The following is a 121,896-nucleotide window of genomic DNA, read 5'->3' on the forward strand; positions in this document are numbered from 1 at the left end:
TCTGTGAGAGACGGAATTCTTACTGGTTGGTAGGTGATCAAATACTTATGTAATGCTATAAAATGCCAATTAATTATTAAAAAAAAAATCATACAATGTGATTTTCTGGATTTTTGTTGTATGTTCCGTTTCTCATCGTTGAAGTGTACCTATGATAAAAAGGACATACTTCTACATGCTTTGTAAGTAGGAAAACCTGCAAAATCGGCTGTGTATCAAATACTCGTTCTCCCCACTGTAGGCATACAGAGGCCCATTATCAGCAACCATCGGTCCTATGTTCCAGTGGCACATTGTGTTTGCTAATCCAAGTTTATCATTTCAAAGGCTAAATTATCATTAGAAATCGCTTTTGCAAATATATTAGCCCGGCTGAAAACTGTTGTGCTGATTAAAGACGCAATAAAACGTGCCTTTTTTAGACAAGTTTACTATCTTCATCATCAGTGTTTGTGGGTTCCATTACAGGCTCAAAATGTCCAGAAACAAATAACTTTCTTCTGAAACTCATCAGTCTATTCTTGTTCTGAGAAATTAAGAATAGTCCATGTGAAAAATAGTCAAGAAACTGAAGATCTTGTACAACAATGTGTTCTACTCCCTTCACAGAACAGATTCATACTAACCAGAATAGAAAGAGATGGGAGAGGCCCTGTTGCAGAACTGAGTAAGAGGGCAAATACATTTTGTGTGTTGTTACAAGAGTGTGTTGTTTGAGAAACAGATGCCTCACAGGTCCTCAACTGGCAGCTTCATTAAATGGTACCCACAAAACACCAGTCTCAACATCAACAGTGAAGAGGCGACTCCGGGATGCTGGCGTTCTAGGGATAGTTTTTCCTTCGTCCAGTGCCTTTTTCCCATCTTAATCTTTACTATTTATTGGCCAGTCTGAGATATGGCTTTTTCTCAGTGCTACTCTGCCTAGAAGGCCAGCAATTACATTTTGTGGCAAAATTACATTTATACTTATTTCAACTGCATAAATGGTTTTAAAGTTTACTTGTTTTGTGTGATTTGTCAAATTGGGTTACCTTTCTCAATTAATGTGGTTGGAATTTAGCTCAACTCTCTATTTGTCTAAATATATAAATAACAAAACACAACTTTACTGTAACTCTAATTCTAATGTGTAAAGTAATTTATTTTCGGCTAAAGAACATCCAAATCACTCCAAACTCTTTCAACAGCGCTTCATCAAACAGCAGGTCAATAACCCCAAACATACTGCCATAGCAACTAAGGAATCTTTCAAAGCAAAAAGACCACAGAGCAAACAACAACTAAAGAGGACTGCAGTATAGGCTTGGATTAGTGTCAACAGAGAAGATTACCATTATCAGGGGCTAGAGTGGAGGTCACTGGATAGCAGATTTCAGGCAATTATTACATGCAAAGATCTGCCACCAAAAAATAATTATAGGCCTAACTCCCTAAAATGAACGTTATAGGAATCTGTCCAAATGCTTTTGGTGCCTTAAGACAGGGACATGTCTTATATATAATTTTAAAAATGCTTTACTGTCCCAATAATTATGAAAGGCGGCTCTGTATGTTCCTTTCTTCTCTCCTGTAGGGGGTCTTTAGCTCTCGACCTCTGTGGTAAGAGATCAGCCAGTCTCATTAGTCACTGGTGCAGACCCTTCATGGCCTGCTGGCCTGCATGGCTGTTGCAGACCTTCAGGTAGGCTAGAGGACTCAGGGTGAGTCCCAAATAGCTCCCTATTATTTATGTAGTGAACTATTCACCATGCCCAACTAAATTAGTGCGCTATATAGATAATATGATTGAGACAAATTGGGACAAAGCCTCAGTCTGGGGTTTATTTATAGATCTAATGTCACCCCGCGCAGGGCAACCAGCAGATCATTTACATCCAATACAGTAAGTGCTACGGTAAGGAACGAACATTACAACTGCATTTGGCAGTTGGCCCAGCTTTTTCTCATTTCTGGCCCTTTGATACAGGCAACATGAACATACATCCTCTTAGGCTCTGAAACGTCGGTACAATTGGTTTGTATTAGTAAATCTCCTTTCTCATCAGTTTGCCTGACCATGAGTGCTGACTGTTACTGGATCTCCTTCATGGTGTTAATGAGTCTGTGTGTGAGCCAAGGAAAACACTTACTTGCTTTTTCTCTTGCCCCTATAACAGCAAGTATTTCTCTGCTAGTGTTCTATCTTTTAGTGTCAGAATGTTTCACGTACGTTTTGCGAAACACCCACTTTGATGATATAATTGCGGTGTCAAACATTTAATAGTTAAAGCACTGTGTTCTGGTTTTTGATAGCCAAAACACTGAATGGTCAAAGTGCATAAAGTCACACTGTACACTGATAAGTGGGGCTATCAAGGCCCTGTTGAGAAAGTCGTAGAGGGGGAGAAGAAGAAGAGAGGAGGTGGAGGGAGGGGAAATAAACCAACAGGATCACTTCTCTTATCAAGTCTATAGTTTCATGCTGCCCTCTGCTGTTCATTGTGACCACATGTTGTCCTCTCAACTAGGGGCATGTTCATGAGTATGGCCATACAGAACAACACATCAAAACAGGGTACTAAATAATTGCAATACCAAAACACTGCAGTATTTTTTGCAATGACTGTAACCATATTTTCACAGTTGACTGTTACTTTTTTGGTATGTTAGTGGATTTGTCTCCCATCAGTGATGACACACCATAGCCATGAAAAATAATACCCTGTCTTCTGGATAAACAATTTCCCCTGAACACGGAAGGCCTTAGTCAGGGTGGGCTACACAATGTGTGAAAAGAAACATATATGTCCATCTATTCCAGTCTACCAAAGGCAACCCATAACTCCCTACATTGTACTGCCATGAAGTATGGGGACTACGGATTGGGCTTGTATAAATGTTCTTACCCTCAGGTAATGGGAACGCCATGATGGGAATCGTTTTCAAAATAGTTTAACAGCCTATTTTTTGGCCAATGTCATTTGGTACATGTTAGGTTTAATTAGAGAGAATGCACCCTGCTGTGTGAGACTCAAATCTTCTGACATTCACAATGTTAAAATGTATCAGTTACTATTGGGAGTGAAAATAAACATAGCATAAAACATTCTTTCATTTACTAGTTTTATCCCCTTTTACACAGTGCAAACTCATCTGGGAGCCCAAGAGAGTCAACCACTAGAGAGCACAATAACACAATGTTTTGAAACTTTCACACTGAGGCATAACATCAAAACAAGAAGTTACATAAACTTACACTTCCTTTCTAAACATTTAAATAAATATATAATAAACAAGTGGCAAAGTAGATTTCAGGTAAGCAGAAGTATTACTATAAACAACCATAACAACAAAAGTGCAGATAGACAATAAAGAAACAAAATAAATGTGAAGACAGAGAGGATACGATTGCTTTTAAAATAATTTACATATTTTGAGCTTTGATACAGGACACTTTGCATACCGAGGCCTCAAGAAGATCGCATTCCCTGCCCTCTCTCCAGATCTCATCAGCTTTGTAATGTCAAGTCACACAAACAAAGAGATAAAGCCCACACAGAAGTCCCATCTCTGTCAACACACGGTAGAGTAGACAACCAGCCTCACACACAACCTTGTTGGCTGACTGCCAATGTTGCTGATACTGTTGCTGTCATGGCAACTACCCTGGCTGCCTTCTTTGCTTCTGAGATTACTCTTTGGCTCTGGGAAACAGGGCTATAATAAACAGCATATAGATGGCTCCTTTAGATTGATTGTGGAGGCCAACTGTAAGCAACCTATTTTGCCTGACCAGCAAGTGAGGAAGACAAGAACGCCCATCTATTTCAAACAACTGTACTGTACATGCAGTATACAACTGGTCTGTTTATGTCTGAGTAGTAATGACGAAGAATAAAACCTTTTGTGAAGACAAAAATACATTTCTCTTTCAGAATAAGACATCATCTTTGCTGTCCATTTCAGTAGAATGTAAACATTCAATATAAAATGGAAAAATGTAATACCAAACTTAGTCACAGTTTTGATTTCTGTTATATGTTAAAACTATTATATTTGCCTGTCTTGATTATGTAGTCTATCTTTATCATGAAATTAATTGGAAAACGTAGATCAAGAGAAGATTACACGTTGGAAACCTTTTGGATCATTCACTCAGCTAGCAGTAATAAAAGTGACATGCCTGTCTCTTGCCCCTGTAGAGATTGGAGTGACATGGACTGATTGGTGAATATTCTAGTGTATGTACTCCTATATAGAGGCTGGACGTAACATTTCGAAGTGCAAACAGGTAGGGACATTCGACTTCAAAAAATATTTTTCTCATCAATAGATAACAACAAAGATTAGGTGGCCTTATGAACGAGTTTGCCCATCAAACTATTAAGTCTGTTTGCCAGAGTCTTTGCTAATATCTTTCATCTTTTGTGTTGAGAACAGAAATGTACTTTGTAAGACCCAATGACTTCCGGATTGTTCCCCTTTTTACAAATAACTGTAATATCCACATCATCCAAGGTAGATGTTGCCTCTTTGTTGTTAGTGTGTGAACATGTAATAATAATCCGTTTTTATTGTTAAATAGGTTGGGAGCCATGCTTCTGGAATTTTTGTATGCATAGAAAAAGTGTGATGTATCTAACAATCCTACAAGCATCATACATCATATATACTGGTAGAAGATGACCATTGATGAAGACAGGTGCTTAAGATGTTGTGCAGCACCTGGGATATTTGCATTTAGAAACGTCCCTAATTATGTTGAAATAATCATTCTATAATCTGTGGGGAGTGTAAAAATATAAACGGCACTACAAAGAGTGGACAATTATGACAATTCAAGTTTCCTTAGCATTGACAAATACACCAGTCAACAATAACCAATAATCAACAGCCCCCTAGGTATAAATGTCACACAAATAAATGCCCATTTGACTCCAAGCTATTGTGTGTTTATTTATGTAAATTGTATGAAAGTGTTTCTTTTACAGATTATTTCACAGCTGGTTCGTTTGGTCCTCAGGACCCAAAGGGATTGGGAAGCATTGCACTAGAATGTCTTTGTTTGTATTTCTAGGTTTAAGCCATTCTGTTTTGCAAAAATGTTCCATCTATCTCTAAAAAACTCACTCTCTGCAAAGTGTATCTGTAAATCTTAATGCAATGCAGCATCAGGCATCTCCTTTTGGATTTTAATTGTATTAGTGGTTTTGAAATAATTTAAAAAGTGACTGTACTCTGGATGGATTACTATCATTACAAACACACAAAAGTGGCCAAATAACAATATATAATGTATGCTATTTCCTGTGTTAAATAACAGTTTGACATGTCAATTGAGAAACTATCCAGATGACAATGATCATCAACTGTAGTCATTTTTGATTTTCTAAGCAATGTTTTTGCAACATTTGACAGCAGTATACTCACATGTTCTATTTATTAAAACAGTTGACCATGAAAATTACGTAGATAGATAAGGAACTAAAACCCTGTTTCCAAAAGTTCCAAACGTTGGGATGCTGTGTAAAATGTAAAGAAAACAGAATGCAATGATGTGCCAAAAATTTTAATTTTAATCCTTATGTTCCCCACTCGACCTTCCTTCTCAACTTTTTTGGAAAGGAAATAAAAAGGTGCGGTGGTCTCTTAATTTTTTCCGGAGCTGTATATGCTTACTTTGAACTGTTTCAAAAATGCTGAGACAGAGGCAACAAAAGACTGAAGAAAAAAAAGCTGATGGAATATCTCACCACTAATTACGTTAATTGGTGTTAAAAATCAGCCGTTTCGTATAGTGGTTGAAATAATAATTGCATACCCGGTTGTCAAGGGAGAGAGTAATTCAATTATTTATTGCAGCATTAGATAGTCTTGTTCATGAGGTTACGAACCTGGTCTTCCTTACACAACCTCAATCTCATCTCACTCAATCTCTTCTCACTGTACTGTTGGTTACAAGCTGATATACACATTGAAGGGTGTGTTTACCTAGCAAAGATCAGGTTTCCAAGACAGTAACCCCCATGCCAAATGGTCAATGGAAACATTCCTGGGGTTATCAGAGCGCAACCTACAGAGAGAATCTAAACAGAGAGGTTTCTGTTCTCATTATCTAGACACATTCACTTCCAGTGAAACATACATTCATATTGTAATTATTAATGCTCAGATTGGCAACAGGTCAAGTAACATGATTGGGTTTAAAAAGAACATCCTAGAGAGGATGACTCTTTCAGAAGTAAAGGTGTGGAGGGGTTCACCACTCTGTGAAACACTGTGTGGGCAATTAGTGTAACAATTTGAGAATCACATATCTCAATGTAAAATTGCAAAGAGTATGGGGATCTCATCATCCATGGTACATAATATCAATAAAGAATCAGAGAATCTGGAGAAATCGCTGTACTCTAGGGACGAGGCCAAAAATCAATGTTGGATGGCTGTGATCTTTGGGGCCTCAGGCGGCACTGTATTACAAACAGACACGATTCTGTAGTGGAAATCACTGCATGGGCCCACAGTATGTCGCTGCATTCACAAATGCACGTTAAAACTCTACCATGCAAAGAAGAAACCATATATAAACAAGATCCAGAAACACTGCTTCCGAGCTCCTTAATGTCCCAGAACATGTTTTTCTTCTGAAAAGTAGTGATGTGTCAAAAGCCCCCGTTCCTGGATTCTATCACATTTAATATGGACTGAGGCGAAGTGGAAAACTTGATCTGGCTAATCAACATTTTAAATCATTTGGGGAATCATGGACGTAGTGTCATCTGGGCTAAAGAGGAGAGGGACTACCGGGCTTGTTATCAGCACACAGTTCAAAATCCAGCATCCATGATAATATGGGGGTGCATTAGTGCACATAGCATGGGTGACATATGTGTGAAGGCACCATTTATGCTGAACAATATATACAGATTTTGGAGCAACATATGCTGCTATACAGACAATATCTTTTAAGGGAAGGTCTTGCTAATTTCAGCAAGACAATGCCAAACCACATTCTGCACATATTACAACAACATGGCCCCATGTCACTCATAGAAAACAATTTAGCGCATTATGAAACAAAACATACAACAATGTAGACCCTGAACTGTTGAGCAGCTGAAATCCTATATCAAGCAAGAATGGGAATACATTTCACTTTCAAAACTACAGGAGCTGGTCTCTTCAGTTCCCAAACACAAATTCCCCAAAAACCAAAGTATTGTTAAAAGAAGAGGTGATGCAACACAGTGGTAAACATGCCCCTGTCCCAAATTTGGAAATGGGTTGCTGGCATCAAATTCAAAATAGGCCTGTTTTATTCCAAAAACAATAAGATCTTTCAATTTAAACATTTTGATATGTTGTCTTTGTACTATTGTCAATGAAATATAGGGATTAAATTATTCGCACACCATTGCATTCTGTTTTTATTAGCATTTTTCACAGCAGCCCAACATTTATGGAGAACAGGGTTAGCAAACTAGACCTGCTGCCCAAAGCAAAAGTGAACTAATATCATAATAGCTTATTAGCAGTGCAAACAGCCAAATTACAGTCACTAGGATCTGTGAAGAATCAGGTGAAAAGTGGTCTGACCACATCTCAGCATATTATTTTGTGGGCTTGGAGCTTTCACTTCTGCTTTGCCCAATTTCACTGAGGCAATTTGGTGTGGTTCCGCACCTGCCTATGCCTCTGAGCTTGATGGTTTCCATGATAGCTGTTGTACCTCTCAGGCTGATATGGATTTGCCCTTTACAACCTGGATAAATTACAACCGACTCAACACATCCTTTTATTAAACGTGTGCTCCAGGTTTCCCCTTCTTGCCTGAGGACGCTAACTCAATGGTGAGATCCCCAGCTAGTACTGTAGGGTGTTCTCATTGGCAGAATCATATCACACAACGGGATTACAATAGAAGCACCCCTATGGGGTTGTTTACACTGTGTGAGCCTGAAGGGGGATATGGTTAGTTCTGCAAAGCACAATGCACTTTCAGTTTCTAGAGCTGTTGGCATTCTTCTTGATTCCCCCTCTCAGTTGGAAATTGCAGAAAAAATGTAAAAAAATATAGCAACATCTCATATACTCACTTTTTCAAAGGTTATCTCTGTGGACTTTACATATCAGATAAGATTCAATGCGTAGAAATATAGTTATTAGAACAAACAATTCAATATAGACCCATGTTCTATTAATTGTATTTATATGCATACTATTTCATTGGCAACATCCATGTACAGTACTTAACTTTCAATAAATGGCCCTGGTTTGGACATCTGACGCTCTGCATCTCCTGACCACTGGATGGCACTGTTCAGTGGTATGAACTCACTGTTGGTGATAGATTCTCCGTTGCATTTGAGTTCCTGGAGTTGCAGTTCATTCCACTTGTTCAGAAAAGAAAAAAGAAAACTGTTCGATTGAGTCATGGATACGACAGTCAAGGACAGGGAGACCTGGCATTGAGTTAAGGGGTTCTTAAGACTTGAACAATAAATGAAAAACATCTACAGGAAGTCAACTGTAGCTCAAAATGAAACAAGTAGGGGCAAAGACAGTGTTAGAGAGGTTATGTCTACTTTACAAATATTGCCCTACTATTTGTGTTGTGTTTGTCTGTTCTTGTAAAAAGTTAGTTGTGAAAAACCATGCATGCTTGTAATTTGCACACAGTGTAGTTTCATATTAGTGCCTCAATTTCAATAATTTGTACTAGCTATCACGGGGGGGGGGGGCAGATATTGTTAGGGTTGTTTTTATCTGATGAAGTAAGCATTAGCATCTGTAAAGTTAATAGACAGGTCATGCTGAGGTCATTTCAGGCTCCTTTACCAATCCCTGTCTAATGGATGAGGTTGCTCAGATCCTCAGGGAAGATCTCAGTTAGTCCTTACTTCCTTTCTCCTCTCTTCTCACACCCCTCTTAGCTTTTCCTCCAATTTGTTTACAGAAAGAGATGATGACGGAGGACTAAAGGAGGAAGCAATTAAGAATCTCCCTCAGTCAGATTACACCTCAACAGTAGTCATCTCTGTCTGGTGACATACAGTATAATGGCTCGTTATGAACTGATCTTCTATTTTTAAAGGCAGTGAAAATCGGAGAGCTATGTTTTTTTTATCCTTAAAATTGGCTGACTGTTAAAAAGAAGGAAAAGCAGGACCCGAAATATGAGCGATTGAAAAATGCATGAGTGCCAGTCAATTATTAACTCTGTACTAGAACACACAGGTCTGCTGTGGTTGAGGTTTTCAGATACTGAGGCACTGGTGGCTGTAAAGGATGTTAGTTGAACTTCACAGATGGTCAAGGTGAGAACAGATTAGCCTGAGAGTCGCTGGATTTAAAATAATGAAATAAACCCATTACCTCCAACATCTAAAACAACACATGGGTCCCACAGACATTAATATTTCACCTGATAACCCATTTATGCCAGGATCACAGACTTACATTACAGCTTAAAAACTAAGACTTTCTGTCTATCCTCTCACACAACTATCTGTTAAAAGTCAACTTTGTACAAAAAAGCAAGGGCTTTAAACTGTATAACTGACATGACAATAATCAAAATGACGAACACACTTTCCAATCTCCCTCTTCACTCTTTTAATGACACTCACTTATCGATGTCATTAAAAAAACACCCAAAGGCACACCCTATTTCTGTTCAACAATTGAAAAAGACCAGTTTCGTGCCTGAGGTCAACTTTTCCTGAGAAAACTGGTATGTTCCATAAACTTTCAAATTAAACTCAGATAATGCACTTTACATTTTAGCACTTCAACAGATGCTTTTATCCAATGGAAGTTACAGGAGCAATTAAGGTTCGGTGCCAGGCTCAGTGAGCAATAACAGTTCAAACCAGCAGACATCCAGTCACTGGCCCAATGCTTTAACCCAGTGGCTACTAGATTGAGATGACCTATTTCAGGGCTACTTTTTGAGATGACTGGGGGTACCCAGGAGAGGTTTGAGAACCAGTGCCTAACCATAAGCTATCTGCCGCCCCCTACATTGAATTATTCATCAGGTTTATGGTTTTCTTTCATGAATAAGTTATGAATGAAAATCATGTCTAAAATGACATTTACCTAATAATAGATTTCAGTATAAATCAGTTGTAATTTTCTTTATGCTCATTCACAATTCTTTCCCGGTACATCCTGTTGTTATTTGTGATGGCATGTTAGTGCTCACTTTGGTCTGTCCCTTGCATTAATTAGTGGCATTTTCATACCAGGTGAATGGTTTGGTACTTCTTCAAATACTTTTCAACTGCTATTCTTTTCTGCTTCATGTAAGTTATGGCCAATTAAAGTACAATTCAAATTGTTTGAATTACATTCTGAAATTCCCATTCGATGCCAACCACGGTATACATGCCAGTGCACCTTAATCTTCCTAATTGGTATCTTTAAAGAGTTTTGACAAGAGTTTCTTAATGGTTGAACTTAACTATTACTTTCACAGTTAATATGGTAACAAGTTAAATATGTACATTACTAGATAGTTTCTCAGAAATGATTACATGATTTTTACACAATCTACAATTGCAAATAACGGAGATCTAAAATGTCCAGTTGTATTGAAACCAACATTCCCCTTCTGGAGTAATGGCATTAGTAAGTTTCACTTTAGGTTGAATGCTGTAAAAAAATACATTTTTATATTAGAAAAAAATTAATAAATATAGATGGTGCAAGGATTACCTAAACCAGAGCTGCTTAATCCTGTTCCTGGAGAGCTGTAGGTTTTCTTCAACCATAAATTTGAGCACCTGATTCTAACAATGAGTTGGATGAAAAGCTAAGGCAGGTTGTTATAGTCACAACTGGGTTTGGAGGGAAAACCTACCGGAGGGTAGATCTACAGGACCAGGTCTGAGCTGCCCTAACCTAAACCATTCAGTGTTTGTTTTCTCAACAGAACAGGGAATGAAAATGAATGAACTGTGTAGAATCTTTGCAACCAAGAAATACCTTAGGGATTTTCCTTGCCCCAAAAAAAATTAGTGAAAATGTTATTATATTACAATGCAAAAACTGCATATGCCCCCTTTAAAACTGGACTATTATAGATTAAAATAATGTTACCCCCAATTTCTGCACTCCTCATTATAACTGGGGCCTCCATAACAACCTATAACAAACTTCAAAACTATTTTTGGCTCTGTGTTCCAGTGCTTGGGATTTGAAACCATACAATAACTATTGGGTGCAGACTGTCAAATTTTGGTCCATATCGGAGGAACCATTTTGGTGTGTCTTTGTAAGGGGGGTAAATGTATTTGGACAGATGCATGCAGAATGTGTCTGAAGACTGCAACACATAGACATCACCAGACGCTGGGTGTCTTCTATGTTGATGATCTGGAAAGCTGTATGCAGCCTGCTTGTCACTCTGGTAAATGTTAATCTTTGTCTCATCTGTCCACTATCTGTCCACAATACTCAAGGTTCTTTTAGTACATTTTCAGGCAGTTGTGTTTTTGAAGCTAGATAGTGTTTTGGCACCTTGCAGTCCAGCCTCTCTGTGTCTTCTAGTAGTGGTTGACACATCCATGCCTTTCTGCTGGAGACATTTAGATTTGTCAGTTCAATAGCTTTGTTTTAATGCATTATGTTAGTATTATTTATTAATCCACTGTAGAAGTCTTTCCGTAGTCTACCAGGTTGTTTTCCATTGCGGTGCCTACCAGTTCTGTTTATCTTCTTCTTAATGTACCAACCCATTGATTTTAGCAAGACTACTGTTTTCTCTATGTCTCTGATTGATGTGTTCTGACTGACTCTTTATTGGGCCTCAGTCAGACACCAGCAATAGACTCCAAATGCCAACGAAAAAACCTAGAAGATGGGACATTGACAGCTCTCTTGTGCATGCACTAATGCTGCAAACAACACATATACCAAATAACAAACAACTGTTAAGCCCACTGTCTTAACACTTTTGGGATAGTGCACTCAAATTAACAAAGTTAATTCTTAAAGATAAAATTCTATGTTTTTCAAATTTCTCAAAAGAAGTGATCAATTAGTGATGGTTATATTGTATTAGGATCAACTGAAACACATCCATAGCAATATTAAAATGCTGTATTAAGTTTGCTGAAGGCTACATTTTTGGAGGAGGGATGTTTCTCTAAACATTGGGCAATAGGCCAGTTTCTCTCTCCATTCAGAGGCAGGGTGTCTACCTAGTGTCCCATCCATCTCTGCAGACTGCAACTGGAAAACACTCCCTAGTGTACCCAGCCAGTCTGCACAGCCCTGTTATACTGCAAAATATGTTTTACCTTTTAATTGGGATTGTAATTATTTTATTTAATATTTTGATGTAATGTGTTTATATTGAGGTAGGTTATGTAGACTATTGCTACCTACAGTAGCAAGGTAAAGGTAGCTATTATTTTCCAGTTTTGTTATGAGACCCCATTTTAAAATCAGGTGACTCCACTTCTGGTTGTGTACACTAGTTTTGGAAACAATCTTTTCACATTTTTATACCATTATATTAAACAGCATTATATAAGACTTGTTACGTTTATAAACAGTTTTGATCAATTTCTTTCCAAGGTACTTATTATTTCTACAGTACTTGTTATCCAGCATATTATCCAGAGTGACTTAGAATAGTGAGTGGATACACTGTCCTTCGTTTTACTATCTCTAAAAACCAGTGTGCTATATTTAGTGCTTTTGTCACACTTTGCATATTTTACCATCAAGTTCAAATTTTCAGCTCAGCAAAGCACCACTAATAAATAGCCTAGATAAAATATATAGCGTGTTTTTTTGTAGTCGGTATAGCCTAACGATATTATGAAATGATTAAATTTGTTCCCTATTGGGATCAAAATTGATCCCTGTGTTGTTTCACTGCTCTTGTGGTTAAGTGAAGCCATATGGCAATCATGACAGGGGCGGGGCGGGGCGCACTATGTGTTCACAGGTGCTGGCGGGTAGGTGGCCGGTTGCAACCGTTCACTTCGAGGAGTAGGAAGGGAGGCTGTCAAATCTGGAGAGCGAAAACCCGAGGCAGTGTGTGACAGGATGGTACAGTAAAGTCATTCCAAGGGAAATAATGCATCGAATTCTCGATGTTTTTTTGGAGTACATATATGACAGTGTACAGTGAAAATGCTCCGGCACCATGCCGGACCTGCATGGTGTTTTCTATTGATAGTGTTATCTATTGTTTGCGCGCCGGACCGGAAGACTGAAATAATTAGTGAACAATCACTGTTCCTTTTTCCACACTGACGGCGTTGTGCTTCCCGCGTTCACTTTGAAGAGAAGCGAAGGATAGGCTAGGCCACGAAACAGCAGACGAACTTCCCAAAGACATTATACGTCTAACCCCGCTGTTGTTAAGTTTGCTGCAGGTCTCGTGGCTCGCGCCGTGCACGTGCGGTTGATGTTGGGCGATGAAGATATCTGGGAGAGTTCGAGCGCTCCTATCATTGTTATGGATTTTTCAAGGTAGGTCCGAACTTTTGGGGATTATGAAAACAAGTTTGACATATTTTTCAGTAAGTAAATAATTGTAGCCTACTTCAAGCTTTGAGCAACAGTTACTGACACATTGTGGTAGAAGTTATTTTTCACATTTAGTCAGACATGGGAATATGAAATACGGGTTGGAATTGAAATATGGCTTGGAAATGGAAGGCTGTAGCCCATGCCACTGCAAGCTGTCTTTTAAATTAGCTGTCCAGGCTATTGCATACCTGGATCACGAGAATACCTGTAGCTGTAGCTTCATAGCACTATTAGGAAAAAGCATACATTTAAAGGCGCTATACAACCAACATTATTCGATTTTGATAGCGCAAAGAAATTAAAATGAGTGACCCACTTGCCCCCCCCCCCTCAAACATTTGCTTTGCCTATAGTGTCACAAGTAGTTGTGTTGAAGTTTAGTTCTGTGAAGTGAGATGGTCTCCTGAGATTTAACCCCTGAAATTCATCCATAGTTATACAGAATAATAAGATACTGTATGTTTATATACTGCATGTTTTATGAGGGCTTTTATAAAATAAAATATTTAATTGGCTACTGGCAGCATACACCCAAAACAGGAAAATGTATTTACAAACAATATAATACAAATGTTTAGTCTCAGTTTGAACACTTCTGTTGCAGGAGTACATTTTTCCTGAGGCCGTGTTTGATTAATTAGAAATAAAGAGGTTGTAATGAATAATGTACACTGGTTCCCTTAGGGTTTTTATGTCAATGGTGGCAGAATAGTCATGGGCTGAAGGGCATGCTATAGTTGGTGTGTCCAGTGTCCCAAACCTAGTTTCCTGCAATTCTACCCATTTTGTCATGGCTTAAGCTGTGTTGTTATCCTACTATATTTGAGTGCCAATATATCTATTATATACGCAGGATTTAGGTGTAGCATACAGCTGCATTTTGGAGATTGGCTGTGTTAATTTATTGGGAAATTAAAAGAAGTCTACCCCAGCTGAAGACAATAGTATGTATAAAAAGATTTGGAGGATACAAACACTGTAAATCCAGAACGCATCTATCCATTGTCATTCTCCTTGGACAGCAAGATTATGGGTGAGAAATACTAACATTATATATACTCTTCCCTACTAAACTTTTTCCTCAATAAAATATTTACAACAATTTACAAATTAACAGCACTAAGCTGCTCATTTAAGAGTCCCATTAAGAAAGAATGCTCTAATCACACCAACATTAGATATTTCCTAAGTAACTGCTTAAAACTAATTCAGAAACAGCTTTCCAGAAGCTAGATAACCTATTCCATTGAACTACGGTTAAGTACACAAATACGTTTTTCCCTGTGAGTGCTGAAATCTACAAAAAAACTAAGTTATTAGAGCCTAATGGATGTAATTTAAATGGTTTTTTAAATTGCTTGTTTAGTTTCAATTCATCACTGTGAGATGGTTCTAGATGAGTGTGGTCCTAACTTATTCTGATGGGTTTGCCTTAGATAAAAGAAAAGTACTTGTGGAAATCTTCACATTTTAAAATATTATCACATTAAATCTCTATGAAATCACCCTGTAGCCTTGTACTATGGCATTTAGATTTTCTGACCACTGCCTGACCCATGTGGGACAGAAGATGTGCAGAATCACAGGCATAAAGAAAGGGGTTGTTGGAACAGTCTCCTTTCACATTATTGTGCAATAGGAAGAGGGGCCCCAAAGGAAAAGGTCATTTGTCTATGGTCTGTGAGCTCACTTGGCGACTGAGTTGTTAAAACACTGCACCAGTTGTAGGCAGTAGTAAGAGTGTTTTTTTTTTTTGTGTATTCTAATATCATAATTTAAGAAAAGACTGCTTTTTAATGTGCCTAGTAAAAATCTAAAATTGAATGCATTTCTGTTGAAATGTCAACTCATATTTTTGTCATAGAAACGGTTGCATTAATTTGTGCCCACTCTGGTCTGGGAATCTGTGCTCTTTCAAAAACAGCTCATAACTGCAGTATAAGTAGGCTACCCTAGACTACACAGTTATAATCGTGGATGCTATTTTAATTTGTCAAATGACTGTAACCCATTAATCATCATGTTACCAGAAAAATACTATATAATTATTGGAAATTAGCATCTAGCTAATCCACATGCATTTTCACCATTTTGTTAAGTGACAATGATAATAACTTATTTGACCTGTTTTTCCTCCAGGTTTACTTGTGTTAATTAATTCCCCTCCAGTATAATTCATATTATACTTGTCCCATTTTTCTAACTCTGTTTTTGAATTATTGCATACATTGACTATCTACAACCTGAATTCAGACTGAAGAACAGACTGTAGCAGCAAATGTATTAATCTGATGAGATTATCTTTGCCATATTGTTTTCTTAAGATGTATGAAACTGTGATATGTACAGTACCATTCAAAGGTTTGGACCAAAGGTTTGAACCATGGTTTCAAGTGAATGGGTGTGTTTTTACCAAAGTTTTTACTGGTACTGTACTGTATTTGTATGGCTGCATTTCAAATATCATACATTTCAATGTCACAGTAGTAGAATCTGCAGTAGTTGGACATTTATTTTCTGTTTGGCACTTTATTGTTCATTGAATGTATGTAAATCAAAAAATTCATTTGAATTTGCTGCAGTGCACAAATTGACAGCCATTTACAAATTAAAGTATAATTTAACGATTTTCATTCTATTGGTAATGATGGCTTTGATTCAGGTAAGATATTTTGTGTTTGAGAAACCCCATAATATATATGTTTTTGACTATAAAAAGGAACACTGTGAGATGAGCATTGTGGTCGCTAAGCTGCCAAGCCGACGCTGTGGAAGTCAAAGGAAGTTGTAATCCGCTGATTTGCCCTGGCGTTTTAACAAGGCAAGGACAAGGTACAGATTCACAGGTCAGCCAGGGTGGTTGGTCTTGGCGGCGGTCTTCACTGATGAGATTAAATCGTAAGAGATGACGATTTACTGGCTGAGGGACTGGCTTCATGTTGGACTGGGATTAAAATAGTAAACATGGAGTTGGAGTGTGTTCATCATGACACGCTCTGGCCATTTAGCCTAGAGTGAACCCTGTGTTTTAGAATAGGAACCACCATGAACTCATCACCTCCCTGCGTTATTTTACTTTCATCTGTCCTACTTACCTAAAATGTTAGGGGATTGACAAGTACCTTTGACACCTCTAATTAGAGAGGATTGATTACCAATGCTGTTTGACAGGACACCTGGATAGAATTTGGTGTTTGAACAATTAGGATAGGAGTAAACAAGGTTGGACAACTAAACCATAGGAATAGGTGTTATTAACATCTAGTTATAACATATAAGACATTAAAAGCAGGACCTAAAAGCCAGATCCTGGGACACCAAGTGATTGCAATTGAAGGGTTTACTTCCAGAAAGCTATATATCCATTTTCTGAAATGTTAGATAATTTAGACAGTAAAGAAATTAATAATAGTAATCTTGTGAAAGAAACATACATTTCTTATCTTGATGTGCTACAGGCAAATGCAAGGTGCTTATTATATTCTTGACAAAAATGCAAGGTCCATATTATATTGAGATATATATATTTTTTTAGATAGATAAATAAATGATAGATAGATAAATAGTGCTCATAGGTTTTACATAGTTGTGTGTAAGAAATAACTACATTTACACTGGCTTTCAAAAGTATTCCCTGTCTTGGATTTTACATGTATTGTTGTGTTACAGAATGAAATCAAAATGGATTTATATAGGAGTTTTTTTCTTCTGGTCAACACAAAAATATCCATTAAGTCATAGTAAAAAATTATATTTACAGATTTGTATTCATAAAGACATGTAAAGATGTAAAAGTCATTGGTCACTTTATATGTTAAACTTGTTTGATAACCCAAATAGTCATTGTGGATCATGTGGCTGCAACTCAGTATAGAAAGTATGGAGACATAGCAAAAAGGTTCAGTATTTGTTTTACCAAACATTAGAATGGGGAAAATGTGTGATTTAAGATTTAACTTTGATTGTTGGTGCCAGGCGTGGTGGATCCAGCTTCTGAGAAACATCTTACTTCCTGGGATTTTTACACTGTACAATCAATAGTGTTACAGAGAATGTTGTGATAAACAAAACATCCAGTGATCTACAGTTCTGTGGGCAACAACACCTTTTAATGAGCTGGATCAGAGATGCAGAAGGGACTCTCTGAACGCACAATCATCAAACCTTGAAGCGAATGAGCTACAGCAGTAGAACACCATGCCTTGTTCCACTCCTGTCAGCTTAGAATAGGAATACAAAAATACAGTGGGAACATGATCACCAAAACTGGACGATTGAAGATTAGTCTAGATTATTGCTATGTCATGAAGATGGTATGATCAGAATTTGTCATAAACCGCATGAATCCGTGAATCCATCATTCCTTGTGTCTATGGTTGAGGCTGATGGTGTGGGGAATGTTTTCTTGAAACATTTTCGAAAACTTAGTAGCAACTGATGGTAATTTCAATGCCACAGTGTACTGAAGCATTGTAGCTGACCATGTGCATACCTTTATGACCACAGTCTGTTTTCAAATGGATACTTACAACAGGAAAATGTGCCATGCCACAAAGCCAGTATGCTCTCATGCAGGTTCCATGAACATGACAGTGACTCCAGTTTACTCAAATCCAGTGGAACATGTTGTGTACTGTATGAGGTGAAATAGGATATCAAATCAGCATGGACCAAAATCATAAAGGAATTCACAATGTTCTAGACGCAAAAGGAGACATAGAGTTACTTCTGCTGCAGAGGATATTTTCAATATCGTTACTTGCCTCAGAAATTGGCAATTAACTGAATCTCAGATTACAGCTCAAATAAATGCATCACACTGTTCAAGTAACTGATACATTTAAACATCAGCTGTTCAGAGGAGACTGTGAATCAGGCCTTTATGGTTGAATTGCTACAAAGAAACCACTACTGTAGGACACAAATAATAAGAGACTTGTTTGGACCAAGAAACAAGAGAAATGGACATTAGAGCAGTGGAAATCGGTCCTTTGATCTGAGGGGTTTTGGAGTCCAAATTTGATATTTTTGGTTCCAATCGTGTGTTTGTGAAACGTAGAGTTGGTGAAAGGAAGATCTCTGCACTGTTTGTGTCTGTGAATGGCTGTAGTGTTGGTCTCAATTCGTACATGATTTCCATTTCCTATGTTGTAGCGTTAATGAGAATCACAACCAAATCACAGCTGTATTATTTGCCATATGATAAAAATAGAGCATCAAATCAAAACGCAAATGTTTGCTTTCTGCCTGTTTTCATCACAGTTGTTGCAAAGTCATTCAAATCATATCTATTTGGATGAAGGAATTACTTAATTTATTTTTTATTGTGTTGCTTCTGTTACCCACAAGAGTGTCTCCTTTAGATATATTTGTACGATTTGAAGCAGTAGGCATTGATGAAATCTATTAAGTGCTTTGTCAGGGTGTGCTCTGTATTACACGCTGAGTGACATGTTGCTGATGCCATGTCACTCTGTGGAAGAAGAGTGGAAAAATGAGCCTGGGGGACGTATTTAATTGAGGAAGCATCGTTTGTCAACACACGGACAGGGTCAACAACGTGGAAATGCCATACGGATTTCAACCTGGCCAATTATTCCTGATGGAAGAGATATGATAATTACATTACTATATGAATGTTTTGATAAGCGTTGAGGCATCAGACTGCACAAAATACATTCTTTATTCTTATACCACAGTATTGTTGAAAACTTGTTGCTGATTGGGTAGAATGTGTAGAGTTGTGTCTTTTACTTTGGTTGATCTCACTGGTGCCCAATCCAATGGAGCTGCATGAGATCGATGAGGTAATTCAACCATTTTCTATTAATAACCCCCGAAACCTGGAATGTGCTGGTCAATTGCTCCAACCCTGGTCTCGCAATGACGCAGCTAACTGCAAGGGGCCTAGAGACCTTTTCAGTGTGTGGTTGTAGATTCCCTTTTCTTCAGTGTGCACCATCAAGAGACTTGTTTGTTTTGCTGAGTTTCTCAAGTGCACATGTGATTGCAACGTATGCAAAATAAATAAGCCCTGGATTGATGCAAATCATCCTGATATAATTATTCCAAGTAGGAATAGGCTACTTTATTATTTGAGAAGATTTTGTGAAAATGGTTGTCATTAGAGTACCAACTACCCAGGGCTAGAACAATGTGCACACATCGACAGGGGCAGATCTGTTTTGCCTACTCAGAAAGAAAAATACAGTCCATGTCACAGATTTTTATACAACCCTACAATTGTCCTATGAAATTTATTAACAAGAACATTTATTGTATTGTAACAGTGGAAGCAGATGGAACGGATGGAGCAGTAGCAGTCAGCTCCTCTCTCAGCATCAATCATTAGCAGGGCAAATGTCCAACTGGCTGGAGCAATTATATATGCCCCCTACAATGCAGACCTACAAGTCAATATTTCACCTCATTAACTCATACTGCTGAAACTGAATGGGTAAATGTGTTACACTTGTAACACTGGGTTGTATGCATTTTTAAATAATCATGCTATTGCCTTGTACTCTGTTCGTTTTCTTTTTATATTGTTTAAAATATGTAGGATTTTGACTGTACGGGTAGCATAAATGCAAGAATAAATGACCAGACATCTGTAATTCATGTTTCAAGTAGGGATGCACGAGTAATCAGCAAGCAATCGGTAACGGACGATTATAGGCAAAACATTTAATAATCGGTATAATAATCGCAATTACTTGCGACCCATTGTGGTGTCTGAAAGGCCAACGTATCTCCAGTCACGTGTCAATGACAGGTATAGTGCCAGGCTGCTTTGTTGTATATAAGGTGGGAGCTTTCACACTTATTCAATGAAAAATAACTAATTCAAACACTTCAAACTCGATACAACATCTAAAAGCAAGACACAAAGAAGCGTGCCGAGTTTCTACAAACGATAGTTGCAGCTAAGACCGCTGCGAGCTCCCACAAACCGGACTGTAGACAAATTATTTAAAAATGCTAGAATAGAAAAATTAGACAGGACAGTGCAAAAGCTAAAGGTATCACAGAGAAAGTAATGGAATTCATTGTCTTAGATGACCAGCCTTTCTCAGTTGTGGAGGACGTTGGTTTTCGAATCCTTATGGAACAAATTGAACCGCTCTACACACTGCCTGATATAGGCGTTATTTTTCCGATGTGTGTTTACCAAAAATGTACAATGTTTTAGCTACGCACATAGAAACGCTTCTGGCCGCGCGCAAAATAGCTATAAGCTTTACAGTGGACATTTGAAGCTCCGATTTATGTGTGCTCAGTCTCTCCGAACAGTGGATATTGTGTTGGCACGGAGTCACGGTTCGGTATGTACCTCAGATTTTAAGTCACGGTTCGGTACAGTGGAAAAAGACATGCAAAAGATAACTTTTTTAAAATGTATTCTGAAGTTATAAACTTGTAAACAGTGGCTAATTAGCCACAATTCCCTGAACAAATTAAGGAAGGCACATACAGTTTTGGCTTGTTGTTTGCGTTTGCCATATTTATTTACGAGGCTGCATCACATATGCTAGTGTACTTCAGTTGCTAATTACACATAAAAGTAACGTGCATGGTTAAAACTGGAATATATTCATTCAGATCACAACGCGATCCTAAATATATCGGCCGTATAGACGGGTTTCCCGTTGCATACCTTTCAATTCTAAAAAAAATCATTAGAGGGATGATTCTACAGTGTCTTTTAAAGTCTCTTGAGTATACAATACAATACCCTTTTTCATGCTGTCAATCTGCTGATTTGTCTGTCTACATTTGGGTACAAATTGGTTAAAATGGCAGTGTTTGTACGTCAACTTCTGAGATGATAAATTTCAACAGATACTTCCTGGGTTAAAGACAATGTATTGTTTAATGTGTATTGGAGTGGAATGAGTGACGTAGGAAGTCCTTCCAAGTCCATTAACAGTATCAGAAGGAAGATAAATCTCAGGAGAGAGAGGGCAGGGTAGAGAAGGACAGGGTAGAGAAGGACAGGGTAAGGAAAGACAGGGTAAGGAAAGACAGGGTAGAGAAGGACAGGGTAGAGAAGGACAGGGTAGAGAAGGACAGGGTAGAGAAGGACAGGGTAGAGAAGGACAGGGTAAGGAAGGACAGGGTAGAGAAGGACAGGGTAAGGAAGGACAGGGTTAGGAAGGACAGGGTTAGGAAGGACAGGGTTAGGTAGGACAGGGTTAGGAAGGACAGGGTAGAGAAGGACAGGGTTAGGAAGGACAGGGTAGAGAAGGACAGGGTTAGGAAGGACAGGGTAGAGAAGGACAGGGTTAGGAAGGACAGGGTAGAGAAGAAAGGTATGGACAGGGGAGGGAAGGCGGTGAAGGATGCGGGAGGAAAGGCAGGGAAGAATGGTGAGCAGGGAAGGATAGGTTCAGGAAGTCAGGGAAAAGCATTGGAAGAAACCAGGGAAGGATGGGGTTGAAGGCAGGTGAAGGGAGGGAAATGTAGGGTCCGGTTGGCAAGGAAATTAGAAAACAGACCTTTGAGGCCCCATCACTATCCTCGTTCTTCAACATTTCTCGATTGAGGCTTTCTTTAGCATTAACAGTTAGAGATAATTTAAATAACATTTAGGCAAGTGTTTTATGGGAATGTAGTTTGTTTCAACTTAATTTAACTTTTCATACAATGCAAATCAGTTGGAGTCCAGGAGTAAACAGCGTATTTAAATGTTGGATGTGCTGGACATTTGATGGTAGTGTAGCAATTTTTTGTTCCCCAGCTTTGTCCAGTTCTTAAATTACAGGTCTTGGTGAAAGTTATTTGTCACTTACTCTCTGGCGTGGGCGAGGGTCGTGATGTCAGCCAGGTGCATCCTAGAAAAATAGCACACACTAATGAGGTAGAATCACCTTTAAATGAGGCTTTTCGCTCCAAAGGACAGTGTGTGGGCTTCAGACATTGAAAACCGAGTATACTGAAGAAGACAAACCAACACATTTTAATGAATCATTCCCGTCTGTCTGACCTACCACACATCCACATGCCACAGATCACTACAAAACCACATTGATTTGAAATTTTAAATGGTGCATTTGTTTTTGCAATTCACTATATTAATGTTGCGCTAGGGTGGGAGGTTGTGTTGGTCTAGTCTTAGCTTGTATTTGTCATTTAGATGATGCAAAATGGTTGTTTTCTTCTCTCTTACAAACAGAAACTGCCCTTTGTTAAAATTGAAACCTCTATAAAGGTGTCTTTCAATGACATTTTAAAATGGCATTGATTTCCAAGGCATGGTTCAAAGGCATGAAAGGCATTGGTCTGTAAAATCTGCCTTTATTCTGCTTTGGTGAGCATTTAGTAGAAGGGTTATCTGGGACAGGTTTTATAGTGAGAGGGTGGAAGATTAATTGGAATATTTCTGGGGGGTGTAATAGCAAAGTGTGTTAGGACTGTGTTGGAGAACTGATGTTAGTGATTGGTTGTTTCTGTTATAGTGGATGATTGGTTTGCTGAGGAAAATGAAGAGGTTTGTCAGTGGAAATAGGCAGAAAATAGCAATGCTGGATTGATGGAGGGAGATGAGAGCTTAGTATTTGTGAGGAGTGAGAGAGGCATTTGTTTTCCTATGCTGCCTGGGGGCCTTGGGCCAGGTGGAAAGAGTAGATTGGGTGGTGTGTGACCTGGTCTTAGAAGGTGCTGTCCTGGTTTCGGCCTTTGAGGCCTGGATTTGTGAGGCTTAGGATTGTGTTAAAGGGGTTCCTGGGGGCAGTCTGAGAGCCTAGTGCAGGGGGTTGATACGCACAATGTCTGGCCGTTGTCTGACAAAGATTAATGCCAGCTAAATATGTTGAGAAAGACAGAGCGGGAAAGAACAAGTGAGAGAGCCAAAGAGAGTTAGATGGCTTTTGATATTCATTGTACATAGCAATTGCCAAATGTATGTTATGTCATGTTTCTATTATGTTAACAATCTTTTAATTAATGTTCTCTGGACTTCAAGTTGATAGATGACTAAGGGAGTTTGGCATGACTTCCCCTTGTAAGAAAAGTAATGGATTACTGCTTAATGAGAGGACCTTGGAAAAAAAAAAAATCTGTTAGAATTGGTTCGTACAGATTCATATGGTTGAAAATAATTGTGACACTATTTATTAATTACAAATGTTTTTTTTCTTTGAACACATTTATCTCAATTAAAAGATGACATTTATTTCATATTGAGTGTAAGATCATGCTGATTCAAAGCCTTTTTGCTATTCTTTAAGGGGCCAATTATTCTGGAGGCCGGTTTATATGCTGGTATTGTCAAGGCTCCCTCCGAAGCTGCCTTCTCCCCTTGTTCAGGCAGGCTTCGACGTTCGTTGTCACAGGCCTTCTAGCCACCAGCGTTCCCCTTTTCATCATTTCATTAGTTTTGTCTTGTTTTCACATACCCCTCATCAGTCTTAGTATATATACTCCATGTGCTCCCCCATGTCTTTGTGTGTTATTGTTCCATGTGGAGGTTTCGCTAGCTCATGTACGAGCATTATTATATTCCATCTCTAAAATATTTACCTGTGTGTTTTAGTTTTTCACTAGTACACTTATAAGTCGGACTGTATTGGTTTACGCGTTGCTGCATACTGCTGTATTAGCCGAATAAACCATTTTCTTTGATTCACGTCATCGTGCGCCTGGTTCCGTTCTAATCAGCTGCTACAGGTATACATACAATTACAGTCATTGTACTGCTTCAACTGTTTTTTTTTTTTTTGATTTGTTAAATTAGTTTGCCTTTATCAATAAATGTAATTGGTGTTTAGCGCAAATATTCATATGTCCAGATATGTGAAAAGGGAAACTTTCCAGGGTGTGTACTTACTTGACTGCATGTACATGAGATTTTTGAGTTTTGATGAATTGGTGCCAATGACAAAAAACTTTTTTCTTTTATTTGTTGTTGTTCAGTTCTGTGTGTCGATAATGGCAACAAAAATTTTTTTTGATCATTTATAAACGAATTCTTTAACAACAAAATGCGGAAAAGTGAAGCGGTCAGAAAACATTCAGAAGGCATATTATAAATACTCTGTGTGTATATACAGTTGTGCTCAGAAGTTTGCATACCCTTGGAGAATTTGTTGTATATGTATTATTTGTAAAGAAAAGTGTGAGCAGACAAAACACGTCTTTTATTTCTTATGGGATTCATTCAACTGTAGTTCATAACAGAATGGCACAATCATACATCAAAACATGGCAACAAATAATTTTTTTTACTGACCCTTGTTCAAAAGTCTGCATACCCTTAGTTCTTAATACTGTGTATTGCCCCCTTTAGCATTAATGACAGTGTGCAGTCTTTTGTAATAGTTTTCAATGAGGCCCCAAATTCTTGCAGGTGGTATAGCTGCCCATTTGTCTTCCCAAAATGCCTCCAGATCATGCAGAGTCTTTGGTCATCTTGCATGAACTGCATGTTTGAAATCTTCCCATAGTGGCTCGATGATATTACGGTCTGGCGACTGTGATGGTCACTCCAGAACCTTCAACTTTTTCTGCTGTAACCACTGGAGGGTCAACTTGGCCTTGTGCTTAGCGTAACTTTCATGCTGGAATGTCTAAGAGTGTCCCATGCGCAGCTTTCGTGCAGAAGAATGCAAATTGTCTGCCAGTATTTTCTGATAACATGCTGCATTCGTCCTGCCATACATTTTCACAAGATTCCCTGTGCATTTAAAGCTCAACCACAAAACATCAGTGAGCCACCACCATGTTTCACAGTGAGGATGGTATTCTGTTCACTATAGGCCTTTCTGACCCCTCTCCAAACATAGCGCTTATGGTTGTGACCATAAAGCTCTATTTTGGTCTCTTCACTCCAAATTACAATGTGCCAGAAGCTGTGAGGCGTGTCAAGCTGTTGTCGGGTATAATGTAAATCGTCGTATTGTGCTCCTTGAAACAACCACACCATCTGTATTTCTCCTGATGTTACCTGTGGGTTTTTCATTGTATCCCGAACAATTCTTATGTCAGTTTTGGATGAAATCTTTCTTGGTCTACCTGACCTTGGCTTGGTATCAAGAGATCCCTGAAATGTTCCACTTGTTAATAAGTGATTGAACATTACTGACTGGCATTTGCAAGGCTTTGGATATGTTTTCATATCCTATTCCATCTTCATAAAGTTCCATCACCTCGTTACGCAGGTCTTTCAACAGTTCTAACAAGCTCATTGACTGACTGTTTATACCCAGACACTAATTGCAATTTTTAAAAAGTCACAGGTGTGGGCAATTTACCTTTAATTGCCATTTTCACCTGTGTGTGTGTGTGTGTGTGTGTGTCTGTAACAAGGCAAAACATTCAAGGGTATGTAAACTTTTGATTTACACAGGGTAATTTGGGTGATTTCAGATGTGTTACATTCCCTCATTATGGTCACTGGAAGTTCAACATGGCACCTCATGGCAAAGAACTCTCTGAGGATTTGAAAAAAATAATTTTTGCTCTACATAAAGATGGCATAGGCTATAAGAAGATTGCCAAGACATTGAAACTGAGCTGCAAGACCATACAGCGGTTTAACAGGTCAGGTTCCACTCAGAACAGGACTCGCCATGGTCGACCATGTAGGGATATTTTCATAAAATGTGGTTATTTCACATTAACCTGGTGAAGAGTAGACAGAACGTCTTATGTGATTACTTGTATATTAATTGAGTGTTAATTGATAAAACATTTTATTTTCCCAAACAGTCCAATTGTTAAGAAAGAGTGATGAACTGTACTCTTTCTCTGGCTCAACTACGGTTCCCATGGTCAGTGCAATGAGTGGTTGTTGTTATCTCATATTGAGGACAGGAGGACCTGTAGCTTGTCCTTGACTCTCTTGGCAAAATCTTGGGAGAATGAGAGAAATCACGTCACCATCACGCCACCAACAGTGGTTTGGGGGGCGGATCCCAGAGGGTTGGTGGAGGATTGGAGAAGGATCCATCCAGAAATTAGCATAATGGGAGGAGCTAATATCATTGTATAACCATACTGTATAAAAGTGTGTTTCCGAAGTTTGGCAGTCGGTTGTTCTGCAGACCAACATGGGTTGGTTGCTCTGCAGATCAGCATGGCTTTATTACCTTAATAAAGTCTACAATTGAATTCACAAACTCCTGAGTTGTTTGAAAATGTTGGTGGGAAAAAGGGCAACAATTATCCACAACAACCAAAGAGGTTGAGTGCACATGCTCAGCCTCATATCCAGAGGTTGTCTTTGGGAAATAAACATATGAGTACTGCCAGCATTGCTGCAGATGTTGAAGGGATGGGGGGTCAGCCTGTCAGTGCTTAGACCATATGCCGCACACTGCATCAAATTGGTCTGCATGGCTGTCATACCAGAAGGAAGCCTCTTCTAAAGATGATGCACAAGAAAGCCCGCAAACAGTTTGCTGAATACAAGCAGATTAAGGACATGGATTACTGGAACCATGTCCTGTGTTCTGATGAGACCAAGATAAACTTATTTGGTTCAGATGGTGTCAAGCATGTGTGTCTTACCAACAGTCAAGCATGGTCATGGTCTGGGGCTGAATGAGTGATGGCGGCACTTTGGAGCTACAGATCTTTGAGGGAATCATGAATGCCAACATGTACTGTGACATACTGAAGCAGAGCATGATCCCCTCCCTTTGAAGTCGTCTTCCACTCCTCCATGACAACATCACAGAGCCTGGGCCACAGGGCAGTATTCCAACATGATTACGACCCCAGACACACCTCCAAGACGACCACTGCCTTGCTAAAGAAGCTGAGGGTAAAGGTGATGGACTGGCCAAGCATGTCTCCAGACCTAAACCCCATTGAGCATCTGTGGAGCATCCTCAAATGGAAGGTGGAGGAGCACAAGGTCTCTAACATCCACCAGCTCCGTGATGTCGTCATGGAGGAGTGGAAGAGGATTCCAGTGGCAACATGTGAAGCTCTGGTGAACTCCATGCCCAAGAGGGTTAAGGTGGTGCTGGAAAATAATGGTGGCCACACAAAATATTGACACTTTGGGCCCAATTTGGACATTTTCATTTAGGAGTGTACTCTCTTTTGTTGCCAGCGGTTTAGACATTAATGGCTGTGTGTTGTGTTATTTTGAGGGGACAGCAAATTTACACTGTTATACAAGCTGTACACTCACTGCTTTACATTGTAGCAAAGTGTCATTTCTTCAGTGTTAATCAAATATTTACAAAAATGTGAGGGGTGTACTCACTTCTGTGAGATACTGTACATATATATAAAATACACAGTATAGGCATAAGCGTCATAAGCAGTTGCTTAGGGCCCCCAGCCGCTAGGGGGCCTCTGACTGGTAGGGAGCTATCGACTGATATGGGAGAGGGGGCCCCAAATCAAATTTAGCTTAAGGCCCCCAAATATTTTTCTGATTTGAACTTTGAAAACCATCAATAGTCAGTTCTCAGCCTGGCTGTGTGCTTTTTGGATGACTGTACATACACTTGCATTTTCTTTTTTTCAACAGTGAACTGGTAAAAAATGTTGGTGCTTGACTTGTGCCAGGGCTGATAGGAGCACTTCACAGATGCTTTTTTGTGTCTATATACGATTAATGTAGTGAATTTGTTTATTCAGCAGTTGTCTGTGAATCCTGCCTAGAAAAACGTTACTACACATCCGATAATACACAGGATGCACTATTTCAAGTTGTCGGAAATTGGTAATATCTCTTCTTGAGTTCACATATTCCCCAAAATACCCAGCGAGCAAAAAGGCCAGTGGTGCCTCCCCTCTGAATCTCTCCAACTGTTTCCAAGACGATGTGTTCGTGAAGCCTGCGTTTTCTGTGCCAGTATGCAAGTGTGTTGTTGCTTGAGGAGAAAGAGAGTGAGACATGATGTCAGCATCATGTAGAGCCCTAACCTATAAAAGAATGACAGTTCACAGACTAACTAGATGGCCAATTCTAACACCTATTTTGTATCATGGTAAGAATATCATTATTAACTTTTTTTGCTTGCCTAAGCTAAGCATTATTGTTGCATTTCCATCAAAAACTCTTGTAATAGTAATATTAACAAACACCTTCCATCCTGTGTTTATATTACAGATCTCCCCAATTAATGTTTGTAGTCACCTTCGCCTGTTATTCTAGTAGCCTACCTTATGCATTTGGTGTCCCAGTAATTTATTTTATTAGTCATTCAGTGAAGACAAGTATTTGGTTATGATGTTTCATCTATCAAAGGTGGATAAACATTCATCAAGAGCGCTACTGTTTGCAGGCCCACGAGCTGAGCCCCATTCTTAACACATTGTAGCCTAAACATCAGTAACATGACCTTGAAAAACTGAAATACCTGCACCCACAGCCATTCTTTAGATATAGGGACTGATATTTGTTTTATACAGTCCCCTAACATAGTTATTCTACTTGGTGCCTTGATCATGAATCCAGTGGTAGGATATTGAAAAACGTGAATAAATGTGTTCAGAGACCAGCAACCTTCTATTTTGATTCACATGGGCTACAAATAGACATGCTAGTTATTGCGGTAATTAGAGGGTAATAATGTAATGGCTGTGACACCCTAGTCCAAGACCTGGAAAAAGTCCTGCAAGTCAAGCATTTGTAATTTTACAATAAAACAATGGGCCGGTTTCACAGACACAGATTAAGCCTTGTCAAGGACTAAAACAACCAACTCAATGGAGTTTTCTATTGAACTTGATTGTTAAGTCTTAAACTAGGCTTAATCCATGTCTGCGAAACCGTCTTAAAGCTATTTGAATACCCAATTTTAAGATGGTTGTTATGGCTAAGAGGCATGGTAGATTGTATTACTGCTATAGACATGCAAAACAATCATATTGGCTAAATGGACTACTTTATGAAGCTGGTTGAGAGAATGCAAAGACTGTGCAAAGCTGTTATCAAGGCCAAGGGTGGCTACTTTGAAAAAAAACACAATATGAAATGTATCTATATGTGTTATTTCATGGTTTTGATGCCTTCACTATTATTCCATAATGTGGAAAATAGCAAAACTAGAGATATTCTTAAATGAGTATGTGTCCCAACGTTTGACGGTTACAGTATATATATTTAGCGTTTTCCATTTTCTCTTTCATTCCCAAGGTTGCCTGATTGTCTCTCTAAATTGGTTTAGTCTAAGTAATTCACACAGGGCTACTTCTCAGAAACCTACTTCCAGGAGATAAGCCCATTAACCATGGCATTTTCAGAGGGCTTGCTCAGGCTCCCATCCCTTGGTTTGGTGGACGGTACCGCAGGTTCCTAATACATGAAAACATTTTGGAAATGCAGAGACATTTTACCTCCAGTCTAGGTGTTTGGACAATTTTTCTTTTCTGTTTTCTGAAAGGAGGACTTCACTATGGTTGAATTCACATTTTTATTTTGTTAATCACAAGGAATTAGATAAGTGGCCTCATTCTGAACTAACCCCAAATAATTAATTGTTTGAAAGAAGATTGTGGCCAGAAACACACTTTAGCGGATATCCCTAATATATGCAGCCATGTGCAAGGCTAAATTAGGTCTGGACCAATAGGAGATAAATTATTTGTTACCATAGCCCCAGACAGTACTGGCAAGATTTCTCTAAAATTTTAACAGCAATGGAGTTTAAAAATAATGCTGAAAGTTGTCCCTATTTCTGTCTTTCTGCAAACTTTCCATCAAAAACTATTTGATAGGTCATATTGTAATTTAAATGGTTATGTTCTAATTTCACACCTGGGCAACCTATCTAGAACAGGAAATCTTTTAGTGAGTGCTATTTCATACCTTCCAAATCCGAGGCAACCTGCAACCCTAGATAACTATTTCCTTCCCTTTCTGCATTTTACTGGATGTATTCTGGTGAGTGCCAATGAGATCAATGATAAATCACATATAAATAAGCTAATGTGTGGAGCGTTTATGAAGAAGACAGGCTTTTTTTCTTAGTTAGCAGTTCAAAAGGTACAATATTAATTTAGTACAGTTTTGATTTGGCATTCAAATTTGTAAAAATGTTAAAACAATATTCTCCTGTAGACTATTGTTTATGGCTGCATTGCTAACAAAAGTGTTTTAAATTATTAAAAGTATGAAATCTTGCCTCCATTTGGAGAGTGGAGGCAAGTGCTACATTAACTGAGTTACTGGAATCTTTGGTCATCATGGAAATGAGAAGTAGCTTTGGAGGCTGGAAAATGACTCTAGTTGTTGGGAGACGTGAAGAAATACTTTTCCGTTAAATTCTCAGAACGTATTAGCCAGCTATTTTCTTTAAAGTGCGTTAAGGCAGTGACACAGACTTGTTTAAATATGTTATAGCACAAGGTACACACTGTTGTATGTGTGTTCGTCCGTATAAAGAAACGGTCATTGGGCTATATGGTACCACAGCATTTCGATAGAATTGAGATCTGGGGTTTGACTCAGCCCCATTGCATAACTCCCCGTTATTTCTTTTTGAGCCATTCTATTATACATACAGCTGCAATCATTGTCCGGTTGCAAGATCCATGTTCGGTTCAGCTTTATATTTTTTACAGATGGCCTTACATTCTCCTCAATAATTGTCTGGTACAATATGTTTTGCTGACTCGGAAGCAGCAAAGCAGCCCCAAACCATAATGCCACCACCTACATGCTTCATTGTTGGTATTGCAGAGGCTTCTTCCTTCCTGATCTCCTATGTGGGCCAGGTTTGTGTAGTCTCTTTCTGACGGTTGACTTTGATTTTGGCAGGAGACTTTTAGATCCCTTGATGTTACTCTGCGGTTCTTTGAGATCATCTTTCTGTCAGCTCTTGGCCTGAATTTGGGACGACCCGTCATATGTAGATTGCCAGTGGTCCGAAATGAGATACTTCGAATTGCTTTGAAATAGCATTGTAAACCCTCCCAAACACTTAGGGATTAAAAATATTTCTTCTGAAGGGTTACCACACACCCTATATGGTTAAAACCAAACCAGACCAAGTTTCACATGTTGTATAGGTTTCAAATGTAGAAGGTTGAACAGTCCCAAGTTATTCTAATGCCATCCTTCAAGCAGTTAACAGCCAAATAAAACCCAACATTTGCACTACCCTTACAAAAAGACCTACAAGGATCAGAGTACTTCATAAAGCTAGTTGAGAGAATGCAAATAGTGTGCAAAGCTGACATCAAGGCAAAGGGTGGCTATTAAGAATCTACATTATGAATGTGTTTGGATCTGTTTAACGCTTTTTTGGTTAATACATGATTCCATATGTGTTATTTTATAGTTTTGATGTCTTCACTATAATTCTACAAGGTGGAAAATATTAAAGATGAAATAATGTCCTTGAGTGAGTATGTGTGTACAAACTTTTGGCTGGTACTGTATGTATGTGCTTCCTTTTCTTAATGGCCTCTTGTTCTATTCACTGTTTTATAGTCTCAGTCTAAACTGGGTAGGAAAGGAGAGATGAGATTGGCAGAGTTCACAGGATATTAAAATGTTTTTGTGTTTCCACCATGTTGGCCATGGTTGATCTGTACCTATCAAAATCACAGGCAGACCTTCTGACCTAACCTGTGTTTCAACTAATCAGTAGCAAGCACCTCCTTTCCTGCTTGGCTGTACCATCTGTACCCCAGGCTTACTTGACTCTCTGCCAATTTTTTAGATGTACAGTAACATAAATGCTAGCAATGAAAATCTTTGGTACTGGCACAGTAGCTGACATTACCGCTTTGTATATTGCAATGTGACTGATGGAAAAAGTTAACATTCCTTGTCTCACCCTTCGCTCGGTGTTGTCTGGTGGGTTTTCGTGCATATTTTTAAAACCTTTTCAAAACTTGTGCCTATTTGAAATTGTCTGTGAGTAAATCAGTAACAAATACAAACACAGCAAATGTGTTCGTTGGAATTTAGTGTCATTCATGTGCACCATATTACATGATTATAATGAGTACACAAATTGTTATGGTCTTGCAGGAATTACCAGATCTTTCAGGAATATTGTAATCCTTCAGGTTTCTATCACGCAAGATTCCTGCATGAACCATCACGGTCAGAATATGATTTGACTTATTCTGCCTGAATTTCTAAATCCAATATGTTCAGTCCTGCAGGATTTCTGCACAAATCAGAAACCTGCACAATTCATTCACAATGGATACAATTCCTGCAGGATTTCTGTAAGACTTTTTGTCAGGGGAATGGCTTCAGCAAAAAGCACAAGAAGTGCCACAGTCTGCTGTAATCTGGTGGAACACAATATGCCTCCCTATTGAAGGGGTTTGAGCCTCTCTCTGCATAGCCTCTCTTTTCTACTGTACTGACAATAAAATTGAGAAAATACTTAATAATTGTCAAAATTGTCAAAAAACATCACCATTATAAGTGTTGTCAGAGATCCAATATATTTAACTTGTTCTTTTCAATATTGTGTTGTATCTTTAAATTATAAAAATAAACTTTCTAAGAGCATTTGCAATTTCTCTTCACAAACCCTGGCTTTCTACAAGGATTTAATGATAAGTAGCTTAGCAACCCCGTGACAAAGCATGACAACCTTAATGTAGTTGGTTGACTGTCTGCTGGGTGGGAGTGTTTTATGTTTCTCCATGCATTGACCAAGAAGTTTAAAAAAAATATTCTGCCTTGGGTAAATCTGTTTGTAGTGCATCAACACTGTATATGGGTTGGGATGATTAGTTATTTTGCTAACTAACATGTCTAAAGCCAAATGATTACATTGCCCACAAATTGTTTGCGTTTGGGGACGTGCATCCCACTTCCAAACTCAATTTGAAAAACTGATTGTATTGACTTTAATGCATTTGGATATACAGCAAAGGTACCATGCCCATATGTTTTTTAAATCAGGGCTGCTTTCTCAAAAGGAAACCATTTACAGGATGGCAAGAATTAAGTTACATAAACATTGATAATAGCTTTACAAAGGCATCAAACCCTCCTCCAGAACCCAGCCAGGTCCCGGTGCCAAAATGTTTGGAATCAAAGTGCAGCACAGTGGCCAGATTAACACGTGTTCTCTGTACAGTATGAAATCAGTCTGTCCCCAGCTCCCTGTCTCTTTCTTAAAGCCAGCTTGGACTGATAATAAGATTAGAGTTTGGAGAGACAGCTTAGCGACCTGGACTAAGATACATAAGCCATACCTCATCTCCATGAGGGTCACAGGATTGGGTAGATGACTGGGAATGGGTTGTCTGGGGAATATGGTGCTTACATTGACTGGGTTACGCCAAACTCAGTCTTCTTCACAAACATGCCTGGCACCTTTCTCAACTGTTCACACACATGAAGAAACATGTTATGCATTTCATTCATGCCTGACACATACTTGACCAGGACCTATCCCGATCAGTCTTAATTATCTCACTCACTCTCTCACACACCCACGCACAGTGAACTTTCCCCTCCTCCATTACAAAAGGATCTCCATTCAAACTAAGCAATGCCCTTTGAACTGTGAGAGAATTAAAGACTTATCCCCAGTAACGCCAACTGTCACAGAGTTTCTGTCATCATACAGACTGTTGGTAATAGGATGTTAATAAATTCAATCAACAAGCTTTATTGAGACAGAGTAAATTAGTTATTTACCAGTATCTCTGGTTCAGTTTCATTTCAGTGGCAAGGGAATAGCATTTTGACTGGCTGGTGTATATTTTTACACACAGAAAGCCCTTTCTCTACAGAAATATACTGTAGGCTGTAGTGAAATGCAGGCAAACTGTAGCTTTTGTGTTTATGTATCTTGTAGAGTGAACGATACCAGTGAAATTTCTTAAGGAAAAACAGTTTGCAGCTGTTTCAAAATCAGTAATAACAATGTGCCACATATTTCCATGTGATGTAAAGCAGGAACAAAGATACTGGTACATTCAGTTGAATGTTAAAGGAAAATCTTAACTTCAAGTGTCATGCTAAACATCCTAAGAAAAACACATTAATGTGGGGTCCTGGCTGTTCAGAGACAACCCCAATCCCTTAGAAAACTGGAGCTCTTCCATGTCACACCACACACCAACTTACCACAGATCTTCACAAATGTCTAGACCAGGGCCTAATATTAACCAAGCCTTCTGCAAAATACTGGTAGATAATGCTGGGTAGAATGATTATTTCCCTAACGCTGGTCACACTGGACTCTTAAGGAAATACTCTCAATTATGAGTAAATGCAGAAATGTTTATTATAAGGCATGAGAAGGTGTTGTGTATGGTCAATATACTGCCAAGAGCTTTTCCTAGCCATGACACTTTGCAGAGGCAATATATCACAAACCCCAGAGATACCTCATTGCTTATTACCTGGATATCACTGCATTTACAACAGTAAACAGATGTGTGATGTCATACGTATGGAATATGTTCTTCAGGTACTGTGGCTTTTCGCCAAACAGGATTTGAACCGTCCAGTTTTTAGTCCTTTTTAGATGCTCTGCAGGATCATTTTATCTGAAATTAAATTAATTGAATCTTATGTTTGTTGGCTATTTAATGTTTTTTATTCACATGCTCAGTGATTTTTCAGTGCTAGCAAAGTCATCAGATTACACATTGCAGGTTAGTGAATGGTGTAGGGAAGAGATTCTTCTACAGATGGGTGTCAAGGTTGAGGGAGGCAGGACATGAAGCGAGGGTATCATCCTTTTAATGGTATTCTTCTCAAAACAAAACAGAAAACAACAAAAGGAACGGCACAACCGAAAACTGAGGCAAACAGCACAAACAATGAACCACAAACTAAGGCAAAACAAGAGCAACCTAAATCCCCGGTCAGTCAGAGACAATGTGCAGCTGCCTCTGATTGGAGAGAACAGAAAACAGAAGCACAGAGATGCCTAGAGGCATCCCCACGGTCAGGCTTTGGCTGTGGCCCCTGGGCACATAGAGATGCCTAGAGGAACCCCAGCCAGGACCTGACGCTAAGCTCCATCATAATGGTAAGTTCCTTTGCTTGAAAGTGAGGTTTTGGTTAAAGACCATTACTTCTTACTTGAAATTCTTTAGTAGGATGCTTTGCACTTAAGTCAGGAAATATTGAAAATTAAATATTGAAAAGAGCAGTGGGAAGGATTGGAACCCATGCTGCTGCAGTTCATGAGGCAGTTAGACAGCTGGATCATCCTAGGCTGCTAGAAATACATTTCTAATTTGAAACATTACACACATCCTCATTTGTTATTTTTGGTTTATAGTGGATATTTTGGCTAGGAAATATCTGAGAGCGTGGTAGATTTAATCTCGTCTTGCTATAGCCTGAACCCCTTCCTTGGCATAACAATTATCTTGGTTATTTATTTTTGTCTATGCAATCAGGTTATTGTAAGGTTTTTATTTTTCATTTTTCCCCCTCAAAGATTTCCGTTTGTTTTTCAATTGAATTGTTCACATTATGAGTCACATTGGAAGTGGAAAAAGTTGTGACATGATTTATCTTTGTCTCATTCTTTTAAATCACAAAAACCAGGCATTTTAACAGGGGTGTGTAGACTTTTATATCCACTGTACAGTATGAATGTACTGTATATGGTAATTAAGAGCTTCTCAGGATGCATGTGAATACTAACATTATTTTATGTTTCTTTGGTGCAGTTTGTGCTGACAGAACTATGATTTATCTCACTTGCATGTTGATCGATTAAAGCACTGTTAGATGTGGCACTTTTTTCACCCTTCTATTTATGTAGTTCAAAGATTTGCATGTTGTCCTACCTACCCCTAGGCGCTGCTGCTATTTGCAGCAATTTGGAGTGAAAGAGACAAAGAGAACACATTCAAATTCAGACATTTCTGTCAGCACGAGATGCAAACAAGACAAGATTACATTTGTAAAATACAATGTATTGCACACATTAGAAAAATAAAAGGAAAATCCACATAGAATCTACAACATTCACATTGGACCACCAGAACAGATTGTGTTCCTTGGCACTGATTTTACAAGTCCACCCAAAGCCCCTCTATTTTCTAAGGATAAATAGCAAGGAAGTGGTAAAATGTATTTAAAAAAACTGCCTGATGTACTATGGAATGTCGAATTTTATGCACTGTCTGAAATGTAACTGAACTGAGTTGTGCCCAAAACACAACTTCATGCTGGAAAACAATGAACTAGTCATGATTCTTCAAGTCTCATGTTCAGCAGGGTGCTTATTGTTCTGAAAGACGTGCTTTAAACTATTCTTAAAGTGTGTTTTAAACAATTGACATTATTAACTGCTAGGTATACATATGACTACTAGGTCTAGTTATGGCTTGAACCGTTAGACTGTGATTTTCGTTTGCTTGACTGATGCATGTAATCAATTGTTGACAGTTTCAGTTTGATTTGGCTACTCGCTGTTAGACAGTAATCAGAATGTTAATGAGAGATACTCTTATGTACATTTCTTAATGCAAATATTTGTAATCTGTATATTTTAGTATTTAGCACATTTAAGATGATTATAATAGGATTGAAAAGGATGGAAAGGAATACATCTATTCCTAGCTTACAGGAAACGTGCCTTAACAATGAACCTTGAGACTGCCCTAAAGGTTGGTTACAAATAACTTAACAATGAACCTTGAGACTGCCCTAAAGGTTGGTTACAAATAACTTAACAATAAACCTTGAGACTGCCCTAAAGGTTGGTTATAAATAACTTAACAATGAACCTTGAGACTGCCCTAAAGGTTGGTTATAAATAACTTAACAACGAACCTTGAGACTGCCCTAAAGGTTGGTTATAAATAACTTAACAATGAACCTTGAGACTGCCCTAAAGGTTGGTTACAAATAACTGATCGTGCACTTATAATAATTGTTATTGTAATGGTAAGGGTAAGCACAGTACACTGTGAGAAAATTTAAATAATGTTTTTTTTTCTCCGAACAAAAAATAAATACAAATGAATACTTTTTTACCCATATTCTGGATAGAAAATAGTCAAAGCTGGAAATAATTAAACAAACCTTTGTAGAATCTGCTTTCATGCACAAAAACACTAAAGGCACTTTAATAGGCTCTGTGCACAAGCGTATGGACGAACTTCCGCTTTAGCCAGATGTCGGCATATCATTTTCCGGTTTACTTAAGGCAATCACCCGCGTCGCCCAAAGTTTCAGTTTTTAGTCTCCAAGACCTGCCTAAAATAAGCATTAGTGATATCCATCGAATTGTTGATGCCTGGTCCCCTGCTCCAACAAGCAAGCGGAACAAGGGATTCAATCTCTACGTATCGAGTTATCTGCACAACTACGAGGGTAAGTAGTTTACTGTGGTGTGCCGGCCGGCTATCGGCTAAGCTAGTTAGCGATGTGTTCCTTTTTAGTGTAGTATTAGGCAGGACAAAAGAACGCATAAAAATTCACCCTAGCCTCAAAAACGGCAAAAGAACGCTGGCTGAGCTGGAACGCTATTGCGTCCCCATAGCAAGTGAATTGAAACGAACCTTCGTTCAGCCTCTTCTAACCTGAATGAAGCTTAAAATTCCATAGCCTCAAAAAAGCACCAAAACAGGTCTCTTTTATTTTACTACTGTAACCTCATTTCACAATGAAAAATAACAACTGGCATAGGAAGTAAACATCTGGTCCTATATGGTATTAATTGCGCTTAAACCTGCGTTACGTGGAAGTATATACTTTTTCTGACTTTTTCTAGACTAGCGTTTGAAGTCATTGAATGGCGCAAGCCATATTTTATTAAAAAGAGGACATTCACCTGATTAAAATGATGCCCCACTTGTACCTTGAAACTTCAATGAGTCACGTACATTATATTTCATTTTTTTCCGTACAACAGCATCACTCATCTTGTTGTGAGTTTAGGTGTTTACTAATGCGGATGAGTATTAGTAAGTAAACCGGAAACTGCAATACAGACTTCTAGACAAAAGCGGAAGTTCCTCACTACGCTGGTGCACAGAGTCTATTGTCAAATCAAATAATCCTCCATCATTTTTTGGAATAGCTACATAAGTCCTACAACTCCATATTAAAATAGAATAGGATCTAAACAAATGTAATCTTAAAACATTCTGGTTTTTCAATCTCTCCAAAAAATTTTTTGTGATTAATGGTGTCAAAGGCAGCACTGAGGTAAAGAATAAATAGGACAGAACCTTGGTCTGATGGCATTAAAAGGTAATTTACCACCTTCACGAGTGCAGTCTCAGTGCTATGATAGGATCTGAAACGGGACTGGAGCATTTTGTAAATATCTAACCTATTTACCTCCTTGATTTCACTCTGATAATGTTCTTTCATGGTTTGTGCCCATGAACTTGTTACAAAATACTGTTACTAGCATATACCTTTAAATAGTTTGCAATTTAGAATATCAAATGTGGGATCAGTACCATTTACATTATGCAGATGTTTAACAGCACACGCCACTAGGCAGGCAACATACAGTCCGTTACAGTTTGTTAAAACCCATATGCCCTGAAATGAATGCACTGTACCTCATTCATGTTTGCTACAATCAAATATCACCTAACAGCAGAAGATGGAAATGCATATCCCCAAGAACTGAAACGGATTGATATTATATGGTTGCTAGGCAGAATTATGCTACATGGATGTTTCACTGGTAATACTTCAAGAACTATCATTCTTATGGTGATTGAGTGCAGTAATATTTTTGCCTTTCATAACATTACATTATGCCAAAATATGAGGTTATTCTATACATATGCAGAATACTGTGATCACATTGTGCTCCTTCAGACATTGAATCAGCATCAATGTAAGTGTATTAATCCTGACAGTGAAGTGTCTGCTAGTTCTCTGCTAGTAGGCCTTAGCACAGACTGCGTCATAAACAGTTGTGCAAAACGGCAGCAGCAGTAGATGCCGGGCTCAGTTGGGGCCACGGCAGTCAGTTTTTCCAATGTTCCACCTGGCTGCTTTTATCCTTTTACACCTACCTTTCACCCCTGAAATGAAAAGAACATCCATTTCAAAGGTTCTTCCTGAGACAGAACGTTGTCTGGTCAGCAGGGGAGAAGATGAACCAAATGAGGCCTGCCGATATACAAACTGTATGGAGTGGACTTTTGGAACTTTTATTTTGAGAATGCCAAGAAAGATAAAAAATAAGTTTGCCATCTGCAGATTTAAATCCAATTGAACGTGACTTTCATTTGCCAAAGATAAAACTCAAGGCAAAGAGACTTCCAAACAAACAACTGATGATGGCTGTAGTACCCCTGGAAAAGGATGCCGAGTTACCTACAGTCAGGGGAAATCCATTCCATCTGATTACCCTTACAACTCTATTCCCCCTTTACAAACTGTCAATTGAAGATACACTGGTTGGGTCAATGGGAAGCAGTAGTTGTTATATGCAAAGTATATTTGATCAAATACTAAATATAAGTTCCGTTGGATATTAAGGTGTTCTAAAATACCTCAGGTGCTTTAAAATAGGGTATAAATAAAACATTTTAATTGTACTGTTAATGTTGAATCAAATATATACACAAACCCCCTCAAATATAAGCTGTGAATCAACATTCACCAGCCACTTTATTAGATACACCTATCTAGTATTAAGTACGTTCACCTTTTGCCTCGATTTGTTAAAACATGTATAAATACATTTACAATATATGCTTTGTACATAAACTACCGTTCAATAGTTTGGGGTCACTTAGAAATGTCCTTGTTTTCCATGAAAACATATGTCACCATTATGGGGCAGGACAGAGGGCGCAGAGCGGTGAAAGGTAAACATTCCTTTTTTGGGCAACTTCAAACAATTAAAGACAAGAGGTACAACCGAGAACCAAGCACAAACAAACATTGATCCACCCAGGGTGGAGAAATACCTTAACTTAAATAGGATTTCCCCAATTAGAGGCAACGCAGTCCAGCTGTCTCTAATTGGGGATAACCAAAACCGTAGGGCAGAGATGCCTAGAGGCACCTCTGCTGTCAGTCCCTGACTATCATCCCCAGGCTTGCTATCAGATAACAATTATGGGAGGCTTTGAAAATACTCTTTGCCATAGACTGGCTCTAACCAGAATAGAAAGAGATGATTATCACCCCAAGTTGTGCACAGGGGTCTCCCCCTCCTCTTTCTATTCTGGTTAGAGCCAGTTTACTCTGTTCTGTGAAGGGTGTAGTACACAGAGATCATTAGTTTATTTGCAATTTCCCACATGGAATATCCTTCATTTCATGGGACAATAATAGACTGGCAAGTTTCAGAAGAAAGTTTTTTGTTTCAGGACATTTTGAGCCTATAATTAAACCCAAAATTGCTGATGCTCCAGATTCTCAATAAGTTTAAAGGACAGTTGTATTGCTTCTTTAATCAGCACAACAGTTTTTAGCTGTGCTAACATAATTGCAAAAGGGTCTTCTAATGATTACATATTGTTTGTTTCATAATGCGCCAAATATTTTCAGTGGGTGACAGGTCTGGACTGCAGGCAGGAGAGTTTAGCACCTGGACTCTTACTACGGAGCCATGCTGTTGTAATATGTGCAGAATGTGGTTTAGCATTGTGTTGCTGAAATTAGCAAGGCCTTCCCTGATAAAGACCTGGATAACACCATCACGGATGCTAGCTTTTGAACTGTGTGCTGATAACAAGCAGGATGGTCCCTCTCTTCTTTAGTTTGGAGGATGCGGCATCCATGATTCCTAAAAATAATTAAAATGTTTGCTTTGTCAGACCACAGGACAGTTCTCTACTTCGCCTCAGTCCATCTTAAATGAGCTTGGGCCCAGAAAAGGTGGCAGCATTTCTGAGTATTTGTTTGCATACTGTATGGTTTGTTCTTTGCATGGTGGAGTTTTGACTTGCATTTGTGGATGCAACAACGTACTGTGTTCATAGACAATGGTTTTCGGGAAGCGTTCCTGAGCCCATGCAGTGATTTCCACTATAGAATCGTGTCTGTTTTTAATGCTGTGCTGACTGAGGGCCCAAATATCATAGCCATCCAATATTGGTTTCTGGCCTTGGGACTTGTGTACAGAGATTTCTCCTGATTCTCTAAATCCTTTAAAGATATTATGTTCTGCAAATTAGGAGATTCCCAAACTCTTTGCAATTTTACATTATTCTTTAATTGTTGATCTATTTGCCTGCACAGTCTTTCACAGAGTGGTGAACCCCTCCCTATCTTTACTTCTGAAAGACTCATCCTTTCTGGGATGCTCTTTTTATACCCAATCATTTTACTGACCTGTTTCCAGTTTAGTTGTGAGATATTCCACCATTTCTTTTTTTAGCATTACACAAATGTTCTAGTCTTTTGTTGCCCCTGTCCCAGCTTTTTTGATACATTTTGCTGGCATCAAATTCAATGTAGGCATATGCTTTTCAAGAAACAATAACATTTCTCAGTTTCAACATTTGATTTGTCGTCTTTGTACTATTTTCTATTTAATATAGGGTTTAAATTATTTGCACATCATTGCATTCTGTTTTATTTACATTTTACACAGTGTCACAACTTTTTTGGGCATAGGGTTGTACATTGTTTATATGGTGAGTTGTCCTTTCCTCTTTCAGTCATATGCATTTGGCAAGGTAGTCATTGAAAATAAGAATTAGTTCTCAACTGGTCAAATTCATGGTTAAATGACAGTGAAATAAATAAAGATCAGACATACAAAGACTAAGCTGCATATCAAATACCCCAGTTTCACTCACCTTATATCCTCCATAGTTCTGAGATCACACCAGATTGACTGTCTCATTCGTGCCATTGATGTCGCTCCCCATCTTCTTTTGCGCAAACTTCACAGTACTCACTAAAGTTGACCTGTAAACAATTAATTAGAAAACCGGCTTTGGAAACAGACATTTTCTGAAATGTGTCTAGGCCATTAATAGGGATATGCTTCTATTTGACAATAGACATTTAATTGAAGTTCTATGGTATATATAATCCTTGGCTTCTACAGGATATTATTAATTTTTAATGAACTAATTTCCTGTGGACTTGTGACATCATGGAGTCATGACATGACTTTAGCTGCAGGAATCGTATTTTTGTCAAATTGATTCTCTTCTGAATCCTGATTGTTACTTGTGTCTACATGACCAATAGTTGACCCTGGCATTAACAGTATTACCTGTATAAGCCTACTGTATTTGTGCAATTTAAAAATATGAATACTCAGTCTAGAATATCCAACAAAATACATAATACACAACATGTCAAGTTCCAGGAATATCAGTGTGGATCCTTCTAGAGAATGATCATGAAGATATATTCTTTGGCCAGGGCAGACTCACATTGTTTATTTAAGGAGACTGTGTTGTCTGTGGCCTAGCAGGGATTATGATGAACATGACAAAATGCACAGTATCTACAATGTTGTTTATTTGGGAAGGACCTAAGATTATTTAAAAACAAATATGAATGTTGTGGAATCAGTGTATATGTGGAACTGAGGACAACATTCCTTAGTTTAGATTTGTTGTCCACTCCCACTCTACACATAGACTCATATATCCGGAGAAAGCCATACATCTGTGGAGATTGCCTTGAGATGCCTTGTTGCCTTTTGTTTCTGCTCATAACTACTGACCTTCTTCACTCCTGAAGGTGGATTTCCTGGCCCACCCTGCCTAAACAATGGAGAGGAACCTGCCACATACCATCCCAATGGAAGAGGTTGTTTACTTGCAAGCTGTAAAGACAGCATGATGTCTGCCTCCCCATCAGTTTGCTAGCTCCTTCAAAGGCAGCATCCATTTCATCTTCAAAATCAGTGTAATATTGTGACATGCATGCAGTTATCTTGTGTTGTCTATGCTTCAAAGGCGTTTGAGTATTGCATGATGTGTATGGGGAGATTACAATGGCCCTGTAATTCTTTTCAGATAGGAGCTCAGCAAAAATCTAAAATCAGAGCACACAGCTTCTTAATTACAGGTCTGCATTAAGCTGTGCCATGCTCCACAGGGCTCCAAGGGGCAGTTGGCTGAGACAGACTCCCCCAGCCAGGCCTGACTGTCACTAGTCTGCCTGTCATCACCCCGGCCTTCTCACAGGGAAAGACATGACATATTCTGGAGATAAAAGGGCCATCCTGCGCCCTGCCATTCCCTCTCTCTACACTAATGGCTTATAAATATCTCCTTCAAAGCCCTAGATCATGGGCTGGTGGGCCTCCTGCTGCTTTGGTGGTGTAATAGTACAGTCTACATAGCCTTTCTTTCATGCACTGACACCATTCCTGCCAAAGAGAAGCAGAACCAGGACAGTGGGGGCTGTTAAATGATGGACAGCTGGCCTGATGGAGCCACTGACACCCGCCCGAGTTTGAAATGAAAGAAGATGGAGAAGCAACTCTCCATGACCCTTCCACACACATCAGATCAGACTAGTAGTGTTGACTTGCACCCTGTGGTGTTAAACAGGTTTTTGTTTTTGCTTACACACATTAATTGCCTCACACACACAGCATATTCACTTAGCAAATTATTGATCTATCTCAGCCATACCATGACGTTGTTACACTAATTTACATTAAAATGGCACAGCGCTGGTGAGGAATCGACATTGATCAAAGCTTTAGCATCCATTATTTTACAGATCTGCTGTCAGTGTGTGCTGCTCTTTCTTGTACGTTTGTCACAGCTGGGAGAATGGGATTGTGTTCCGTGTTAGATGTGATGCTTCAAAGGCTATATGATAGACAATTCAGTGCTACACACATAGAGACGCAGGCAGCAATCCGTTTTTCAGCATACATGGAAACAAGGCTACACAGCGGAGGCACTAAGCAAACGGGGGCAGGGTTGTGCCAAGGTTATTGTTGGACAGCCTCAGTTCCAGAGTGGAACAGACAAATTATCCTTCAAAAGGCACCACAGTAAAAGACCATCAGTCATTACTGATCCCTGTCTTCAGCTTACAGGATTTCTATTTATGTGAATGATGAAAGAATAATCAATGTATTAATTGAAGCCCTATCCACTATCTACTATGTTCTACTACTGTAATCAGTTTAACTAGGTCATGGCTAGTGCTGTATCACTGTGATTAATGGAGATATGAATATTAAACTGTTGTCGTAGTCATGATCTAGTCGTTAGCACAGATGTAATGACAATGAGTTTTTGGTCATTATGGTGCGGTATATAGCAGAAAGGAGAGATCAAGTGGAACTTCCTTTCCTTCAAGTTTATTGGGCGTAACACTCTCTTATTGGGATTAGCCACAATGCATTATTCAAGTCCAATCCATCTGCCTTTGTCTCTGTGTGTGGGGAAATCGTGAGGCTGGCACAGGGACTGTGTTCAAATGCCACAGGGATTGAGGAGATTTGGAAAACTTTCTGCCCTGTTTAGTGATCTAAAGCACTGTTTTGATTGACAATTCATTAAATAGCACAGCATGGTTTCAGAGAATCTTGGATTAATGTTCAAATATTATTCTGCCTTCTGAGACTGTCGTTAAACCACAATCACTACATCAAGATGTTTTGGTTTAGTTTCATTTTGAGATTTCCTGATGTACATTTATAGATGTTTAGTTTGTTGATAGGATGATTATCTGTTTATAAACAACTGCTTTCAACCTGATAGATTTTAGACTGAAGTAAAGAATCTTGCCATCTGCTTTGCTCTGGATAATATTTTCTCCCTGAAGAACTCTTCCATTCCCTTAGATAAATAAATATTATTTTCTGTTATTTAAGAGAGAGAATGTGAGAGAAAGTGAGAGAGAGATAACACTACAGTACTGTATTTGGATGAGAGAAATACATGCAGTGTGTGAGTTTGAGCCCATGCATGCTGAATCAATTTAAACACAATCAAAACTTAAGAGGGATTAAAGCCCTTGTGATGAGATAGCATACTCAAAATGGCTTAAAATAGCTGCGGAGATTATGCTAATGCAATCTAATTTAAAGGTGCCTCCAATAGTATTTATTAATGAAACGCCATCTGTTTAATGCCCTGTGGTCAGCAAAATAAAGTATGCTGCCAGTCTTCCACAAAGAGGGCAATCTTATTGTCCTACATCCCTAACTGCCTCTACACCATGAAAAACTCAAGTAACCTCCCAATGTGCCTAACTAGGCTTTTCCCATCATTCAATGCCACTCAATCTGACATGTCACATTGGTCACAACCTGTAAAATGCCATTCATGCTGCTCTGAGTTAATCCTCAGAGACTGTTCAGGTCAATTTCCTAGAGTGTTTATGGACCTGTCAGTCTTTCCCTTCCCAGTTGTTTGTCCCCATCGGTTTGAAGATGTCCACCATAGTTACGGAACCCAAACATGCCAAGGTGACTAAGCTGAATGATACATTCTATCATCATAATGTGCTTTGAGAGACTGCTCAAGGATCACATCACTTCCATCATGCCTGCCACCCTAGACCCAGTGCAGTTACTGCATACTGCCCCAACAGTGCCATGGACACTGCCATCGTCGCCTTACTGCACACCCCCCTAACCCACCTGTACAAGATAAGAGAATGCTGTTTATTGACTGCTGCTCTGCTTTTAACATAGTGAGAATGCTATTTATCAACTAGAGCTCTGCTTTCAACACCGTAGTGTCTTCTGAGCTGTTCAGAATGCTGGGAGACCTGGATCTCGACCCGGCCCTGCACAACTGGATCTGAGACTTCTGATATACTTATGCCGGGGGGTAAGGGTAGACCGCATCAGGGTTGCTCTTTCAAAATCTAGGTTTTTGTGGGCAATTACCGTAGTGGATTTTGATAACTGCTTGGTGTTATTGTCTTGCTGAAAGGTCCAGTTGTGAGCAAGTCACCCTCCTGTTAGAGGCAACCAGGTTTTTGGCAATTTCAATAATGGCAAAAATCCCCACCACATCAAGGAGACACCATCATATTTTACAGTAGTTATGAGGTTATTTTCTGCTAATGCATTTTCATTTTGACACACCACAGGTGCTCGCCGAGTGTGAGGCGTACTCTTTGACAGAGAGTGCAACAATAATTCACTTAGGTTTAGGCACATAGAGACATTTCAAGAATTTTTCCTTAAAGCCCATTTTAACACATTGGTTAAGATATAATTGTCTGTCATTGTTTATGGAACATCTGCTGACAGCTGAACTAGAAATTGTCCAGTGTTACCTAATTCGTTCATTACACATCCATGTGAAGATAATTTGTAGGTTAGTCTGTGATTCCCATTAAGATTTGCTGCCCCCTCCTAGCTGCTTATGGTAACTGCCTTATATGCTCAGTTGTTTCTTTGGGCAACTACGGGGCCAACAAAACTGACAAGTTTGTTTTCTGTCTGTGATTTCCAATGCTTTTTAATGCATGTTGTTCATAGGAGGATATGGCCTGGCGCCATAAAGAACATCCAATCAGCCTAGTGCCCATAACATTTATCAGTTACAGTAACAAGCAGTGGGTTAGGGAGAGTCACAGACTGGGATGTGTGTCCTCTGGTGGACAACTCACAAGGCCTAATGCTTTCGGACTGCTTTCTCAACCAGAAAGTCAGACGGTCGGTTAAAGCACCAATTTTAGTTAGAGGGCTTAACTGGAAGATAACATACTTGATGTCAACATAATTGAAATCATCACACAGTTTAATGTAGTCAACTGGTTGGTATTTCCAATTTCATTGGCTGATCCCTTGTAATGACCCAGTCGGTCTTTGGCTTATTCCTGTGATCATGTGATCCTGATTCCAACCGGATCATCAGGATGGATCAGCCAAACATTAATACTGATATTCACTACTTCATCATTAAGATGGCCTTAATGGCTTTGCCCCACTTGGAGCTTAAAGTCGCTCAACCGACCATAGACTCACTAGAGCAACCTGGGCAACACTGTCTGGCATCACTGTTTTACCCATGCTTGAGGGTGCTGACGCATTTTACAGCAATCTTACAGGACCTCTAGGCACTGGTTAGTGTGCCTGGGCACCTGGTTGCAATGATGCAGCTACACTGTGAGGCACTGCTGAGCCATTCAGGAGGCCCCCGGATTAGTTTAACTTTGACAGGCGGATAGAAATGCCAATTCTAAGAAGACACATGGACCATGGACCACATATAAAATTGCACCTGTATTTTTCTGGAACAGGTGAGTGTAGAATGTATGTCATAGGCAGGACATATCTTACTTTATCAAAATAGACACCTACATTGTCTGGGTAAAAACATGTTGGTTATTAAAAAAACACAGATGGCGATGACGCCCTGCCTACATTGTGTTCTGCAGTGGCAGCTTTTCATGGGTTTATCTGTTGATGGATTTAGATTAATGATGATACCCATATCCACACCTTATAATGTGTCTCATCTCTCAGCAGCAACACAACCCAGATGGAGAGTGGAGGGAGAGCTGGGGATTAGGGAAGATTTTCCTTCATTTAATAAATATTTGAATGACACAGTTCAGAGGATAAACCTAGTTCAAGAAGAAGCATAAGAAGAGTCACAGGAATATAGAGCATCTGGCATTAAGGTTGGGTTGTATCATTTAAAATAATCATTCCTATTTACCATCGTTCCAATCTACGACACAGTCCAATAAACACACCTTCACATTAGGACACTAGCTATAAATCTGGAGGGCTTAGCCTTAATTTCCCATAGCATTGTTCCCATTAGTCCACTTAAAAGGTCCAGGTTAAAAAGATATTACTTTAATCAAGTGTTCAAACTAAAATAATTATTTCATTGTACCTTTCCTAATAGAAAATAAAGTTTAGAACTGTTTCAAAGGTTCAATGGTTAGGGTTCAATAGTTAATCTACAGTGGAGACAGAAATTGAACTTTAATTACAATACAGGCACTGAATTACAAAATGATACACTTGACATTCAGGATATTGGTTGAACTAAAAATGATGGTCATAACCACTCCTCAAGATGATCAAGTAATCGTTATTTTCTGGAACAATATAGATCACTTTCGCTTCCCCTTTTGTCTCTTCTGCTATGAAATTCTATTTTTCTCTCTTTCTGCTTTATTCTCTAAACCTTTGCCATCCAAATTACTTTTTCCATAGTGACCCAATCCATCATAATCCAATCCTATTCTACACCCATTTTCACTTAGAGGGAACAAGGAAGACCATTCATAATATATTATATTCTTCATATTCCAATAGAACTGCTCTTTTGGAACACAGCTCACTCTTTCTTAGTAAAGATGATGCCCCCATTGACTTCCCAACAATGAATCAGCCCCCCCCTAAATCCACCAACTCAAGGAGAAAAATGAGGTTTTATCTTTAACAGGATTAGAAAGACAAAAGTACAAACCAAATCAGAAAACACAATCTACAATCTATTATGTTGCAGAATCAAACAAATGCTGATACAATGATGAAGCAATTCATTATGTGTGGGTAATCCATTTACTTCAGTCAGTATCAGCTGTTTTAGCATGTTTGACTAGAATAATGTGTGTAAACGTGGATGTTGGCGTTCTTCATTGGCATAACGGGTGTGATTTTCCTCGAACATTTCTTTAGAAAAACATGTAAGTTAATTGATAGTTAAAGTCACAAGAATCATGAAGTGTTATTCATCTGTGATAGCATATCTGTTTTTGTAGAATTTTGAGAACAGATGTGATAGAATGTAACTACATCTGCAAATCTGAGAATGGGAATCCTGTCATATAGCCTAGCAACAGCTTTCAATGGAGACAGTTGTCAAAGAGACCATGTGTTACATCATCTGTGGCCAACCGAGCCACAGTACTTGGTTCAAGTGAAGCAAGAGTCAGGGTTGAAGGCTTGAGCCATGGATTGTTTAGGGATTAGTCGGTAGGATTTACAGGCTTCACGGCAGAAATTAAGGGACACCATGGCAATGGCAACACAGGAATCCAGGAGCAATGAGAAAGCAGAAATGCCCAGGATTGTATTCATTCCACTAAACAAGATGTTTTATTTGCGAAATATTTAGCCTAAGTTTTTATTGGAAAGATTCAGGTATGTCCCTCCCTGTTTGTTCTGTTTAATGAAAGAGGGAGGAAACTACCTAAATGTACCAAGTTGTGCTCTCTATTTCTCTCACCCCTCCCTCTCTTGAGCTCTCTCTCTCTCGTTCTCTGTCACTAATTCTCTGAGCTGAATATACTTTTATTCTAGAAAGAAAGTAACCAGTGTGCAGTCACACTGCAGCGCCGAAGCAGTCCATAGGCTAGCCAGATTTACTGTGTGTGTGTGTGGATTTGACCCTCTTGCTGAATGTGTGTGTGTTTATGGGGACTTGGGGTTGAGACCCTTGTTGAAAAGTATCAGTGGTCTATTCGGTCTACAGATTTGTGACTTTTGTCAAGTCACATTGAAGGGGTTGTGTGTTTGGAGTGGGGTTATTCTCTGTGTGTGTTAATGGGACCATGATGGCTGATCGGGAGGACTCAGATTGCTGGGATCAGTTGATCCATCTTCAGATGACCAGCTCAGGGGACTGGCCAACACCCTGTGAGTGAGCTGGACCATCAACATACCCTCATTTCATCACAATCCTCATTTTCTTCTGGGAGATCCCAGATTTCATTATCATTCTATTCATTCAAATCACCTCTCAAATTTCAATTCTACTTCTACTTTAATTTTATCACATGCCTTAATATTTTAGTTGTAGGCTGCTTGGTAATACTTGGTAAAACAACTGCCTTATGTTTCATGTTTGTTTCCGAAGTGACGTTTTTCTGGGGGTTTTCTTGGTGTACAATTGGTATACATCTGGTATAAAGTTGCTGTATAGTTTTCAATACCTGGAATGTCAGCCTGTATGAGTGGGATGATACTTTTGGCAAACTGCATAATGTCACAGTCTGATTTGATTATAACAGACCATTCACTACAGGGGTTATCTAGATCAGGAGTATTCAAATCTTATTCTCATAACTTGCTGTTCTTATGTTCTACCTCACGTTAATTGCACCCTCCTGGTGTCCAAAGTCTAAATAAATCCCTAATTTGGAGGTTGCAATGAAAAAATGGAGTGGAACTGGTTCCAGGGTCCAGATTTAAATACCAATGCTCTAGATCATACTATAAGGTTTGCACATTTTCAAAATGTACAAACGATTACCCTGAGCATGTTATTGTTCACATGAGGCTCAGGATAATACAATTGAATTGAAAAACTAAATGAATAAAAACAATATTGATTTATTAGACTAAGTGAAATAAAATGTTTGTGGATTGACTTAAATGTTAATTAGTGAGAACTGCAGTACTCAATATTCAGTCAATTAAATGCCTGATATCGTTCTATGCATAGCTCTTTAGAAAGTTTAATCAACTCAAATGATTGGCTTTAGCGTATGTATTTGTGGATATACCAAATTGCTCATGCTGTTAGTCTACATTTAGTGTATGTTGCAAAATCGTACATAGCAACTTAATCAAAACATTCTATTTTTAGGAGGCAAAAATCTGGATTTTGTTCAGATATAAAGGTGTTATTCTTGTTTTCCAGTAATACAAGTGGCTGCATAGAGCCTGCAGATGTGTGATTAAGCCACTCTCTAAAAAAATGTATCTGTTATTTAACCAGGTATTTACAATGACAAAGGCATTCATTTGCAAGATGACAACAAAAAACAGAACAACATAAATTAAAAAAAAAAAAGTAATATGGTTTACAGTATAACAAGAACACTTTAAACAAAATTACACTATATACATGTACAACAAAATTGGCAAAACATCAAAATACATAAAATACTGCTAGACACAAAGATGGATTGGGTGAGCTAAGCGTTTCCTTTTTTGTAACTATTTAAATTTTAATTGGTGAGATAACACAGCCATTCTTTTTTATGTAGATAATCATAGACATAATTTTGTCACAGCTTTGTGTTGATATGTTTCTTTTTGCTTAAACGTGCCATGTGTATAATACTGCCTCTAATGTTTAGAAAACTGAATCTAAACAGTAACATGACTTGTCTCCTCATCCCTTCCTGAACAAGACCAGTATAGTATTATCTGGTCCAGTTTAAAATGGGGAATATTTCAGGCACTCTGAAAAATTTTGTAGAAAAAAAACATGAAACATGATGATCTGAACTGCAGTTCTGTTATCTGGACATTTATGCTAGCAGAACAGTAAACAAAATCAGACATATAATCCCCTTAACAATTAATTTGGACATTCATTTGACAATAAAAAAATTTACAATGTAAATTGATTACCAAAATGTCTGTTTTTGCTCTGTTCATCTAGTGTTGAATATATGCACACACACACTACACTGTCAAATGTCAAATACACACGCATGTAAACATTTCACATATAACCTTTCATTGATTATAAGCAATGTAATTGCTTTGTAATTTAGCTGATGATCTGATGTACAGTGATTTGCAGTTAGTGCATTTACCTTTACATTAGCCACAATACGTTAGATAAACACAGTGCTGTAAACGGTTCACCAGATATGAATGACAATATTGTGAACTTAAAGCTGACTTAAGAACTGTAATCTCATAGTTGTGTAATTACAGTACATAGACAAAATAACAATCTCTCTCCCTTGCCCCCTCCCTCGGTCTCCTCTTCCCCTCCCCACTCTCCCTTAATGTATATCTGAGCTAAATTCCAACTTTTATTAAATAAGGTTACAATTTAACAAATAAATGAAAAATAACTTAGCGTACCCATATCTTTACCATCACTTAAGGTGCTAAAACCAGGTGCAAATTATTACTAAATCATAAAGATTAAAAACTTGGACTGGTATGATCTTAACCATATTGGTGTGTGGTAAGTGTAAACTCATGCCAAGATCCAAGCCCCCCAGAATAAAGAGTATTGATGCCAATGAGTCTGGGGGGGCTTACAAAGTATTTTCCAAGGAATTCAAGCGGGCCATGTATGCAAGAAACCCTCCAACAGTAAAAGCAGTACTATAAAGAAGAGTAGGCAAAGGTTTGTCCCAGTCGATGTAAAAGACTGATAGATAGTTACCAGCAACAGCTCCATGAAGCCAAAAATAAATTGCATTTCTGTAAATGTTTGATGAATAAATGATTGCAAAGTATAACCTGTCATTTGTTCAGGCCCCTTCACTTACTCCATATTTTGTGATAGACTTTATTAATATTTAATTACATTTCCATGTACAAAATCCATGTACACAAAGCAACAAGTGTGACAAAGCAAAAAATACCTATTAAGAAATGGGTCTATTTATTGAACATTTGCAACAGAAATTTCAGAAATATGTACATAAGTATTTAGACCTTTGATTCCATACTTTGTGGAAGCGGTTTTATTTTTGAGTTTCTCCCATTCTTCATGTAGATCCTCCCAAGCTCAGTCAAATTGAGCAGCATCGGTGAACTGTGCTCTTCAGGTCCCCCCACACATGTTCAGTAGGATTGAAGTCTGGTTTTTGGCTTGGCCAGTTCAGACCATTAAATGTAGGGCTGCAAAGATTATTCAACTAAGTCCTCTGATTCAACTTCCATTTCTGCTGTCGATAAGTCACTTCTATGTACTGTACCCCTATAAGCCTACAGATGTTTGACAAGGTTGTGCAACCACAACAATCTCGTGTGCATTACCTGAAACATTTCTGTGCCTGCAGCAGCGAGCCTACACAGTGACCCAATATGTAAGTGAAAGAATCTGAAGTGCCAGATTATATCAGAGAAAAGTAATGATAACCATTTGCCCTAATATGGGCTCTGAATGGCTTTGGCCGTGTGCACATCTACTATGCTGTGTGTGTCTAATAATATACTTCGAATAACACCGTTTTACACGTCAAATGTAGTTATTGACAGGATTCAGGATTAAAGTATTATTGCAATACGACACTCAGTATAATGTGTAGACTGTAATTCTCGTGGTGATTCACAACCATACCGATTAATAGGCTATATCACACACAGAGCTGTATCCAAAGGCAGACCCCCCCTTACTTCTTTTGACTTTGGGACTACTGCCCCGAAAAAAGATAACTGAGTGATTCAAGCATGTTGTCCCAAAAAAAACATCACGTCTTAATAACCATATTGACCTGCCTAAATAATGTGTTTTTTTGTAATGCTGGTGATAATAAAATTATTCATGTGTTCTCTGAAAAGTCAATATGTTGTGCTGTCAGAACCTCTTTGCAGTTCAGCTGAATGTCTCCCAAGTTATGTAAAAGCCTATTTAAACCGATGCAGGGGATGACTGAAATCTTTATCCACTGTTAATCAAGGCACATGTCATCATTTTTCTAATGTGCTTGGTCGTCCTCTTCCATTGATCTCATCTCAGCTTTGTAGGTTTTGGTCTGACCAGTGTGTGTGGTGTTTGAGGGATTACATACATTAGATCATGATAGTTGAATGTATACTATCAGAGGGCAGATTTTATGTCTTTCCTTACCTCTTACCTTAGTTTATTTTTATGGGCTTCAACGCTTGGCTATTCTATAGCCCTGTAGCTATATTCATTACTATCTTTAACATTTTTCATTGATCCTGAACTTCTCCTGATCTTCACTCTTTACACTTAAACGATATGATCACAGCAGGATGAGTGTCTCACCAGATTTAAGAGTGAGTGAGATAACTGCACAGCAACTTGTTTCCTAACCCTTGTGTTATCCCTTCAATGTTTGCACAACTGTGGATATGGTGATAGCTTGTGAAGCTATAAACGTAACTTTTTATACCTATTCAAAGGGTTGGAATTAAAAGGTAGGGCTGGGAAATGTATTGAGACGGGCTGTGTATTGAGGTTGTGTTAGCTGAATTTTAGTCACAGTGTCTCTGTGTTTACTGTATCCAGGTGACTCCCAGCGGGTGGAGATCCCCAGAAGAGAGATGGAGGTGGTTAAGGGTCAGATGGTTGTCCTGCAGGCTTGGTACAGCCCCACATCTGATATTAGCAGGAACAGCATCATCTGGAACTTCATGGCCAATGAATCCAAGTTGGTATGTAAAGCAGTCTTCTCTTCTCTAGACATCATGCCTGGTTTAAGCAGACATTACAGTGGCTGGATTGTTGCTTAACACGTCTGTGTAGGGTTATATTATTTGGGTTGGGTTCTGCTTGGTATTAAATGTGCTTGATATACTAGAGTGCTGGGGAAATATTGAAGTTAACAATGACTACATTGAATGGGTGGGGCGAATGTTGTCGAGTGGGGAGGGCTTTTTGAAAATATTCAGGTCATTGATGGGGTGGCTTTGAGGGAGAGGCACATACAGATAGCTAGATGCCCTCCATCGTTTACTCCATCTTTTCTTTCCTTTCTTCCTCTCACCTTTCTTCCTATTCTCTCCTCTCCATTTTTTCACTCTTCCTATTCGTTCCTCCATCTATTCTCTCCTCTTCCTATTCGTTCCTCCATCTATTCTCTCCTCTTCCTATTCGTTCCTCCATCTATTATCTCCTCTTCCTCTCTCCTCTATTCCTCCTCCATTATCTCCATATCTTCCATTGCGTTCATTTTATGCCACGCTAAAATGTACGCAACGAAATCACTGGTTGTAAGTATATTCAGGTATTTTTACTTTTCAGTTTGGTGAACAGGTATGCCTCAGCCATAGAATGTGTGTAAAATTTCTCCATGCAGTACAGTGAAGATCAACCATAAGTAATATCGGCTAAACGTTTAGTAGTTTGCTAGAGGCTATAAATGCTGGTTTACATTGCTCTTCATTTTCTGAGACATATTGAAGGACATTCCAGATGCTATTATTATTTTACACTATTATTTTGTTGTGTAAACATGCAAATATTGATTGCTCGAGACACCACCTTCCGAGGTGGCATGCTCCACATTTTCCGACGAGTTTCTTGGCAGTGTGCACACACAATACTCTATTTTCCCGCGACTGACGGACACAATTCTCTGTGGCACGTCTCTAACACACCTGTGTAAATTGAAACTATTTTATCTCTCGTAATGTCAACAAGCCCTAAGTTAAGGTCAGCAACCTTCAGTGATTGCTCCTCAAAGCATATAGAGCAGTATTATCATTTTCAGTGAAAGTTGGTTTGCTGTAATGCACTATAAAGTTTGTTATCCTCAGAGAAGACCTTGGTGTCTATAATTCCGTTGTTAAAGGCATCAGCAAACCGAACTCTGTTAATTGGGGTCAAACATAAAGAAGCCTTGGTTAGAAGTCACACAGTATTGGGTAGTTGTAGGCAAATGGGTGCATTCACAAAAATACTAATCCTTCTGATTGGTGATTTTGCTTGTGTACAGTCTGAAAGAACAAACTAATGTTTAAGAAACTGCTGATTATGTCATCACTGGAAGCTGCCAGGTTTTAAATGTTTATTTGATTTTCAAAATATCAGACCCCACTACCATTCTCAGTATTCCAATTCCCTTCCTCTAGTAATCCCAGATCTGGCACCGTCTCATAGCCACTTTACAGTTCAGTACATGGAGCAATTTTGCTGTTATTCACATAAGACAACCAAAGGCAGTTAGACACTTTTTATATAATATTATATAAAAATAACAGGTCAACTCAGAAGCAGAACAGGTCAACTCAGAAGCAGAACAAGTGTAGTTTGAAACACTGGTTTTAAACTACACCTCTAAACCATCAAAAACGAAATAGGCAAAAGTTTGTTGGTTCGCCATCGGCTTTAGAGTTTAATGTAGTGGAGTGAGTCTGGCTAAGAAGTACTTAGGTATTAAAAACAAGGAAAGGTTGTTAGTGTGGGTGATTAGGATTATACTCAACGCCCATCCTGATGTCGTTCAGTTTTATAGTTACAGGTAAATACAAGCGTCTTCCATGTCACTTATGGCATGAGCGTGTCCTGTAGGTTTAGAGAGCCACCTGATATGTGCAAGCCTCTCCAGTGATTACGATAATCTCAGTGGTTTCACTGGTCGTTCCCTGTGAGCTTATCTCAAACAGAAAATCTGCCTAAAAATTCAAACTCCACCATCTGCACATATACGTCTACATATGTCTCACAAAAGTGAGTACACCCCTCCCATTTTTGTAAATATTTGATTATATCTTTTCATGTGACAACACTGGAGAAATGACACTTGGCTACGATGTAAAGTAGTGATTGTACAGCTTGTGTAACAGTGTAAATTTGCTGTCCCCTCAAAATAACTCAACACACAGCCATTAATGTTTAAACTGCTGGCAACAAAAGTGAGTACACCCCTAAGTGAAAATGTCCAAATTGGGCCCAAAGTGTCAGTACTTTGTGTGGCCACCATTATTTTCCAGCAGTGCCTTACTCTTGGGCAAGGAGTTCAACAGAGCTTCACAGGTTGCCACTGGAGTCCTCTTCCACTCCTCCATGATGACATCACAGAGCTGGTGGAAGTTAGAGACCTTGCGTTCCTCCACCTTCCGTTTGAGGATGCCCCACAGATGCTCAATGGGGTTTATGTCTGGAGACATGCTTGGCCAGTCTATCACCTTTACCCTCAGCTTCTTTAGCAAGGCAGTGGTCGTCTTGGAGGTGTGTTTGCGGTCGTTATCATGATGGAATACTGCCCTGTGGCCCAGTCTCCGAAGGCAAGGGATCACGCTCTGCTTCAGTATGTCACATTACATGTTGGCATTCATGGTTCCCTCAATGAACTGTAGCTCCCCAGTGCCAGCAGCACTCATGCAGCCCCAGACCATGACACTCCCACCACCATGCTAGACTATAGGCAAGACACACATGTCTTTGTACTCCTCACCTAGTTGCCGCCACAGACGCTTAACACCATCTGAACCAAATAAGTTTATCTTGGTCTCATCAGACCACAGGACATGGTTCCAGTAATCCATGTCCTTATTCTGCTTGTCTTCAGCAAACAGTTTTTGGGCTTTCTTGTGCATCATCTGTAGAAGACGCTTCCTTCTGGGATGACAGCCATTCAGACAGCCATGCAATTTGATGCAGTGTGCGGCGTATGTTCTGAGCACTGACAGGCTGACCCCCCACCCCTTCAACCTCTGCAGCAATGCTGGCAGCACTCATACGTCTATTTCCCAAAGACTACCCATGTATATATCGCTGAGCATGTGCACTCAACTTCTTTGGTCGACCATGGCGAGGCCTGTTCTGAGTGGAACCTGTCCTGTTAAGCTGCTGTATGGTCTTGGCCACCATGCTGCAGTTCAGTTCTTGACAATCTTCTTATAGCCTAGGGCATCTTTATGTAGAGCAACACATTTTGTTTCAAATCCTCAGAGAGTTCTTTGCCATGAGGTGCCATGTTGAAATTCCAGTGACCAGTATAAGGGAGTGTGAGAGCGAATAACACTAAATTTAACACACCTGCTCCCCATTCACACCTGAGACCTTGTAAAACTAACGAGTCACATGACACCGGGAAGGGAAAATGGCAAATTGGGCCCAATTTGGACATTTTCACTTAGGGGTGTACTCACTTTTGTTGCTAGCAGTTTGGACATTGATGGCTGTGTTGTGTTATTTTCAGGGGACAGCAAATGTACACTGTTATACAAGCTGTACACTCACTACTTTACATTGTAGCAAAGTGTCATTTCTTCAGTGTTGTCACAAGAAAATATATAATCAAAAATATTTTGCAAAAATGTGAGGGGTGTACTCACTTTTGTGAGCTACTGTATGTCAGGATTATCTTTATGAAGAATGTTGACTTGTGTTATACATTTAATCAGTGTGGTTGTCACCTCCCATAACTGTAGTACCATAATGTATCTTATATCAGTATATCAGCTCTATTGGCACTGTATATTTCAAAGCATTAGTTTTCATTCAAAACAAACCCTTGAGTCTCATCAAGAGCAGAAAAAGTAAACACTCCAACATGCATCACATGCTCTGATAATGGCTAACGTGAAGTTAAGATTTGAAGGCCTTACTAGAAGGCCTTTGTAGCATGGAGTGTTCATCTGGTTTAAATTAATATCATGGTTGAAAATCATGTTTTCTTTGCTGTTGGAACCTTTCTCAAACCTCTCCTCTTGGAACTCCTGTATTTAAGTGATTGAATCAACTAATTATTTGAGTACCACTGGATTTTTGTACAGTCTTTCATGTTTTTGTCTGTCTGTACAGGTCATATCCTATAGTAATGGTGAGCCAGGGATAGGTAGTCCTGAGTTCAGAAAGCGTGTTGGATTCAGCAAGTCCATGCCCTCAGCCAACCTCTCTATCTACATCAACAACACCCAAGAGTCAGATTCTGGACGCTACCTCTGCAATGTCCTGATCCCTGGAGTCCCGGGACTCTCTGGAGAACTGCGCCTTAATGTCAAAGGTACCTCAGAAATGCTTGGATTCTTTTTTTGTGTGGCGGGCAGGTCTCCAATGTGAAATCCATGTCTGTATGCACTGAGTGATCTGTACATTTTTTCACAGCTTCTACGTATTGAGAGAGTGTTGGCACATTTTATTTAACTTTTTCAGTGTTGCCGCCATTCATGTAAACATAGTAACGTGTTCAATTCACTGGATTGTAATGACACTAGGAATTGCCTTAAGTCAATTAGGGGTGAATTAGTATGAATTTGAAGGCTTTCTATTTTGTTTCCGTCCTATTTTCTGTTTTTATTTTTCTTGCTCCGTCTCTCACTTTCTTGAACTCACTCACACTCTCTCTTCCTCTCAGTCCCTCCTTCACCACCAGTTTGCACAATGACTGGGTCATCTGTTTTAAATGGCAATGTGACGCTGAGCTGTAAGTCCAGCTCGGGCAAACCTGTCCCTCAGTACAAATGGACCAAGACTGCCCCCTTGTCCGAGTTTTTCTTCTCCCCAATGCAAAGTGAGTACTCCTTTATCTCTCTGACACTGCTGGGGTAAAATTTTATTTCTGAATGAAACTGTCAAAAAGTATCTTCTTTAACGTAGTTCAATTGTAGTAAGAAGCCCTGCCTTACTCTGGCTCTAGATCTTTGCATTTCTTAGAATAACCACTAAATAAATAGCCTCTTTAAATAATACCTACTACAAGCCTCTTAATATCCATAATATCAACATAAAACTGAGACATACTGTTGAAGTCGGAAGTTTACATACACTTAGGTTGAAGTCATTAAAACCCCTTATTTAAACCACTCCACAGATTTCATGTTAAACTATAGCTTTGGCAAGTCGGTTAGGACATCTCTACTTTGTGCATGACACAAGTAATGAGTAATTTTTCCAACAGTTGTTTACAGACAGATTATTTCACTTATAATTCACTATACCAAAATTCCAGTGGGTCAGACGTTTACATAAAGTTGACTGTGCCATTAAACAGCTTGGAAATTTCCAGAAAAGGATGTTATGGCTTCAGAGGCTTTTTATAGGCTAATTGACATAATCTGTGTCAACTGGAGGTGTACCTGTGGATGTATCTCAAGGCCTGCCTTCAAACCTAGTACCTCTTTGCTGGACATCATGGGAAAATCAAAAGAAATCAGCCAAGACCTGAGTCTGGTTCATCTTTGGGAGAAATATCCAAATGCATGAAGGTACCATATTCATCTGTACAAGCAATAGTATGCATGTATAAACACCATGGGAGAGCACAGCCATCATACTGCTCAGGAAGGAGATGCTTTCTGTCTCCTAGAGATGAACATACTTTTGTGCAAAAGGTGCAAATCAATCCCAGAACAACAGCAAATTACGTTGTGAAGATGCTGGAAGAAACAGGTACAAAAGTATCTATATCCACAGTAGAACAAGTCCTATGTTGACACAACCTGAAAGGGTGCTCAGCAAGGAAGAAGCCACTGCTTCCAAACTGCCATAAAATAGCCAGACTACAATTTTCAACTGCACATGGGGACAAAGACAATACCTTTTGGAGAAATGTCCTCTGGTCTGATGAAACAAAATGTTAACTTTGCCATAATGATCATCATCATGTTTGGAAGAAAAAGGGGGAGGCTTCCAGGCCAAAGATCACCATCCCATATGCATGTTTTATCAATTATATACACTCACCTAAAGGATTATTTGGAACACCTGTTCAATTTCTCATTAATGCAATTATCTAATCAACCAATCACATGGCAGTTGCTTCCTCAGGAAGTATAGGTGCTTTTGGGTAGTTTTTACCGAGTCTGCTTGCCTGGACCAGGTGAGGTCATCTTTGATGAACACAACGAGGAACTTTAAGTCGGAGACTCTGTCTAGCTCCATCGATGTGTGGGGGGGTGTGATCCCCCTCTGTGGTTTTTCTGAAGTCCACGATCATCTCCTTAGTCTTGCAGACGTTAAGAGGGGAGTTGTCCTGGCACTATTTAGCCATGTCACTTACCTCCTCTCTGTATTCAGTAAAATTGTTGTTGGAGATGAGGCCCAGGGTGGTAGTGTCATTCACATACTTAAGTATGACGTTGGTGATGTGTGTGGCCACACAGTCATGCATGAACAGGGAATATAGGAGGGGACTGAGTACACAGCCCTAAGGGTCTCTGATGCTCATGGTCAGTGCAGAGGAGGTGAGGTTTCCCATTCTCACCACCTGGGGTCTACTCGTCAGGAAGTCCAGGATCCTGTTGCAAAGGGAGGTGGTATGACCCATGGTCCTGAGCTTGGGAACAAGTTTAACGGGCAGAATAGTGTTGAATGCTGAGCTACAGTCCACAATCCGCATCCTCACGTATGTGTTACCCTTTTCCAGGTGGGAGAGGGCGGTGTGTACAGTCAGGGCGATGGCATCATCCGTTGATCTGTTGGGGTGGTATGCAAATTGAAAGGGCTCCAAGGTGTCAGGAAGTTTGGAGCAGATGTGGATTCTGACCAGCCGCTCAAAGCACTTCATGATGATGGAGGTCAGTGCCACAGGGCGGGAGTCATTCAGGCAGGTGAAGGTTTCTTTGGTACAGGGACAATGGTGGTCTGTTTGAAGCAGGAGGGGACTACAGACAGAGTCAGGGAGAGGTTGAATATAGAGGTGAAAACCTCCGCTAGCTGGTTGGCGCACCCCTGAGGACACAGCGTGGAATGCCATCTGGCCCTTTTTACTTCTGAGGGTTCTCTCTTAAAATCTCTCTTCACGTCAGTCGTGGCTATGGACAGAGGGCAGTCATCCTCATCTTCAGCAATCCTCACCGAAGGAATTGAGTTGGTCGCCTCAGACCGTGCATAGAAGGTGTTGAGCTGGTTAGGCGGTGGGACGAGCATCACTGCTGTTTCTCCCTTTGTAGTCTGTGATGTGTCCACACCACATGCGTCTGGGGTCAGAGCTGTTGTTGTTAGTCCAACTTATCCCAATAGTATTTTTCCTTTTCTAATAGCCTTCTGTAGGTCATATATGGATCTCCTCAAAGCCTCCAGGTCCCCAGAGCTATAGGCAGAGTACCGTGCTCTTACTTTAGCACAGACAATACCATTTACCCAGGGCCAATGGTTGGGGAAGGTCCTGACATTGACCCTCGGGACAACATCCTCAAATGCACTTGAGGAGATATATGCTGTGACAGAGTCTGTGTATTCATCAATGTCTCCATCAGCTGCAACACAAAACATCTGCCATTCTGTGGTCTTGAAGCAGTCCTGGAGAGTGGTTATGGATTCCTCACTCGAGCACTGAACTGCCTGTTTCAGTCATTGTCTGTAGATTGGAAGGAGAAGAATGGAGGTGCGATCCTTACCAAATGCAGGACGGGGGAGGGGTTTGTAGCTGTTGGATATTTGTGAATAGTAGTTGCGTGTAGTTGACAGGTGTGTCCTGTTATTCTGCCCTGCTGTGCTCCTTGCTCCTACTCCCATGTTCTGTATAATGAGTGAATGGTCTTTTTATTTAATCTGTAGGGCATAAGGACTTGTGGCCTTTTCTTTGACTCTCCTAAAGGAATTCATGAATCCACGGTGTCTTGGGTGAGTGAGAATCTCAGTAAGGTTGCATTACGCTGTGTAACTTTTTTCCCGAGCTCAGAAAACAAGGAATCTTTGACTTCCAAAGAGTATGTTATGATAAGAATGGAACTATATAAAGAGAGATCTGAGTCTGAGGCAGGCAGTTGCTCCACAGACTGACTTGGCTTGTTACTTTGTAATAAAGTCTATTTTGAAAACACTATCTCTAGTGTCTGAGAGATATCTTTGAGGGATATTTTCACTACACTACCTGAAACAACCAAAGTAAAACAATTTAAAGGAATAGCTACCAAATACTAATTGAGTGTATGTAACTTCTGGGAAACCTCTGGGAATGTGAAAGAAATAAAAGCTGAAAGAAATCATTCTTTGTTCCATTATTCCGACTTTTCACATTCTTAAAATGAAGTGGGGATCCTAACTGACCTAAGACATGGAATTTTTACTAGGATTAAATGTCAGGAATTGTGAACAGCTGAGTTTAACTGTACTTGGCTAAGGTGCATGTTAACTTCCGACTTCAATTGTAACCACAAATGAATAACACGTGTATTGTTTCCATTTCAGTTTCAGTTAGTAGCATACTTAACATGATTATAAGACGGAAATATAATTTCAAATGAATAACAACTATTGTTTTAGATTCAGAGATTGAATTTGTAGTGTACTAATTATCCATGTTTTTACAGGTCTTAAGTTATGCTGGATGACTGAATCTTATAGACAGATACAGAGGTGCCCAATCCCCTCTTGCTAAAAAACGCTTGCTATTGAAAGGCCATACAATTTATCACGTAATCCTCTTCAAAAACTGTGAAACGTGCATACATATTATTTGTAAGGATTATTTTACACAGCCTACTGCATACAACCTGTCATTATATTATTTTGTAACTTGTTTGTTTCAAAAATACACTGGGAGCAATTACTGTGAAAGCACCAGCTGTTTCTGAGCAATCACTGATTGACAGAATACTGGAATAACTGCTCCACTGATCTTTGCACATTATCTTTAGATTACCCAAAGAATACACTTCTGTTTTCATGCCTGATTGTCGCATTGTGCAGGATTGTGGGTTTGAATTCACTAGCAAACCCACACGAAACACACTTGATTGTATGTATTTTCTTTCTGACCTGGGTTATTCTCTTTGTTACATTGAGTCTCCAAACTGGGCTCTGCTAGAATTCTCATTTGACTTCATAAAAATTTGAATATCTTCAGAAAGTTGATTTATTTCAGTAATTCCATTCAAAAAGTGAAACTTGTATAATGTTTACATTCATTCCACACAGACTGATATATTTCGAGTGTTTATTTCTTTTAATTTTGATGATTATAACTGACAACTAATGAAAACCCCAAATTCAGTATCTCAGAAAATGTGAATATTGTGAATAGGTTCAATATTGAAGACACCTGGTGCCACACTCTAATCAGCTAATTAACTCAAAACACCTGCAAAGGCCTTTAAATGGTCTCTCAGTCTAGTTCTGTAGGCTACACAATCATGGGGAAGACTGCTGACTTGACAGCTGTCCAAAAGACGACCATTGACACCTTGCATAAGGAGGGCAAGACACAAAAGTTAATTGCCAAAGAGGCTGGCTGTCCACAGAGCTCTGTGTCCAAGCACATTAATAGTGAGGCGAAGGGAAGGAAAAGATGTGGTAGAAAAAAAGTATACAAGCAATAGGGATAATCGCACCCTGGAGAGGATTGTGAAACAAAACCCATTCCAAAATGTAGGGGAGATTCACAAAGAGTGGACTGCAGCTGGAGTCAGTGCTTCAAGAACCACCACGCACAGACGAATGCAAGACATGGGTTTCAGCTGTCGCATTCCTTGTGTCAAGCAACTCTTGAACAAGACACAGCGTCAAACGCGTCTCGCCTGGGCTAAAGACAAAAAGGACTGGACTGCTGCTGAGTGGTCCAAAGTTATGTTCTTTGATTAAATAAAATTGTGCATTTCCTTTGGAAATCAAGGTCCCAGAGTCTGGAGGAAGAGAGGAGAGGCACAGAATCCACATTGCATAAAGTCCAGTGTAAAGTTTCCACAGTCCGTGATGATTTGGGGTGCCATGTCATCTGCTGGTGTTGGTCCACTGTGTTTTCTGAGGTCCAAGGTCAACGCAGCCGTCTACCAGGAAGTTTTAGAGCACTTCATGCTTCCTGCTGCTGACCAACTTTATGGAGATGCAGATTTCATTTTCCAACAGGACTTGGCACCTGTACACAGTGCCAAAGATACCAGTACCTGGTTTAAGGACCATGGTATCCCTGTTCTTAATTGGCCAGCAAACTCGTCTGACCTTAACCCTAAAGAAAATCTATGGGGTATTGTGAAGAGGAAGATGCGATACGCCAGACGCAACAATGCAGAAGAGCTGAAGGCCACTATCAGAGCAACCTGGGCTTACATAACACCTGAGCAGTGCCACAGACTGATCAATTCCATGCCACGCCGCATTGCTGCAGTAATTCAGGCAAAAGGAGCCCCAACAAAATTTTGAGTGCATACTTTTCATGTTCATACTTTTCAGTTGGCCAACATTTCTAAAAATCTTTTTTTTGTATTGGTCTTAAGTAATATTACAATTTTCAGAGATACTGAAAAGGCACCAGGTGTCTTCAATATTGAACCTATTCACAATATTCAAATTTTCTGAGATACTGAATTTGGGGTTTTCATTAGTTGTCAGTCATAATCATCACAATTAAAAGAAATAAACACTTGAAATATATCAGTCTGTGTGGAATGAATGTATACATTATACAAGTTTCACTTTTTGAATGGAATTACTGAAATAAATCAACTTTTTGATGATATTCAAATTTTATGACCAGCACCTGCAAATCATTCTTTCACAACAGACGTATGTAACTGAAATGTATCTTGCTTCCTGAAAAACTAGCATTTTCATGAATCACACATGATGCAATGCAATCTATTCTACTGTAGCTATTGGCCGTTTCCACTTACAGAAGTGTTGTGTAAAAAAAAGATTTATATTAAAGGCAATGCCATAGTAGACCTGTTCAAATTTAATTGAGTGGTCAAGACCTCACTACAAATACAACTTATTTATCAAAGGCCATGCTGTCAAAATATACAAAAAATATTTTGATGTGTCAAAAGAGTAAGCTTCAAAATCAATGTGTCTCCTTCTACTCATTCTAAGATTGTGTGTTTCTACTGTTTCCAGGCCCTTGCCCTCCTTTTTGTCTTATCACTCTTTTTGGCAAACATTTGCTGCGATCAACTCTGCCCCTTTCCTAACTCCATTGTGATTAGGGTTGATATGTCCCTCTGTCTGCTTCATCACTCTGCACCAGCCCTTCTACTCTCAGTTATTCTCTGCCACTCTTTTCTCCTGCATGACCACAGAATGGAGTGCCTGCCCCCAGCCCTTCCTTGTTCTAGGGTTCATGGGTAAGGGTTTCATACATACCCCTTGTCTCCCCCATTAAACCCACAGCCTATATCCACACCCCCATTCCCATAATCCCCTGAGCTCAACTGGACAGACAGCTGATACATTTGGCCTTCAGTGATATTCATCCAAAAACATGTCACTATTAATCTTCTGAACTGACTTTGCCTTGTATACATCTGCATTGCATTCATGTACTTTGTGTTTTTAGATTGCATGTGTTTAACTTGGCTGGTTAAATTTATGTTATATCACGTTGTATCAGTTACGTTGTATTACCCCTTTAGCCCGTGGCTCCATAGCAACAACCATATGTTTTATTTTATTACATAAAACAATATAATAGGATGATAATTTTTTTAAATTGTATTTAATTATATTGTGTATACAGTCAACTCAGGAGGTATTGGCACCTTCATGATACAAAAAATAAACAACATAAAGATTGAGTCATATTTTGGCCTCAAACATAAGGCTCCACCTTATACTTTAATTATAACACAATCATTTCTCAAACACAAAACATTTAATTGACATTATATGGTATCTTTATGAAAGATAGGTTTGATAATTATAGGTGCCAAACTTTTTGCCACCCCCGCAATCAATATTTCAGAAAGCCTTTACTGGAGTGGATAACAGCACTGAGTCTCTTCCTGTACAATGTTGTTTAAAAGCGCACACTTTTGGAGAGATCTTGGACGACTCCTCTATGCAGCACATTTCAAGATTCTTGATAACCTTAGGTTTATATGTGTAGACCACAGGTTTTCATTTTGATTCAAGTCCGAAGACTAAGAAGGCCATTGCAAAACACTGATTTCGAGGTCAAGCAAACAGTTCTGTGTTGATTTCAATATATGCTTGGGGTCTTGTTGAAATTTCTATCCACGGCCAGGTCTAGATCTTCTGGCAGAGGCAACCAGGTATTGGACTAAAATATCCTGTTCCTGAAAATTAATTATGCCATTGAACATCCTGACCACTAGTAGTAAAACAGACCCAAAGCATCAATGATCCCCAGCCATGTTTGAATATTTTGTCATCATCTGTTCAGGTGCTGCAATTTGTTGCTTGGGCTTTTTTTGTGCAACCCTTCCAATCTGCTTGTTGATATGGAAGCAGCGTCTAACAGTTGACTTTTAGACTTGATAACCTCCAAGAACAACATTTATATTTTTTCATAGCCTATTTTGCCTGTCTTTACCAAGAGATGGGCAATATAGGCTTTCACCCTTACAATAGAAAATGTACATCCCCTTTAACTTTTTCACATTTTGTCAATTAGGATTTTCTTCCACATATCCAAACCTTTAAAGCTGCACTAGCTAGGATTTTCAGTAAAATAAAAAAAAGCAATTACAGAATATTGCATTTACTCACTGTACTGTGTATCTTCCATATTAAACGCACTCTCAAAAGAAGTCAAGGGGGAATGCTCATCTTGCAGAAGGCAATTGGATGGAAGGCATGCCACACCAAAGGCGATTGATAAACGGCCGATGAAAAATAGAGCCACGGGCTATATTATGCAAATGTGAGATGACTTTCGCTTCCCCGCAGTGGGCAACAGCCAATCAGAATAGGCGCCTGGTACACTTTTCCGCTGTTTCCATTCACAATAGTCTCTACCGTCTATCTTTCCTATAGCAAAATGGACGAAAAATTTACCATTCATATCATTGGTTGGGAATACTTCTAATAAGCGGGAAGACATTTCATTTGGTATTATATAAAGCTACGTCGTCATCAAATACACAAACATTAAGTACATATCCAGCTGCTATGATACTATTACTAGTACTAGCTTCAGCAGCTGCTATATCTCCTATAGAGCAATTTTGATTTTCATTTACCTAATAATCGGGTATCCCACATGTGTGGATTGACATAGTACTATTACTACTTCTTTGCCGCTGTACTAGCGAGCTGTACAGGCGCTAGTAAACGTGAACTCCCGGCATTAACACAAATGGTGTACATGCCCACAAGCAGCTAGCGATGAGCGAATCAAGCGAAACCACATTCTGCACGTATTAGCATGGCTCCATAGTAAAAGAGTCTGGGTGCTAAACTGGCCTGACCCATTAAAAACATTTGGTGCATTATGACATAAAAAATATGACAAAGGAGACCCCAAACTGTTGAGCAGCTGAAATCCTGTATCAAGCAAGAATGGGAAAATATTGTTCCAAGAATGTGTGTCTTTTGTCTGAAAAGGCAAACGGAACACTGTTTGCCTAAAATTAGAAGTACCAGAATGCTGTTCCGGACTGTTCCGGCACAAGTCAAGCATGGGTACTGTTGAATTGTATCCATATTACTGCAATTGATGATAATAATTAAATCTTGCCAAGAGGCTCCATTTACTCTGACATGAAAAAGTATGAGTTACTGTTTTGTGGAGTATTGTGGAGTCTGTGTGCTTTGCGTGTGAAATGATTTGCCCCCATCATCCCAGAGAGAACAGCAGATGGTGCGTACTGAGGTTATCACAAAACAGCCCCAGCCAACAGTTCACTCCTAGACTTTGGAACGGAGACAAACAGCTGTTTGTCACAATGATAATTTAGGAGGACAGAGGATATTGTACGCCATAGATTATTTATAGAATGTTCTAGTTTGGTTATTACTAAAGGTACTGACATTTTTAACCTAATCTTCTCTACTTAGAAAGGTGGCTTTGATGCTCTGCCTAGGATATGGTTCAGCATACAAAGTATGTAAAATTTTTATGTATTTATACATTTTTTACATTTATTGAAATAAGCAATAATATTTCATAATTTTTGGGGCAAAAACTGTATTAAACACAACAAATCATTCCATATTAGTGAGTGGAAACATAGTTTCTTTTTTTTCAATTTCCTGAAAGGTTTCTGTTTCGGGCAGGATATTGCCTTGTGGTTAATGTGTTTGGCCACTAACTAAGCTGTTGGTTTGAATCCCTGAGCTGATAAGGTGAAAACTCGATCAGTGTGCCCTTAAATGTAATGTTTGAATTAGACTCAATTGTAAAAACATGTTGAGATATGGGAACCATACTCCTGAAAATTAACCAGAGGGCAAGCAGACAGTTATATCTGGAGACAAAATCATTTTCAGCCAATTAAAATTGTCTGTCTGGCTGAAGTTAATACAACATGATGTCACTAAAGCAAATTTGAAGCCAGTCCAACTGCATTTCAGATAAAATTAAGAATGAACTTCATAAGGAGCTTGGCTTACATTTTTCTTAATTTTTGATAAACAGTTTTTTCTAAAGTTTCCCCTGGATTACACCTATTGGAAAAGCAACAAATCTTTCTAAAATGTGCAGGTGTCCATATTCAAGTCAACCATTTATAGTATCCAATAATCAAAATCTGTGAAGGTAATGTTTCAAAAATATTACATATATACTTTAGGTGGATGGCATGCATATGGGACTAACCTAGACTTCAATTCACTTTTACAATTGTAAGGCACTTCTGTTGGGGTTTATAGGTTGGATCTAACTACAGGACCACAGCTGTCAGATTTTTTCAAAAGAATGATATTGCCCTGAATGGGATTTGACTCGTGGAAATAACGGAAAGTAGATAATTACAGTCATAGGTTCGACACACTTATCGATCCCACCACCACCAACTAGCTGTAGCTGCAGTGGATAAGTCTTGATGTCACACCTCTGACTTTATGTTGGATACAACATTACATGTTACATAATCCTAGAGTAGATGATACATGGATGTGTAAAAATGTATAATCTTGTCGTGTAACTGAAAACCCCTTTTCAATTGTGTGTGATGTCATTAGCCTAGCCAATGAAACATTATGCAGAAAGATACTAGGTCCCTTGAAACTCTACTATGGGTCTTTAAGTCAGTTCTGCGTTTTTTTAGTGGGTGCAATTATTTCACAGGTATAGCATAAAAGCAGCAATATCGGGACCTTTTAGGATACAGGTTCTCTCATTGGGGACAGAATGAAACTACAGAACAGTAACTCTCCAGGTACTGGCTTAGGCAGCTCTAACAAATGCAATTGTTTGTTGGCAAATTAGACGGATTCTGTTGAAGTAAATTACATGTCAATTTATTTTATTACTTGATGTAAATATTTCAACCCCATCAATGTGGCAAATCCGGCAAGGTTGGCCTATTCAACCTTTTTACTAACATTTAATATTAGGTTTTGGTTGAACATCTGTTAACATTGTGTGACAAATGTGTATATAAATGAAAACTCAATGAAAAAGGGGAAAATTCTTTTGTGGGTGGAAAAACATATGATTAAAATATTCTCTCATGGGGTTACCGATCGGATTCTGAGAGGATTTGCTGGACAAGAGCTGTCCCACATGTTTATAATTTTCTAGAGCCCTCAGATTCGACAGTGGACCTCAAAGCTAGTTGCAATGCTTTTTATTTTATTCTTTCAGAGATGGAGGTATAAAATTGTCCCATATGTGCCTCTGGGAATTAAACACAGACACTAATGCTATAACAATGGCAACGGTAGTATTCAACTATGAAGAGGATTGATTAGGAAAAATGTAGTATAATAAATTTTTCTTTGTAGTATTCATTCACAGTGATGGCTAATTTGAATTTGAAAAGGTATCAGGCGATTAACTTATTCATGAGTTAAATAGTCAACATGTTGTAATGCTGTGATGTCATCAGACCATTTAAAGGGACAGGCTTTCCTACATTTACACTGCCATCAGGAACTGACTTAGATGTTGGCCACCAGGTAGTGTAGGAAGGGTGGGTGAAAATGGTTGCAGGTTACTGGGGGACAGCTAGGGAAATAAGTGCAAGGGAACGTAACCTTTGTGATAAATACATAGAAATAATAATCTCCATATTGTTTATAAATATACACAATCATAAATGACCATATATGCCGGCAGTTCTTAGTAAAGGTAGCTACTCTTTCGTCACATGTCACACCACATATGAAAAAAATCACCAGTCTGGTCACTTCGACTTACATATGTGTATGTACTTATTTTAGTTATCATAAGTGCCCATAAAGTGTAAGTCGTTTGACACAACCGTACAATAAAATGACATGTGTTCCTGGGGCTACAGAAACGTTCAAAACCCAGGAATCAGGGATGACAAGTCAATGGCATGTGTTCCTGGGCCTCAGAGTACTTCAAAATCCAGCACTCAGGGTTGCCAAGTCTGGTCGCTTAGACTTATATATGTGTGTAATTATCAGTAGCCCTATAAACTCGAGTATGAAGATGAATGAGGAATGCCGTCAAAATCTATAGTGGAGTATTATAATTTATTCCAATCCAGTAATACAGTTACAATACAGAACATTGTGTTGTAGCCTACCATTTACCCAAAACAATGTGTCAGGAGGTCTCTTTAATAAGAACAAACTCTTAAAGTAGTAAGCTACAACACAACGGGAACAAACCCTTAAACAGGACTACAACACAATGTGTGGGGAGGTCTCTTTAAATAACCTTTTGAAAATATGGCTATTTATCCTAAAATCAGACATATCTAAAACCATCCCCCAAATAATCATTCGCATGACTTTACCTTGGCAAACACAATGAACACAAAGGATAGGAACTGTCCCACTTTACCAGTGCAAAATTACCTAATAGACTGGGCATTGCCATCTGTTCATGTCAGTCATGCAACATGCATAAACATTCTTATAACATGTTCTTATAAAATTAAATTAAAAGTTTCAAACCTCTCCAGGTGAGCTCAGGAGGGTGGGGGCTGTTGGCCCACACCTGATGTTCCAGATCTTTAGAGAGGCAAATGTTATGCAGGACACCTGATTAACATCACCAAGGGTAGGTTGGAGACCTGGTAGGGCCAGATGCTCCTCTTCATTGAATACACTTCCACTCTTCCTCAACAGACATTTCTCATTATACCACAATAGTTGAAATTCACTATCAGGTATAATTTGAACACTGCTATTCTGCAGTTTCCCCAGCCTCTCCTTGGGCATTGCAGGCATTTCAAATGTTTAACTCTAAACTAACACACCTGATTTTTGTGAACTAATCTTCATGCCTTTGACTAATATAATCAGCTGGGGGTTCCCAGGAGAGGTTTGAGAACCACTGCAAAAGTTAAGAGAGCACCCCAACGCCTGCTAGAGAAGTAGTAGCAACTAGAACTACAGTATTTACACTAATGACGTCAGCTGTGAGGAGCCACTGGCTTACAGTAGAGCGACTGTTTTCTAACCAGTTGCTACTGTGGGGCTTCCAAATAGCCGTCATGTAACTGGGAAAGGTTGCTTAGTGCTGGTTAGCTTGGTTTGTGTGCTTGATCCCAGAGGCGTTGCTAGGATCACGAAACATTCGAGGCTTACCCGCCTGGGACAGAAAGTACAGGGTTTTGAATGTACATGAGGATAATTGCCATGTACACGCTAGCAGCCTACACGTCTACATTATCATAATGGACAATCAGAATTATAGATGAATAGATCAGGGGCTATTTCTTTTATTATTATTATTTTTGATCAATTTGAGATCTGGGGCTATTCATAAAAGATGCGGGGCTATAGCCCCGGACGCCCAGGCCTTACGACGCCACTGCTTGATCCCATTCCAGCAATTATTATGAGTGGTCCTGTGACTCCCTAGGCCCAGGATACCCCTCAGTACTCAGGTTATAGATTCACAACTGTAGAGAGTGTATACCTTCATTTTGTTCATAATGTTTCTTGTGTAGACACCCTTGTGTTAGCTAGTGCAACTCTCTGCATTACTGTAGATGGAGAATGAGTGTCTATGAGAATGAAGGTGTCTAGGTACTGTGCATTGTACACTAAATGTACTGAGAGGGCAATAACCTGTAACACTTTATTTTTCTTGCAGATGAGAGGCAAGGCACCCTCAGGCTCAGTAACCTCAATAAGAACATGTCCGGGAAATATGTGTGCCGAGCTAGCAATACAGCCGGGTCTGACACCTGCTCTATCAACCTGGAGGTCATTACATGTATGTAAAGTTTGACTGCTCTTGTTAAAACAGGTCTAACTTAGGATTTAGCAGGAGAAAAGACAATGAGTTTGTCAGTAACAATAAAAAGCTAAGAGAAGCCTTTAAGCTAACTTATTAAAGAACTGAGAATTGGAATGGATACTGATGAAAAGATTCTGGATGTTTTTAAGGGAATAAACAATGCAAACAAGATACAGTATAAAAACACATAAGTATTAGTTTAAAGGACTGTATGAAAGGGAAATGCTAGCCTAACACTGAAGACAGTAAATTGTCTTTCATCCGCTTGAGATTACATGAAAGAAATCCTGTTTAAAATCTAGAAATCTAAATATAATTGAGGTACAATTGTTCATTAATACATCTTTTTTTTAATAAAATATGTCATGATTATTGGCACCCCTAGGAAATCATATGAACCAAATTAAGTATTCATCCATAACTTCCTGTTTCCCTCAGGTATGAATGTAAGGTGACAAATGCAAAAGGCATGGAGGTTGTGTTTAATTGTAATTCTGAATTTTGGAGAACCAAGGCTCAACAAACATTGGCAATTCTCAAACTATGATCTTTATTACCTATTCAGCTTCAGTTGATTTAAACTTTTCAACTAATTATTCCCCTAATATTGGAGATGGGTATATTCAGATGTATTTCAATTATTTTTTTATAACCACTGCATAATTTATGGAAGCCAACCAATCTTGTCTTTTTTGTATATTCTATACCTATACCTATGTTGATGGATGGCTTTGAGTTTTGCATGTCATCTCATATTTATACCCCAGTGAAACAGGAATTCATAGAGGACCACTTAAGAGTTCCTATTGCCTCAGATTAATTTAAAATAAATATTAATGGGAAGGTAATTGTATTACTATTGGACTGGAAAAAGTCCTGGGGGGTTAAGTATTTCTTAAACTTGAAGTTAGATGGATCCTCAACCTCAGAAGTCTATGGGCAAAGAGAAACTAATATATGATAAAAAAAATTTGAACAGTCTAAATTAGGGCATGTGCAAATGTAAATAAATATGTCTATTAAAAAATAAATATGCTCATATAAATAAATATGCTCTACATCTACAGAATTTTAGCTAGCTCAAGTTTGTAATGACTGCTTCAATTAAACAGATCCATGGATTACAGTTTTTCTCAGCCCATAGACTGCTTTCAGGATAATGAACCATCTAACATGAAGTTGAACCATCTAACATGAAGTTCACCTTTTACTTCATTAGGTAAAGTCTATAAACATATTTAACATGTCCTATCTGCTTTAAATCCATTTGGTCGTCACCCTGATGAGGCTCGGGTGAATGCGTTTAAAGTGGTAGCCTAGCCTCTGTCCACTGCAGATTAGGCTGATGTGGAGAGTCAACTTGTTTCTTTTTCTCTATGTCTTTTCATGTCTACTCCCATAGCCTCTAATTCTGGAGCCATTGCTGCTGCTACTCTGGGGTCAATCGTTGGACTGGTAGCCATTATACTCTTCCTCATCTTTATACTGAGGAAGAGTCGAAACCATGAAGAGGAGGAGGTTGCCAATGACATCAAGTGAGATTTTGTCTTTGTGTGTTGTTGTTGGAGAAACTGAAGTAGTGCAGGTGGTTTGTGTTCTGTTTAAATTCACTTGCTGCAATTTTGGTGAATCTATCTGTACAGTATACAGAAATGGATATGATTCTTGTTGGTGTTTTCTCATTGGTTGGCTGTCTAACCACGACAGGGAGGATGCACAGGCACCAAAACGTGTTTCTTGGGCCAAGAGTGGCACAGGCTCAGACATCATCTCTAAGAATGGCACGCTGTCCTCTATAGCCACAAGCTCCCATCCACGAGACCCCCACCAGCTCAACAACTACCACTTTCCCTACCCCACTGCCCCGGCCTCCGACACTGGCTCTGTGCTCAACGCCTACCGCCTCCGGCCCGGAGAACCCAGTGCCCTGCAGGGCCTCCCAGGGTATAACATTGGTAGCACACCTCCATCCGGTAATGCTAGACGCCTCAGTGTTGCTGACAAAATTGGTGCCAGCTCTCCACACGGCCACAGTCGACCCCACGGTTCTAACCACATCATTGGGACCCCACCAGCCGGCCACACTCGGCCCCTTTGCACTAGTATCATTGTAGACACCCCCCTCCATGGTTTCAGTCAACCCCAGTCAACTCCTAACGATGTTGGTGTCACGGCGCCACATGAGCACAACAGACCTGCTTGCTCTAACAACATTCATGCCCCCTCCCACCACAGTCATAGTCGGCCCCTGAGTTCCAACAACACTGGCGTCTCTTCACCACATGGGCACAGCAGGCCGAGCTCGAACCACATCCGTGGCATCTCTCCACACAGTCAGAGCAGACCCCTCAGTTCGAACCACAGCCGAAAGCACAGCACTGGTAGCATGGCCCGCTATGGGCACAGCAGAACCTCTGGTTCGAACTGCGCCCCACTCCATTCCCCACCTGGCCACATGGTCACTGACCCAGACAAGTCTGAGGGGGCACAACCCCAGGTGCCACGCCCTTTTACCTCACCTATCAGCTCTGCCACCCTTACCCGTATGGGTGCTGTGCCCGTCATGGTGCCTGCTCAAAGCCAAACTGGATCACTTGTATAGTCCGCTGGGGTGTTTCATGTTTTACTTCAAAGCACAGTAAAATGGGAATGAGTGAAGACTTCCTCAAAGTAAAACTGAAAAGTAGAGAGGACTTTCTTGGATTTGCTAGTAGTTTTTGTTCAAAAGAATGTTCCAAGTAGAGTGGCAAACTACTGCGAAAGACAAGAGGAAATATCACACAATCTACTGTATTGAAGTCTCCAGAAAAGTATGAAGACTTTCTTTGTTTTTTATTCTTTTTGTACTCTGTTCTATACTTTAGCTGACCTTAAGCTCTTGCATTATCTTTCGCTTTAAATGCCATGCAGATTATTTAAGGCTAGAACAAGGCCTTTTCCCTTTAAGGCCTTTTATTCGCTAAAACACTACCTTGAACAAACTGATTGTGAAGAGCTTGTTGAATCTGTATATTTAAGTCTTGATTTATACATTGTGTAAAAATATTTGTTCTATGCCAATGTTGATATGTGAGGTGGTTTTCAAGGAATGTGAGCTCATCAGATAAGGCTGGCTCCAGGCATAAGGGTCCCGGACCGCTAGGAGGCCTCCAACCTATAGGGGAGAGGAGGTCCCCAAAAGGCTAAAGCCGGCGCTGGCTCATCTACTCACTGCAATATGATGTTGACACTTACAGCATATTACTGCTCACAGAGATGTTTAACTTCACACACAAATCGTGCAGTCCATAAGTGTTTGGACAGTGACACAAGATTTGTTGTTTTGGCTCTGTGGTCCAGTAGGATTTGAGCCCATGCTAGCGAGGCTGAAGATGAACTTTACACTGCCAAAGCTATTTCATTTCATGGCCCAACAATGTTCGTTTTTCTTTCATACGTGAATGACATTGATGCAATGCCTATCAATATAGGTGACGATAACTGACTTTTTTGACAAGTGAAAAGACGAATTGTGGAAAACCCTCCTCTCTTACTTCACAATGGGTTGTGATGCATACTTCGAAAATCAACCAGAAATAGCAGACCATCCAGGAACTTTTGGCTTACCATTTTCAGCATACTATGGTTGGGGACATACTAATCTTCTTGCATACTAATCTGGCATACTATATAGTATGCAAGTATGCGATTTGATATTCAACTTGTGTGTGATTTCTGTGTGCACATGGACCTGCAGAATCAAGACCGTTTATGGGGATTGGCTGGGTGTTTACCTATGCTAATTAGGAACAACTGGCATGCGCTTTCAATTTAGGACAATGGGATTCATCATAAGAACATTGGTACTGCGGTTTAAGAACATGTCATGAATATGACGTAGACTTTTCTTAGGACCTTTCTCAAGAACAAATTTAAGAAAAAAATATATTGGTGAATGACGCCCACTGGCTGGACTGCAAGATGCAAAATCACTAGGCAAAAGCAACCAAGGGGTTTTCCAGAGCTAAAGAGTTATTCACTGGTGATGTCTATGGGTTGCAGACTTCAGGCAGTCATAATGGGCTGAAATTCCTACAGGGTTCACAATTTATGGATGGAAATACCCACACATTAAAGCTGACAGACCACTTCAACCTTAATCATTGTGTAATTTCAAATCTAATGTGATGGCATACAAAGCTAAAACAAAAAAACGTGTCTCAGTCCAAATATCTGCAATGTAGCTCATATACTGTAAAGCACATTCCCTCAGTCCTCTTGGATAGTCTTCTCAGGCCAACTGTTCATGTTGACACTTTCAGTAGATCTGGCCATATGCTCTCTCCAGGTATTTTATAACATTTCTATATTGGAAATACTGACAAAGCACTTCAATACTGGAAATAAACAATGCATTAACCCCCACTTTTGTGTATTTCTAATAAGAACAACTTATTACAGAATATACATGTGGTCATATCACGTTTGTGTAATAAAAGCATATTCATTTTACTACTGTCAATTAGGTAGCTGGACTGTATAATTACTGTAATTGGTAATGCTAGGTGTTTGAAGTTGAATGACTTCGAGAAATCTGGGTTTTGAATATTATTCTGATAATGTTGTAAAATTTTCTTTTTTTGAATAAACAGGGTTCTGAATGCTTGTTTCATGGTTCGTATACTAAATCTGGGGAGAAATGCGCAAAAGTAAACACATGCAGTGCTATCAGTCAAATGGCAAGTTGGTTTTATTCAAAGTCTATATTACTGACTGAACTCATTCAAATTTGATCACCATATATTATACAATACACACACCTTAGTTACAACCTCTCAATCATAAAGTTTTGTATTGCAAGACAACCCTCCACTTTATTAATATTATTTTTATTATTATTATTAATAATAATAATAATAATAATAATAATAATACCTGTTCATTACAGAACACAGTAGGGAACATTTTTTATTAACATGGTTCACTTTCATTTCTCTAAACGAGCAATTGTTCTTTAAAAAACTAAATGAATGTTTCCATAACATGATTTAGTTGCATACAGAGAACCGAATGGCAGCTTTGCCTGGAATAACCACAAAAACAAATGTTACACGAAAATAAAGCTTGAAACGGCTACAGTATTTCTCACTTTAGGAAAGGGGAGTTGAAGAGACTTCAGGACTCCAGTTAGTCAAACATACATATGTACATACCGACAGTAAAGACCAACACAAGATGGCTCACAACACCACCCGGTTGGGAAAATAAAGTGTTTAGAAGGCTGTGGCATTACATTCATCACTGTCATTTACTCAGACAGTAAACTTCTGGCAATTATCATCCGCATGACTTCATTGGTTCCTGAAAGAGGATGGAAACATAACAGGTTAAAACATAAGAATTGTGTCTGTGCATTAACATTGGCTTATAATCAAAAGCTTAAGGTAAGTACTGCCATTAAAAAAACTGACATCTACAGTGAGTGTCTATTGAAATGATACACCCATTTCAACATTCTTCTTTTTTAATGTCAATGCCTCAGTCATGCATTTCACTTTGGATTTTTTTCACAATTGTACACACTGTATTCCACAATTAAGGGAAACTTGATTGAATTGATTGACTGAAAATTATAAATAAAAATACAAAACTGAAATGAAATTGGATAAGTATTTTCCCCTCTGTACGAGCAATCCAAAATGTGCTTATGTGTAACCAATCTTCTTAAAAATCACATGCTAAAGTAATTGGCCTCAATCTGTCTGAAATTGTATTGATTCACATGACTTCACAAGATCAATTCTACAGTTTCTGTAGGTTCTTGGGTAGTGCAAAGCAAACGCTCAACCATGAGGTCCAAGGAGCTGTCAGAAGAACCAAGGGACAAAGTTGTGGAAAGACAAATCAGGGAATACAGATAGAAATATTTTAATGGTCTGGAATAATCCTTGGAGCATATTTAAGATAGTTATTAAGAAGTGAAAAGTGTATGGGGCCAATAAGACTGCCTAGATCAGGCCATCCCTAAAAACTAGATGAAAGCTAAATACCACAAAATGATGAGTGTATCTTCTTAACACTGCGGTTCTTCAATGCTGCACGAGAAACTAAGAGCCTAAACAATGGTCAAATATTGTGAAATCTAGGTGTATAAAGTTGGCAGAGTAACCAATTATCTCAAGTGTCATTATAAATTAGGTATAAACAAACAACCGATTCACTAGGTATTGAGAAAATGACGCATACCAAAGAATAATTCAGACGTTGGTCTTGCCTGCATGCTTTAATGTCTATTTTGTTTGCTCTTGCCGGTCTCTATTAATCTCATAACCTGGAAGCCAAACCTTCTCATAACCGACCTCAATTTAAATCTTCAATGGTGTGTAGATTAGTGAAAACATTAAAATGCATGAAACTGAGGCACTGACACGACTAAATGTGAAAGAAATATAGTGAGTAAAATACTTTCTAAAGGCACTGTATATTATGAAGTACAATTTAACAAGGAAAGACTACATAAAAGGCCACACTGTTGTCATGGTGAGCAAGGTGTATTCATACCTTCCAGTATCTGGTGTACTCTTATGTCTCTGACAAACTGCTGAACAGCGTAGTCTTTGAGGTAACCGTATCCACCATGCATCTGGAGCGCCTGGTTACAGATCTGTCGAGTAGAGATGTCCTCCAATTACAAATGTCCTCCAATTACTAGATTTATAGGTCCATAGTGAGCAAGAGGAGACCGCTTACCATAAAATATTTCATACAGTGCCGTGAAAACGATTTTTCCCAGTCAGATATTCTGCATTGTTGCACAATTTTCACATTGAATTTGGTCAGATGTTTTTATGAGCAGTAATTTAGAGGGAGGGTGAGAGTAAAAAGAAAAAACCTCCAACACCATAGATTGTTTCATTTGTTGGGTGTGTTAATCAAACATGCAATCTTCAGGTGCAAAAACATTTTTCAAAACCATCCTGGACAGCACCGACCACAGCACTGTGATCCACAGTGGGCACCGGTACCCACAAACCAGGACAAATATATTAGGCTGTGAATTGGTGGTATGCCAGACTAGAGGAGGAACATAATATCTCCTCAGGGCATTATAATAAAATAATGCTGGTGAGAGAGACCGATCAACAACTAGAACAGTTGGTTGCAGTTATTGCCACTAAAGGTGGCGTAACCATTTTTTTTTGGGCATTGGGTTTTGAATAACTTCCATTATGAAATTGCAAAAAATCTGACAGCGAGAAAATACTTTTTCAATGGCACTGTATATAAATGTTATTGCAAATATACCTTGCTTTGTATAACTGACCGCAATAAGACTATGGTTAAAGCAATTACAAACCCGATTCCAAAAAAGTTGGGACACTGTACAAATTGTGAGTAAAAAAGGAATGGAATCATTTACAAATCTCATAAACTTATATTTAATTCACAATAGAATATAGATAACATATTGAATGTGAGACATTTTGTAATGTCATGCCAAATATTGGCTCATTTTGGATTTCATGAGAGCTACACACTGCAGAAATGTACAGATAAGGAACAGCTGGAGGACCAATTTGCAACTTATTATGTCAATTGGCAACATGATTGGGTATAAAAAGAGCCTCTCAGAGTGGCAGTGTCTCTCAGAAGTCAAGATGGGCAGAGGATCACCAATTCCCCCAATGCTGCGGCGAAAAATAGTGGAGCAATATCAGACAGGAGTTTCTCAGAGAAAAATTGCAAAGAGTTTGAAGTTATCATTATCATCTACAGTGCATAAAATCATCCAAAGATTCAGAGATTTTGGAACAATCTCTGTGCGTAAGGGTCAAGGCCGGAAAACCATACTGGATGCCCATGATCTTCGGGCCCTCAGACGGCACTACATCACATACAGGAATGATACTGTAATGGAAATCACAACATGGGCTCAGGAATACTTCCAGAAAACATTGTCGGTGAACACAATCCACCGTGCCATTCACTGTTGCCGGCTAAAACTCTATAGGTCAAAAAAGAAGCCGTATCTAAACAGGATCCAGAAGCGCAGGCGTTTTCTCTGGGCCAAGGATAATTTTAAATGCATTGTGGCAAAGTGGAAAAGTGTTCTGTGGTCAGACAAATCAAAATTTGAAGTTCATTTTGGAAAACTGGGATGCCATGTCATCCGGACTAAAGAGGACAAGGACAACCCAAGTTGTTATCAGCGCTCAGTTCAGAAGCCTGCATCTCTGGTGGTATGGGGTTGCATGAGTGCGTGTGGCATGGGCAGCCTACACATCTGGAAAGGCACCATCAATGCTGACAGTTATATCCAAGTTCTAGAACAACATATGCTCCAATCCAGACATCGTCTCTTTCAGGGAAGACCTTGCATTTTCCAACATGACAATGCCAGACCACATACTGCATCAATTACAATGTCATGGCTGCATAGAAGAAGGATCTGGGTACTGAAATGGCCAGCCTGCAGTCCAGATCTTTCAACCATAGAAAAAATTTGGCGCATCATAAAGAGGAAGGTGCGACAAAGAAGACCTAACACAGTTCAGCAACTAGAAGCCTGTATTGGACAAGAATGGGACAACATTCCTATACATAAACTTGAGCAACTTGTCTCCTCAGTCCCCAGACGTTTGCAGTCTGTTATAAAAAGAAGAGGGGATGCCACACAGTGTTAAAAGTGGCCTTGTCCCAACTTTTTTGAGATGTGTTGAAGCCATGAAATTTGAAATAAACTTATTTGTGATACATTTTCTCAGTTTAAACATTTGATATGTCATCTATGTTGTATTCTGAATAAAATATTGAAATTTGAAACTTCCACATCATTGCATTCTGTTTTTATTCACAATTGTACAGTGTCCCAACTTTTTTGGAATCGGGTTTGTACATGCCAAGAACATTAGCAAATGTAAGTTTTACAGTAAAATCTTTTTTATCTATAGCTCAGAACCTTTTTAAGCAGAAGACACTGACTCACATTAAAGCACTCGTCAGTGACAAAAAGCTTGGCCATGGAGCAGAGGGAAACAGCATCCGACCTGCCCTCCTGAAGTGCCAGGGCAGCCTCACGCACCAACAGACGAGATGCCACTAGCTTGGTGGCCATCTCTGCCAACTTAAACTGCAGGAACTACAAATGGAAGCCAGAAATCGCCAGAAAAAAGAAACACAATTAAATGTTCTAAAGGAGAACCAAAGAAATCAAGCTCCAAAGTTTATTTGTCATGTGCACCAACAACAGAGCATCATCCTGCACAAGGAAATTTATTGTGACATGGCAGCCGACAAGTATGTAGTGAGTTAAGAAGAATATATAATAGGGCGGAAAGATTTTGATAAAATATTGAATCACGATTTCCTCGACAAATATTGCAATTACATGGGTGTAAACAGCGTAGATAATTTCACTTAAAAAAAGTGATTATAGCCTACATAATTTGCTATTAAACTGAATAAAAATCAAGTTATAATTATTTATTTTTACAGCGGGGAGAACAAGTATTTGATAACCTGGAAAATCAACAGTGTTTCCTACTTACAAATCATGTAGAGGTCTTTTTTATCATAGGTACACTTCAACTGTGAGAGATGGAATCTAAAACAAAAATCCAGAAAATCACATTGTATGATTTCTTTAATTTGCATTTTATTGCATGACATAAGTATTTGATCACCTACCAACCAGTAAGAATTCTGGCTCTCACAGACCCGTTAGTTTTTCTTTAAGAAGCCCTCCTGTTCTCCACTCATTACCTGTATTAACTGCACCTGTTTGAACTTGTTACCTGTATAAAAGACACCTGTCCACACACTCAATCAAACAGACTCCAACCTCTCCACAATGGCCAAGACTAGAAAGCTGTGTAAAGATCTCACCTCGTGGGGCATCAATGATCATGAGGAAGGTGAGGGATCAGCCCAAAACTACATGGCAGGACCTGGTCAATGACCTGAAGAGAGCTGGGACCACAGTCTCAAAGAAAACCATTAGTTTTAGAAAACCACTACACTGTCATGGATTAAAATCCTGCAGCGCATGCAATATCCCCCTGCTCAAGCCAGCGCATGTCCAGGCCCGTCTGAAGTTTGCCAATGACCATCTGGAAGATCCAGAGGAGGAATTGGAGACGGTCATGTGGTCTGATGAGACAAAAATAGGGCTTTTTGGTCTAAACTCCACTCGCCGTGTTTGGAGGAAGAAAAAGGATGAGTACAACCCCAAGAACACTATCCCAACCGTGAAGCATGGAGGTGGAAACATCAATCTTTGGGGATGCTTTACTGGAAAGGGGACAGGACGACTACACCGTATTGACGGGAGGATGGATGGAGCCATGTATCGCGAGATCTTGGCCAACAACCTCTTTCCCTCAGTAACAGCATTGAAGATGGGTCGTGGCTTGGTCTTCCAGCATGACAACGATCCGAAACACACAGCAAGGGCAACTAAGGAGTGGCTCCGTAAGAAGCATCTCAAGGTCCTGGAATGGCCTAGCCAGTCTCCAGACCTGAACCCAATAGAAAATCTTTGGAGGGAGCTGAAAGTCTGTATTGCCCAGCGACAGCCCCGAAACCTGAAGGAGCTGGAGAAGGTCTGTATGGAGGAGTGGGCCAAAATCCCTGCTGCAGTCTGTGCAAACCTGGTCAAGAACTACAGGAAACGTATGATCTCTAATTGCAAACAAAAGTTTCCGTACCAAATGTTAAGTTCTGCTTTTCTGATGTATCAAATACTTATGTCATGCAATAAAATGCTAATTAATTACTTAAAAATCATACTATGTGATTTTCTGGATTTTTCCAATTACAGACTTCTACATGCTTTGTAAGTGGGAAAACTTTCAGAATCGGCAGTGTATCAAATACTTGTTCTCCCCACTGTATCTCAACCCTTGAGGTATATTGTTTCCCATATTAAGTTTGTAGGCACCGAGATTGAAGCCGAAACTTTTAATAACCATGCTGTTGTGTATGTGGGACAATGTCTTGGCACTACTCGGTAACTGCAGTCGCAGTGTTAACTCAAACAAACGTTGAAAAAAGTATTTAAAGAAAATGTGTCCAGGTATTTAATTAATCTACAAAAATACCTACAGCACCCGTAAGTAAAACAATTACGGACGTACAATGCATGTCCGTTGCCTCGTGTGAAGCGCATATTCAAATTTTTTTTAGTTGGCGATTTGGATATTGCACATGTCAATGTCGTAATTTCGATTATATTTCGATTAGGCGTGCAGTCCTAATATATAAGAAACCACACAGAGTACTACTAAAGGAACGGAAAGTTATAACGGAATGCTTCCAGTACCTGGTTGTTGGAGAGGGTCTCTCCAAACTGCTTACGTACTAACAGGTGATCTCTAGCCAGTTGTACACATGCATGGGCTGCTCCAAGAGAACAGGAAGCTACAGGGAGATTAACCGCAGGTAAAAAATGAAAGGAACACAACCATCCACAATCTGAAAACCATCCACAATCTGAAAATATGCACAAGATGCTCTGCATATCAATGAATCAGATATTTGTTTGATCTGGAAATAAAAATACTGCTGCATCTCAAAGTTTCTCGTTATAACGAGATATATATATTTTTAAATGCATATTTCTATGTGTATTTACTACGTCAAAATTACAAAATTGCAGTAAAACTCAACAGAATAAATAAAATAGCTATACTCTACATTCGACTAAGGCAAACAAAATTCTACATTACCTTTTCATCATACATAATCAATTATTCACTTAGATTTCATATTAACAAGTGGTTAAGCACATTTCATAGAATCTCAAAGTGTTTCAAAAGCAGAAAACAAAACCAATATATTGTAACAGGTCTGACACAAGGCAAGTCTCTGAATGCTCCATCCTCCAATGACTAAAGCCTTGGGTTGAGTCAGCTGATGATCTTGCAGAAGACTGGTCTGGCAAACATATAACTATTATAATTTCTCCACACAAAGTAGCCAGCTAGGTAGATATAGCTAGCCAAGACAAAAAGGGTTAACCTGACAGTTAATCTGCAAATCCGTGTCTCCAAAAAAACAGATGCAGTATATAGAATAAAGCTCTGTTATCAAAAAACCCTTCTACCAACAGTTGATTAAAAAACAATATGTAAAATATACAGGCTGTTACTAAGGTATCGGGCCAAATATTGAATGATGTAACAGTATTTCGTCTTCCACTGTAACACACCACATGGACACAAACCAACAGCCCTCTGAACACACCAAGTCACAAACTACGCATCATTACCACAGCCCCACAAACCTTGGGAAACAACTTTACTGTAGAAAGACTATAGAACAACACTGTATCGCATGTTTATATAATCTAATTGCCATTCACAATGCAATTCTCACATTGCTTTTGATATGACTTTTCTCCCAAAATCTTTTTACTACTATTTAATCCAATTCTATTTCAACATCCTTACTTGACATAATACGTTCTGTAAACACAAATTTGACAGTGACTTTGCTACAATCAACAGTCCGATCCACTCTATAAGGAGATGTATTACAATACATGAGGGAAAGGGTGTTCAAGCTATATACTGACTGCCTTCTAAAAGGTGTGTGACTAACACATGCAGGCCTGTATTACCAGTTAAGTGACATCCATAGAGTTGGGTGTAATCACCATCTCAGCTGAGTGTAAAATTGTGTGAACTCAATATAGGAGTAAAAAATGTACCATATTCAATTAGGTTGCTGTGGCAATTCAACTCTACAGAGAGACAATGTTGGATACGCTAGCAGGGACAGTGAGGGGAAACGCTCTGCGTCATGGTAGACTGAGGAAGAAAGGATATTCATTTGATAATGATGTTTACTCAGAGGAAATATCATTTAAAAACATTTATCCTGAGGATACAGACGGATGTGTTATAGACTAGTATGTGTATACCATCAACTAGCTGACTTGGTGTTCTGGAGGGCAGCTCAGTGTTTCAAATTGTTATTAAATGTGCGTTATCCACCTTAACAAGGCTTGTCAATAGATTTAGACTAAATACACTGAAATACATCCAGCACCATTTTTCCTAAAAGCCATGGCCATATGCCAACATAATTCAAGAAGTAGCAGACACCTAAATCTTGCCTGTATTTCAAATCCTGGAGAGAAATACATGAATGGTCATGAAATAAACTAACTTTGGTCAACTCACCAATATTGATCCTGCCTCCATTCAGACCACTCATTGCAATGTTGAAGCCCTGTCCCTCTTGACCCAGCCGATTGGTCACTGGGACAAGGCAGTCCTCAAAGATCACTGCTCTGGTTGGCTGGGAGTTCCAACCCACCTGAGGAGAAAGAAAACAAGAGATAGTGTGAGTAAAAGAAAGTGAAAAGGGTAGTGAAAAAGAATAACTGAATGGGGCCTCTGTTGGAGATTCACTACTTCTCTTTGGACTTCCAACCCAACGCTGCCCCCTGGTGGCTTCACTGAGACATATGGGCAGGGGAGGGCAAACGTTTTGACTACCGGGCCACACCAGGCTTTTTTATTAATTGGAGGGCCACATTGTTTTTGCAATTTGTTCTTATGATTTGCAGGCCAGAAAAGGGCAAACATTTAAACATTCATACAGTAAGTCCCTTATAATGTCTACATTTTAATTCAGATGGAATTGCCTAGGGGGCCAGATCTGGTACGTGTGCCTTAGTTTGTTCACCTCTGCATTAGGGGATGAACTAACCTTCTTCTCCTTCTTGCCAAAGCTGAGTCCTGGAGTGCCTTTCTCCACCACCACACAGGAGATCCCCTTGGCTCCTTTACCACCGGTCCGACACATTACTACGTACACATCTGTGTCTCCGCCTCCACTAATAAAAGCCTTCAGCAGGACACACAGTGAAAGGACCTTCGCTTTATATCAGAATACATTTGATCACATTAGCTACGGGAAGGTGAAACAAATGATAAGGAAGAAAAAAAAAAGAAACTGTACCTTGGAGCCATTCAGGACATAATGGTCTCCTTCCAACTTTGCAGTTGTGATTAACGAAGCAGCATCACTACCACTGCCTGAAACACGATTCAGCAATATGATTCAGAAATAAGTCTTCATAAACACACTCTATACAGGTTATGGTGCCAATGCATGACACCATCATATACTAAAAAAGATTAGAACAAAAAATACCTACCTGGCTCAGTGAGACAATAGGAGGCAAACTTGTTCATCGTGCAAAGCTCAGGGCAGAACTTCTCCCTCTGCTCAATATTTCCATAAGTGTCAATCATCCAGTTACACATGCTGCAAACAAAATCCATTAACCCATTATGGTACAATCACACCAAATATTACATATAGAATAGGCCACAACTGACTATATATTAATTGAAAACATTTGTCTCAAACCAAAAATGCATATAATTGGTTCAGTCCAAAATACTAACACCTATTGGACAAAGATGTTTGTGAAATAAGTCACACCCACAACACATGCTGATTGGATGGATCATGTCTCTGACATTCTAAAATTATCCCCCAGGCTACTCCACACACACAGAACAAGGCATTTTTCCTCAACCTTTCAAAAAGTGAGTGTAGCATTCCTAAGTACCACCTGACATGGGGATGATCAAATGAATCAACCAAGCCTCAGTAGGGTTGGGCTTTTCCATACAGGCGTGGGTAGGGTGCAGACTGCAATTTCATTCCTGTACAGGGAACTACACCAGGCCTCTACAATAGCTGAATAAGATAGGCAGTTCATTTTTACAGTGTTTGTGTGTACCAACCATTATCCGCAATCAAGCTCTTTGTAAAAACGGAGAGCGTACAACCCAATACACTATAATATACTATATTGTTCTATAATGTACTGAATTATCTTTCACCATTTTGGAAGGCCATTCAAACAGCAAAAACTTCATTACATTAAGTTTAAAAGTTATTAGACCCAACAGTAAAATGTTACATAATGAGTCCATTGATTGTTTTATTATCCCATTTGACAAACCCTAGCTCAGTGACAGTGCAATCTAGTGTACAGTATGGAACTAGACTGTTCTGTACTTTATGGTACAAACTTGTAAAACAGATTTTTATATAAATAATGTGTTCTGTTAGGTCTGGTTGAGCCAAAATTCATAAGAGTATATTGCATTCTTATATCTTTGTGAACATCACATAAATACATCACCATGCAAGAACTGCATTAATATGCATACCTGTAGCACAGATTACAGATTGATAATATTATTTTACTGCAGTTCAGGTGTAAATCCACTTCATAACCAAAGTAATTTTAGCAAGATCTTTTACAACTTAAAGAGAAGATATGAGTTCACATAGACTAAATTGTGTTACCAAATTATGCATTGGCAATGCTGTTTCAGTAAATAATTTTTTTGTAAAGGGTAAATTGTTAAAAGTAGTCCTTGTGCATAAGTATTCACCTCCCAAGAACCTTTTCACATTTTGTAGTGTTATAATTTTGAATTAAAATGGGTTCCCTTGGGATTCTCACCTTTTGATTAACACCACAGAACAAAGGTGCAAAATAGATACAATGCGAAATTAAACATAATATGAAATGAAAAACATATTTGTTAGGTGAATACATTTGAGTCAATAACTGATAGAACTACTTTTGGTATCAATGACAGCTGTCTTTTTAGGGTAGGATTCACCTTTGCAAATCTGTTTCCTTCTATTTTTGCCAATTCCTTTTTACAAAACTGTTTTCGGTGTAACATTTATTAACAGCAAGCTTCAAGTCTTGCTACAGATTCTCAACTAGACTAAGGAATGCACCATTCTAGGATGCTGTGTGATGTGGATTAGAGTCTTGCTAAAAGGTAAACTTACACACCAGTCTAACATCTCATGCAGACACATCTAGATTTTCCTTTTTGGCTTCCATCGATCTTGCCCTCAAACCAGGTTTCCCAGTCCTTTTCAATGAAAAGCATCCATGTGCTACCACCACGCTCTACTTTTGTTTCCAAAGACATGAGCAGGTACTGGCTACACAGCACACATTGAGTTTTGTATTTGGGTAAAAAAGTACAAATCTCATTTAATGAGAAAACCCTTCGCAACATTTGCTCCTATGTTTTGTTTGGTCTCCCACATGCCTTATGGCAACAAACAAACTGGATTTTCAGCAACAATTTTCTCCCCCCACTCTTCTAAAAATCCAACGGTGTGGAACATCTGGTCAATTGTTAACATGTGGACAGTTTCTCTTGTGCTGGCTGTTGAACACTGTAGCGATTTCCATTATACCATTGGTGTCTTGGCTTCTGACCACCAACCTCCTTGCCTGGTTGCTCAATTTTCAGTTGCGGCTAAACAATCCACTGTGGAGTTTTTGTGGTTGGTAAAACCTCAATCAATGGTCTTCATTTGGCATACATTTGAAAGTGAAACATCTGCCTCAGCCAACTTCATCACTGTGGAATTCTATTAAGTAGACACTTTAAAGAGCTTGAAATGTTGGACCGTCCTGATCTTGCAAGCTCACATTCTGAGATCAGGGTGGTTCTACGAGGCCATGAACATAGCGGTGATTGCTGGCATTAGCCAAAACTTACTTGTGAATGCTGATGTAGGCGGTTGTGCTGGCGCAGCCTGTTGATAAGGCCTCAAAGATGACAGAGGTGTCGAGGCGAGACAGGCCAGATCCTCCCACCTCTGGCTGTACATAGATCCCCCCAAACCCTAGCTGGGCAGCCTTCCGCATAGTCTCCACAGGGAAGATTTCCTGAACAATTGCAAAGGTTTTAAAATGTACTTTTCATTGGGCCTGAAAATGCATACCTAGTCCGGCTCATGCCCAATGAGTTGAACATGACTCAGGCCAGGTCAGACATCACAGAAATGAAATCAATCAAATGAACTTTTCACCGCAACTATAGAGATAGCAAACCTCAAACGCTACAGAGCAAGCAATGAGAAAATATCATTAACCAAATGTCTCAAAGGTTTTGTTAATTTGGACATTGTGCATGTACATTATTTTATCCATTAAAAAACTTTGTATCTGTGTTGGTTTATAATGACTGTTACATTGTAAATTCAGTCCCCTACTGGTTGCTTAAGCTTTTTAACCCTTGTTAAAGAGTTGAGATAACGATAAGATCATGAGATCATTCGTTTTGGTTACTTGACAATTTCCAAATTTGGAGGTCTTTAATTTTTTTGAAAGGGTAGTGTGAATTTGGCCTATATACTTGTGGTAATTTTGGAAGACAGAGAGTTGAGCTTTTAGTTCCGGTTCCAATCTCATCTCTTATAGAAGTGAATAGAAGCAGAACTTGCTTGGGCAGGGAGTGTCTCTGAGGATTCATACTGAACTTCTACTCTTCCAAGTTGCTGTGCTAAGACAGGTTTGTGGCTACTAATTGGACATCATGAACATGTGGGGAAAAGGAGGAACAATTGTATAGAAAATAATAAATGAAATAAAAAACAGCTCAGTAGTACCTTTTCATCCCACTCTGCCATATATGGAGTCATTTCATTTGCGGCAAAGTCAAAAGCCACCTTCTGAAACTCCCTCTGTTCCGTGCTGAGGCCATGAGCAGCTACAAGGAGTTAATAATAGTCACACAGAGCACATAAGGCATAAAACCTAGTGGTGCAATACGGCTAATAGATAAACATTATTTACAAATAAACACTAACTATCCAAAATAAATTGTTTTAGATTTAATTTCATGTGCCCAAGACTATTGCATTGTAATGTAGCAATTCACACAAACTGACAACGAAAATAATTTGTTCAGGTCTGTAGCACAGCACTGCAGGTGGCATTGTAAACCAAACCAAAGCATTATCAAACAATACATTAAGAAATGTGATTATATCTAAGAGGAAGGAGCAAAACTTGATCCTTTGCTCACTTGAATGAACAAGCACATTTTTTACGTGAGGCTTGTTTGATCTAATAGAGGTTTTGTAATGTTTAGGTGGTTAAAAGTGTACAGATACAAGTAGGAGACATGACATCGCGCTGCTAGAAGACTAAGATTTATATTTTGGCAAAGAATTTCTTTTAGAGGGTCAATTCACAAGTCTAGCATAGTATCTCACTCTACATTGCAAATTCTAATACCTGTGATTTCATGTTTTAAAAAACTATTCATATAACAAGCTGGTAGCTAATCGAAAGAGGAATAAGTGGAAGCTTAACATGCTGTGGAATGTAGTGGACGCCCTGATGGACAGCTCACAGTGTAAGGATGAATACATCAATTACATACACCTTGCCTTGGAAAAGTATTCAAAACTCTTATTCTCATTTTCCTTAAAGAAATGTCATTCTGTTTGATATTTAATTTTAAAACACTGACACTCCAAATCAATTACTGTAAGTGGAATGCAGTGTTTGGTTTTCAACAAGCATAATGTCACTTGACTAACCTGCCCATTTTTCCCAAAACTCTTGAGGATCATCCAGGTGCCTGGCAAACTTAACATGAGCTTACTCTTGGTGAAAAGAAAGTTTCCACCTTGCTATTCCACCAAGAATCACATTTATACCAAGTGTTTTTCTATTTAAATATTGATCTAAGCCAAGGCAAGGCAAGAAAGACCGGCAGATCCCCAGATTTTGTTATAGGGTTCTTTGTGACTGCGGACAATATTACACTTTGCTCGAGAGATTACCAGGATGGCTACTCCTGAGGAAATTCCACTGTCCCACAAGATAAATTCTGACAAAATGTTCCTGATTGTGGTATGACGAAGCAACAGAGCTTAAGAAATTAGTTTGTAACTTTTTCCAGATTGTGACTAATGGCAATAGACTAAACTACCCAGATATATATTTTGTACCAAATCAGGCCCGGCAGTTAAATCAAAATACTCTAACTGCTAACCATAATTAGTTAACAAGGGCAGCAATAAGTGGGTAATAACTTTTTAAACCTGATGACACAAATATGCCGCAAATATTACATGACCGCCGTATCAGGATTAACTGAGCTAACAGCGATCAGTCATCTTGAACCCATTATTTGTTACCTTAAGTAAAGAAAAGGGAAATCATTGACTGTGAGAAGGCAGTTTCAGTGTACAACTCTGTTTCCAAAAAGGTTGGGAGACTGTGTAAAATGCAAAAAACGGAATGCAATGATGTGCAAATCATTCATACCTATAATAGTACAAAGACAACATATCAAATGTTGAAATTGAGAATTGTTATCGTTTTTGGAATAATAGATGCCCATTTCGATTTTGATGCCAGCAACACATTTTTTAAAAGTTGGGACAGGGGCATGCTTGCCGCTGTATTGCTTCACCTCTTCTTTTAACAATATTCTGTAAGTATTTGGGAACTGATGAGACCAATTGCTGTAGTTTTAAAATGAAATGTAATCCCATTCTTGCTTGATACAGGATTTCAGCTGCTCAACAGTTCAGGGTCTCCAAATGTTTTCAAATTAGTGACAGATCTAGACAGCAGGCAGGCCAGTTTAGCATCCAGACTCTTTTACTATGGAACCATGCTGTTGTAATACGTGCAGAATGTGGTTTGGCACGGTCTTGCTGAAATAAGCAAGGCCCCTAAACGTGTAAATATTGTTCAGCATTTGAAAAGTACCAATCTCATGTGCACTAACACAGGACAGTTTTCAACTTTGCCTCAGTCCAGCATAAACAAGCTCAGGTCCAGATATGGTGGCGGTGGTTCTGGATCTTGTTTATATATGGTTTCCTCTTTGCATGGTAGAGTTTCAACTTGAATTTGTGGAAGCAGCGACATACTGTGTTCATATACATTGGCTTTTGGAAGCATTCCTGAGCCCATGCATTGATTTCCACTAAAGAATCATGTCTGTTTTTAATGCAGTGCTGCTTAAGGTTATTCTTATTGTTGCACTATTTGCCTGTGCAGTCTTTCACAGACTGGTGAGCCCCTCTCCATCTTTACTTCTGAAAGACTAATCTTCCCTGGGAGGCTTTTTTTATACCAAAATCAATTGCCGATGACAACTAATTAGTCATGTGTAAAAATGGTAAACTATACATTTTACAGCAGATTACTAGGCACTAATCGCAATAGTCATTTCACACAGGCATGGTTATAAATAAGCAAAGCTCAAATCAAATGGAGGTTTTATGAAACGAAACCAGACATGACCACATTTTTCATATCTTACTCACTCTTCAATCCAAACTGCCTTAATTGAGTTTTTGGCACCCAAACAACATTCCTCACTCTGTCTGGCCAGTTACATGTGAAACACTTCTCACTGCCCTAAAAAAAATCTCTGGCCCCAACAGGGTGAAGCGCCCCTTTAACACAGGCCTACCAGGTTTTTGGAGTTCCCTGGTTGTCAAGGTGCCATAAGGAAACCTAGGCAGAGAGCTTATTTATTTTGTAAACCTTGTTTGAAACTCCTTTACTTTCAGTATAGTTTTTAATTGTTAATTATGTATTGATTATGCCTGGATTGCATGTGTTTGTTTTCTGCCCATCATTCCTTTCAAATCATGAACCTAGAAATTATACAAAGTTGGTTCCAGCAGGTAGCTACAGTACTGTATTTTGATTTGAATACAGCATATTCTTATTGTCTCTACAGTTTCCTGACAATAAGAGAACTTCATTGACTACTTTGCATTGCATGGTGAAGTGACTGAGCAGCTTGCCAATCAACTAGTGAAGGTCTTAGTAATTAGTATAATCAATAAGTTGATTTAGGTGTAAAGTAGGCTACTAAGTTTGGAATAGATCTAAGATAATAACTGGGGCTTCCCAAGAGAGGTTTGAGAATCACTTTTCTAAACTTAGAAATAAATATTGATAACAATATGACCAACATATATTCAGGTCAAAATAAGTCAGGCTATTCGCAGCAATGGTACAGTACTGTAAGTCTCATTCTTTTGAATGTGTCCTGTACACCTGAGGAACCGCTCTATAAAATGGAATACAAGTACAACACCACCACCAGGTTTTTGTTTGACGCTAAACACTACATCTAACGTGATCCCAGCAGCTGCCTAACTAACCTTGCTAGCAGCATTTAGCTAGTAACCCTGCACAGTGGATCCCTACATCATGACCCTACCGCCAATAGCTACCTCCTAAAAATGTACTTACGGTCAATGCATGAATATATTCCTCGTCTCTGTCTGCTGTTAAATATTAAACAGCGACTTCTATTGATACATGAAGTCAGTCTAGCTACTCTCGACAACGTTCCCACTACAGCCATGATGGCACTAGTAATATGAGATACGCTGCATCAGCGGAAATGTAGTTTCATTTTCTGAACGAAGTGTAGTTCTTAGATAATAGTTATTGCTTTCTGTGTTCCGTGTATGCTTTCTGGTAATTCTTTAAACACAAAAAATATATGTAGCACGTATCCTATAAAAATAACACTAATAGCTAGAAAACCCGACAGTCTACAATAATGTATTGTTGAACCTAACAGCTAGTGAAACAGCTAGCAGAGAAATGAAAATACGTCTTCGTCATGTGTCTTTAACGTCACTAGTGCGGGAGATCATTAATGATCCGTCTTTGCTACTGTTGTGGTTTCTGATTACTGCGATTTAGACCTAACGTAAGTAACAGTCCTTGGGCGACTTATCTGATTTCATTAAACAAGTTTATTATTTGCTGCAAATGGTTTTACACGAAATGTGTTATGGCAGTTGAACTTTCTAGATTAAGGGCTAATCCCTTTTTCACATTAATACATTTACCTTAGAGTTTACTGGCGTAGGACAGATTCTTTTTTAACAAATCTCAAATGTTTTCACACTCCTTAACCCTAGTAGGGCATTGTGATTTCCACAACAATTACAATACCTTATATCGTGAGATTCTTTAACATATTTGGTCACTACACACTTGGTACATTACCCTATATTTGGTCATTTAAGCACTGCAACAGTTTAATCACATAAGCTCTCACTTTGCATCTTATGTATGCCAACTTCACATGAGTTGGTAGATATATTTTTGAATATGTTTAAGTATTTATACATTATACAGTCAGGAAAGATTAATCTGCATAAAGAGCAGTGGGCATCAATCCTTGCAGATGCATGCTCTGTTCAACTTCCTGTTTGCAGTAACATGGTGCTCAATTTTAAGGATGATTAGCTAGATCACGTGTCAAACTGGTTCCATGGAGGGCAGAGTGTCTATATGTTTTGACTTGTAACATGTGCTTGATTGATTAGTTAGACCACTAATCATTTAGGATTTCCTCTCATGGTTGTATAGGTTTCAGTTGGGAATTAATTCAAAGAAAAATTAAACCAGAATACACTAGGCCCTATGTGGAATTGGTTTGAAAACTGTGAGGTAAACAAACAAGGTGTAAAACAGCGGCATGAGTGACTGCACAATAACACACATTATAATGGCAAGATAGCGGATTGACTGCTCTTACAGTCAGCAAGTTCATATTGCATTGCCATGTGAGCTGGGGAAGTGTTCTCACATTTTTCAAGGTCAGCAGACCATGCAAGAAAAAAAGGATGCTGGAAGAACCATTCTAGCCAATGTAAGTCTTGTGCATTTCAAGTCTCATTTAGATTTTGTGTGTGAAATGCTTCCTCTATGGCAGCAAGAGACACAAAGCCTGTAATCCATCATACCGTTTCATACTTTTCATAGTCACTGCTCGGCAATGCAAACAATGCATTTTCCATCACAACCATCTACAAATTAGATATTTTCCAACATGGGGCACATACTGCTAAAACAGGTACAGTTACAGGTTGTGGCATAACTGGAATGGTGGCTGCATGCTATACAAGTCTGGGCCAGAGTTTGGTTCTTCAATACTAACCACTTCCTCTATCAGACATGGCACCTAAAAAGAGAATCCGTGGCTCCACAAGAACATCACAGTCCTGTGAGTAAAAGCATTTCTGTGCAGTGATTTTCAAGTCTACACCCTTGACCCTGTTTCACATGATATAACCACCACTGTTTGTAAATCAGTGGTTTTTAATAAGTTATTGTATTCATGTACTCTATCTAGGTAGCAAGGAAGAGACTAAAACTGGGTCCCTCAGTGAGGACTCTGTAGTAGAATCTGCTCAGGGAGTCAAGGGGAAAAGGAAAGCTGTAACCTCAGGCAAGACAAGAAAACAGTCAATTTCAAAAGACGAATTGCATGAACGACCACAGTTCTGTCACTGGCTGATGAAGTCAGAGCCAGAGAGCCGCTTTGAAAATGGCATAGATGTCAAGGTATTTTCTCCTCTGTTGACAATGCAAATGTGACATCTGCTGTTGCTCCATAGTGATGTTTAGTTTTGAGTATATTTCTGCCTGTGGATAATCATTTGGAAAAATGTGACAATGTGATATGTAATTGTCAAGCCAGAATGTTGAATAAAAGTATATTCAAATAGACCTGTTATCCACTGTGTTTCCTGTGGTCTGGAGGAAAGGGAAATTAAATGTCCACAGTAGTAGTAGTAACCCAACGTTTTGGAGCACCGGTCTGCTCTCTTTGCTAAATACGTTCCCTCCAAAATTATTTAGGTACGTGATTCATAAAAAAAATTATATCTGGAAATAGAAGTGGAAGAAGCATGTATATTATACAGACCAGCATGAAGGTTGGGTTGATAGCCAAATATCTCTGAGGATATTATATATCAGATATCCTTGTATATTAGAACAAAATAAGCAGACAACAGGATTAAATATTTAATATTATTCAACATTCTGACTTGTGAAGGGACTTTACATGAAAAGTGTCTGTAAATTTTAGAAACAAAGTACATAATAGTTTCACACTTTTACCAGTTCCAAGGCCTTGTAGTAAGTCTTCTAGATTGGAATATACCAAAGACTCCTATTTCCAAATGGGACCCAATGTATTTGCTTGACTTTCTCAGTATGTAGAGATGGCATTGTGAATTTTTAAAATAATTTTTCAAGGGCTATGCACAGGAGATATATTTCCATGTAGTTTGATAGAGACCTATCCAAACAGACTTCCTGCTTCATTCCAAGCAAAAGGTCTTTCCGCAAAGGGTTAGTTGTGGGGTGTGCAACAAAGGTAGTTACAGTTTTTATTGAAATTATTATCCAGAGAAGTTAACCTTTTGTTTTTCATGTAAATATTGTTGTTCATAAGATCTTGTTAAAACTGAAAAAAGGTCTGACATGATTTGTCTAAATTTCAGACTTTAAATAATCAAAAGCTGCATTTTTAATAAAGGTGATACTTTTAATATCTACTGTGGTTATATATAGCTGTCTAACGCTACATGAACATGAGATGGGCTCCTACCCTATAAGACTTTATGGGTCAGATGAGGATGACTTTCTTACTGCCGGTATGTCACAGTTTGGGATCGAGGATCTGAAGGCTCTTCCTAATCAAAGAGGGTGTTGGGATGGTGTACGGAACTACCAGGCCCGGAACTTCATGAGAGACATGAAAGAAGGGCAGCAGGCATTCTTTTACCACAGCAACTGCAAGGAGCCTGGAATTGCTGGAATTGTGAAGGTGAATGTCAATCTGTTTCAATTGCTGTTGGTAATATACATTAAATGGGTTTTGAGTTATAGTGCCTTTGAACTAGATTTTGGTTACAGATTGTAAAGGAGTCTTATGTGGACCACACTCAGTTTGACAAGAACGATGTCCATTATGATGCCTCCAGCAAGGCAGACAACCCCAAATGGAGTATGGTACTGTATGAATGATTTCATGCTTACATTGTGTTCTAAACAAGATATGCGCATACCAGTCTCTTTTGCGATCCTATTAAAACTGCACTAGTACTTTACTCTGCTTGCATCTTGTTTGAATTCAAGGTTGATGTCCAGTTTGAAAGGATGCTGAAGCGTTTCATTCCTCTGTCTGAGATGAAGAAGATCCACCTAGAGCATAAGGCCAGAGTCGGACCACTGAAGGACATGGCTCTTTTCACCAGGCCAAGGCTGTCTGTCCAGCCCCTCACAAGCGGTAAATGGAGATCATTGCCGGTCATGTACACCCCCCTGAAAGTTTACATTTCTGTGAATATACACTGCTCAAAAAAATTAAGGGAACATGTAATCATCACAGTATAACACCAAGTCAACTTCAGGAATATCAATCTGTCCAGTTAGGAAGCATAAGCGATTGGGAATCAATGTCACCAGTTTTGGTGCAAATGAAAGTGATAACAGGTGCACTGGAGAGGCAACATATCCCTAAAAAAGGGAATGGTTTTGCAGGTGGTGGCCACAAACAATTGCTCTCTCCTTATCCTTACTTCTAGTTTTGCGTTTTGCTAGTGTCCTTGAAGTAGCGTGAGGTGGTATCTGCAGCCCATTCAGGTTGCACAGGTAGTCCAGCTCCTCCAAGATGGAACATCCACACTTACCGTAGCAAGGTTTGCTGCATCTCCCAGTACAGTCTCAAGAGCATGGAGGAGATACCAAGAGACGGGCCGTTACACGAGGAGAGCTGGACCGGACCGTAGAAGGGCATTAACCCAACAGCAGGACCAGTAACTGCTCCTTTGTGCAAGGAGGAACAGGAGGAGCACTGCAAGAGCCCTACCAAATGATTTCTAGCAGGCTACTGGTGTGCATGTTTCTGACCAAACTGTCAGAAACAGACTCCATGAGGGTGGCATGGGGGCCCGACGTCCTCTAGTGGGACCGGCTCACAGCCCAGCACTGCGCAACTTGATTGGCATTCGCCAGAGAACACCAGAATTGGCAGGTCCACCACTGGCACCCCGTTCTCTTCACATAAGAGAGCATGTCCACACTGAGCATGTGACAGACATGAGTCTGGAGACACCGTGGTGAACGTTATGCTGTCTGCAGCACCATCCAGCATTACCAGTTTGACAGTGGTTAAGTGATGGTCTAGGGAGGCATATCCTTGGAGGGTCGGACAGACCTCTTGGAAGCCAACAGCACCCTGACTGCTGTTAGGTACTGGGATGAAATCCTCAGATCCATCCTCAGACCTTAAGCTGGTGCAGTGGACCCTGGGTTCCTTCTGGTGCAGGACAATGCCGGGCCTCAAGTGGCCAGAATGTGTAAGCAGTTCCAGGATGACGAAGGCATTGATGCCATTGACTGGCCCTCACGTTCCCCAGACCTGAATCCAATTGAGAACTTCTGGGATGTTATTTATTGGTGCGTCCGCCACTGCCAAGTAGCACCACAGACTGTCCAGGAGCTCACTGATGCCCTGATCCAGGTCTGGGAGGAGATCCCCAAGGACACCATCTGCCTTCTGACACCATCTGCCATCAGGAACATGCATTTTCAGGAGTGCATACAGGCATGTGGGGGCCATACACACTAATGAGTCACGTTATGTGTTGCCGTGATGAAATTTATGCAAGTTGGAACAGCCTGTGATTTCAATTGTTTACTTTGATTCTCGGTGGGAGTTTGAATCAAGCCCTCAATCCGTTAATTTTGGTTTCCATATACAGTTTTTTTACCGTCATTTCGTTCTCAACAAATTACACAATGTACTGTAAAAATGCTGATCTTTAATATATTTCCTTCATTGAGACCCAACGTGTGATTTGAGTGTTCCCTTAATTTTTTGAGCAGTGTATTATAGACATTTTCTTTACAATGCAAAAAAAATTACAAATTTTTCCTTGAATGTATAGTTATTTACTAAAGGAGAAAAGTTGTTTTTGTGTCCTCCAAGTTAGGCCTGTGTCAAGAGATTCTTGTCAATCCCATCTTTGGTGTAAGATTGAGCTAATAAATCTGTAGGGCACTATATACAGTATGTTCTTCGAATAACCTCAGTAATTTAAGTACATTTGTAACTTTTTTTTTTCTTCTCAGAGGAATTTGACTTTGTCCTGAGTTTAGAAGACAAAAACCCATCCCTGTGAGACTTTGGACAAGATGACCAAGAGAAATGTTTTTGTTCTATATTTAGCTGTAGATGGTACCTATTTATATACTGTTATAATAATAACTGTTAATGTGGATAACAATGCATTTGGCATCAGTTTATTTCACTTTTCAGGAAAGGGGATATCAGTTAGTAACTTGCAGAACACAAATTTTAGGAAAATCTGTTAGGCTGAAAGAAATGTCAAGTATTTGTTAAGAGGCAACAGGATTTCATTTACAAAATGGATACACTGGGCATAACATTTCAAGTCTCAAGCATGGAAGATACAGAGAATCATCAAACTTAAAATCCCTGCCTCCAACTATTGGAATGCTTAGGTAATGTATGTGAATGTAACTGTATTGTTTTGGAACCATTTGTAAGCTGTTTACTGTTAAATAGATTTAAACCAGGCATATTAGGGCAAAGGATTCAATAGCTCTTATTTACAGGATTTTAAAATTCATTGGGTTCGTAATACGTTTTCTGTCTCTCACTTAAAGAAATTAGACAAAACACACAACAATAAAAATGAAGCTTCAACTGACCTCACTGTGCAATTATTACACCAGATTAAGAAGAGAATGTGAATGCGGAGGAGCAATGGATACATGTCAGTGCAAAGTTAGAAGTTCACTTTTCATTATGATGGACTACAGGTCAGGAATGCATTTGCCTGGGTATGGAATGTTCAGCTTCCTATGACTTCAACTTCCTATGACAATACAGTGTTATACTGAGTTAGATCCATTCAAATATACGCTAAAGCTAGAAATGTGACAAAAAGAAAGTTGATCATTTGGAGATGATAATAGGGTATAATGTTATACTTTTAGGGCATCACACACAGGGGTAGATCTAAACAAGAAGCCAGATTTCCTTTCACTGGACATACAGTATGTGTTGATTAGGGAGTTGACCTGCAGCAGAATTTCAGGCCACCTGTAATACCTCATGCAGGCTTCTCTTTTTCATTGTTCATGTGTATACTGTACCTCCCGTCTCCCTTCATTCTTCCTTTATCCCTTTATCCAGCAGCCCTAATGAACAGAGAGCTACTTTATCAGTGATAATGTGAGCTGACAGGTGTCCCAACTACTCTTCTGCAGACACTGACAGTTTTCTATAAGGAGAATGGGTGGTGGCAGTTTTAACCACTGTCCTCCCTCGCCGCCTTCTCCAGAGCACTCTCAGAACTGGCTGAGCCCTCAAACCGCTGGGCACCGATGGTGGCCTGGGCTGACATGCTCTTCCTCACCACATCCCCCTTCCTCCACAATGTGATTTCCTGAAAGAAAACTCACTGTTTAAATCACTAGAGCATTCCCATGAGGACACATTGTGATTAGAACAATGTGTTTCTGCATACATTTGACCTAAAATGTGAACAGATCTTCAGCAAGTCCAGAAAATACTAAGTAAACCTTATTATACTACAGAAACAGATGATACAGCAGAATACTTTTTGAGAAAACTGAGGACATTCTAGTAGGACCGCCTAAACAAACCCATTACTTGGTTCTTAAAGGGGAACAAAAACGAATATCCACAATTTATCTAAGAACAAAAATCGCTTTAAGTTAGTTAGGCTGTCTATGTACACAACTCTCTCACTCAGGGAGAGCAGGGTCAAGCTAGAGTGTACAGATTAGAGTGAGTGTAGTGTCATCTGGTTATATTGCTCTCCCTTCAATAATGTGATTAAATCGAACTTAAAATAACAATCTACAAGAAAAAACAATGACTTTCTGGTCAAAGATATAAAGCAGGACATGTGATTTTTTTGGAGATCACACTTGGAAACTTAATATAGTTAGGTCAGGAAATATTTGGACACTAACACAGGTTTTCAAAATGTTGGCTCTGTACACCACCACAATGGATTTGAGATGAAATAACCAAGATGCAATTGAAGTGCAGACTTTCAACTTTAATTCAATGGGTTGAACAAAAATATTGTATGAAATGTTTAGGAATTACAAACATTTTCATACAGAGTCCCCTTATTTCAGGACTCGAATGTAATTGGACAAATTAACACAATCATAAATCACATTTTTAATACTTTGTCGAGAATCTTTTGCAGGGAATGACTGCTTGAAGTCTGGACATGGGTTTCCTCCTTCGTGATGCTTTGACAGGCCTTTACCGCAGCAGTCTTAAGTTGTTTGTTTGTGGTTCTTTCTGCCTTAAGGTTTGTCTTCAGCAAGTGAAATGCATGCTTGATCGGGTTGAGATCAGGTGATTGACTCGGCCATTACAGAATATTCCACTTCTTTGCCTTAAAAAACTCCTGGGTTGCTTTCGTTGTATGTTTTGGGTCATTGTCTATCTGTAAAGTGATGCACCGTCCAATCAACTTCTGTGAATTTGAGAAGGCAATATATCCCCATACACATCTTTCTTGTGTCACGTCATCAATAAACACTAGTAACCCAGTGCCATTGGAAGCCATGCCAGCCCATGCCATCACACTGCCTCCACCATGTTTTACAAATGATGTGGTACGCTTTGGATCATGTGCTGTTCCAAGCCTTCTCTACAATATTTACTTCCCATTATTCTGGTACAGGTTGATCTTCGTGTCATCTGTCCAAAGGATGCTGTTCCAGAACTGGGCTGGCTTTTTGGCAAAGTCTAATTTGGCCTTTCTATTCTTGAAGCTTATGAATGATTTGCACCTTGTGGTGAACCCTTTGTATTTGCTCTTGTGAAGTCTTCTCTTGGATAATGATATGCCTACCTCCTGGAGAGTGTTCTTCACTTGGCTGGATGCTGTGAAAGGGTTTTTCTTTACCATGGAAAGAATCCTACGATCATCCCCCACTGCTGTCTTCCATGGACGTCCAGGCCTTTTTGTGTTGCAGAGCTCACCAGTGTGTTCTTTTTTTCTCTGAATGTACCAAACTGTTGATTTGGCCACTCCTAATCTTCCTGCTATCTTGGATGGATTTTTTTTTGCAGCCTAAAGATGGCCTGTTTCATTTGCATTGAGAGCTCCTTTGAATGCATGTTGTGGGTTCACAACAACAGCTTCCAAATGCGAATCCCACACCTGGAATCAACTCCAGACCTTTTACCTGCTTAAGTTATGAATAAATAATGAAAGAATAGCCTGCATCTGTCCATGAAACAGCTTTTGAGTCAATTGTCCAATTACTTTTGGTCCCTTGAAAAAAGAGGGGGCATACTGAAGAGCTGTCATTCCTAAACCCTTTCTCCAATTAGGATGTGAATACCTTCAAAATAAAGCTGAGAGACTGCAATTCAAGCCCATGTTCATTATTTCACTGTAACTTCAATATATTTAGGTAAACAGCCAGAATAACAAAACTTGTCAGAGTCCAACTATTTGCAGACCTAACTGTATACATACAATACTAGTATCACTTCTCACATTTCAGTTATACTGCAGAGAAGCAAAATGCTATATGTATTGTCTCTATCTTATTTTAAACAAATTAGCTAGGAAGCTAGTTGCTTCTTAACTTAGATTAGCTACCGTAGTTTTCATCAATCTAATTTGTACAGATTAACTGGTATTTCAGTACCGCACCGTTCTGTAGAGTTCTCGGTCTGTCAGGATTAGATGGCTACGATAATTGTGGTCAAAGCTAGACGCTTCTATGTATCTATCCATATCTCCATATCTATCCATAACCTTTTTCTAGATTAAGACTACGTTTCAGAGCAATGTTGCACATTATGCCTCCACCTACTGATTATATACAATTACATTACTTTAGAGGATTTTAAATCACACAGGTCCAGTTTTGCGGACACAGATTAAGCCTAGTCTAGACTCAAATATACAACTCAAACTCTTCCTCAATGTAACAGTGACTCCCGCTTATTGGTAGATTATTTTGATAAAGGATACTTGTGTATCCTACCATGTAAGTGATAGTTCAGTACAGCATCGTTCTGTTAAATTCATCAATCCAAAATGTAAAAAAAACAGAACACTCTCTAGTCTGCTTATTGCCCCTGCTGACAGATGAGTGACTTTGAGATAAACATCTCACTAGCATTTGTCTTTGGGTCTGCGGTGGGTTAGTGGAAGGTCATTCTGGTCAGTTTATTGTGTCGAAAGGACAAAGGTGCCTTAAAATGTGCCTGGGAAGCACTGCTCTGTGTTTACTGATCCCGAAAACGTTTTGTGTGCCCTTACTTGCAGGATAGGTGTATTAAGAGTAAAGTGGTCTGTCTGGATCAAGTGGGTTGTCTCAAATCACTGTCTGTTAACCCAAGAAATCTGTAATAAATGCTCATGTTTTTGCAGATCTTGTGCAATTTTTCAAATTTTAACCAAGGTGTTTGAGACAGAATATTTGAAGTAAAATAACATTCATGTTGAACCTGAAACCCGCTGCCCACCAAAAGCCCATGTTCTGTACCTGCTGTTTGAAGTACCGTCTCTCCTCCTCATCAATCAGCACCAGGTTGAGGTAATAACGCACAGAGAACTTCTTATTGATGTCCCGCATGGTGGGGGTCATCTCATAGCCAGCCAGAAACAACCGGATTGGAATTGACTCTCCTAAAACGTTAAAACACTGTCACACCTGATAGGTAGGTTGAGCGTTGCCATTTTCAAGGCATACTGTCCACTTCATTATTTCCTTTACCTCTGACAGGGGCCCCATCCATGATCTCATATTTGGCAATGGTGTCATTTTCATGGTATACACTAGGGCCTGTGCCAGTTGTCTCCCGTTTGATGATGTCAATCTCCATGTGTTTAATCTTAATCCGCACCAGCAGGAAATAGATCTTACCCACAATGACGTCTTTCAGGTGGTACCTATAAAAGATGAGATCATCAAAGGGTAGCAAGGATGCCAATAAACAGTTAATGCATTGACTCATAAATCCTGGTTTACACCTAATAAACCATCAACAACTCTGGACCTAAGTGTCGATCTGCCTTCAGCTGCCCCACAGCAGATTAAAAAGTATAGGTTACACGGCGTTCAGATGTGCCACTCCTTGCTCGTGAAATGCACTTCCAGTCGCTGTTAGGACGGAGCCTCTAGTCTCATTAAAAAAGCAACTTTAAAGATTTCAAGGACCTACCTAATTCTGATATGTATAACTCATAGTATACTATTGAATTTTGACTTTAGGTGACAGAAACGCTTCAGAAATTAGTTGTTATGAAAGCAAACAAAGAGTCAAAGTAAATGTCCCCTAACTGAAATATTTTCTGCATGTTCCTGTGGCTTGGAGTTGAGGCATGTTATTGGATTAAAAATGTAGGTGACTGAGGGTGTTAAAATGCATCTCTTTCCACCTTACTTGGATTTGTTGTACTCAAACTCAATGTGGAGACAGTCTTCGATTCCCACTTCCATTTTTATTGACGAGTTGAGCTCTGGGTATGTGCTGAGTGTGTGAACCACAATATCCATCTCTTTACTGATGTCATTAAGTCTCCGACTCACAGTAGCCCGCAGGAAATACCTGCAAGTAAAACGAAACGATACTTATTAAATCTGCTGGAATCTCAACTGAAGTTCTCAAATCACATCATCATTGCGTCTTATCTTTCTAAAGGCATCAAGTGTCAGTAAGCAGCTTGCCATAAATACAGTCATTTTAACAGTAAGGTTACATCTTTTATTACATATACATGAGATCTACTTTTCGTCTACAGCCGCATGTTGCCCAATTGCAAGGCTGATTGGCTAGACAGATGTGAAGCACAGGTAGGTGTGTGCGTGAAGTAAGACTGGTTTGGATTTGGATGGGATGGAAGCATCAAACTACTTGATGTTAGTCTTTCCTGTGTACTGTTCAGCAATGCAAGCTGCTTTGCTTCAAGTAGTACTGGTTATGGTTTTCTTTGGCTGTGGGAAAAGTTTCACCAAACAGGTACAGCCAAGACTGTGCCAGGGGCATAACATGAAGAGGGGGGTAAAATGTTATACCGGCTCAGGAATGCGCTTAAAAATATGGACATAATCAGCAGTAATGATGTTCATGTGTGTATCATGCTAGGCTTTAAGCATGTGACCCATAAAAACGTTTCTTGCTGGCAAGGTGCTAGGCACATGACAGACATTTCAAAGGTGAACTCAAATTATTAAAAAGTGATCCATAAAGTAGTAGTTATTTTGTCCATGAAGCAGTTTGACTGTTAAGCGCTTTAGTGTCCTTACCGTAGCTTCACATTTTGGCCTGTGTAGGACTCATAGGGCTTCTCAACATGGGTGAATTCAAAGTCAAAGGTCTGTGACTGAGTAAGTTCACCAGGCCTGGCCAGATCTTTTACCAGGGAGACAAATTCATGATGGTTTCCTCTGTCATAGTACAGCTCTATAAAGAAAGGACAGGTATTCACTTCAGACCAATAAAGACAAATTACAAAACGATCACTTTCTCATAGCAAATTGCATTTTGGGCTGTTGGAAATTCACTAGCATTAGAACTCACCAATCTGGCCTACAAATTCAATTTTGATCCCTTGATGTTCCAGTCTTTTCCCAGGGTTCTTCAGTGTAACGTTGACTTTTCCAGCCACAGTCTCGCCGTCGTAAAACAGGAAATATTTGTCCTTCTTCCCATCTTCAGTCTTATGTTCAGCTTTCTTTCTTGTCTCAGCATCAGTTAGAACTACATCAATTTCTGCACTTTGGCCAAAACTGAAGAAACTCATACTGGTGCTCTTTTCTGTCCTGTTTTACAGACAAGGTTAAGATTTTTCGGATCTAAACCGATCTCTGACGAACAATTTAGATGACACTTCCAGTGTGCTGTTTGTTATTAGATTCAATTGAGACGTTCATTCGAAATGACACAAAGTACAAAAACAACTTGTTTGTTACCAACGATCACACAACGGCAGTAATTTCTCTTCCTTGTCTGCGCACACACAATTGGGACGTCTGGAATAATATTCCAATGTTGACCTTGTTTGTATATTTATTCTCAAATGCAAATGACTGTATTCGTGTCCCTATTGACGAAAGAAATAGCCTAAATGCTACACAATATGTTGCTTGGTAATGAAATGTTAAGCTTGTATCAACTCAAGCAAGCTGTGTATCCGTCATTCATTGACACCGATTAACAGTGTGATGAGTGTTGATATTTTCTTTAATGTTTTTTCTTTTGGTTAAATAATAATGTTCTTTCCTAGAAAATAGCATAACCGATCGTTTGCAGCATTTCCTATGTTGTTGCACTTCCGGGGTTGTCTGGTTTGGCCGGATAATGTTTCAAAATAAAGGCCGAATCCTTTTTTAATGATTTGTTAAACGTTCCAACAATACAGTAAACAGTTACTTGTCTTTATTGACAAAATGAAAAGCATAGAATACAATCGATTACACAACAACGTCTCAACAATTAACTTTTTACAACAGTTCCTGAGTAATTATTTTACAAACAAGTAATAGTAATGAAAAAATAACAATTTAAATGTTTCAAAAATGCGTAACAGTTTCAATCGAAACATTGTTTCATACTGATTTGTTGTTATTGGTCAAAGAGTTTGTAGACATTGTTCTAATCCTGTTATGTAAAATTTCTTACTGAGTCAAAACTGGACAATATGTCCAAAATCCATAAAGTAATTAGTAAGCACAGAAGGTCACTTAACACAAAAACGGCACTCGGAAAAAATCCTAATTACTTATTCTAGGCATAATATCTTGAATTCCAGCAATATACTCTGATTATACTGTGTACCTGTAAAATGGATCTCCTATTCTGAATGCTGGGAATAAGGTTAATTTGCTTTATTAAGCACAACAGACTGTTTTACTGTTTTCTTGACTCCACAACATATTAGCTTTATTTTTTTTGACATGTCCTACTTATTGTCTGTATATACCTATATACAAATTGTGACAGAACCTTTCTCCATATTAACATAATTCAGTCCAGCATGCATTCAGAGGTTATGCAAGACTGTTTTAGTAAAACACGTTTGATGTACTCGAGAAAGCAGATAAAAAACATTGTCCAAAAACAGTATGGAGGAATGTTCCAGCATCATTAAGGATGAACATGTAGGAGGAAGTAAGAAATGCACAGCTTTAAAACAATACTTCTGATGCAGTAAGAGTAATGACCAAAGACAAACCATATGTGCAACAAGAACTGACTATAGTTAACTAACAGAAATTATTATTTTGGCAAATGTGTTGTTAATTGTTGATGCAAACCAGAAAATAATGTGCATTGTTACAGCTCAAATTTCTCACTCAAAGCCCTGTTATGGGATTTGTTTCCGCTTTTGATTTCAGCGTGTCTCCTTTCAACAGTCGTCTCTCACTGAGGTCAAATGATAAATGATGACTTGTGGCGGAAGTGACCCTGATAAAAATGGGGATATAAAAAAAACAAAAATATAATTTTTATGAATACATTATGATTACATTTTGACTTGAAATAGAATTTCAAATGATGATACTTTATTCACCTCATCTGCTTCAGTATAGTCAACACCATTCTCCTGCGCTGACAGTTTGTAGCTAAAACATACATAAAAAATCCTTAATTTCCACAAAATACATGAAAAGAAAATCACAGTACATCATTAATACCTATATAGCACTTAGCCCAACTCACTTGGTTCCTGTGTGATCCTTGCCAGAAGAGAAGCAGCCATGTTTGTGTGCATGACAAATCCCAACCATTACAATGATGAATCCAGCCAATGCGGCCAATACTTTTAGGAAAATCCCCACAATGTCAACATCATCTGAAAATACAACCAGAGCATTTTGAGAAGATCTGGGTGACATGAACCCAAGTTTATATAACACAACGGAATGTTCTCAGAATTAATGTCCATGTCAACTGCTATGATTTATGTGAACTATAGAACAGCCCTGGGATTAGAAACTTGAGAAAATATTATCACATTTGAAACCCTCACATACAAATGTACACTGAATGCACTATTATAACCAGGCGTTATTATTTTTAAACCAAACAAATTGTCTGAAAGTAATGCTGAGGTAACACACGTTACTTGGAAAATAACCGAAATGAGTTCAACAATAATATTAATATATACAGTGGGGAGAACAAGTATTTGATACACTGCCGATTTTGCAGGTTTTCCTACTTACAAAGCATGTAGAGGTCTTTAATTTTTATCATAGGTACACTTCAACTGTGAGAGATGGAATCTAAAACAAAAATCCAGAAAATCACATTGTATGATTTTTTAATAATTAATTTGCATTTTATTGCATGACATAAGTATTTGATCACCTACCAACCAGTAAGAATTCCGTCTCTCACAGACCTGTTCGTTTTTCTTTAAGAAGCCCTCCTGTTCTCCACTCATTACCTGTATTAACTGCACCTGTTTGAACTTGTTACCTGTATAAAAGACACCTGTCCACACACTCAATCAAACAGACTCCAACCTCTCCACAATGGCCAAGACCAGAGAGCTGTGTAAGGACATCAGGGATAAAATTGTAGACCTGCACAAGGTTGGGATGGGCTACAGGACAATAGGGAAGCAACTTGGTGAGAAGGCAATAACTGTTGGCGCAATTATTAGAAAATGGAAGAAGTTCAAGACAACGGTCAATCTCCCTCGGTCTGGGGATCCATGCAAGATCTCACCTCGTGGGGCATCAATGATCATGAGGAAGGTTGTAGGACCTGGTCAATGACCTGAAGAGAGCTGGGACTACTGTCTCAAAGAAAACTATTAGTAACACTACGCTGTCATGGATTAAAATCCGGCAGCGCACGCAAGGTCCCCCTGCTCAAGCCAGCGCATGTCCAGGCCCGTCTGAAGTTTGCCAATGACCATCTGGATGATCCAGAGGAGGAATGGGAGAAGGTCATGTGGTCTGATTAGACAAAAATAGAGCTTTTTTTGTCTATACTTCACTCGCCGTGTTTGGAGGAAGAAGAAGGATGAGTACAACCCCAAGAACACCATCCCAACCGTGAAACATGGAGGTGGAAACATCATTCTTTGGGGAAACTTTTCTGCAAAGGGACAGGACGACTGCACTGTATTGAGGGGAGGATGGATGGGGCCATGTATCGCGAGATCTTGGCCAACAACCTCCTTCCCTCAGTAAGAGCATTAAAGATGGGTCATGGCTGGGTCCCGAAAACCCGAACCACACAACAAGGGCAAATAAGGAGTGGCTCCGTAAGAAGTATCTCAAGGTCCTGGAGTGGCCTAGCCAGTCTCCAGACCTGAACCCAATGGAAAATCTTTGGAGGGAGCTAAAAGTTTGTATTGCCCAGCGACAGCCCCGAAACCTGAAGGATCTGGAGAAGGTCTGTATGGAAGAATGGGCCAAAATACCTTCTGCAGTGTGTGCAAACCTGGTCAAGAACTACATGAAACATATGATCTCTGTAATTGCAAACAAAGGTTTCTGTACCAAATATTAAGTTCTGCTTTTCTGATGTATCAAATACTTATGTCATGCAATAAAATGGAAATGAATTACTTAAAAATAATACAATGTGATTTTTTCTGGATTTTTTGTTTTTAGATTCTGTCAATCACATTTGAAGAGTAACTATGATAAAAATTACAGACTTCTACATGCTTTGTAAGTGGGAAAACCTGCAAAATCAGCAGTGTATCAAATACTTGTTCTCCCCACTGTGTGTATATGTATGTGTGTCTATATATTCAAAAACAGTGTCACTGAAAGAATTTATCCAATTACGAAATGTCACAAGTACCCCGAACACTTCAGTAGATTAATGTGACAAACTTTGGTTATTGTGCATGGTTTGGTAATATTGCAATAATGTATGTTCAATGCGAGAGTGGTATGACACACGTAGTCATATTAAGAATGTAAGTTGTATGTATGGTACACCATGGCCTACTCACAGACTTCCATTAGCTGTGCAGGACATTCTGCGTGTCCAGCATCATTCTTTGCCTGGCAGAAATACTCCCCAGCATCCTCCTTCCTAACCCGGCGGAATTTCTGTAGGGAAACATGCCAAAGTCAACCCCAATGTATAATTCTGTTTATTTCTTATACTTATTGGGGCAATGTAAGAATTTTACTGTACTACTAGAATATATAAAAGCATAATGACCAGAAGACGCAGTCAGAAGACACAGAGTACCTAAAATATTCCCCATTTAAAGTGTCTTGCCGGTCTGTCTATCAGTTGCTTTGACTTGTGGTCTCCTCATACTTGCTTTAGAAACTCGCAGGACTGTCCCCCCCACTCTTAACCACCCTGGACTAGCTAATAATATTCCGGTCTTGTTTGTTAAAGGGGAGGAAGAGAAGAGTCATGTTATTGTTTAATATTCAGTCTTGTATAGGTTAGAGGCAGGATTCCACACAGTGCCCCTTTAAGTCCTCCCCCGGGTAGGGCCACAGTGTCACCGAACCCCCCTGTCTCAGTTCCAAGGTGTTACGCTGCTATATTATTGTGCTGGGGGATATGAGGGATGTACTACTAACTTTTCTCAGTCTCCTCCAGTTTTAAATTTTAGGAGGAGATGAGGTCCTGGTCCACACCTGCAGATTACCTGGTTTGGGGGGCCCGTTGCTGTCCCTGCCCTTGTCCCCTGGTCATACTTCTGACCTAGTCTAAAATCAAATTGACTCTGGATTTAGCCCAGAGAAATTTATTTATTATTCCAATTGGACTCTTAATATCTCACCCGGCACAGCCAGAAGAGGACTGGTCACCCCTCTGATCCTGGGTCCCCTCTAGGTTTCTTCCTAAAATTCGACCTTCTTAGGGAGTTTTTCCTAGCCACTGAAATTCAACACTACTGTTGTTTGCTCCTTGGGGTTTAAGGCCGGGTGTCTCTGTAAAGCACTTTGTGACAACTGCTGTTGTAAAAAGGGCTTTATAAATAAATTTGATTGATTGATTGATTGAAGTCCAACATGAGTTGAATCTACTGTTTCATAAAACACGATATTCCTATATCTAGCTTACTTCAATCTCCCATAGATTTATTTTTTTACCAGACCGCCTGTGTCACTGTTAATGGTGTAGGTGGAGTTGATGAACTTGAGGCTGCTTTTTGGGTCCTGGGGAAGCTCCTCATTGTTGCGAAACCAACGGTACTGTGAGGCAGGGAATCCCTCGTTCTCCAGGCAGCGCAGCTCAGAAGACGTGCCAACAGTCACAGCCAAAGGCACACTGCACCGGGGCACCACTGGCTTCACTGCACAGAAGGAAACAGGAATAACATAAAAAGAAAGTAGGAGAAGGAAAGAAGAAGGAAGAATGAACATTTAGATTGCCATTTTAGAAATGGCAAAACATGTTGTACACAGTCCTCCTATTTCAGGCCACCTGGTTTTCTTCCAGCAAAAGCTTCCTACTAGTGCAGGAAGTGTGATAAGAAGCATGTTTCGATCTTCAGCTCTCCTGCTGTTCTTGTGTTAAGACAACCTTACCGTCATTTCTGCGGCTTAAAACATTTTTAACCACAGCGGTTAATACATGGGTGTGGTTAATACACGGGTGTGGCTAATACACGGGTGTGGCTAATACACGGGTGTGGTTAATACACGGGTGTGGTTAATACACGGGTGTGGTTAATACACGGTGTGGTTAATACACGCGTGTGGTTAATACACGCGTGTGGTTAATACACGGTGTGGTTAATACACGGTGTGGTTAATACACGGGCGTGGTTAATACACGGGCGTGGTTAATACACGGGCGTGGTTAATACACAAGTTAACATTTAAGACTGTTTCCACCAGCAAACGTTTTCACAGATGAGTGCTTGATGACATAGAGGTCTCAAACTCATGCAACAAATGTTATACAATTGGCGTCGCAGGGTAGCACCCTATGACAGATGTTTATTATTAATGTACAATATATTTCCAGGCAATATATATACGGTTTATATACGGGCGCGGTAATTATAAATAAACAGGGAAATTGTTAGGGGAGTAAAAAAGGTTACAAATTGTAAGAAAAAACTAGCATCCCTTGTATCTCTGAACGACTCACATTAAATGAGTGTCGGTAATTGGCACATCCCGACAAGACAACAACATGGGACATTTTTCTCTGGGCTAAAAATAATTATATTACTGATACATCTGAGCTAAATCATGTAATGTACACCTAGCATAACACTTAGCTTGACACTGATAATCTACTACCTCCAATGACCACCAGACAATCATATGTCAGGCCACTGACAAGTGGGAAGTTCTTCACTGGTGACAGAGATATGAAAATATGACCACACCTCTAACAGCAAGACTGATTAGTATTTCGTCAAAGTGTTTGTGGTCATCAATGGCAGCGACCTCACAGCGATACTCTGCAGTATCTGAACGGCTGGTGTTGAGGATTAATAGGTTTGCTGGCTGAATCAGCTGGGCTCTGTGCTCCAAGTCCCCTAAAAGAGACAAAAACACACTCATTCACTTAGATTTTTTAGGCCAAAATGGTTATTAGGTGGTTAAGGTGGTTAAAAGATAACCTATAAGCAGAACCTTTAAGCTTACCTGAAATTTTGTTTTGAAAGTACACATAACTTGGGATGCCATTTTTTATTTTCTTCCATTCAATTCTGGGGTTGTTGGTTGAGATGGATTCAATCAAGCAGGTTAACTCAATAGCTGGGAAGAAAAAATAAATAGTACAATGTCAAATTTGGTAATGGAAGGAAGAACATACTCAGAATGAGTCTGTAGTTTGTGACTTACGTTGAAATTCATTTGCCCACACAATCTTATCTGTGGTCCGCAGGATTACTCCAAATGATGGAATGTAGCCTGCAAAAGACAATTAATATGTGAAAAGACACTAACAATCTTTAGTCTTTATCCCAAGTTAAACAGTAATAATTAGATGGTCTGGAAAAGAGGGAATATTGGGTGAGAGACTGAACCACATGTCTGGCAGCATTACTTATTTAAATAAAAAAGGCAGGAGGAGATCTCCAAGGTGCACAACTTTAAATATTACTGTGTCGTTTCGTCACTTAGCCTACAAAAACACAATGAAAACGAAATGTTAGTAAAAGAAATAAACAGTGAATAATGAAAACAGTCCCTTTTTAATACTAAGGACTTCTAATTAGGGGTGTAATCTGACCTAATACATTTTGGCACAACTGATAAAACATGATGTGACTTTGCGGCTGATATACACTGCAGGCACAATTATTAGGCAAATCGTATTCCTCCAGATTTATTTTATTGTTGAACAAACTCAATGCGCTCAGTAAATCCAAAATATAATTGAACCCCAAACCTGAATGTTTAACAGGAATGTTTTAAAAGGAAAAAGGAGTTTTGATCTTTGTTTGGGAAATACATAAGTGTACACAATTATTAGGCAACAATTAGTGTGTAGAATTATTAGGCAACTATCCATCCATCTTCTTCCGCTTATCCGGGGCCGGGTCGCGGGGGCAGCAGTCTAAGCAGAGATGCCCAGACTTCCCTCTCCCCAGACACTTCCTCCAGCTCTTCTGGGGGGACACCGAGGCGTTCCCAGGCCAGCCAGGAGACATAGTCCCTCCAGCGTGTCTTAGGTTATTAGGCAACTAAATAAAAAAATAAAAAAATTGCTCCAACTCACTTGTTTATTCTCCATTGTTAGAGTAAGTGCAACGAATAAGTAACATAAAATGAAAACTAAATAACATTTCTGGCCTTTCAAAAATATTTAGTGACCGATATAGCCACCCTTCTTTCCAATAAGTGCCTTGAGCCTAACATCCATGCGGTCTGTCTAGATCTGTTCACAATCAACTTTCGCTGAAGCAGCAACCACAGCCTCCCAAATGCTGTTCAAAGAGGTTTGAGAAGGGTCCACAAGTTCTCAATAGGATTTAAGTCAAGTAAGGAAGGGGGCCAGGCCAGGTCATCCTTGCTTGCTAGCCAACAGTGGAGTACTTGGATGCATGTGATGGAGCATTGTCCTGCATAAAGGAACATGGCCTTCTTGAATGCTACAGACTTCTTCCTGTACCACTGCTTGAAGAAAGTATCTTCCAGAAACTGGCAGTAGGTATGGGAGTTGAGTTGGACCTTTTCAACCCGAAAGGGTCCAACTACCTCATCCTTAATGGTAGCAGCCCATACCGGTACCCCTCCTCCACCGTGCTGGTGCCTGACTCAAATTGGTGCCCTGTGTCCATTAGTGATGGCCATAGGCCCATCCATCTGGTCCATCAAGAATCACTCTCATTTCATCTGTCTATAAAACCTTTAAAAATTCTGTTTTCAGGTATTTCTTTGCCAAATCTATACGCTTCAACATGTGACTCTTATTCAGTGGTGGTCTTTTTTTCAGCCTTCTTGACCTTGGTCATGTCTCTGAGCACTTGACACCTTGTACTTCTGGACACTCCAGGTACGTTGCAGTTCTGGAATATGGAGGATGATGGGTTCCTGGTAGCTTCATGTTTAACTATTCTCAAGTCTTTTGGAGTTAATTTGCGTCTTTTCTTCTCCATACATTTTTTGGACCCCAGTTGACTATTCACAACAAATGTCCGGTGAGTGTCCGGTGGTCATGCCTCAATAGTTTAGCTATTTCAAGAGTGTTGCATCCGTCTGAAAGGCATTTTACTATATATGACTTTTCAGTGTCAGTTAAATCTCTTTTTTGGCCCATTTTACCTGAGGTCATGAAGCTGCCTAATATTTATGCACACCTTGATAATTATGCTGCCTAATAATTATGCACTGTTGCCACACCCTCCCTCATTACACAAATACATATCACCTGAAAATGATTCCATCCAATGAGCATTCAAGTTTATATGGTTTGGAGTTGGAAAACGTGCATAGAAATAATAATACGATCAGAATACTTGCCTAATAATTGTGCACGCAGTGTACAATTTCTCTGGTTAACAATGCATGATGCACATTAAAGACAATTCCTTCATATAGAAGACTTTACTCAAATAACTACTGGTGGTTGGATGGAGAGTAATGGATCATATATCCCTCTCACCGACTGCTAGAACACGTGACAACACGTGTAAGCTTTTAGGATGGGTTTGAACACCAGCTCAAACATTTCAGCCATCAGAAGGAGTGGAGAAAACATATGTCCTGCCAAAGCCGAGCACTGATGAGTGTCATAGGTCTCAGCTTCCGTCTCTAAGGCAAGCTTTCCCACCACAGTGAACTATTTTTACACCAAAAAGAGACATGAGAAAATCTCCTCCAGCAAAACTTCTATTGGTAAATATGACAGGGACCCTAAAATAATCACTAATTCACCCTTACTTCTTTTATCATTCCTTTACAACTAAACTGTAGATAATGACTATGGTTATCAATAGCGTAAATTATCCAACAAGCATTAAACCTTAATCCTCTTTTTTTGCTTTCTACAGATGGACAGGGACAGTTATTGTCACATTGTATAATTTAGGTATTGAAGATTCAATGTATTCCTGCCTGCATGAGGCTTTGTTGTCCCAGACAATGTTCAGACCGAGTCTGGGGTTAATTAAGAAGACAATGGATGATAACTATTGTGTGCCAGAAATAAAACCACACTATGAAAAGATCTACTTTACACTGTCTAGACCACAAAAATGAAGGGACTCTTTGTGAAGAATTTAATCAAAACTGGAATGTTGCCTGACTATAGAAGAGATAGCAATGTCAGATTCTCTCTGTAAACTAATTAGCATTCAGGATTTAAACAACCATTTATAACAACAAAGCTAGTTGATTCTTCCACTGTTAAATAATACTGTTATTTTCAGCTCATAATTGTCAAACTCATAACTCTCTCTCTTGCAGCCTTTACACAGTGAAAATCAGGCTTGTGACAATGGATTCTACAAGGTTGATACCAGTACATTCATGCTGAAAAAAGTTAATTCCATCCCATTCTAAAGATTCTCTATTGGGTTGAATCAGAATCCCCTTTGAATCCCCACTGATTAGATGTAATGTAATGGAGCTACTAGAGGTAGACAACATACAGTTCCTCTCAAAAATATTCACCCCCCTTGAACTTTTACAAATTGGACTGAGACAACATGAAATCAAACTCAATAATAATTACGAGTTTTGCCACTGATCAATACAATAAACTTCCATAATGTCAAAGGGAAAAATTTAATCTGCAAACTGTTCCAAATTAATTGCAAATATAAAACAACTGATTGCATAAGAATTCAAGTCCAAGGTGGGTGAATACTTCTGAAAGCCAATGTATACATAGGCCATGTTGACATACATATATAGAGTGATGAGTGGTGATGTACAGTTGGTGTACATATTTTCAGTTTTCAGTATACTGACCTATACAAAAAGGACATGATGGAGATTTTTTTGTCAACACTAAGAAAGCGGCTTGATGGGATGAGCTGTCTAGTTAGTCACAACAGGACAAATGGCTGGATGGTGAGGGCCACGGAACAGGGAAAGAAACTCCTCAGGTTGTGGTATTTTTTTGGTTGTGATTGACCTGCACTGCCTGCCTGACGTCCACCTAACAGCTGAGAATCTTTGGAAAAAGTGACTGGAGTGGGAGGGGGTCAATGGTAAACTTGCCAGCAAGCTTCCTTGACCTATAGTCATGTAGGTTCTTGTGACTGAGCAGAAGGCGTATACATCTCTGTTGACCATACAGTGTTGCACTTTACCTCTGATGAAGGTGTGGAAAGACTCAACCTATTGACCCGAGTCAGGATTGAGTGGAAAATATATATTTTTTTATCTATAGCAAGTTCTGCATCTGCTGGTGTTGCTTCTTGATGCGTGCTGGAATGCTGTCCTCCCACCTCAGATTTTCAGAGATAATGGTCCCTAATAATTAGCTGAACTAACAGCTGAGTCCTTGATCTCAAGTGGTTGACGTGGGGGCCATTTCCAGAAGCCAATCACCACCTCCAAGGAATCCTCTGTGCTCATTTCTAGGTTGTTTTGACTAGCCTACACCAGGGCACCAGCTGGTCAACCTTTCTAAGGTAAATGGACTCAACTTGGTCAGTGATTAGACAGAACTGAGTGGTGTCATCTGCAAATGTGGGAGTACAGTGAGTAGAGAAGGGGCACGTGTCCTTGGGGTTCTCCTGTGCTAAGAAGTAAATAGCTGGACAATAGGCATGCTTGTTTTCAACACATAGCTAAAAAAAGAAATAGCATTCTATCTTTGGGTTTTCAAAGGGTTGGAGGATGTAGTGGAGAGTCCCATATTAATAGTGTCGTCCACAGTTGCATCTGTAGCTACAGAAACACTGACTAGGTGCTGAAACCTTGGCATGTTGACCAAGGTGAGTACAGTGCTACAGATCGTTTAGGCAACGACCACAGACCTGTAGAGAATTTGAAACAGGGCAATCCTGAGTATGTCTGTGAAAACACAGGATAGCTGGTATGTAAAGTATGGCCAGATATTTTCCGGGCCAGTGGCCTTCCAGCACTTTGGTTTTGACCTCCTTCTCTGTGATAACAATGGGTGGGGCAAAGATGGAGGAAGGCTTGGGAGAAGGGTGGATGGGCGGAAGGTGAAAATGGCCTAGTAAGCCCACTTTTAAGGGGCCTTTGTGGGTCAAATCCGCAGTAACATTGCTTGAATTTATTTGGCAGTACAGGTTCTACACCAGGTTCTACACCAGGCAGTACAGGTTCTACACCAGCAACAGGAGATTTCTGGAAGGGCGGAAAGCATGATGGGGTTCGTCCTTATCAGGCTCCAATGCTCAACTGTGCTCTGTGGCTTGTCATTGCAGTGTGGATCATGGGATGCAGAACTCAAGCACATTATCTAGATGTGACCCCTCAATGTATTCATGTTGGGATTGATGTCTTGAATATATATTTATCTTGTGATGTTAAGGAAGTCCTTTATTTCCCCAATTTTACAACTGGAGGTGAAAATTAGGGTTGACAGAGGATGAAAATAAATTCCAGGTAAGGACAGCAGGATTTGGAAAGTATAGTATGTCCTTGCTCCAACCCTGACTGACATAAAAACTCTGACACCCTTGATACTGTAGAAAACTTTGTCACAATCTGTGTGGTTAGTTCCATCACAGCATTGGGAATGCAGTGATTTGTCCCAGATTCCGTGAACCAGAGAAGAAAGTTATTTTGTTGTATTTACTGTACCTATGAAGTGTAGGTGATTATATTTGCCCACAGGAGGTGATTTTTATTGTTTTTAGGTGATAGGAATAGAAGCCAGTGTGGTTCTTGGTTGCATTTTCCCATCCATGACAAGAACCAACCACTGTTGAACTGGGTCGCAAAATTTTGTTCTGTGGCCCGTCGGTTCACTTGCATGATTCTTGCTATTTTGCTTGGTGCAATGCATTTTTATGAACAGAGTATTGTTCGCTACCTAAAAAACAGTTACTTATATGCATTTAACATTAGCATAAATAAAACTGGTTTTAAATAAAATTCCACAGAATAAAACCACTTGTTGTTTAATCTATCAACCCCATACCACAGTTGTTATTCAGACTGGCCCAACTTTTGCTTGTCAAAGGATTTGATACTATACAATGAGTTACATACAGAATTTAAAACGCATACATTTATTCTTAGACCAATACACCTACAACATCAACTTTAAAACATCCAGGCAACATCCTCAGTTAAAATCCTCTCAAATCTTTATAAACAATTCTAGAAATATGCATTCTTTAAATCACTAAAAGTAGGACCCATCTGTTGAACTATTCAAACAAGAGACACCCAACCAACTGTGTGCACAATTATTTTTATGATAAAAGGTGCAGGCCTGGATGTACAAGCACATAAACACAACCTCACAGGGGATGTGGGAGGGGTTCAACCCCAGTCTCAACCCTTCCCACTTTCTCTGTCTTCCTTGTCTGTCTTCCCCAAAATTTCAAAAGTATGAATACAGCTAAAATAACTCCTAATAATTGAAATACCTTTGCATACATTTTCACAATTAAATACATGTGCATACAATCTCACAGTAAATTAGCCCACTAAAAGTAATTTAAAGCAAGACACCAAACTTCATGTTCAAGCAATTTAATAAATCATAAATTATCTACTTGTTCAACTGTAACCAGTCGCTATCATGACTACTGCAGTCACAACCACTAATAAAATGTATTTCAAAAACATTTTTAAATAAGCTGGAATTTAACTTGTAACGTGTTTTCATAAACAAGGATCTGTACCTGATAACCTGCTTGTTAACTTGGAAATATAGCTGTTGACATCATCTAATTTTGAGTGGCACTTCAAAACACAAGAGTGATACGGTTAACGTACAGTACGAGATAACTGCAGCGTTTTCATTTGTATTCTTTCCCTCAAATGGCCAAACTATGAGGATGTTATTTTAGCATGTAACGTTATAAATCAAAAATGTCCCAGCTAACTAGATTTTATACCTCATGTTAGAATAGATCATAATATGGCTCATCCTTAGCATGTTACACCCAAGCTGCTCTACCAAGCCTGTCTAATCAGCGCAATCATTTCCATAAAAAAAAAGCCTCGCTGAGATTTAATACATTCCGATGCACAACACGTAACGTTAAAGTTACATGGACTCTGAAATTAGTATAAATGAAAATAACTCACCCAGAAACGAGTAAAGGATGAAAAAAGCAGTTAATGATTTTGACGCCATCTTATAACCTCTTATTTATTGGCAGTTCTTGTACAAATGAAGCCAGCTAGCTAGCTAACGTTATTATACTCGTCGCCTGCGAGGATGGGGTGAGCAGCACACTGAAGCTGAAGCTGCCTAGAGGGTGGTTGTTGCTAGGCATTAACGAGTTTCCATAGGTATCAGAGCGGAAAAGGGATAGTCCCTAGACCGGAAATGTGCAAAACAATACATTCATATTACATTAAGTCTTTCTGAAACGATGCCGAGACAGATTGCTGGTCATTGCAAATCGTTGCAAATGCGATATTCTGAGAGCATGACAGACACAAGAAAGAAACAGGTGCATTTCATGTTCTTAATGTGTCTCTCAATGCACCGGCATATTTTCAAGTGGGCTGACCTTGCACACAAATAGCAATCATAAAAACTGACACGGTTTGCTTTGACAGCTGATTTATTGTGGCCAGGAGGGGGTCACGTCTTAATTCTCTCATGTGTACACTAGGTGGCAGAGTGTGACCAAACATCAATGACTGCCATTTAATCATACCGTAAAGTATTCTAAAACCAATATCCTAACACTGCTTACTCTACGTACTCACCACTGGTCCTCACTTTTTAAAAGGTCAATGTCATCGAGAAGATGCGAGCAGAGTTGGGATAGGTCATACAGTTGGGAATGTCTGTTTTTAGTGGATTTCGGAAACCGAATTGCGATAGCAACGATTCTCTGCAGATATAATTTAGCTATTCTCACTGCAAAAGCTATACATTGTGTGGAGCGCATTAGAGACTTGCAATATTGTTCATGGTTCCTGGTCTACTGTTGGGAGCCGATATCCGCAATATATTTTAGGCAACGGAGAAGCATGAGCATGCATTAAATTGAACGAACAAAAATACAAAAAGAGATTATGATTGGAAACTCCGGCCCTTTTAAGTCATCAACAAAATTAGTTTTATGGATGAGCCCAAAATACTGTTCATAATCAAAACACATTAGTTGTGTAACACATTTTGATAAACCAAACGTAGCACATTTTCTTAAAACAGAAAACAAGTAAATGTGATTGAAAAATCAATAGAAAAAATGTCTGGTAAATTTAAAAAAGACTAAAAAACACAAAGAGATAATAATCTATATGGAGCCCACATGAAAACCAGGAGCATATATGTTTTTTTATTTCAAAAGAACAGCTATGGACTACCAGAACTCACTTGATTGTCCAGTGACATTGAACAAACCCCAGGGCATAATACAAACCATTCAACTCAAAAAGGCCTGTGGTGCTGTCATATACAGACCCAAATAATGCAGTACCTAAATCTTTGTCAGAGTATGACAAAATCAACATTCCAGACAAGGTACAAGTAATTTAGCAGACCCTCCTATGAAGAGCAACCTATAGTAGTGAAGGCATATATTTTGTTAGTTTGAATGGAACCCACAGCCCTGGTGTTGTGTGTTGCTATGATTTAGACAGGATCCTTATGCCAGTACCACACGTTCTTACTGACCGGAAAAAGCCTGTGATATGTTCCAACCTGAAAATAATCTTTTTTTATTTTTTTTGTGGGCTACCTTGGTTACTGTATTGTCTTGGTTCATAATAAATGTGGAGGACCTTCAGTTATCAGGGCGGCAAGTACTCTCTTTCACTTGTCTACTAACAAATCAACATGTCTTCAAAAGCTCAAACTCTTATCAGTTTGATTGGGTCACAGAGGATATAGGATGAAGTAGAGAGAATCTACAACGAACTTTTCCTAAATGAGAAAATGTCACAAGAAACACACCCCTTTACCGCATACAGCACAATTCAATCCAAAGCCAGTTAATCATCTGCCCTTGTGCCA

General features: G+C 39.2%; 5 protein-coding genes across 11 annotated transcripts; 2 read left to right on the top strand and 3 right to left on the bottom strand.

Moving 5' to 3' along the window:
* The first annotated feature begins 12,974 nt into the window (after positions 1 to 12,974).
* On the top strand, positions 12,975 to 77,331 carry esamb (endothelial cell adhesion molecule b). Of its 4 annotated transcripts, none has more exons than XM_010892235.3 (8): positions 12,975 to 13,473; positions 54,244 to 54,389; positions 58,486 to 58,687; positions 59,039 to 59,194; positions 65,640 to 65,684; positions 72,539 to 72,661; positions 74,088 to 74,220; positions 74,393 to 77,331. In XM_010892235.3, exons 1-8 carry the CDS (start codon positions 13,419 to 13,421, stop codon positions 75,285 to 75,287), a joined length of 1,755 nt encoding a protein of 584 aa, XP_010890537.2. In that variant the 5' UTR covers positions 12,975 to 13,418; the 3' UTR covers positions 75,288 to 77,331. The 4 variants fall into 4 exon arrangements, with proteins under 4 accessions (XP_010890537.2, XP_034144694.1, XP_019903733.2 ...); XM_034288803.1 differs by lacking the exon at positions 12,975 to 13,473 and adding an exon at positions 49,319 to 49,430; XM_020048174.2 differs by lacking the exon at positions 12,975 to 13,473 and adding an exon at positions 49,621 to 49,925.
* A 59-nt stretch (positions 77,332 to 77,390) lies between these two features.
* On the bottom strand, positions 77,391 to 94,020 carry acad8 (acyl-CoA dehydrogenase family, member 8). Its single transcript, XM_010892234.3, has 11 exons — positions 93,750 to 94,020; positions 90,122 to 90,222; positions 89,230 to 89,399; positions 86,832 to 86,941; positions 86,633 to 86,709; positions 86,381 to 86,518; positions 85,849 to 85,984; positions 83,985 to 84,082; positions 81,651 to 81,803; positions 79,226 to 79,328; positions 77,391 to 78,025 (listed from the first exon to the last, which is right to left on the bottom strand). Exons 1-11 carry the CDS (start codon positions 93,862 to 93,864, stop codon positions 77,973 to 77,975), a joined length of 1,254 nt encoding a protein of 417 aa, XP_010890536.1. The 5' UTR covers positions 93,865 to 94,020; the 3' UTR covers positions 77,391 to 77,972.
* A 112-nt stretch (positions 94,021 to 94,132) lies between these two features.
* On the top strand, positions 94,133 to 99,556 carry thyn1 (thymocyte nuclear protein 1). 4 transcript variants are annotated; one of them, XM_034288891.1, is made up of 8 exons: positions 94,225 to 95,169; positions 95,283 to 95,373; positions 95,473 to 95,523; positions 95,653 to 95,864; positions 96,976 to 97,137; positions 97,227 to 97,322; positions 97,449 to 97,599; positions 99,447 to 99,556. In XM_034288891.1, exons 1-8 carry the CDS (start codon positions 95,128 to 95,130, stop codon positions 99,494 to 99,496), a joined length of 855 nt encoding a protein of 284 aa, XP_034144782.1. In that variant the 5' UTR covers positions 94,225 to 95,127; the 3' UTR covers positions 99,497 to 99,556. The 4 variants fall into 4 exon arrangements, with proteins under 4 accessions (XP_010890531.2, XP_034144782.1, XP_010890535.2 ...); XM_010892229.3 differs by lacking the exons at positions 94,225 to 95,169; positions 95,283 to 95,373 and adding an exon at positions 94,133 to 94,218; XM_010892233.3 differs by lacking the exon at positions 95,283 to 95,373.
* A 45-nt stretch (positions 99,557 to 99,601) lies between these two features.
* vps26b (VPS26, retromer complex component B) lies at positions 99,602 to 106,689 on the bottom strand. Its single transcript, XM_010892228.3, has 6 exons — positions 105,937 to 106,689; positions 105,663 to 105,819; positions 104,800 to 104,964; positions 104,130 to 104,305; positions 103,899 to 104,041; positions 99,602 to 100,789 (listed from the first exon to the last, which is right to left on the bottom strand). Exons 1-6 carry the CDS (start codon positions 106,157 to 106,159, stop codon positions 100,652 to 100,654), a joined length of 1,002 nt encoding a protein of 333 aa, XP_010890530.1. The 5' UTR covers positions 106,160 to 106,689; the 3' UTR covers positions 99,602 to 100,651.
* Positions 106,690 to 106,820: 131 nt separating this feature from the next.
* On the bottom strand, positions 106,821 to 120,264 carry jam3a (junctional adhesion molecule 3a). The gene is made up of 9 exons (XM_010892227.4): positions 120,009 to 120,264; positions 113,160 to 113,228; positions 112,959 to 113,072; positions 112,697 to 112,849; positions 111,447 to 111,649; positions 110,339 to 110,438; positions 108,079 to 108,211; positions 107,930 to 107,981; positions 106,821 to 107,823 (listed from the first exon to the last, which is right to left on the bottom strand). Exons 1-9 carry the CDS (start codon positions 120,055 to 120,057, stop codon positions 107,788 to 107,790), a joined length of 909 nt encoding a protein of 302 aa, XP_010890529.1. The 5' UTR covers positions 120,058 to 120,264; the 3' UTR covers positions 106,821 to 107,787.
* Positions 120,265 to 121,896: the final 1,632 nt, after the last annotated feature.

This window comes from Esox lucius, chromosome 1 (assembly GCF_011004845.1).
Source record: "Esox lucius isolate fEsoLuc1 chromosome 1, fEsoLuc1.pri, whole genome shotgun sequence".
Classification (NCBI taxonomy): Eukaryota; Metazoa; Chordata; class Actinopteri; order Esociformes; family Esocidae; genus Esox; species Esox lucius.

Bases quoted from the DNA above. Each gene is read 5' to 3' on its own strand.
- esamb (XM_020048174.2), top strand. From the start codon at position 49,841: ATGATGGCTGATCGGGAGGACTCAGATTGCTGGGATCAGTTGATCCAT. The intron at 65,685-72,538 runs GTAAGGGTTTCA...TTTTTCTTGCAG, and splicing joins CCTTGTTCTAGGGTTCATGG to ATGAGAGGCAAGGCACCCTC. The intron at 72,662-74,087 runs GTATGTAAAGTT...CTACTCCCATAG, and splicing joins CAACCTGGAGGTCATTACAT to CCTCTAATTCTGGAGCCATT.
- acad8 (XM_010892234.3), bottom strand. From the start codon at position 93,864: ATGGCTGTAGTGGGAACGTTGTCGAGAGTAGCTAGACTGACTTCATGT. The intron at 86,942-89,229 runs GTAAGTTTTGGC...TTTTGTTTGCAG, and splicing joins GCCTACATCAGCATTCACAA to CATGTGTAACTGGATGATTG. The intron at 84,083-85,848 runs GTGAGTTGACCA...ATCTCCCTGTAG, and splicing joins TGGAGGCAGGATCAATATTG to CTTCCTGTTCTCTTGGAGCA.
- thyn1 (XM_034288891.1), top strand. From the start codon at position 95,128: ATGCAAGAAAAAAAGGATGCTGGAAGAACCATTCTAGCCAAT. The intron at 95,865-96,975 runs GTATTTTCTCCT...GGTATGTCACAG, and splicing joins AAAATGGCATAGATGTCAAG to TTTGGGATCGAGGATCTGAA. The intron at 97,323-97,448 runs GTACTGTATGAA...TTTGAATTCAAG, and splicing joins ACAACCCCAAATGGAGTATG to GTTGATGTCCAGTTTGAAAG.
- vps26b (XM_010892228.3), bottom strand. From the start codon at position 106,159: ATGAGTTTCTTCAGTTTTGGCCAAAGTGCAGAAATTGATGTAGTTCTA. The intron at 104,965-105,662 runs GTAAGGACACTA...TTTTACTTGCAG, and splicing joins GGCCAAAATGTGAAGCTACG to GTATTTCCTGCGGGCTACTG. The intron at 100,790-103,898 runs GTACAGAACATG...GTTTTCTTTCAG, and splicing joins GACGGTACTTCAAACAGCAG to GAAATCACATTGTGGAGGAA.
- jam3a (XM_010892227.4), bottom strand. From the start codon at position 120,057: ATGGCGTCAAAATCATTAACTGCTTTTTTCATCCTTTACTCGTTTCTG. The intron at 107,982-108,078 runs GTGAGTTGGGCT...TGTATGTTTTAG, and splicing joins AAGGATCACACAGGAACCAA to CTACAAACTGTCAGCGCAGG. The intron at 107,824-107,929 runs GTGAATAAAGTA...CATTTTTATCAG, and splicing joins ACTATACTGAAGCAGATGAG to GGTCACTTCCGCCACAAGTC.